The sequence below is a fragment of the Dama dama genome, chromosome 1 (genome assembly GCF_033118175.1).
Source record: "Dama dama isolate Ldn47 chromosome 1, ASM3311817v1, whole genome shotgun sequence".
NCBI classification, from domain to species: domain Eukaryota; kingdom Metazoa; phylum Chordata; class Mammalia; order Artiodactyla; family Cervidae; genus Dama; species Dama dama.
The window spans coordinates 44,900,953-45,003,959 of NC_083681.1; the positions used below are offsets into that span (position 1 = coordinate 44,900,953).

At 39.1% G+C, this 103,007-nt stretch overlaps 5 protein-coding genes across 5 annotated transcripts; all 5 read right to left on the minus strand.

The window, feature by feature from the left end:
• Positions 1–11,333: 11,333 nt before the first annotated feature.
• Positions 11,334–12,266, minus strand: LOC133049568 (olfactory receptor 5P1-like). The gene has a single exon (XM_061133703.1). It carries the CDS (start codon positions 12,264–12,266, stop codon positions 11,334–11,336), a length of 933 nt encoding a protein of 310 aa, XP_060989686.1.
• Positions 12,267–25,109: 12,843 nt separating this feature from the next.
• Positions 25,110–26,054, minus strand: LOC133049634 (olfactory receptor 5P1-like). The gene has a single exon (XM_061133812.1). It carries the CDS (start codon positions 26,052–26,054, stop codon positions 25,110–25,112), a length of 945 nt encoding a protein of 314 aa, XP_060989795.1.
• A 26,065-nt stretch (positions 26,055–52,119) lies between these two features.
• Positions 52,120–53,052, minus strand: LOC133049715 (olfactory receptor 5P1-like). Its single transcript, XM_061133894.1, has one exon. The coding sequence runs from the start codon at positions 53,050–53,052 to the stop codon at positions 52,120–52,122; it is 933 nt and encodes a 310-aa protein (XP_060989877.1).
• A 17,925-nt stretch (positions 53,053–70,977) lies between these two features.
• On the minus strand, positions 70,978–71,916 carry LOC133049853 (olfactory receptor 5P1-like). The gene has a single exon (XM_061133917.1). The coding sequence runs from the start codon at positions 71,908–71,910 to the stop codon at positions 70,978–70,980; it is 933 nt and encodes a 310-aa protein (XP_060989900.1). The 5' UTR covers positions 71,911–71,916.
• Positions 71,917–94,214: 22,298 nt separating this feature from the next.
• Positions 94,215–95,147, minus strand: LOC133049941 (olfactory receptor 5P1-like). The gene has a single exon (XM_061134041.1). The coding sequence runs from the start codon at positions 95,145–95,147 to the stop codon at positions 94,215–94,217; it is 933 nt and encodes a 310-aa protein (XP_060990024.1).
• Between the last annotated feature and the right edge of the window lie 7,860 nt (positions 95,148–103,007).

Consider the following 103,007-nt stretch of genomic DNA (forward strand, 5'->3'; position numbering starts at 1 on the left):
GGGGTTTTGAGTGCGAGGGAGCAGCAGTCAAGATGGTAGGGGGATGCCTGACCTTTACACAGACAGGCATGATTAAGCAAGTTTTCAGGGGCCAAGCGATTGCAAAGAGCAGGACAAGGATGAGTGAGATAAACTCCAGCTCCTAGAATTGCAAGTCTCCACTTTCTGAGACTACGTGACCTATGTGACCTACGTGATCTAGACTTTGCAAGGGGCAAGCTGAGTTACAGAGGCATAAGGAGAAGGAGATTATGCAAAATTTTAACTTCTTCTCTTCAATAGAATAAAAACTAGAAGATATACAATAATTTTAAAGAGAAAAAGCTCTAAAATTCCCACCTTTCACAGCAGGATAATTGCCTTCCAGTCCCTTAAAATCAGGAGTTTATTACACTTGGAGGAAGAACTGACAGTCCCACAATTCAGGTGTGGCTTTCTGCAGTTCTTGTGATTTCATGTATCCCGTAGTTCAGGGGGAAGTTTTCAGGCTGCTTTTCTCCTTTGAATGTCTGTGAGTATTCCCTCTGACATTAGAGTCCCTATAAACATACAGGTTGTATTCTCCATTCCTTAAAAAAGATTTTAAAGAGATTCCTCAGGCCATCAGAAACCATTATTTTGAGACTACTGCTTTAGATACCAGGCATCTTGTGCTCTGTCCATCTGTTATCTCATGTGATGCTGTCAAAAATGTTTTTCTGACATACCATAGAGAATTTTTTAGTGATATTTGCACTTAAGATCCTGAATAACAATTGAAGTGGTGGAAACTCAACTTGTTTTTTTAAAAAAACTTTGGGATGTAGACGATTCCCTCAGGGATATTTTGCTTCCTGCACAATATTGTTTATTTTATAATTCTGAAAATTCACCATCTCTCAGGTTCCCTCTTCCTAATACACAGAGCAAGGGAATGGCATGGCATGAGAATCTATTGCTGGGGGAGACATTCAAAAAAAGAGAGTAGCAGAGAATGAACACACAGTATGAGCACTTTCTAATGAGGCGGCTCTGCTGGGAAAGACCTTGCTGAGAAAGAAAATACTCAGTTATTGATTGCCAATTGTGATATCCACAAATTGCTCCTGTTTGCCTTTATCATCAGCTTTGGCTTTTAGAGTCTTCCCCACCACCATGTGTTATCTTCCACCTAATGTACTATCAAGTCTTATCTCCAATATCTGTTCTCATTACCTCAAAGTTGTGGCAAGCCACTCAATAAACCATCTCCTGATTAAATTCTACACCTTCCTTGTTCTGAAGTCTGTTATGTCTGAAAACTCCTTTACCTATCCTGCTTCTCTCCTCCTTACAGTTTCTCTCTGAGATTATTCCTCACCAAATAACTTGCATACAGTTGCTGGCTAAGGCTCTGTTTTTGGAGAATTTGTCCGGGGATAGTCTCAGTGCCTACATAGGAATGACGACAGCATGCACTTTATTATGCACAGCCAAGATTTTAAAAACAATCAAGTATAAGCATTGGGTTCTGATTACTGGCCCAGATTCCTTCTCTGGAGCTACTTGAAACCCTTATCTATCATTGCCAGTCACATAGTCATACAGACTGAATTTCTGTCTGTGAGACTAACTGCATTTATCCTTTGTGGTGCTAGGATTTCTGCCTCCAGCTAAATGGCTCTAATTAGTAGAGCTGGTACTTTTTTCTTATGTATCTATTCAGAGGACAGTTATGAATTCTGAATTAATATAACTGATTTTCTATGGTTGTCTGTGATATGATCTGCTGAAGGCAGAGGAGGCTGCATGTTGTGGCTGTTCTATGTCTCTCTGTTTAGATCATCAGTCTATTTTTGCTGTTATTTTCAGCCACTACTCTTTCAAATGCAATGTAAGTTAACTCCAGGAAGGGTAATAGGAATAACTGTCATTTTCTGTTAGAAAATGGAGCTACAGTCATGTAATTCTTCTCAATTGTGAGGAAATGTGTATGTCAGATTTTTAAACTAACACTTTTAACCATCTTCCTAGAAATGGAAACAGAGCATTAATCAAGAACCAGTATATATCTTTTAAAACTTTTTTTTTTGTATTGGAGTATAGCCAATTAACAAATGTGATAGTTTCAGGTGAACAACTAAGGGACTCAGCCATACATGCACATGTATCCATTCGCCCCCAAACTCCCCTCCCATTCACGTTGCCACATAACATATTGAGCACAATTCTACATGCTACCAGTGTATTTTTCAAATTGAGCACAAATTAGGAAATAAAGCAAGATTCAGTTTATTTTAGTAGCTTTCAATAACATTCTCTAAATGTAATGCAATAAAGCTAGAAATCAATAATAAAAGACAACTAGAAAACATTCATATATTTGGAAATGAATTAGCATACAATTAAAGAACCCCTCAATCAAAGGAAAAAATCAAATGGAAATTAGAAAACAACTGAATCATACATATAAAACTTAGATATATACTAGATAGATACTTAGATATATTACTATATATATATATCAGTTCTTGGAAGGAAAGTTTTAATAGAAATACTAGACAAGAAAAAATTTAAAATCAGTAACATTTGTGTTAATTTTCATTAGTTGAAAAATAAAACCCAGGATTGTAAGATAAAAAAATGATAAAACAGATAGCAGATGTTAAATGAAAAATCAACACACAGAGACTTCTCTGGTGGTCCAGTGGTTAAGACACCACACTTCCATTGCAAGGAGCATCTGTTCAATCTCTGATCAGGGAACTAAGATCCAGCATGCCATACAGTGACCAAAGCAAACAAACAAACAAACAAAAAAATAAGAGAGACGCATTTGTAGGTCCTTTAAACAAAATCAACCACACGACAGAGAGGACCAAAAATGCTAAATATTTGATTTTTATGGTGATGTATTGGACTTATTGTGCTAATTCTTTTTTAAGAATAGAAAGTCTAAATAACCAATACAAGGGAGGTAAAAGGCTATAAGTACAGATTGGTGGATATTGATAGGATTATGAGTAATTGTGAATCCCAGAGTAATTAGGCAAGAAAAAGAAACAAAGGCATCCAAATCAGAAAGGAAGAAGCATAACAGTCACCATTTGCAGATGATATGATATTATGTAAAGAAAACCATAAGACTCCACCATAAAAATGTTAAAAACTTTAAATTTTGTGTTGGGATATAGCCGATTAACAACGTAGTGATAGTTTCAGGTGAACGGTAAAGGGATTCAGCCTTGTATATATTAATACATGTACCCATTCTGCCCCAAACTCCTCTCCCCTCCAGGTTGCCGCAACAGTGAACAGAGTTCCATGTGCTATACAGTAGGTCCTTGTTGTTTATCTATTTTAGATATAGCAGTGTGTACATGTCCACTCCAAATTCTATATCCCTTCCCCTGATTCTTCCCCCTGGCAACCATAAGTTCATTATCTAAGTCTGTGAGTCTGTTTCTGTTTTATAAATAAGTTCATTTCTATCATTTCTTTTTAGATTCTACATAAAAGGGATGCCATATGATATTTCCTCTTCTCTGTTGTACTTCACTTAAATATAACAATCTCTAGGTCCATAAGTGTTGCTGTAAATGGTATTATTTCTTTCATTTTAAGGGCTGAGTAATATTCCGTTGTCTATATGTACCACATCTTCTTTATCCATTCTTCTGTCAATGGACTTTTAGGTTGCTTCCATGTATTGGCTATTGTAAACAGTGCTACAATGAATATTGGGATACATGTATCCTTTAGGAACATGTTTTTCTCTGGATATATGCTCAGGAGTGGGATTGTAGGGTCATATGGTAGCTCTATTTTTAGTTTTTTAAGGAACCACCATACTATTCTCCATAGTGGCTGTACCAATTATATTTCCACCAACAGTGTAGGAGGGTTCCCTTCTCTCCACACCCTCTCCAGCATTTATTGTTTGTGGATTTTTTGATGGTAGTAATTTTGTCTGGTATGAGGTGATATCTTATTATAGCTTTGATTTGCATTTCTCTAATAATTAGTGATGTTGAACATCTTTTCACGTGCTTCTTGGCTATTTCCACAGCACCTCTGAAGACTGACTTGAATCAACTAATTTAATAATCATTTTGAAGGCAATTTTACTGTCTCTTCTCACTATGAGCTCCTGCTACATAATTCACTAACTAACCCACCTAGATAATAAGATCTATGCAACTATCATCACTTAAATCTAACTCATTCTTAAAATATATTGAATAGATAAAGATCATGTTTAATTTTTTAAAAATGGGAAAATAGTAAATGCAGTTCAAGTCTATGTAAAATTTCACCTGAAAGAGATTTTGTTGTAGCAGAAACCAAAATTGTGTTAGCTTTGGGACTATGTATAGAAGTGGAAAGAGCCTTGGGGAGACTTTTTTTGACATCTGGAAGGTTCTTATAGATAGTGTGGGTTTGAAAAATAGTGAGGAAAATATTTTAAGAATTAAAGAAAAGACACTTGACAGGTAGTGGTGGAGTATTTGTCAGTATTGTCACTTGGGCTTAAATGGAAAATATAAAGGATACCTTTTATACTCTTGAATTTGACTGAGAAGATTTCTAGGAAGAATGTAAATATTTCTATCTCATGTATTATAGCTGCCTGTGCTAAAATGTAAGAGAGTTGTGAACTACAGAAGGATTTTTTGGTTTTTGAAAAAATTTAAAAACATAAAAGGGAGCCATATCTTGCTAAGTTTGAAAATAAGGCTATTTCTTCCAGAAAAATATTCTCAAGGTAAGAAATGGCTTCAGATCAAAGATCAGATCTGGTTTGAACTGTAAGAGCCTTTGTTAAGACCTCAGAAAGATCTAAGACCTCACTGACTCTCAGCTGTACAAAAGTCATTCTAAGAATCTTAATGGCATGTTTCATAGACTTTTTTTTTTTAAGCAGTTTAAAAAATCTCAAGGGTATTTTCTCACAAAATACCAGAGGAAGAGTTATCTGAAAGAGATTTATGGGTGTGGATTTTGTATAATGGAATCAATTTAAATCTGATACACAGAAAGCCCACAAAGTTGTTTTTAATAGCTATATTGACATATAATTCACATTCCATGCTAGTCACCCATTTAAAGTGTACAAGTCAATGATTTTTAAATATTCACAGATATATGCAACCATCATCATGGTCAATTTTAGAACACCTTCATCACCTTCTATAGAACTCCTGTATCTTTTAATATCATCTCAGATGCCCCCGGCCATAGGCAGCCACAATCTATTTCTGTCTCTATAGATTTCCTTATTATGAACATGTCATATGAGTATAATCCTATAATATGTGGTCTTTTGTGACTGACTTCTTTCACTTAGCATAATGTTTTCAAGGTTTATTTATGTTGTAGGATGCATCAGTACTTCATCACTTTTAATGGCTGAAAAATGTCCCATTGCATGAGAAGACCACTTTTATTTATCTGTTCTTAAGTTGATAGACCTTTGACTTGTTTCTTCCTTTTTTTAAAAAAATTAATTTTTTAAAATTGATGTTTCTTCCTTTTGTATGTGTGCTAAGTTGCTTCAGTGGGTAGTGTTCAACTCTGTGCGACCCTATGAACTGTAGCCTGCCAGGCTCCAGTCAAGAATCCATGGGATTCTCCAGGCAAGAATACTGGACTGGGTTGCCATGCCCTCCTCCAGGGGATCTTCCCGACCCAGGAATCAAACCCACATCTATTGTGTCTCCATTGGTAGGTAGGTTCTTCACCACTGTGCCACCTATCTATAAGACTCTATTGATACAGGGTAGAAAATCTGCAGTAAATACTCCTGTTCATAAAGATGGAATACAGGAGTTACATAGAAACACTGGCCCATAGAAATTTTAAAATCCACAAGACACATGTTGCTATTTTTCTGATCAGAGTCTAATCCTACTCCCTGTAATAAGTCTTTGTGACTCTTGGCTCTTCCTTTTGAGCTTTTAATTCTATCCTCTGAATCAATCTTCCTTTTCCAGGGGTCACAAAGAGTTGGACATGAATGAGCAAGTGACCCCATACACACAGAAGTCACTATTGAAGAAATGAGACAAAGGCAACCAGAATTTCTGCCTCACAAAATGATGCCTATAATAATATGATTTTGAGTGACTTGTTACACAACCATAGTACATCACTTTTCTTCAGCTAATATAATTCCCTAAGCCTCCAAATTTCAGAGATATCTTCGACTCTTTTTATTTTTAACCTTCCACACTAATTCATCAGCAATTCCTTTTTGGTGCTTTACATAAACTGGATCGTGAACAGGTGAGTTTCCCTATAAGTACACTGCAACCCCCCCTAGCCTAATGTATCATCATCTCAGATCTTGACCATTAACCTTATTGGTCCCCTACTTCCACTCCCCTACAGTCAACTTTTGAAAACAACCAGACTAAACTTTTAATAATATATTCACATTAGATTAGTAGGTTTTTTTTTTTTTTAATTATTGGCTTCCTATTCCTTCTACAACAAAAGTCAAACACTTTGCCATGGTTGATGAAGCTCTCCATGAACTGTTTCTGTGCATCTCTTTCCTCCTGTTTTACCATGGCCTCTCTATTGCTTGAGATTGTCAGTCTTTGTACTGGCTGTTTTCTGTCTAGCAGTTTTCCCTCCAGTCTCCATGTCAGTGGGTCTTTCTTATATTTCAACATTCTACTCAACTACCACCTACAAGTGGCCTTCTTTGTCATACTCTCTAGGAAATCACTGACACCATTATGATTACCCTTTATAAATTATATCATCCCAATTTACTTGTTTCTTCCAACCATTTATATGTTCTATATTTATGTGGTTTATTTATCCTCTAGAGTCTCTCCCTTCAAAATCTAAACTGCACGAGAGCTCTGTGCTATTACACATCATATCTCTGTTCAATTTATCAACATATCTTCAATGCTTACTCAGTTCTTAGAATATAATAAGGGCTCAGCAAGTGTGGATGAATGCCTAACCCACATCTACACGTAAAATAACCTAAAGACTTTGATCAAATGCTCCTTTTATAGACTGAGGTCACAATGTCAGGAAATTATCAATGTTTGAGGTCCCTCCTCCACTTTCCCCCTGAATTTCTCCTAAATATGCCAAGAGATATATGTAAATTTTAACTGATCAGGAAATTTTTTTTTTGTCACAGTAATTCCCATTTAGCAAAGCTCAGATGATACCCAATGTGAAATACAGAGATCTATGAACACTCCGAGATATGAGTTCAAAATGTCCAGAGGGAAGCTGGTTCTATATTCAGGACTTTTAGAGTTTATATAACTAAATTCTAAGAAGTCATGGGAGTCAGGATGCACTTGGGATTTTTACAGGACAATTAGAAATGGTGTTTATAATAAATTCAATGTTACATTTACACCTTAAAAGATAGGGCAAGAGGTGATATTGTCTCCTACCTCAATTAAAGGTGAAAATGTGAAGCCATATATTGCTGCGACCACTCCTGTGTTTAGAATGTGACAAGATCAAATGGAAGCCTGTAATAGCCTTGCCCTGGAGGACCTTTTCATGTGTTATGGTGATGGACTGAATAATTAGCAATGACCAAATGAAATTCTAACTTCATTCTTTTATGGTCGTTTGCTGTGAGGGGTCCATAGCCACATACCAGGGGTGCAATGTGATATAATAGAAATAAATCTTTGGTCTTTACCCCCAGTTCCTAACACAGGGCTCTAAAACTCTCATAAGTTCCTGAAAGACAGGGGTGCTAGATGCATCTTTTGTTCAAATATTTGTTCTTTAACCCTGATTCCTGACACAGGGCCCCTGAACCCTTGGAACTTCCTGGTGGGTATCATTTGTTGGAATGAGGAGACCCTCGGTGGGATTCTGTATAGCTTCTGGATGAGAGATGGTCATCAAAAAGACCAAACCATGATGATAAGCTTGGCATTTTATGCCCACACCCTATTCTGCAGGGAGGATGGAGAGGATGAAGACTGATTACATAGCCTCCATGAAAATGTGGTGCTTCCAAGTTGTTGAACAGATCCACATGCTGGAAGGGTTATACACTCCAACTTTCTGGTGATGGAAGCTCCTACCCTGGAAACCCTTTCAGACCCAGTGCATTATATCTCTCCATCTGACTGTTCATTTGTCCTTTACGATATCATTTATGATAAACTGGAAAATGTAAACAAATGTTTTCAAGAGGTTTGTGAACCCATCCCAGCAAATGATCAAACCTGGAAGAGTGCTGTGGGACTCCATGGCTTTGTAGTCAAGTTGGACAGAAATGTGGGTACCCTGGAGACCTGTTGCTTAAAGCTGGTGTCTGGAGGCAGGGCAGAGTTGTGGAACTGAGCCTTAAATCTGTGAAGTCTGACACTACCTCCAAACAGTTATGTCACAACTGAATGAAAGAATAGAGCATCAAGTTCATATCTGGATATTTTGACTATATATTCTTTTTCAATTGGTTGGTATGGAAGGCAAAATCACTACACATTTTTGTAAGATGTGCTGTAAGTGGAGAATCATGGATCCCATTAACCATTATTTAATAATTTTATGTGTTTTAAATGATCTTTGTTACCTTTTAGTATTTGTTACATATTTTCTACTTAAAATTTGCAATATTAGAGCAGATTTTATAGTGGTACATTATAAATATTTTCCATTTTATTAGTTTTTAAATTATGTTTTCCATGCCTCACTTCTTTTGCTCCATTTTGCTGAGACAAGGGTTTTTATGATCAAAGTGTTGCTTCCAGGTGCTTTAAAGAGTTGCCTCAGTATTTGTTCTGTTAGGAATTCCTATACTCCAGAAAATTCTCTCCTCACCCTTTCCAGTAGTGATGTTAATATGGGTGGCTTATTATATAAGAAATACATTTTAGTACAGTCTTAGACAATATTTCTAGCTTTTTAAATAGATTCTAATCTCTTAATAAATCTAGATTGTGGAACTATAACTATTGTTAACATATTAATTGCAATGCTTAGAATTAAAAGATGCTCTTTAAAGTTCCTCAGATAAGGAAGACTACATTGTGCCAGATGGGAGTATTTGTTATTAATGTGTTTAAATACGAATAGATTTCCAGTCAAATCAGGTGATTGTGGCATCCAGACCTTATTTTCTGTAGATAGATAGAAATCAATCCAGTTTTCACATTCATTTCCTTTTTTTGGAGTCTTCACAACCTAGATCTTCTTGGGGTAGAGTTTGTTCAGACTTAAGAAAGGAACCATTTAGTCTTGCTGATCCTGCTCAGATCCTTTAGATCAGTAACAGTGCTGAGGTCGTTGGACTGATTGTGGCTCAGAGTGTAGATCAAGGGCATGGAATCCAAGGACTTGATGCTGTTAGATTTAGAAGAATTGAATTCACTTCTCTCCAAACTCTTGGAACCCTCTAGCACTTGATATACTCATCTGTAAATTGAGGTAAATTTATGACACCAGGAACATGGGATTACTGTGAAAATTTTAATGGAGAAGCATAGTGGTTTTGAATCCAGGATTTCTAGATTCAAAGAGTGGTCCCACAACTTCCTACCTGCATGATTTTGAGCAATCTATATGATGTCTCTGTGCCACAGATGATTCATTTGTAAAATAGAAATAATAGTACTACTTCAGAGGGTTTTGGGGGCTTCCCTGGTGGCTCTGTCAGTATGCAGAAGATGCTGGTGCGATTCCTGGGTCTGGGAGGTCCCCTAAAGAAGGGCATGGCAACCCACTCCAGTATTCTTGCCTGGAAAATTTCATGGGCAGAGGAGCCTGGCATGCTACAGTCCAAGGGATTACAAATAGCTGGACATGACTGAACCAACTGAGTTCCCAAAGGATTTCTATGAGAAGTCAGCCAGTTAATATCCCAAGGTACTTAGAATAGGGTCTGGCACATTGGAAGTACAAATTTTTGTTTGCCAAAGAAATGAAAGAAAAGTCCTAGAAACCCAAGGGTGTTAATACATAATAGTGATAATTATTAATATTATTTTTACAGATTTAAAGTGTCTCCCAGTTGGTTTATAAGAGGATAAAATTGAGAGTTAGAAGTAATACATTTTCAGTACAGCTATTGTGGAAAACAGTATGGAGGTTCCTCGGAAAACTAAAAATAGAGTTGGCATATGATCCAGCAATCCCCCTCCTGGGCATATATCCAGACAAAGCTATAATTAAAAAAGGTAATGCATCCCTATGTTCACAGTAGCACTATTTATAATAGCCAAGGCATGAAAACAACCTAAATGTCCACTGATGCATGAATAGATAAAGATGTGGTGTATATATATATATATATACATATACACCAAATAATGTCAATTAAAAGATGCTTACTCCTTGGAAAGTTATGACCAACCTAGACAGCATATTAAAAAGCAGAGACATTACTTTGTCATAGAGGTCTGTCTAGTCAAGGCTATGGTTTTTCCAGTAGTCATGTATGGATGTGAGAGTTGGACTATAAAGAAAACTGAGCACCAAAGAATTGATGCTTTTGAACTGTGGTGTTGGAGAAGACTCTTGAGAGTCCCTTGGACTGCAAGGAGATCCCACCAGTCTATCCTAAAGGAGATCAGTCCTGGGTGTTCATTGGAAGGACTGATGTTGAAGCTGAAACTCTAATACTTTGGCCACCTGATGCAAAGAACTGACTCATTTGAGAAGACCCTGATGCTGGGAAAGATTGAAGGCAGGAGGAGAAGGGGATGAGAGAGGATGAGATGGTTGGATGGAATCACCAACTCGATGGACACGGGTCTGGGTAAATTCTGGGAGTTGGTGATAGACAGGGAGGCCTGGTGTGCTGCCATTCATGGGGTTGCAAAGAGTCGGACACGACTGAGCAAATGAACTGAACTGAATATCAATTATATGTGGAATCTAAAATATGACACAGATGAATTTATCTGTAAAGCAGAAACAGACTCTCAGACATCGAGGACAGACTTGTGGTTTCCAAGGGGGAAAGTGAACAGAGGAGGGAAGGATTGGGAGTTTGGGATTGGCAGATTGAAACTAGTATATATAGAAAGGATAAACAATAAGGTCCTACTGTATAGTGCAGGAACTATTAATATATACAATATATATAATATATAATATAATATATAATTAATATATATAATATATATAATATAATATATAATTAATATATATAATAATATATATAAATATAATATATATAATAAACCATAATGGGAAAAGAATATGGAAAAGAATATATACATGAGTCACTCTGCTGTACATCAGAAATCACAACATTGTAAATCAACTATACTTCAATAAAATTTTAAAAGTATTATGATATCAATTTAAACAATTGGTGTGATACTGCTAAACATAAATTTCTAGGTCACCTGAAATGTTAAGAATAGATCCTAAGAATATATTCTGACACTTGCCTTTCTCAGGGCCTCCTTTACGTCTCTGTTCCTCAGACTGTAGATGAGGGGGTTCAACATGGGGATCACCACTGTGTAGATCACAGACACCACTCTGTTCTGGTCAGTTGAGTAACTGGATTTGGGCATCACATAGATGAAGGTAATGGTTCCATAGTAGAGCGTGACTGCGGTGAGGTGAGAGGTGCAGGTGGAGAAGGCCTTGTGTCTCCCTTCAGTGGAGCGCATCTTCAGGATGGTGTTGAGGATGCAGATGTAAGAGAGAGTTATGACAAACACGGTGACCACAATGATGGAGCCAGAAGAGATGGAAGGGATAATTTCAATAGTGGAGACATCTGAGCAGGAAAGTTTCAACAGAGGGGAGAAATCACAGAAAAAGTGGTCTACCTTATTAGGCCCACAGAAAGACAGAGTCAGTAAGCAACTAGCAAATGTGCAAGCATTGACACACCCACCCAGGTAGGATACACCAACCAAGAGAACACAGACTCTGGGGGACATGTGGGTGGAGTAGAGCAGGGGCAAGCAGATGGCCACATAGCGGTCATAGGCCATGGCAGCCAGCAGGAAGCACTCAGCTGTCCCAAATGTGACCACAGAACAGAGCTGGGCTTCACAGCCAAAAACAAGGAGGGCCAGTCTATGTCTGAGGAATCCTGTAAGCATTATAGGTGTGACTGATGTGGAATACCCAATGTCTACAAAAGCCAAATGGCTGAGGAAGAGGTACATGGGGGTGTGAAGATGGGAAAAACTTCTTATTAAAGTGATTATGCTGATATTGCCTATTAAGGTGATGACATAAATGCCTAGAAATACCACAAAGAAGATAGCACAAAGTGTAGGATCCTCTGTTAACCCCAAAAGGATGAACTCTGTCACACTGGTGTGGTTTCCAACTTCCATGTCCTCTGGGAATTGTTCCTGTTAAAGGAAATATGAATATTCATTTGTTTATGCTTTCATTCTACACATTTCCAGTTTTCTCTGGCTGGTCCTAGATTTCTTTGGTTATTCCTCAGAGCCACTCATAGTGATTATTTCCTCTTCCTAGTCTATAAATATGGTGCTGTAGATGATTTTTTGATTATTTCTAAATCTACAATTTAGCTCCCCACTTTATTCATTTTTATTCTTCCACTGCTAGTGTCCCTACTTTAGCTGAGATCCTGTTAGTTTTTCCTTTATATTCATCTGTTTACCTCCTTGTCTTCATTGTTGTGTTCTTATAATTCACAATGTATCTGCCAAAGGAATCTATTCCTGAAATTAAGAGCAAGTTTTGCCAAAGGGATTCTTTTAAGAATGTCATGATTTTTTCAGGCTTTAGGAGGAAACCTAACCTCTCTAGCACAGGAAAGTGTACACTTTCTGATGTATCTGCTGCATATGTCTCTTTGCTTGTCTCTCTGGATGTTTCCATCCAACACTTGCACTAATCCAACCTTCCTGAACTCTTTAGCATCCCCTCAGTGAACTCTACCCTCTCTGGCCTTTAATCCTTGTTCTCCCACTTGGATTCCCTCAAACCTCCCACTATCACACCCTGGGTGACTTCTACTCATCCTTGAGATTCATTTATCTCCAAAGCCACCTGTGCTTTCTAAGAATTAATCAGAAAGCTTTCCTTTGTGTTGATATCACACTTTGAAAATGTCTAGATTGACATTGTTTATAATAGAGTTATGGTTTTTTTGTTGGTGTTGTTTGCGTGTTGACGTTTCACTACCCCCAATTAATGTACATTCTCCTTAACAATGGTGTGTTTTATCCCTGTGTCACAAATGAGTAGTGCTTGGGAGCAAAATGTGTTGAAGAAAAACTTGTTAAATGAATTCATGCATGATTTATACAATATAATGATTATACTGTGGGGAACCAGAGATGAATAAAATTTAGGTTCCCTGTTGAGAGAAACCAAGTCTTGTAGAAAAGAAAGAGATTAAATATGTATTAGTGTATAGAAAGTCTGTTAGTGTGGCATAAGTAGAATAATTGCTTATGTTGTTTCTAAATGAAAATTGAATAATTATGTTGGGGGAAAACACTTGGAAGTTAAAAAAAAATTCCTCTCAAATCTGGCTACTATCATACAACTTAACTATTACAAATTTGGTAATTATGGATATGGGAGTTGGATTAGAAAGAAAGCTGAGCACTGAAGAATTGATGCTTTTGAGCTGTGGTGTTGGAGAAGACTCATGAGAGTCCCTTGGACTGCAAGGAGATCCAACCAATCCATCCTAAAGGAAATCAGTCCTGAATATTCATTGGAAGGACTGATGCTGAAGCTAAAACTCTAATACTTTGGCCACCTGATTCGAAAAACTGACTCATTTGAAAAGACCCTGATGCTGGGGAAGATTGAAGGCAGGAGGAGAAGTGGATGACAGAGGATGAGATGGTTGGATGGCATCACCGACTCAATGGACATGAGTTTAAGTAAACTCTGGGAGCTGGCGATGGACTGCGAGACCTGGCGTGCTGCAATCCACGGGGTAGCAAAGAGTGGGACACGACTGAGCAACTGAACTGAATTATTTCCAGGAATTTTTTTCCTTCTTTATATTTTAATATAACTATTATAACATTGCAGATGGAAGTTTATTATCATTATTTTTCTTTGCATTTCATATAAAAAGTTTGTTGTTTAGTTGCGAAGTCATGTTCGATTCTTTTGCTACACCATGGACTGTAGCCCGCAGGCTCCTCTCTCGATGGGATTTCCCAGGCTGGGAAACCCATGTCTCTTACATTGACTGGTGGGTTCTTTACCACTGAGCGGACAGGGAAGCCCATAAAAAGTTGATCACATTATAATTCCTCACATAGTGTTTGATAGCTTTATAATAATGAGTCACTAGCCCCCTGGTGGCTCAGACAATAAAGAATCTGCCTGCAGTGCAGGAGACCCAGGTTCGATCCCTGGGTTGGGAAGATCCCCTGGAGAAGCAAATGGCAACCCACTCCAGTATTCTTGCCTGGAGAAGCCCACGGACAGAGGAGCCTGGTGGTCTACAGTCCATGTGGTCACAAAGAGTCGGACACGACTGAGCGACTAACACTTCCACTTCCAGCCCTTCATTTAATCACCCACTGTTTTTGGACACATAATTGTTCTCAACTTTTAACTATCAGAACTATTGTAATCCCATATTTTGGATAAATTAATAGCGAGGCTAAGTATTATAAAGTATGACACATTCCTATATATTTAAGGCATAATTCAAAAGTATATTCTGTGTTCTATGTTGAGTATCCGCATGATTTACAGTATTAAAAATACTAAATCAACATGCTAAACTCTCTTCATTGTTTTATTTACTTCTTGGCTGTAGTTTCACTAAAGAGCTTAGTACTGTCTCCATGTTTTGTCATTGTGTTGTGACAAAGGCAAAGTTTTTCTGTTTTGAGGCAGTCCTGAGAATGTAGAATTAATGATATATTATTAGGAGAATAAACAGAAATTACTACAGTCCAATGTAATATTTTGGGCCATGTTAAAGATTCAGTGAAAATACTAAAAGAATGTTATACTTATTAGAATGAGAAGCATAGAAATAATTTAAAAATGTTTCTTCAAGTATTATAAAATGAAATAAGTTAATCTGAGATTCACTCTAGACATTTGAAAATTTCACTTATGCACACCTTTCTTTCCATTAATTTCAGCTAAATCTCAATTCTTGTAGTTAATTTCTGAAGATCTACAAATGCTTTTTACCTGCATTTTCTTTTAATTTTTCACATATAGGTAAAAACAAAAGAGAATTTTACCTACTATTCAACTTTAACAACCATCAAAATCCATATTGATTTATTTTAATTATGAGTCATATGTTAATAGTATTGACATATTTGGGACTTCTGAGGTGGCTCACTGGTAAAGAATCCACCTGCCAATGCAGGAGATTCGGGAGACACAGGTTTGATCCCTGAGTCAGGAAGATCACCTGGATAAGGAAATGGCAACCCACTCCAGTATTCTTGCCTGGGGAATCTCATTGACAGAGGAGCATGGCGGGCAACAGTCCATGGTGCTGCAGAGTCAAACATGACTGAGCATGCATACAGGCACACATTGACGTATTTGTAATCATGTTATATATTACATTTTGTAATTTGCATTTTCACTTAGTTTTATCAATCAAGTATGTCCCAATTTCCTGAGTAATTTTCATAACTGAAATGTTGGATAGAATATATATTCAGCTCCTAAGTGTGGTGTTCATGGAGCTTCATATTCTGTCTCTAATTTCTTTTCAAAACATATCTCCTTATATGCTTCCTTTCAGCTTGTGCTTTAGAGTCATATAACATTAACATTTTCTATTCAGTGTTATTGGTTCTAATTTTCGTAAAGAGACAATATTCTGCTAACAATATTATTTCAATTCTTAAAGTGTGAAACATTTAGCAAAACTGATAAATACCAATACAAATGTCTTCAAAATTCTTTAAAATTTCTTGCTTTAGAAATGTATTTAGTATTTCCAATGGTGGGTTTCACTTCTTTGACAGAACAAACTGTGAGGTGTAATGAATATTGAGAACTTACAGCTCATTAAAGAATGTCTTCTGATTGATCTTTATTAAATACTTTTAAATTAGCATAGTGACAGGCAAACTTTTTGCCAGGGGTATAAGCTCTATCACGAAAAATCTGATTTTAGTTTTATCATTCGATCTTCTATGAGTTTAATGGCACAAAACGTTTCCTTTAAGTATCAAAACACTGAAATATTTGAATACAGTCGGAAAACCTCCACTACCTTCATTTCTCAAAATTACCATTCATAGAATCTCTGCCTCCATTCCTCTTGTCTCACACTTTTCAGATCCCTCATGGTTCTGCTGTCAGCCTCTGAACGTACTCTCCTCTGAGGACTGAGCCAAGCACTGAGCATGTGTGCTCTTTGCCTTCTGATTCAAGCAGAGTTCCAGGAGACCAACTCTGCATTCACTGAGCACACAGTGTGAGCTTCAGTCTGTGCTGACTGTAGTCATGGAGACTGGAGATGAGAAACTCAGATCCTTCCAGTGTCCAACTGTTGTCACTTCCACATGACACGTGAATCTCTCTCTCAGTTTTTTGTTTTTGTTTTTTGTAAAATGGGAATGATTGTCCCCATAAAGCAACTTTGTTGTGAGATGAAAAGAAATTATATCTACCTGCAAAATCTTTAAAGGTGTTTGGCCATACATTAGAGCTAAGTAACTATTTTCATTAAGTAAAAATGAAGAGTGGATAGATTTTCAATTATTTAAAATTTTTATGAGAAGTATAAATTTTCTTTCAACCTATGTTGGAATATTTTTCACAAATCCAAAAGAAGTCAGGAAGCATGGTATCTGATGCCTTCTTAGTTCTGGACCATGTCATTCATAGTTATATGCATAATCTAAGAGCTGATTCTTGCCCTTTCCTTCCTCTCCACTGACTACCTACGGGTCTTTTTAGAGCTCTGTGGCATCCCATTTATGCTTCCCTATCTGGCTCAGGGATTCTGACTCTTCCCAATAGTTTCCCTCAATGAATGGGTTACGTTTGATAATGATCAGGGGGGATAGGGCTAAGAGCCTCATAAACCCGAATATCAAGTCGTTTCTTTCTTTCTTCCTTCTCATAGCTGCAGTTACACAAGCTTAGCCGTGGCTTTGACTGTGAAGACCCTCCACACTGCACCCTGGGTTCTCATGGGAAGTCTGCTTTGGGTGTCCAGAATGACCATTCTGCAGTGCAAATATTTTTGTTTTCTCTTAAAATTTTTTTTAGAATTGGAGGATAGCTGTTTTACAATGTTGTGTTTCTGCCATACAACAGCATGAATCAACGATAAGTATACATATGTCCCCTCCCTCTTGAACATCGCTCCCACTCCCCACTGCATTCCACTCCTCCAGGTTGTCACAGAGCACTGAGCTGAGCTCCCTGGGCTATGCAACATCTTTCCACCAGCTTTCTGTTTTACATATGGTAGTGTACATGTTTCAATGCTACTCTCTCATCTGTCCCACCCTCTTCTACCCTCAGCTGTGTCCACAAGTCTGTTCTCTATGTCTGTGTCTCTATTCCCTGCAGTGCAAATCTTGCTGAGGCCACAGTTTCCACAGGGGTCACAAAACAAAGTTGTTGAGTTTCTTTTAATTTCTCATAGAACAAGTGAAAATGTAAATTATTTAAATAAAATCCATGATCACTGCACTCACCTTTTAGAACCAGAATTGCTGATGCTGAATTCCAAAGAGAACTTTATGAAGCAGATGTTTTCCACTTACTTGTATAGTAGTTGTGCACTGAATATCTGACAATGTTAACCACTGAATGCTCTCCTCCATTAAGGAATATAGTTACTTACATACATTCTGTAAGGATGAGTGTCTTTTTTTGTGTTGGGAGAGAGAGGAAGTCTCTAATAGAATCCCCTACGGCTGTTGTTGCTTGTCCCTTTGAGATAAATTCCTGGGATTGTTCTCCAGAAATGACTCATGAGGCCAGGTATCTCATTAAGGTGGCATAAGTGGAAGGTCCAGTTCCTAACAAAAGGTGTATCTCTGAGGATCCAGATGGAAGCTTTGTTCAGAAACTTGGAGAAAAAACCAAGTTCGAAATAGAAATTTGGTGGGAGATGGGGACCAGAGTCAATGCTATCAGGGCTCTAATTTCCTCTCTGTAGGCAAAAACGTTTCTTTAGTTGAGAACATCAGGTAGTGGGAAAAGTCCTGGAGTAATATGAGTAAGTAAGAAGAAAGTAAGCAGAACAGAGCACAGTCCACTATTACTCAAAGTGTATTTATAGTCCTTGGGCTGGTGCTGGTTGGCAAACTACTTATTGTCAGTCCAGGACCCAATAAGAACAGGAGTTGTGGGGAACCATTTATATTCTTTATAGAAATTTTAGAAAGTAATTTTAAGAGTGCTGGCTTCAGTAATTTTTAAATATAAGTTTATACTTTTGTACTTTAGTTTTTATTTTTTTTCAATAGTCCTCATTTTACTGTTTTCCTAAAAAGTACTGACCCATGAACACTTGGTAAAAATTGATCCTTTATTTAAATAGCTTGAGAAATACTAGGTGTGGCTTTTATATCTGGGAATCCTGGGCTTCCTTGGTGCCTCAGATGATAAAGAATCCACCTGCAATGCAGCATACCTGGGTTTGATCCCTGGGTTGGGAAGATCCCCTGGAGGAGTGCATGGCAACCCTCTGCATTATTATTGCCTGAAGAATCCCCATGGACAGAGGAGCCTGGCAGGCTACAGTCCATGGGGTCACAAAGTGTCCAACATGACTGAGCAACTGAGGGTACATGCACACAGTCCTGGGTTCAGTGTGAGGTGTGTGAATTCTTTAAAATTGTTTTACTTCTTTGAGACTCAATTTTATGATTTGTAAAATGGAGTTAATAATTTATATTTTATAGTCTGTTCATGAGATTTCAAAGGGATAGCATGTAATTATCTGGAAAAGTCACCTGAAGTTATTGATGTGTCTCAAATATGCGACAAATGGAACCAAGTGCCTAGAAGTGTTGACTATGATAGGTCACACTCGCCAGATTTGGGAGGAGCCCTGTTACCTTTAGCAAATTGTTCTATTTTATCCTCAATCCCAACTACTTCCTCCTTTGAGAGTCATGACATTCCAGCTATGGGACCTCCTGTCTGTCATTGATCTCCATGATGTTCCTCATCCCCTGAGGACTTCAGCACCTGCATGATCATTTTCTTTTCCATCTCTATCTTTGTCATGAGCGAAGGCAATTTCTAGCCATTTGAATAGCTCAACTGACAACTTGACTTCAAATTTCTTTTACTTTCTTGATTTCAATTACTTTTATTTATCCATAGTCTCCTTATGAAGCCTATCATATTCCTATGCTAGATTTCACTAATTTTCATTTTTGTTCCACAAATTAAATCTAGACATGTGAAATTACTGTGTTTAAGCTTAGCCAGTCAAAGGTCACCAGAAATAAATGTATAGTCCAACAAAATTAAGTTTACTGGGTCAGTGTAGAAAGGGAGGCCTCTGTAAGTAACTACCATATGTCTCCTGACAGTTGACAGGAAGCACATGCCTTTTGAAAGATTTGGATTCTTAAGGATAACGAGGAGGGATTAAGTGTTGTGGGGTTCAGTTCTGAACAGGCTCCTGATTTTGTGGTGAGAGTAAGAGGAGGGACTAATCTGAAGTTGAATGCTGTCTGAAACGCTGGCAATTTAGCGATTGAGTGCCTCTTGCATTAAGTAGGAAGAGCATTTCAGGTTTGGATATATTGTTGATTACTGAAAAAGTAGATCATTATGACATTGTTAAAATTGCTGCATAAAAGTTGAAGAAACAATGTTTCCTACTAAATTTATTGCTAGATTATTCTATGTCTGTCCTCCCAACCTGAAGAAAGACATATGTTTTTCTTTTTCAGTCTTTTTCTAGAAAATATTTACTTCTCATTATTTACTAAATCTATTGATATAAACTGTTCATAGTATCTGTTTTTAACCATCTTAATATATACAGAATGTGTATTTATGCCCCTTTTTGCATGTTATTTAGATAGTTAATATTTTTGGCTTTTCCTTGATTAATACTGCTATGGATTTTTTAATGAATGAAATTGTAAATTTATTTTCTCTATGAACATTTGTCTTTTTCTTTGATTTATATTTGTTCATTACTCACACACACACACACACATATATATATTTTGCTCATGCTGTGTGTCTTGTGGATCTTACTTCCACCACCAGGGATTGAAACTGTGCCCCCTGTACTGGCAGCACAGGTCCTAATCTCTGAACCTCCAGGGAATCCATATGCTTTTTTCTTATTTATTGTTGTTCCTTTATAAGCTTCCTGAGATGGAAGCTTATATTTGTGTTCTCAGTCTTCCTTGAGGTTGGTTTCCAACCGTTTATCTTGAGTACAGGCGATATATTGCCCCTTTTCCATTTTTTTTTTCTTTTTTTAATCTCTTAGCAGTTTTGAATGATGTCCTGAATATTGTGAATGACAGGTTATAGATGATCTGGATTGTGTTATAATCCTCTCAAACATATTCACTGCATGAAAGTAGCACCTATACCTGTTTAGTCAGTGATGCATATTTGAGGATTTTCTGGGTTTTGGCAATTACGAGTAAAGCTTCTGAAATATCTCCATATAGATCTTTGTGTGAACATGTGTTTTCATTTCTCTTTGACAAAATCTTAGGATTGTAATTGCTGGGTGTTATGGTTAGTGTATGTTTTTAGGATACTGCAAAACTTGTTTTTTTCAAAATGGCTGTACCATTTCACATTCCTACCTGCTTTGCATTTCAGTTCTATTTACTCTGGGTCCTTACCAGGATCAATATTGTCACTTAAAAAAATAAGCTATTCTAATATGTGCATAGCATTAAGTCTTTTATTTTAACTTACTTCCCTTTTGACTGTATTAAGAATCAATTTCAAGTTCTTCTTAGTTCTACTTCTCAGTTGATGGTCAGTTTGTTTTCATTCTTGGCTATTTTGGAGTGGCCACAGGACTGGAAAAGGTCAGTTTTCATTGCAATCCCTAAGAAAGGCAATGCCAAAGAATGTTCCAACTACTGCACAATTGCACTAATCTCACATGTTAGTAAAGTAATGCTCAAAATTCTCCAAGCCAGGCTTCAACAGTACATGAACCATGAACTTCCAGATGTTCATGCTGGATTTAGAAAAGGCACAGGAACTGGAGATCAAGTTGCCAACATCTGTTGGATCATCAAAAAAGCAAGAGAGTTCCACAGAAACATCTACGTCTGCTTTATTGACAATGCCAAAGGCTTTGACTGTGTGGATCACAACAAACTGTAAAGAGATGGCAATACCAGACCACCTGACCTGCCTCCTGAGAAATCTGTATGCAGGTCAAGAAGCAACATTTAGAATCAGACATGGAACAACGGGCTGGTCCAAATTGGGAAATGAATACATCAAGATTGTATATTGTCACCATGCTTATTTAACTTATATGCAGAGTACATCATGTGAAATGCCAGGCTGGATGAAGCACAAGCTGGAATCAACATAGCCGGGAGAATATCCAGTCCTGTGGCCACTCCACAAACACCACCCTTATGGCAGAAAGCGCAGAGGAACTAAAGAGCCTCTTGATGAAAGTGAAAGAGGAGAGTGAAAAAGCTGACTTAAAACTCAATGTTCAAAAAACAGATCTTGGCATTTGGTCCTGTCACTTCATGGCAAATAGATGGGGAAAGAATGGAAACAGAGACTTTATTTTTTTGAGTTCCAAAATCACTGCAGATGGTGACTGCAGCCATGAAATTAAAAGACACTTGCTCCTTGGAAGTAAAGCTATGACCAACATAGTTAGCATATTAAAAAGCAGAGACATTACTTTGCCAACAAAGGTCCATCTAGACAAAGCTTTGGTTTTTCCAGTAGTCATGTATGGATGTGAAAGTTGGACCGTAAAGAAAGCTGAGGTTGAAGAATTGATGCTTTTGAGCTGTAGTGTTGGAGAAGACTCTTGAGAGTCCTTTGGACTGCAAGGAGATTCAACCAGTCAATTCTAAAGGAAATCAGTCCTGAATATTCATTGGAAGGACTCATGCTGAAGCTGAAGCTCCAATACTTTGGTCATCTGATGCGAAGAACTGACTCATTGGAAAAGACCCTGATGCTGGGAAAGTTTGAAGCCAGGAGGAGAAGGTGACAACAGAGGATGAGATGGTTGGATGGCATCACTGGCTCAATGCACATTAGTTTTGAACAGGCTCTGGGAGATGGTGATGGACTAGGAAGCCTGGCGTGCTGCACTCCTTGGGGTCACAAAGAGTTGGACATGACTGAGCAACTGAACTGAATTGAAGTTCATTCTTTTATGGTCATTTGTTGTGAAGGGTCAATAGCCACAGACCATGGGGTGAACTGTGACATAATAGAATTAAACATTTGGTCTCTGCCCCCAGATTCTAACACAGGGCTTGAAACTCCTGTAATTTTCTGAATGACAATGGCGCTAGAAGCATCTTTTGTTCAAATATTTGTTCTTTAATCTTGGTTCCTGACACAGGACTGCTAAACCCCTTTGAACTTCTGGGTGGGTGTCTTTTATGGGAATCCCCCTTGGTGGGATTCTGTATAGCTTCTGGATAAGGGCTGGTCATCATATCAAATCATGATGAAGCTTGGAACTTTACATCCACACCCATTTCTGCAGTGCGAATGGAGAGGCTGGAGATTGATTACATAGCCTCCATAAAATACTAAACTATCTGGTGGAAATCTTTTAAGTTGGTGAACAGATCCACTTGCTGGAAGGGTTATATACTCCAACTTCTTGGTGATGGAAGCTTCTGCCCTTTCAGACCCAGTGCATTGTGTCTCTCCATCTGGCAGTTAAGTTTTAATTAAATTAATAAAGAATTGTTATTCCTTTATAATATCTTTTATGATATACTAGAAAAATGTAAGCAAATGTGTTCAAGAGTTTTTTAAACCATTCAAGCAAATGATCAAACCTGGAAGAGGGTTGTGGGACTCCCTGACTTTGTAGCCAAGTTGGACAGAAGTGTGGATACCCTGGAGACCCATTGCTTGCTGTTGGTGTCTGAAGGGAGGGCAGAGTTGTGGGACTGAGGCTTAAATTTGTGAAGTCTGACACTACCTCCAGGCAGTTAGGTCACAACTGAATGAAAGAGTAGAGCAGCAAGTTGGTATCTGGATATTTACACTATATAGTATTTTCCAGTTGGTTAGTATGGAAGGCAGAAACACTACATATTTTTGTAAGATGTGTTGTGAGTGGAGAATAGTCAGTCCCATTACCCATTATTTAATAATATCATGTGTTTTAAATTATCTCTGTGGCCTTTAATATTTGTTTTATATAGATAATATATAGCAGTATATTATACATATTTTCCATTTTGTTAATTTTTAAATTATGTTTTCCAGGTCTCACTTCTCTCACTCCATTATACTGAGACAAGGACTTAAGATCTAAATGTTGCTTTCAGATGCTTTAAAGAATTGCCTCATATTTGCTTCTGTTGAGAGTTCCTATATTCCAGAAAAATCTCTTCTCACCCTTTCCAGTGGTGATGTTTATAGGGTGCATTATTATGTTATTATGCAAAAAATACATTAGTACAATCTTTGACAGTATTTCTAGCTTTTAATTAGATTCTAATCTCTCTATAAATCTAGACTGTGGAACTATGATTGTTGTTCACATATTAATTGCAATGCTTAGAATTAAAGATACTCCTTAAAATTCCTATATATAAGGAAGACTACATTGTGTGAAATGGAAATATTTGCTTTTAATGTGTTTAAATAGGGATAGACTTCCAGTCATATCATGTGATTGTGGTGTCCAGACCTTATTTTGTAGGTAGAGGTCAATACAGTCTTCACATTCTTCTCCTTGTTTTGTAGTCTTCACAACCTAGATCTTCTTGGGGGTAGAGCTTGTTCAGAAGACTGAAGCAAAGGAACAGGTTAGGTTTGCTGGTCCTGCTCAGATCCTCTATATTAAAAACAGTGCTGAAGTCTTTGGACTGATTGTGGCTCATAGAGTAGGTCAAGGGCATGGAATCAGAGGACTTGATGCCATTAGATTTAGAATAATTGAGTTCATATCTCTCCAGAGAAACAATTGGTACTTTCTAGCACTCGATATTCTCATCTGTAAATTGAGGTAAATTTATAACATCGACATCATGGGATTACTATGAAAATTAAATGGAGAAGAATAGTGGTTTTGTAGCCAGGTTTTCTGGATTCAGACAGTGGTCCCACAACTTCCTAGCTGCATGATTTTGAGCAATCTATGTGTTGTCTCTGTGCCCCAGATGATTCATTTGTAAAATAGAAATAATAGTACTACTTCATAGGATTTTTATGAGAAGTCAACCAGTTAATATCCCAGTGTGCTTAAAATAGGGCCTGGCACATTGTAAGTACAAATTTTTGTTTGAGAGATAAAGAAAAAGTCCAAGGTAGCTACAGGTGCTAATACATAATAGTAATAATTACTATCATTTTACTGATTTTAAGGTGTCTCCCAGTTGGTTTATAAGTATATAAAATTGAGAGTTAGAAGTGATAACGTTTTCCATAAAACAGTATAGAGTTTCCTCTGAAAACCTCCTCAGTATGGAGGTTGCCATATGATGCAGCAACCCCACTCCTGGGAATATAGCCAAACAAAACTATAATTCAATAAAATAATGCACCCCTATATTCATAGCACTATTTACAATAGTCAAGACAACAACCTAAATGTTCATTGACAGATGAATCGATAATGATGTAGTATATATACTAAATATATCAGTTGTATGTGGAATCTAAAATATGACACAAATGAATGTATTTATGAAACAAAAATAGACTCACAGGCATAGAGAACAGACCTGTGCTTGCCAAGGGGATGGGGAGTGGGAGAGGGAAGGATTGGGAGTTTGGGATTAGAAAGCAGATGCAAACTAGTATATATAGGACCAATAAATAACAAGGTATTGCTGTATAGCCCAGGGAAATATATTCAATATCCTGAGATAAACCATAATGGAAAATAATATAAGAAAGAATATATATATGTATCTATGAGTCTCTCGGCTGTGCATCAGAAATTAACACATTATAAATCAACTATACTTCAATAAAATTTTAAATAAGTATTGTGTTTTCAATTTAAGCAATTGGTGTGCTACCGGTAAACAAAAATTTATAGGTCATCTGAAATGTTAAGAATAGATTCTAAGAATATATTCTGACACTTGCTTTCTCAGGGACTTCTTTACGTCTCTGTTCCTCAGACTGTAGATGAGGAGGTTCAACATGGGGATCAACACTGTGTAGAACACAGACAGCACTTTGTTCTGGTCAGTTGAGTAGCTGGATTTGGGCATCACATAGATGAAGGTAATGGTTCCATAGTAGAGCGTGACTGCGGTGAGGTGAGAGGTGCAGGTGGAGAAGGCCTTGTGTCTCCCTTCAGTGGAGCGCATCTTCAGGATGGTGTTGAGGATGCAGATGTAAGAGAGAGCTATGACAGACACCGTGACCACAATGATGGAGCCAGAAGAGATGGAAGGGATAATTTCAATGATGGAGACATCTGAGCAGGAAAGTTTCAACAGAGGGGAGAAATCACAGAAAAAGTGGTCTACCTGATTTGGTCCACAGAAAGACAGAGTCAATAAACAACTAGCAAATGTCCAAGCATTCACACACCCACCCAGATAGCAAGACCCAACCAAGATGACACAGACTCTGGAGGACATGTGGGTGGAATAGAGTAGGGGCAAGCAGATGGCCACATAGCAGTCATAGGCCATGGCAGCCAGGAGGAAGCACTCAGCTGTCCCAAATGTGACCCCAGAACAGAGCTGGGCTTCACAGCCAGCAACTGGGAGGGCCAATCTATGTTTCAGAAGTCCTATAATCATCATAGGTGTGATGGATGTGGAAAACCCGATGTCTACAAAAGCCAAGTGACTGAGAAAGAAATACATGGGAGTATGAAGGTGGGAACAGCTTCTTATTAAAATAATTATGCTAATATTGCCTATTAAGGTGATGACATAAATGCCTAGAAATATCACAAAGAAGATGACACAAAGTGTAGGATCTTCTGTTAACCCCAAAAGGATAAACTCTGTCACGCTGGTGTGGTTTCCAAACTCCATGTCCTCTGGGAATTGTTCCTGTTGAAGGAAGTGTGAAGGTTCACTTGTTTTATGCTTTCATTCTACACATTTCCAGTTTTCTTTAGCTGTTCCTGAATTTCTCTGGTTATTCCTTGGAGCCATTCATAGTGTTTACTTCCTCTGCCTGGTCTGTAAATATGATGCTGTAGATGCTGTTTTGATTTTTTGTTTCTTTCCTTTTTACATAAAAAAGAATGATTCAACCTCACTCTCTGGCGGTCTCAATTTTATTCTTTTATTTATCCACCATTTATTTTAAAACACCTCCTTAACTCTGAATCTTAGAACTCTCTTCTACTATCCAGATGCATAGTTTCAATAATTGATTGGAAGTCTCCAGTTGGAGATCCAAGAAATACCCTAACTCAGCCTCCTCCAGACCAAACTCATCCCTTCCTTGGACCACTCCTCCTGTGTTCTGTATCTGTGGAATGATACCACAACCCACCCAATCTCTTGTGTCTGAAATATGCAACTGGTCCTCATCTTACTCCTCACCTTGTACCACATCTAATAAAATCCTAATGATTCTATCTACAATTTTGCTCCCCATTTATTTATCCATTTCCATACTCCCACTGCTAGTGTCCCTGCTTTAGTTGAGACTATGTTCATTTTTCCTCTTTATTTTATTCATCTATTTACCTCCTTGTCTTCGTTCTTGCGTCCTTATGATTCACAATATATCTGCCAAAGTGATCTCTTGCTCAAGTAAAAAGGTGATAACGAAGGAATTCTTTTAAGACTTTCATGATTCTCCAGCCTGCAGGAGGAAACCTAACCTCTTTAGCAGAGGGCAGTGTACACTTTCTGGTGTACCCCCTGCATAGGACATTTTGCATGTCTCTCAGGATGTTTCCATCCAACACTTGCACTAATCCAAATTCCTGAACTATTTAGAGTCCCCTCAGTGCACTCTGGAGAAGGCAATGGCACCCCACTCCAGTACTCTTGCCTGGAAAATCCCACGATGGAGAAGCCTGGTAGGCTGCAGTCCATGGGGTCGCTGAGTCAGACACAACTGAGCAACTTCACTTTCACTTTCCACTTTCATGCACTGGAGAAGGAAATGGTAACCCACTCTAGTGTTCTTGCCTGGAGAATCCCAGGGATGGGGGACCCTGGTGGGCTCCCATCTATGGGGTCGCGCAGAGTTGGACACGACTGAAGCGACTCAGCAGCAGCAGCAGCAGTGCACTCCGTCCTCTCTGGCCTTTAATTCTTGTTCTCTCACTTGGATGGCATTCCAGTCTCTCCCACTGTCATTACCCTGGCTTACTTCATTCATCCTTAAGATTCATTTACCTGCAAAGCTTTCTTTGCCTTCTAAGAGAGAATCAGAAAACTTTCCTTTGTGTTGATATCACAGTTGAAAGTTGTCTAGATTGCCATTGTTTATACCTGGGTTATGATTTTTGTTGTTGTTTGCATTTTTACATTTTGCTACCCCCAATTAATATACATTCTCCTCAACAATGTTGCATTTTATCCCTGTGTCACAAATAACTAGTGCTTGGGAACAACCTGTGCTAAAGAAAAGCTTGCTAAATGAATTCATGCATGATTTGTACAATATAATGAATATACTGTTGGGAACCAGAAATGAATAAAATTTAGGTTCCTTGTTGAGAGAATCCAAGTCTTGTAGAGAAGAAAGACATCAAACATATTATTAATGTATAGAAAGTCTGTAAGAGTAGTGTAAGTAAAATAACTGCTTGTACTGTTTCTAAACGAAAATTGTATAATTACATTGAGGGTGAACACTTGAAAATTCAAAAGAAATATTCCTCTGAAATCTGGCTACTATTATACAAGTTAACTATTACAAACTAATTTATTTCCATTAATTTTTTTCTTCTAATATATTTAGACAGGCTTCCCTGATAGCTCAGTTGGTAAAGAATCTGTCTGCAATGCAGGAGACCCTGGTTGGTTCCTGGGTTGGGAAGATCTGCTGGAGAAGGGATAGGCTACCCATTCCAGTATTCTAGGGCTTCCCTTGTGGCTCAGCTGGTAAAGAATCTGCCCACAATGCAGGACACCTGGGTTTGATCCCTGGGTTGGGAAGATCTCCTGGAGAAGGGAAAGGCTACCCACTCCAGTATTCTGGCCTGGAGAATTTCATGGACTGTATATAGTCCATGGGGTCACAAAGAGTTGAACATGACTGAGTGACTTTCACTTCACTTAGATTCCTGGTTTGGGAAGATCCCCTGGAGGAGGGCATGGCAACCCATGCTGGTATTCTTGCCTGGAGAATCCCATGGGCAGAGGAGCCTGGTGGGCTACAGTTCATAGGGTCTCAAAGAGTTGGATATGACTGAAGCGACTGAGCACACATGCACACAATATATGTTAATACAACTTCTATGATATTGTATATGGAAGTTTAATGTCCTTAGTTTTCTTTGCATTTCATGTAAAAAGTGTGTTGTATAGTCACTAAGTTGTGTCTGACACTTTGATGCCCCCATGGACTGTAGCCTGCCATGCTCCTCTGTGCAAGGAATTTTCCAGGCAAGAATACTGGAGTGGGTTGTCATTTACTTCTCCAGGGGATCTTCCCAACCCAGGGATCTAAATTGTGTCTCCTGCATTGGCTGGCAGATTCTTTACCAATGAGCCACCAGGGAAACCCATAAAAAGTTTATCACATTATAATTCCTCACATATTTGAGATCTTCATGATAATGAAGTTACTAGTGACAATGAGTTACTAGAGATAATGATAGTGAGTTACTAGCTCTTAATTTAATCACCCACTAATCCAAGCCAGGCTTCAGCAATACGTGAACCGAGAACTTCCAGATGTTCAAGCTGGTTTTATAAAAGGCAGAGGAACCAGAGATCAAATTGCCAACATTCCCTGGATCATCAAAAAAGCAAGAGAGTCCCAGAAAAACACCTATTTCTGCTTTATTGACTATGCCAAAGCCTTTGACTGTGTGGATCACAGTTAACTGTGGAAAATTCTTCAAGAGATGGGAATACCAGACCACCTGACCTGTCTCTTGAGAAACCTGTATGCAGGTCAGGAAGCAACAGTTAGAACTGGACATGGAACAACAGACTGGTTCCAAATAGGAAAAGGAGTACGTCAAGGCTGTATATTGTCACCCTGCTTATTTAACTTATATGCAGAGTACATCATGAGAAATGCTGGGCTGGATGAAGCACAAGCTGGAATCAAGATTGCTGGGAGAAATATCAATAACCTCAGATATGCAGATGACACCACCCTTATGGCAGAAAGTGAAGAGGAACTAAAAAGCTTCTTGATGAAGGTGAAGGAGGAGAGTGAAAAAGTTGGCTTAAAGTTCAACATTCAGAAAACTAAGATCATGGCATCTGGTCCCATCACTTCATGGGAAATAGATGGGAAAACAGTGGAAACAGTGTCCGAATTGATTTGAGGCTCCAAAATCACTGCAGATGGTGATTGCAGCCATGAAATTAAAAGACACTTACTCCTCATGTGAAAAGTTGACTCATTGGAAAAGACCCTGATGCTGGGAAGGATTGGGGGAAGGAGGAGAAGGGGACAACAGAGAATGAGACGGCTGGATGGCATCACTGACTCAATGGACATGGGTTTGTGTAGACTCCGGGAGCTGGTGGTGGACAGGGAGGCCTGGTATGCTGCGATTCATGGGGTCGCAAAGAGTCGGACGTGACTGAGCGACTGAACTGAACTAATTTTGGACACATAACTGTTCACAACTTTTAACTGTTGTAATCCCACAAATTGGATAAAGCATTGAGAGGATAACATTGCAAAACATACACATTCCTAGATACATAAGGCATAATTCAAAAGCATATTCTGTGCTCTAATTTGTGTATCCCCATAATTTACAATAATGAAAATACTAAATCAACATGCTAAACTATCTTCATTGTTTTGTTGACTTCTTGGCTGTAGTTTCAGTAAAGAGCTTTGTACCTTCTCATGTTCTACCATGTGTTATGACAAAGGCAAAGTTATTGTGTTTTGAGATAGTCTTGAGAAAACAGAATTAATGATAAATTATAAGAGATAAACAGAAATTACTACGCTCCAATGCAATATTTTCATGGTTACTAAAGATTGAGTGAAAATTATAAAAGTTATATTTGTCCAAATGATAATCTTAAATAAATATCTAAATGAATAAATAATACCTAAAAAATAATACATCTCCTTTAGCTTCCTTTAACTTGTGCTTTTAAGAGTCATATAACATTGACATTTTCTATTCAGTGTTATTGGTTCTAGTTTTCATGGAAAATTTTCTGTTAACAATATTATTTCAATTCTTAAAGCTTGAAATATTTAACACAAATGATAAATATCAGTACAAATGTCTTCAAAATTCTTAATTTCTTAAAAATTTCTTACTTTAGAATAAGAAAGTATTTAATATTTCAAGTTGTGGAACTCAGTTCTTTGACAGAATGAATTGTGAGGTATAATGAACCAATAGTTGAGAATCTATGGCTCATTAAAGAATGCATTCTGATTGGCCCACATTAAATACATTTAAATTACTCTAGTGACAGGCAAGCTTACTGCCAGGGGTGTTAGCTCTATCATGAAAAATCTGTTTTTAGTTTTATCACTTGATCCTCAATGAGTTTTAATGGCACAAATCATCTCCTTTCAGTATCTAAACACTGATATACTTGAATATAGCCAGCACACCTCCACTGCCTTCCATTCTCCAAAATTAACATTCATAGAATCTCTGTGCATTCCACCTGTGACATGCTTTTCCCATCCGTCACATTTCTCCTCTTAGCCTCTGAACATACACTCATCTGAGGATTAAGCCAAACATTGAGCAGCATGTGTACTCTTTGCCTTCTGACTCAAGCAGAGTTAGGGAGGGCCAATCCTGCATCCACTGTGCACACAGTGTGAGTTTCAATCTGTGCTGACAGCAGCCATGGATGTTGGAGACAGAAAACTCAGATCCTCCCAGTGACACTTGCACATGACACTTAAATCTCTCTGACTTCCAGTTTTGTTTTGTTTTTAAATTTGTAACAGAATAATTGTCCCCATATAGCATCTTTGTTGTGAGATTTAAAAAAATGACATCTGCAAAGTGTTTAAATGTGTTTGGTCATGTATGAGAGCTAAGTAACTATTTGTCATTAAGTAAAAATTAAGAGTGGATAGATTTTCAGTTATTTAAAATATTTATGAGAAGTTTAAATTTTCTTTCAACCCATGTTGGAAGATTTTTCACAAAAAAAGAAGTCAGGATTTACTACCTGCTGCTTTCTTGGTTCTGGACCATGTCATTCGTAGCTATATGCATAATATAACAACTGATTCTTGCCCTTCCCTTCCTCTCTACTGGCTCCCTTTGGGTCTTCCTAGAGCTCAGTGGCATCCCATTTATGCTTCCCTATCTGGCTCAGGGATTCTGACTCTTCCCAATACTTTCCCTCAACAAATGGATCACATTTGAAGATAATCAGTGGGCATAGGGCTAAGAGCCTCATAAACCTGAATATCAAGTTATTTCTTTCTTATTTCCTTTTCATAGCTACAGTTACACAAGCTTAGCAGTTGCTTTGCCTGCCAAAGACAATCCACACTTCTCTGGGCTCTCCTGGGAAGGTCTTCTTCGGGTACCCAGAATGACCATTCTATGGTGAAAATCTTTTTTTCCTCTTAATTTTTTTTTTTTAAATTTGAGGGTAGTTGCTTTACAATATTGTGTGGTTTCTGCTATACAACATCATGAATCAGCCATAAGCATACATATGTCCCTTCCCGCTTGAACCTCCCTCCCATCCCCTACTCCATCTCACCCCTCTTGGTTATCACAGAGCACGGAGCTGAGGCCCCTGTGTTATACAACAACTTCCCATTAGCGATCTGTTTTACATATGGTAGTGCATATGTTTCAATGCTACTCTCTCAATCTGTCCCACACTCTTCTTCCCTTTGCTGGGTCCACAAGTCTCTTCTCTATGTCTGTGTCTCTATTCTCCGCAGGGCAAATATTGCTGAGGCCACAGTTTCCACAGGGGTCATAAAACAAAGTTGAGCTTCTTTTATTTTAATTTTTCATTGAGAAAATAAAAAGTTGAATTATTTAAATAAAATCTATGACTACTGCATTCTCCTTTTAGAGCCAGAATTACTTATGCTGAATTCCAAAGAGAATTTTATAAAGCAGATGTTTTCCACTTACTTGTATAGTAGTTGTGCACTGAATATTTGACAGTGTTAATCGTTGAATTCACTCTTCCATTTAGGAACATGGTTACATACTTTCTATGATGATGAGTGTCTTTTGTGTGTATTGGGAGGAAAAGAAAGGCTCTAATAGAATCCCCTAGAGCTGTTGCTGCTTGCCCCTTTGAGATAAATTCCTCAGACTGTTCTCCAGAAGTGACTCATGGAGCCAGGTATCTCATTAAGGTGGCATAAATGGAAGGTCCAGTTCCTAACAAAAGGTATATTTCTGAGGATCCTGACGGAAGCTTTGTCCAGAGACCTGGAGGAAAAACTGTCAAAATAGAAATTTGGTGGGTGATGGGGACCAGAGTCAGTGTCACCAGGGCTCCAACTTCCTCTCTGTAGACAAAACAGTTTCTTTAATTGAGAACATCAGGTAGTGGGGAAAGCCCTGGAGTAATATGAGTCAGTTAGCAGAAAGTAAGCAGAAGAAAGCAGAGTCCACTGTTACTCCAAGTATACTAATAGTCCCTGGGCAGGTGCTGGCTGGCAAACTATTTATTGTCAGTCCAGGTCCAAATAAGAACAGGGGTTGTGAGGAACCATTTGTACTCTTTATAGCAATTTGAGAAAGTAACTTTAAGTGTTTCGACTCCAATACTTTTTAAAAATGGGTTTATTCTGTTGTATTTTAGTTTTTATTTTTTTGTTGTTGTTAATAGTCCTCATTCTACTATTTTCCTAAAAAGTATCGACCCATGGATGCATGGGGAAAAGTGATCCTTTTTTAAAGTAGCTTGAGAAACACTAGATGTGGCTTTTGTATCCAGGAGACCTGGGCTCAGTTTGAGGTGGATAAATTGAGTGAAAGTTTTTAACTTCTTTGAGACTCAGTTTTATGATCTGTGAAATGGGGTTTAAAATTCACATTTTATAGGCTATACATGAGATTTCAAAGAGTTAACATATAATTATCTAGAAAAGTTACCTAAAGTTGTTGGATCTCAAATATATGACAAATGGAACAAAGCTCCTGAATATGTGACATTTTGCAACTTATTCTATTTTATCCTCAGTCCCAGATACTTCCTCCTTTGAGATTAAAGACATTCCAACCCTGGCACCTCTGGCACCTATCCCTAACTGATCTCCCTGCTGCTCATCCCCTGAGAATTTAGCACCTGCACAACCATTTTTCTCTCCATCTCTGTCTTTGTCATGAGCAATGGCAACTTCTAATCATTTGAATTCTCAACTGACAACTTGATCTCAAATTTCTTCTAATTTCTTGATTCCAATAACTTTTATCCATAGTCTATGAAACCTATCATATTCATATCATAAATTTCACTAATTTTCTTTTTTGTTCCATAACTTAAGTGTAAACATGTAATGACCATGTTAAAGCTTAACCAGCCAAAGGCCACCAGAAATATACCTATATTGCAACAAAGTCAAGTTTATTGGGTCAGAGCAGCTAGGGTGGTGGTTTAGTTGGTAAGTCGTGTCCGACTCTCTGCAACCCCACGGACTATAGCCCACCAGGCTCCTCTGTCCATGGGATTCTTCAGGCAAGGGAGTGGGTTGCCATTTCCTTCTCCAGCAATCTTCCCCACCCAGGGATTGAACGTGGGTCTCCTGCATTGCAGGCAGGATTCTTAGCCATCAGGGAAGTGCAGCAAGGGAGAACTCTCCAAATAATTACCACGTCTCCTGACAATGGAGAGAAGGCACAAGCCTTTTGAAAGGTTTGGATTCTTATTGAAGGATATCAAGGAGGGATTAGGTGTTGTGGGCTTCAGTTCTGGACAGGTTGCTGATTCGTTGGTGAGATTAAGAGGAGGGACTAATCTGAGGTTTAAAGTTGTCATGAAATGATGACAATTTAGCATTTGAATATCTTTTGTATTAGATGGGAAGAGCATTTCACGTTTGGGTATATTGTTGATAAGAAAACAGTAATTACTGAAAAATTAGATCATTATGACATTGTTAAAATTGCTGCATAAAAGTTGAAGAAACAATGTTTTCTACTAATCTTTTTGCTAGAATATTCTGTGTGTCCTCCCAGCCTGAAGAATTACAGGGATGTTTTTTTCTTTCAGTCCCACAAGCTGTGTTTCTCTAGAAAATATTTCAGTTTAGTTCAGTTCAGTCGCTCACTCGTGTCTAACTCTTTACGACCCCGTGGACTGCAGCACGCCAGGCCTCCCTGTTTATCACCAACTCCCGGAGTTTACTCAAACTCATCTCTATTGACTCGGTGATGCCATCTAACCATCTCATCCTCTGTCTTCCCCTTATTCTCCTGCCTTCAATCTTTCCCAGAATCAGGGTCTTTTCCAATGAGTCAGCTCTTCGCATCAGGTGGCCAAAGTATTGGAGTTTCAGCTTCAACATCAGTCCTTCCAATGAACACCCAGGACTGATCTCCTTTAGGAGGGACTGGTTGGATCTCCTTGCAGTCCAGGGGACTCTCAAGATTCTTCTCCAACATCACAGTTCAAAAGCATCAATTCTTCAGCGCTCAGCTTTCTTCCCAGTCCAACTCTCACATCCATACATGACCACTGGAAAAACCATAGCCTTGACTAAATGGACCTTTGCTGGCAATGTAATGTCTCTGCTTTTTAATATGCTATCTAGGTTGGTCATAACTTTCCTTCCAAGGAGTAAGCGTCTTTTAATTTCATGGCTGCAGTCAGCATCTGCAGTGATTTTGGAGCCCAGAAAAATAAAGTCAGCCACTGTTTCCACTGTTTCCCCATCTATTTGCCAAGAAGTGATGGGACCAGATCTTATTTTTCTGAATGTTGAGCTTTAAGCCAACTTTTTCACTCTCCTCTTTCACTTTCGTCAAGAGGCTCTTTAGTTCTTCTTCACTTTCTGCCATAAGGGTGGTGTCATTGCATATCTGAGGTTATTGATATTTCTCCCGGCAATCTTGATTCCAGCTTATGCTTCCTCCAGCCCAGAGTTTCTCCTGATGTACTCTGCATGTAAGTTAAATAAGTACGGTGACAGTATACAGCCTTGACATATTCCTTTTCCTATGTTCTCATGATGTACTCTACATATAAGTTAAATAAGCAGGGTGACAATATACAGCCTTGATGTACTCATTTACCTATTTGGAACCAGTCTGTTCTATGTCCTGCATATCTGAGGTTATTCATATTTCTCCCAGCAATCTTGATTCCAGCTTGTGCTTCATCCAGCCCAGAGTTTCTCCTGATGTACTCTGCATGTAAGTTAAATAAGTACGGTGACAGTATACAGCCTTGACATATTCCTTTTCCTATTTGGAACCAGTCTGTTGTTCTATGTCCAGTTCTAATTGTTGCTTCCTGGCCTGCATACAGATCTCTCAAGAGACAGGTCAGGTGGTCTGGTATTCCCATCTCTTGAAGAATTTTCCACAGTTAACTGTGATCCACACAGTCAAAGGTTTTGGCATAGTCAATAAAGCAGAAATAGATGTTTTTCTGGAACTCTCTTGCTTTTTTGATGATCCAACAGATGCTGGCAATTTGATCTCTGGTTCCTCTGCCTTTTCTAAAACCACCTTGAACATCTGGAAGTTCACAGTTCACGTATTGTTGAAGCCTGGCTTGGAGAATTTTGAGCATTACTTTGCTAGTGTGTGAGATGAGTGCAATTGTGTGGTAGTTTGAGCATTCTTTGGCATTGCCTTTCTTAGGAATTGGAATGAAAACTGACCTTTTCCAGTCCTGTGGCCACTGCTGAGTTTTCCAAATTTGCTGGCATATTGAGTGTAGCACTTTCACAGCGTCATCTTTTAGGATTTGAAACAGCTCAACTGGAATACCATCACCTCCACTAGCTTTGTTCATAGTGATGCTTCCTAAGGCCCAGTTGACTTCACCTTCCAAGATGTCTGGCTCTAGGTTAGTGATCACACCATGGTGATTTTCTGGGTCGTGAAGATCTTTTTTGTATAGTTCTTCTGTGTATTCTTGCCACCTCTTCTTAACATCTTCTGCTTCTGTTAGGTCCATACCATTTCTTTCTTTTTTGAGCCCATCTTTGCATGAAATGTTCTCTTGGTATCTCCAATTTTCTTGAAGAGATCTCTAGTCTTTCTCGTTCTATTGTTTACCTCTTTCTGTGCACTGATCACTGGGGAAGGCTTTCTTATCTCTCCTTGCTATTCTTTGGAACCCTGCACTCAAATGGGAATATCTTTCCTTTTCTTCTTTGCTTCTGCCTTCTCTTCTTTGCACAGCTATTTGTAAGACCTCCTCTGGCAGCCATTTTGCTTTTTTGCATTTCTTTTTCTTGGGGATGGTCTTGATCCCTGTCTCCTGTACAATGTCACAAACCTCCATCCATATTTCATCAGGCTCTCTGTCTATCAGATCTAGTCCCTTAAATCTATTTCTCACTTTCACTGTATAATTGTTAGGGATTTGACTTAGGTCATACCTGAATGGTCTAGTGGTTTTCCCTACTTTGTTTAAGTCTGAATTTGATTTAAGTCTGAAAATATTTGCCTCTCATTATTTACTAAATTTCAATTCAGTTCAGTAACTCAGTCATGTCCAACTCTTTGCGACCCATGGATATGGGTTTGGGTGGACTCCCGGAGTTGGTGATGGACAGGGAGGCCTGGCGTGCTGTGGTTCGGACACAACTGAGCCACTGAACTGAACTGGACTGCAGTACACCAGTCTTCCCTGTCTATCACCAACTCCTGGAGCCTGCTTAAACTCATGTTTGGTGATGCCATCCAACTAAATTACTAAATTTATTGATATAAATTTTTCATAATATCTGTTTTTAACCATTTTAATATGTTGGCAGAAAGTGTTTCTATGCCCCTTTTTGCATGTATTATTTGGATAATTAATATTTTATCTTTTCCTTAATAGTCCTATGGATTTTTCAATTTTATTAATATTTTCAATGAATCAAATTATAAATATATTTTCTCTATTGGACATGTTTTCTATTTCTTTGATTTATATTGTTTATCCATTACTCATATGTTTTTTTGGCCATGTTGTATGGCTTGTGTATCTAACTTTCCCCACTAGGGACTGAACCCGTGACCCCAGCAGTGGAAACATGGGTTTTAACCACTGGGCCACCAGGGAATTCCATATGCTTTTTCCTTGTTTATTTGCTGTTCCTTTTCAAGCTTCCTGAGATGGAAGCTTACATTTCTGGTTTCAGTCTTTCCTTAAGGTTCATTTTCATCTGTATCTTGAGTATAGACAATATATCCCCTCTCTTATCTGTAATTTGTCAGCAAGTTTGAATGATGTGATGGCTATTGTGAAGTACAGGTTATAGAGTCTGGACTGTGTTACAATTCTCTCAAACATAGTCATTGCATGAAAATAACACCTTTACCTGTTTAGTCAGTGATGCACATTTTCTAGGTTTTGGCAATTAGGAATAAAGCTTCTCTAAGTACCTCTGTGTAGGTCTTTGTGTAGTCGTGTGTTTTCATTTCTCTTTGACAAAATTTAGGATTGTAATTGCTGTGTGTTATGGTTAGTATATGTTTATAAGTTACTGCAAAATTTGTTTTTTTCAAAATGACTATCATTTGCATTCCTACCAGCTTTGCATTTAAGTTTTACTTGCTCTGGGTCCTTTCCAGGATTGCTATTGTCAGTTTAAAAAAAAAAAAGCTATTCTAATATGTGGGTAGCATTAGATCTTTCAATTTAATTTGCACATCCCTTTTGACTGACTGTATTAGGAATCAGTTTCAAGTTCTTCTTAGCTCTACTTTTCTGTTGATGGTTTCCACATCTTGACTATTGTGGAGTAATGCTGCAATAAACGTAGGAGTGCAGATGTTTCTTCAAACTCCTCTTTTCATTTCCTTTTTTCATGTATACCCCAAAGTGGAATTGCTGAATCATATACAGTTCTAATTTTAAATTGTTTTTTATACCATGTGCATTTCAACTAGCAGTGTACAAAGATTTCCTTATCTGCCTATTCTTGCCAACACTTGCTATCTCTTATCTTGTTGATAGCCATTCTAAGAGGTGTGAGATAATATTTCATTGTGGTTTTGATTTGCATTACCTTGGTAATTAGCAAAGAGCATGTTTCATGTTATTGTTGGTTATTTGGATGTCTTATTTTCTTTCCTTTAAAGATTTTACTTTTAACTTTATTATTTTTTATTAAAGTATGGTTGATTTATAATATTGATTAATTTTAGAACAGCATAGTGAGTCAGTATTTTCATAGATTACATTTCATTTGAAGTTATAAAATCTCAACTCTATTTTTCATGCTGTAAAATATATCCTTATAGCTTATTTATTTATTTATTTTAAAAACTTAATTTTGTATTTGTTTTTGCTCTGCTGAGTCCTTGTTGTTGTGCATGGGCTCTCTCTAGTTGCAGTGAGCAGGGGCCACTCTTCATTGTGGTGGCTTCTCTTGTTGCAGGGCATGGGCCCTAGGGCCTGCAGGCTTCAATAGCTGTGGTCAAGGGCTTAGATGCTCCACAGCATGTTGGATCTTCCTGGGCCAGGGATTGAACCCATGTCCTCTGCATTGGCAGCCAGATTCTTTTCTTGTTGTTGTTGTTGTTTTTTCCCATTTATTTTTGTTAGTTGGAGGCTAATTACTTTACTATATTGTAATGGTTTTTGTCATACATTGATAAGAATCAGCCATGGATTTACATGTATTCCCCATCCCAATCCCCCCTCCCACCTCCCTCTCCACCGGTTTCCTCTGGGTCTTCCCAGTGCACCGGGCCCGAGAACTTGTCTCATGCATCCAGCCTGGGCTGGTGATCTGTTTCACCCTAGATAATATACATGTTTCGATGCTGTTTTCTTGAAACATCCCGCCCTCGCCTTCTCCCAGAGTCCAAAATTCTGTTCTGTACATCTGTGTCTCTTTTTCTGTTTTGCATATAGGGTTATCGTTACCATCTTTCTAAATTCCATATATATGCATTAGTATACTGTATTGGTATTTATCTTTCTGGCCTACTTCACTCTGTATAATGGGCTCCAGTTTCATCCATCTCATTAGAACTGATTCAAGTGAATTCTTTTTAATGGCTGAGTAATATTCCATGATGTATATGTACCACAGCTTCCTTATCCATTCATCTGCTGATGGGCATCTAGGTTGCTTCCATGTCCTGACTATTATAAACAGTGGGCAGCCAGATTCTTAAGCACTAAACACCAGAGAAGTCTCGCTTATTTATTTTATACATAGTAGTTTGTGCCTCTAACCCCCTACTGCTATATTGCCCTTCCACCCTTCCAAACTCCACTGATAATCATTATTTTATTGTCTATATCTATGAGTTTGTTTCTGCTTTGTTATATTCACTTGTGTATTTTTTAACTTATTTATTATTATTTTAAATTTTTATTTATTTTAAAATAAATTTTTATTTAAAAATCTTATTTATTTTTGGCTGCACTGGGTGTTTGTTGCTGCATGCATGCTCTCTCTAGTTGTGGTGTGCAGGCACATTGTGGAGCTTGGGCTCTAGGATGTGTGGGCTTCAGTAGTCGTGGTGCATGGGAACAGTAGTTGAAGCTCATGGGCTATAGAGCCTGGGCTCCATGCTTGTGGCACACAGGTTTTGTTGCCCCACAAAGTGTAGAATCTTCCTGGACCAGGGATCGAACCCATGTCCTCTGTGTTGGCAATTGGATTTCTAACCACTGGATCACCCGAGAAGCCCTATTACATTTCTTTTTTAAGTGAAAACAGGTTTATTGAGAGAGATGCACAGTACATAGGCAGAATGTGGTACATCTCAAAAGATGAAAGCGGCCTATTTTATTTTTTAAATTCCATGTATAAGTGATAACAAACAGTATTTATCTTTCTCTGCCTATTTCAATAAACGTAATACCCTCTAGGTCCACCCATGTTGTTACAAATGGAAGAATTCCATCTCTTTTTCTGACTGGGTAATTTTTCACAGTGTATATGTATATGTGTGTATATATACACACACATATACATATATATATTATTAATGCTTTGAACTCTTTTTCTGATAAATTATCTCTGTTTCATTAGTGTTTTTTTTTTTCCTTTGGTACAAATTCCTCTGTCTTCTCATCTTGCTTAATTTCTCTGTCTCTATGAAATTAGGTGCAAAAGTTACCTATTCCTGGTCTTGAAGGGTTGCCCTTGTGTGGGAGTGTCCTTACGTAATCTGCATGTAACCAGTAGCTTTGGTGTGAGAGCTGAATCTGGAGTGGGCACATGTTGTATCTTCCCTCAGAAGGTGCTGGCAGCTACCATCATGGTGGGATGTAGGGCTTGGAGATGCAGGGGCTAGTGTTAGAGGAATACATGAGGAGTGATGTCTCCTATCCTCAGTGGCTGTCACTATGCTACTGGAGGCAGGGTCAACTCCCAAGGTAGTTATGGCTGCCGTAGCTCCGTTCAGATGGTGCTCTGATCTGAGCCAGCTCCATCCTCCCGGACCGCACCCTAGTGTGGAACTGTGCTGGAGCTCGGGGTGGTGGGGCAGACATTTAGCATGGACCAAGTGCTGAGGTGTTTGCTGGAAACCACTCACACTCCCAGGCAGTTTCAGTCTGCTTCTTTTGCCTTGTTCCCAGGAAGAGGCAATGGTGGGTGTGTTCTCCATGAACTGATTTTAGGCTTTGTACAGCCTTCCTGCAAGTCCCATGGTTTTCCAAGCAATGAGGGAAACTTGTCTTTGCAGTGTCAGAGCCCAGGCCTGGGTTGCTCAATATATGGCTCAAACTGCTCACTCCCCAGGGAGGATGTGCAAGCCCATGTAATCCTCTCCTCTTCTGTGTTCACTCCAAGGTACACAAGTCCCACCCTGATTACTTCCTTTTCTGCCCTACCTGAACCTATGTGGATCTATCTTTACAGCCCTGGTTCTACAAGAGTCTTTCTGCTGGCCCCCAGCTTGTTTTCAGGCAGACTTGCTCTACATGTGGATGTGTTTTTGATGTATTTAGGGCAAAGGTGCGCTCAGCCTGCTCCTACTCCTCCATCTTGATCTATACTTTTTTGATTCCTAATTTATATTAATTTCTCTAATCCCAATTTCTTCTGTGAGCTATCAAATTTCTATATTTGGCAATAATAAGCATCTTAAATGTAATGAGGCCAAAATGGAAATATTCTTATATCCACATAAACTACAAAAAATTAGCTTCCCATCTCATAGCAGATTAAATAAAAACATGCAATTTCTCTGCCATTCTCCCCATAAGAGATGCAGCCTAATTTATTTCCCTTTAATCTGGACTGACCTTCATGGTATACTATGCATATAGAATATGAAAGTGAAAGTGAAAGTTGCTCAGTTGTGTCCGACTCTTTGTGACCCCATGGACTATACAGTCCACAGAATTCTCCAGGCCAGAATACCGGAGTGGGTAGCCTTCCCTTCTCCAGGATATCTTCCCAACCCAGGGATTGAACCCAAGTCTCCCGCACTGCAGGCAGATTCTTTATCAGCTGAGCCACAAGGGAAACCCAAGAATATTGGAGTGGGTAGCCTATCCCTTCTCCAGGGGATCTTCCTGACCCAGGAATCAAACCGGGGTCTCTTGCATTGCAGGCGTATTCTTTACCAACTGGGCTAGTGACAATAATAATCTGAGAATGTTGAACCTTGGTGATAGGAAGCTTTGAAGCCTTTGCCTGGATATTCTGGAAGATTTCTTCATGGAGCTTTGAGAGGTCAGAAATATATTTGACTACCTTCATGAATACCACTTGAGAGAGAAACAGAGAGGAAGAGGTGACTAAACCAAACCTTCAAACTCCCCCACATTTGGCACCAGGCATGTAAATGAAACCATCTTAGATTCTCCAGACTAGGCCAGCTGTCAGCTGACCATGACAGAGCAATCTCAGTAAAACTGGGAGGCACAGAAGACTCACCCCTGGAATCTCACAGTCGAGACTCACAGCCAAGTCTTGCCTTGATTCCCGAATCACGACACCTAAGATATAGTGAAATAGGTGTTACTTTAAACACTAAGGTTTAGAGTAGTTTGTTATGCAGTGTAGAATGGCTTATCACAACTTGACACCTGATAGGGAGATTTTGCTGTAACAGAAGCTGAGTTCATATGGCATTGACTTTCAGACTCCATGGTGGGATGACGTAGAACCAACCTTGGGGAGACTTTTAGCAATATCTGGAATATTCTTATAAGGTGGAGAGGGCATGTAGGATATTAGGAAATATTTTTAAAAGCTAAAGAAAAGAAGACACTTGCCAGGCAGTGGTGGAATGTTTGTCAGTACTGTCACCAGGCACGAAATAGAAAATATAAAGCATACCTAATATGCTCTTGGGTTTGGTTGGGAAGGTTTCTGAGAAAAAATGTTAAAAGTACTATCTAGTGTCTGATAGCTGTCTAAGCTAATGTATAAGAAGAAATGTATGAACTTATGGAAAGGACTTGTTTGATTGATTCTTGAGAAAAAATTAGAAAACAAATAAGGGAGCCATACTTTGCATGGTTTGTAAATAAGACTGTTTCTCATCCCCAATACCTTCCAGAGAAAAGATTCTCAAGATAAGAAATGGCTCCAGATCAAAGGTCAAATCCAGATTGGAGTGGTAGTTTTCCATGTCATAATCTCAGAAATATTTACAAAAGTCTCAGTTATACAAAAGTCATTCTAAGAATCTTGATGGCATATCTCATACACTGTCTCTTTCTAAAATATGAGACTTAAAATCTTAAGGGAACTTCCTCATAGCAGCCTCACAAAATTGCAGAGGATTAATTATCTGGAAGAGAATTATAAGAGTGGATTTGTCAAATTGAATGAATTATAATTTGATACACTGAGAGCCATCTAAGTTTTTTTAAAAACAATTTTCTTGAGATATAACTCACATACCAACAATTAACCGATTTAAAGAATACAAGTGAATAGTTTATAGAATATTCACAGATATATGCAATGATCACAATGGTCAGTTTTAGAACAGTTTCATCACCGGATAAAGAAATCCTACATCCTTTAGAAACACCCCACACACTCCTTTTCTAGAATCTAAACTAGCTTTAATGATTTGTTTACAAATAGATGACAGTGTAAATAATATCGTGGGTCTCCTGAGGCTTGGTCATAGGAAACACCACACCTTCCTTTTTATTCTCTTGGGATACTTGCTAGAGTCCTGAGACACCATGTGAGAAATTCAGCTACTCTGCTGATAAGACTGTAGAGAAAGATTCTAAGAATTACGGAGAATGAGAGGCTTTTAAGCCATCTGGCCAAGATGCCAAGCATCTGAGTGAAGCTACTTGGATTCTTGAGACATGACCAGATGCCACCTGAATATCACCTAGTGACCCTTATTAATGCATGTGGGACAGGTGAAGTGACTCAAAATATAATACAATAAAATGGCTTTGAGTGACTTGTCTTGCAGTCATAGATGACCTACACATTACTTTTCTTCAGCTAATATATGATACACCATTCACATTCACCAAATAATTTAAACTCCCAAACTCCAGAGTTCTTCTTAACTCATTTTAATTTTTTTTTTTTTTTTTAGTGGACTGCAGTTTATTACACCGGCGGGCCCAAGGCAGAGTCTCCTCTTAGCCAAGGACCCCGACCAGCATTTGTGAAAATCTTTTATACCCCATGTGTACGTGTCCAAACCCACTACCCCAATTCCCTTGAGACTTACATAAACAAAGGAAGGGTAAATACAACTACAATAACCCCATCATTCACGTGTTATGTGTTCAAACAGTCAATAATCAATAAGCCCGCAGTTACATTCCAAATAGTTAATAACTGATAAGCCTGTGCTTACATTCTGATAGATAGTGTCCGGAGGCAGGGGTGATTAGTGTCTGTTTTCTCTTCTTCAAGATTCCCCTGCCCAGAGGGGGGTCTTATCCTTCCATTGTCATTCCCACAGGCGCTAAGCACAGAGTTCAGAGTCCACTGGAGAGATGGCCGCGCACGATCAGCACAGACAGGCCTGAGATGGAGTCCAGGCCCTATGAATTCCTTCTTCATTCCCCCCTCTTGATGCTCGTAGTTTCCATAACGAGCATCATTTATTGAGATATATTGTACCTTAGCCTTCCTGCCACCCACATGAGAGAATGCTATCAACCTCTGGGTTACAAAATTCACAAGGCATTGTAGGAAGCAGGGCCCACAAAGCAGTATGATCAAGATTACTATAACAACAGTTCATTAGACATGGCTTTCCCTTGATTTTGCATATCCTCCAAGGCAGCAGATACATCTTCAGACAGGTCAGGGGTGTACACACCATTCGCCAAAGTCCCTCCTTGGGCTGCTGTGAGTATGTCTAATGCCATCCTATTTTGAATTACTGCCTTCCTCATCTGAATCTGTTCTTCGTTCAAAGCTTGAATGGCTTTAGTACTGTCTAAGAGGGCCTGTTTAATGAAATTAGTTAAGGCCTCTACCTTAACCATGATATCCGTTGTCCCTACAGAGGGTATAAACAAGGCAGCAAGATAGTCATACCATTGGAACACGGATCGTGTCCATCTTGCATGCAGATAAGGCAGGTTTACTGGAGGCTGGTGTAGGCTACGCTTAATTCTGCCATGGGAGAAAGCAAATCCTAATGTGCAAGGCCCCACCCAGCCGACTGGTAACCATGGCCATAAATTAAGCCCACAGAGCCACTGGGTCCCATTGGGGGCTACCCAGCAGATTCCAGGATTATATTTCCAGTTGGAACCGGGCCACTGAGCAGACTGATTGGGGTGATAGGTAACTTCCAAGATTTGTTTACTTTGTTCAGGGGACAAATAACAATTCTTTTGGGTCTAGGGGATGGTCTCCAAATCCAACTTTCTGTTCTTTTTGTTCCCAGCAAATAGTAGCAGGGGCAATCAACTGTCCTTTCTCAGGAGTCGTCCAGAAATATTCATCCCAGACCTGGTAGTATTGCTCAAGGCACCGGGAGGCCTGTCCCCCTTTTGTAAGGGAGCCCTTTTCCTCTTTAATTCTCATATATGAGGTATAAGCCTTTGTTACCTCCGTAAGGCTGGTGTTCATGTTAAATGTAACTCTATGTCCCTGGCCCATTGATGGCTTCTTCTAACACCAGAGGGCAAAGAAAGGTTATGGTTGGTGAGAGAGAGGAAAGTTCCTTTCTGTTGTTAAAGTCCCCATAACGGAGTGACGATACCCACCAGGGGAGTCTGTCTATTACTGACAGGGGCATAGCCCCACATACCCAAGTTCAGAATTGCATTGGTGAGGCCGAGTAGCAGGAGTCGTTTACCCAGCTCCATCCTGTAGAGGCCTCGTCTGGGACCTTGTTTTCTTCTTCCTCCTCAGAATGATCTTGGTTTCCCGTGGGTCGGTGGGGTCCTTCTGGGTGGTCCACTCGGTGTCCTCCGGGTCAGCGTGGTATGCCTTCTTCGCTCTGGTGTGATGGATCAAGGGACAATACCTGCAACTTTAACTGAGCGCTCAGTTCCCCTGCTGCCGTCCACTACCTGCTGACGTGAAAGGTCCGGACGTTGAGAAGCAGAATCCTTCCAGAGGGGCGAGGCGCCTTCCCCCCTCTAGGGGATTCAAGCTACAAAGCCTCAGGGTGGCCTCAAATGAGACCTGTCTCCTCAAAGTGAGGAGTTTCCCGGCCAACGCACCAAATGTTATAGCCACGCTTTCCGGGAAACAAACTCACTCAGAAGGACAATGCAGATAGTGGAGTGCAGTTTATTACACCAGCGGGCCCAAGGCAGAGTCTCCTCTTAGCCAAGGACCAACTCCTTTTAATTTTAACCTCTCACACTAATACATCAGCAAGTCCTTTTTGATTCTTTATCTAAATGAAAGTGAAAGTGAGCATTGCTTAGTGGTGTTCAACTCTTTGCTACCTCATGGTCTATACTCCATGGAATTCTCCAGGCCAGAATACTGGAGTGGGTAGCCTTTCCCTTCTCTAGGGGATCTTCCCAACCCAGGTCTCAAACCCAGGTCTCCTTCATTGCAGGCAGATTCTTTACCAGCTGAGCCACTAGGGAAGCCCAAGAATATTGGAGTGGGTAGCCTATCCCTTCTCCAGTGGATCTTTCCGACCCAGGAATCAAACTGAGGTCTCCTGTGTTGCAGGCAGAAACATACAGTTTAGGTAAAGAGGGCTTCCCTTGTGGCTCAGCTGGTAAAGAATTTGGCTGCAATGCGGGAGACCTGGGTTCAATTCAGGGGTTGGGAAGATCCCTTGTAAAAGGGAAAGGTTACCCACTCCAGTATTCTGGCCTGGAGAATTCCATGGACTGGATAATCCATGGGGTCACAAAGAGTCAGACATGACTGGGTGAGTTTCACTTTCTGCTCTAGCAGTGTTGTTCTTCACAGAAACTATATTGAATAGGTGAATTCCTCTCCAGCAAAACTGCAACCACCCTAGCACAATGCAGCAGCATCTCAGACCTTAATTAATAACTTCAGTGCTTCCTGTTCCCCCTTCTCCCTCTTAGATTAACAATAAGAATGATCTTTAAAAAACATTCACATTGAAACTATTTAAAAAACATTTAATGGCTTTCCATTCCTTTTATAGTGAAATTCAAATATTTTTCCATGGCCAATGGAGCAACGCATGATCGATCCTTTCTATCTTCTCCTCCTGATTTGCCATGGCCTCTTTATTTCTTGAGCTTCTCAGAATCTTTGCACGTGCTGTTTTCTGTCTGCAGCTTTCTCTCCAGTCTCCATGTCAATGGGTCTTTCTTAGCTTTCAACATTCTACTCAACTGTCCCCTCCTCCAAGTGGCCTTCCCTGTCATACTCACTAAGGATTCAACACCCAAACCAGCAGTTACCTTTTATAAGTCATATCAACCCAACTGATTTGTGTCTTCCACCCACTAATGTGTTCTACATTTATAATGTCTATTTAATCCCGACCGTCTCTGCCACTAAAATCTAAACTACATGAGAACTCTGCTCTATTACACATTATATCTCTGTTCAATTTATCAAATTATCTTCAGTGCTTACTCAGTTTCTAGAGTAAAATAAGAGCTCAACTAGTGTTTTTGAAATAAGTGAATGAATGACTATCCCATCTGCTGTGCTGTGCTTTGTCGCTTAGTCGTGTCTGATTCTTTGTGACCCCATGGATTGTAACCCACCAGGCTTCTCTGTCCATGAGGATTCTCCAGGCAAGAATACTGGAGTGGGTAGCCTATTCCTTCGCCAGGAAATCTTCCCAACCCAGGAATCAAATCGAGGTCTCCTGCGTTGCAGGCAGATTCTTTACCAGCTGAGCTACCAGAGAAGTCTGACTATCCCATATCTACATGTAAAATAACCAAAAAGCCTTGATTAAATGTTTCTCTTCTAGTTGGAGGTCACAGTGGCAGGGAATTTGCAATGTTTGAGGCTGCTTCCTTAACTTTTCCCTAGAATTACCATAATAAATATGCCAAGAGATATCTATAAATATTAATAAATCTGAAAATGTTTGTCACATAATTCCCAATTAGCAAGGCTCACGTGATAACTCAGGTAAAATACAAAAGACCTATGAACATGCTGACCTCTGAATTATGGGTCCAAAATGCCCAGAGGGAAGCAAGTCTTATATTCAGGACTTGAGAGTTCACATAATTAAAGCTCCAGAAGTCATGTGAGTCAGTATGCACTTAGGATTTTTACAGGACAATTGCAACTGCTATTTATCAAAAATAAATTATCAAAAATTCAGTATTCTACTAATGCCTTGAAAGAGACTAAAAGCAAATGATATATTGCTTTTAAATATATAAAAGCAAATAATTCTGATTCCTAGCTCAATTAAAACATGCCTGAAAGAGTGCAGCCATGTATTGCTGTGTTTAGAACCTGACAAGATCAAATGGAAATCTGTAAACATGAATAACCTCACCCTGGGGAACCTTTTCATGTGTTATGATGATGAACTGAATAGTTATTAATGACCCAATGGAATTTTAATAATATGCCTGTAATTTCATTCTTTATGGTCATTTGCTATGAGTGGTCCATAGCCACATACCAGGTCTTTGACTGTGACATAATAGAAATAAATCTTTTGTCTCTACCCCCAGTTCCTAACCCGGGGCTCTAAACTCTTGTAATTTCCTGAATGACAGGGTGCTAGAAACATCTTTTGTTCAAATATTTGTTCTTTAAACCTGGTTCCTGACACAGGGCTCCTGAATCCATTGGAACCTCCTAGGTGATGGGAGTGTCTTTGTTTGAATAAGACCCTTGGTGGACTCCTGACAGCTTCCGGATGAGGACTGGTCACTAAAAAGATCAAGCCATGATTAGAAGCTTGGAACTTTATGTTCACATGTGTTTCTGCAGTGAGGCTGGAGAGGCTGGAGACTTTTTACATAGCCTCCATAAAGCTCCTAAACTATGAGGTGGAGAGCTTCCAATTTAGTCAACAGATTCCCAGGCTAGAAGGGTTATACACTCCAAATTACACACTTCAACTTCCTGGTGATAGAAACTCCTGCCCTGGAGACCCTTCCAGAGCTGGTGCGGTGTGTCTCTCCATCTGGCTCTTAATTTATCCTTTATAATATCTTTTATGTTAAACTGGTAAATGTAAGCAGATGCTTCAGAGAATTTTATTGAGTCATTCTAGCAGACTCTCAAACCTGGAAGAGGCCTGTGGCAATCCTTGACTTTGTAGCCAAGTTGGACAAAAGTGTGGGTACCTTGGGGACCCATTACTTGTGATTGGTGTCAGAAGGGAGGGCAGAGTTGTGGAACTGAGACTTAAGCCTGTGAAGTCTGACCATACCTCCAGCCAGTTAGTGTCGCAATTGAATGAAAGAATAAAGCATCAGTTTGATGTCTGGATATATAGAACATACCAGTATTCCAGTTGGTTGGTATGGGGGGAAAAGACCACAAAGTTGGTGTCAAAAATGTTGTGGTTAGAGAAAGTTTTCTTTATCTATTATTTGATCATTTCACATGTTTAATTTATCCTTGTTTCATTTAGCCTTTGTATGTTTCCACTTAATTTTGCAATTTAATGATAGATACTCAACATTTTAACTTCAGTTCAGTCTCTCAGTCATGTCTGACTCTTTGCGACCCCATGGACTGCAGCACACCAGGCTTCCCTGTCCATCACCAACTCCTGGAGCTTGCTCAAACTCATCTCCATTGAGTCGGTGATGCCATCCAACCATCTCATCCTCTGTTGTCCCCTTCTCCTCCTGCCTTCGATCTTTCCCAGCATCAGGGTCTTTTCCAATGAGTCAGTTCTTTGCATTATGTGGCCAAATTATTGGAACTCCATCTTCAGCGTGAGTCCTTCCAATGAGTATTCAGGACTGGTTTCCTTTAGGATTGACTGCTTTGATCTCCTTGCTGTCTGAGGGACTCTCAAGAGTCTTCTCCAATACCACAGTTCAAAAGCCTCAATACTTAGCAGAATTAACTTAGCAATGTATTATAAATAATATCCCATTTGCTTCTTTCTATGTTTTCCAATCCTTACTTGTTTCACCCCATTATAGTAAGTCAAATACTTTTATAATCTGTCTTGCTTTCAGATGCTCTAAAAAGTTGTCTCAGTATTTACATTGAGTTGGGAGCTCCCGAACTCCAGGAAAAACCCTCTTCACCCTGCCTGTCTCATAGTGATGATGTAAATGAGGGTAGATTATTATGTAAGAAATACATTTACCACAATCTTTGGCAACACTTCTAGTTAATTAATGGGTATTAATTTTTTATACATCTATGTTATGGAACCATGAATGTTGATAGCATATTAATTGCAATGCTTAGATTTCAAAGATACCCTTTTAAACTTCTCCAGCTAAGGAAAGCTACATTACACCAAATGGGAGTATTTGTAACATGTCCTTAAATATCATTAGAAGAAAGTGTTAGTCTCTCAGTCATGTCCAGCTCTTTACAAGCCCATGGACAGCAGGCTGCCAGGCTCCTCTGTCCATGTGATTCTCCAGGTAAGAATACTGGAGTGGGTTGGATTCCATTCTCTAGAGGATCTTCCCATCTCAGGAATTGAACCCAAGTTTCCTTGCAGGCAGATTCTCTACCATCTGAGCTAAATATGGCTAGACTTCCAGTCAAATCATGTAACTGTGGTGTCTAGACCTTAATTTCTATAGATATAAACCCATCAGGTTTCCCATTCTCCTCCTTGTTTTTGGTGTCCTTACAACCTACACTAACTTGGTAGTAGAGTTTATTCAGAAGACTGACTTAAAAGAACAGCTTTAGGCTTGCTTGTCCTATTCAAATCCTCTAGATCAGTAATGGTGCTGAAGAAATGCATGGAATCTGAGTACTTGATTCCAAGCGAATCAGAGACTTGAGTCCATATCTCTCAAAACAAGCTATTGAATATCTCTGAGACTCAGCAGTTTCATCTGTAAAATTGAGGAAAATTGTTAGCTGCATCATGAGATTTCTGTGAGAATTAAATAAAGAAACATAGTGGTTTGGACTTAGACTTTCTGGATTCAGAGACTGATTGCACAACTTTCTAGCTGCATCATTCTGGGCATCTAATTAACCTCTCTGTGTACCAGATAATTTATTTGTCAAACAGAAATAATAGAACTATGACTACATGGTTTTAATGTGAATAAGCCAGCTAATATACCATTGTGCTAGGGCCTGGCGTATAATAAGTAGAAATTATTGTTTGCTAAATAAAGTCTTAGGCATCTACAGGTGTTAATACATAATAGTGAAAATAATTGCCATCATTATTACTAATTCCAAGATGTCTACCAGCTGGTTTATAAGTGTATACAACTGAGAATAAGAAGTATTATGATTTAAATTTAAGCACCCAGTAAAGCAGTATTTAGGAGGTCCTAAGTGTTAGAACTGGACATGGAAGAACAGACTGGTTGCAAATAGGAAAAGGAGTACATCAAGGCTGTATATTGTCACCCTGCTTATTTAACTTATATGCAGAGTACATCATGAGAAATGCTGGCCTGGAAGAAGCACAAGCTGGAATCAAGATTGCCGAGAGAAATATCAATAACCTGAGATATGAGGATGACACCACCCTTATGGCAGAAAGTGAAGAGGAATTAAAAAGCCTCTTGATGAAAGTGAAAGAGGAGAGTGAAAAAGTTGGCTTAAAGCTCAACATTCAGAAAACTAAGATCATGGCATCTGGTTCCATCACTTCATGGGAAATAGATGGGGAGACAGTGGAAACAGTGTCAGACTTTATTTTTTTGGGCTCCAAAATCACTGCGGTTGGTGACTGCAGCCATGAAATTAAAAGATGCTTACTCCTTGGAAAGAAAGTTATGACCAACCTAGATAGCATATTAAAAAGCAGAGACATTACTTTGCCAACAAAGGTCCATCTGGTCAAGGCTATGGTTTTTCCAGTGGTCATGTATGGATGTGAGAATTGGACTGTGAAGAAAGCTGAGCGCCGAAAAATTGATGCTTTTGAACTGTGGTGTTGGAGAAGACTCTTGAGAGTCCCTTGGACTGCAAGGGATCCCACCAGTCCATCCTAAAGGAGATCAGTCCTGGGTGTTCATTGGAAGGACTGATGCTGAAGCTGAAATTCCAGTACTTTGGCCACCTGATGCAAAGAGTTGACTCATTGGAAAAGACCCGGATTCTGGGAGGGATTGGGGGCAGGAGGAGAAGGGAGCAACAGTGGATGAGATGGCTGGATGGCATCACCGACTCCATGGGCATGAGTTTGAGTAAACTCCGGGAGTTGGTGATGGACAGGGAGGCCTGGCATGCTGCGATTCATGGGGTCGCAAAGAGTCGGACACGACTGAGTGACTGAACTGAACTGAACTGAAGTGTGATACTGGTAACCAAAAATTTATAGGTCATCAGAAATGTTAAGAACAAATCCTAAGAATACATTCTGACACTTGCCTTTCTCAGGGCTTTCTTTACGTCTTTGTTTCTCAGACTGTAGATGAGGGGGTTCAACATGGGGATCAACACTGTGTAGAACACAGACAGCACTTTGTTCTGGTCAATTGAATAGCTGGATTTGGGCATCACATAAATGAAGGTAATCGTTCCATAGTAGAGAGTGACTGCGGTGAGGTGAGAGGTGCAGGTGGAGAAGGCCTTGTGTCTCCCTTCAGTGGAGCGCATCTTCAGGATGGTGTTGAGGATGCAGATGTAAGAGAGAGCTATGACAGACACTGTGAATGCAAGGATAGATCCAGAGGAGATGGAAGGGATAATTTCAATAGTGGAGACATCTGAGCAGGAAAGTTTCAACAGAGGGGAGAAATCACAGAAAAAGTCATTAATGTGATTTGGTCCACAGAAAGAGAGAGTCAATAAACAACTAGTAAATGTCCAAGCATTGACACATCCACCTAGGTAGGATACCCCAGTCAAGAGAACACAGACTCTCGGGGACATGTGTGTGGAGTAGAGTAGGGGCAAGCAGATGGCCACATAGCGGTCATAGGCCATGGCAGCCAGCAGGAAGCACTCAGCTGACCCAAACATGACCACAAAACACAGCTGAGCTTCACAGCCAGCAGCAGTGATGGTCACTCCTTGTCTCAGAAATCCTATAAGCATCATAGGTGTGACAGATGTAGTACACCCACTGTCCACAACAGCCAAATGACTGAGGAAGAGATACATGGGGGTGTGAAGGTGGGAACAGGTTCTTATTAGAATAATTATGCTGATATTGCCTACTAAGGTGACAGCATAGATTCCTAGAAATACCACAAAAAAGATGCCACAAAGTGTAGGATCCTCTGTTAACCCCAAAAGGATGAACTCTGTCACACTGGTGTGGTTTCCAAAAGTCATGTCCTCTGGGAATTGCTCCTGTTGATGGAAATTTTAAAATTCATTAAAAAAATGTTTTCATTCTACACATTCTTGGTTTTCTTTGGCTATTCATTGCACGTATTCATAATAATTTCTCCCTCTGCCTAGCTAAAAATATGGTGCTGTATAGGAATATTTTGTCTCTTTACACAAAAGAAGAATGATTCAGCCTCACTCTCTGGGAACTCAGTTATATTCTTTCATTTACCTAATGTTTATTTTAAAACCCCTTTCCAAACTTTATTTGTAGAAATATCTGTCTCCCAAGATCCAGGTCTATAGTTTCAGTCATCTTGTAAGTCTTCAGTTAGAAATTCCACAAATACCTGAAACTCAGCCTCCTCGACCAAACTCATCCTTTCATTAGACCACTCCTCCTGTCCTGTGTTTGTGGAATCCACAATCCACACAATTTCTCACATCTGAAACATGGAAGTTGAAAGGTTTTTGCTGAACCATAAAAGACGCTGGGATTCTTGGCCTCTAGAGGAGAAGAAGTCAATTTGGGGTCGGAGACAAGGCTTGATCACTCAAAGTTTTTGTGTAATAAAGTTTTATTAAAGTATAAAAGAACTAGAGAAAGCTTCTGACACAGACATCAGAAGGGGTCAGAAAGAATCCACCCCCCCCCCCCCCCCCCCCCGCTAGTCTTTAGTCAGATGTTATATAGCTACTAGCAGTCTACTAATTAGAGAATGGAAATGTCTCAGAACTTAGAGACTGGCACCAGGTCCCTCACCCACAACATGCAATGAGATAACATCGGCACCAGGTGGGTCATCCAGGGCCATAAAATGATTGGCATGAATCTTGAAGAAAGGCAGATTTCCAAACAAATATATAGTTTCATTAGGAGAACAATGTATAATATATTGGTTTGCCAAGTCATTTCTGAGCCTTTAGGCAGAATTGACTTGAAGACAGAGTCTAGGGTAAACACAGAGTACATCAACATAGCTTAAGACAAACATTTCCATGAGAAAAATGCATTGGTTAGCTCAAAGTTTGAGAAAAGTTAAATTCAGGTGGAACCAGCTGTCATTATGGCAACATAGAATTTTAAGATAAACTTCTTTTTATATTTGTATAGAGATGGGGAAAAATATAGCACTAGTATGATTCCTCCTGCCGCTTAAGAAAGAGATAAAAAACGTCTGACACTTGCAGCCTATTTCCTCCATTTGGAGACCCCTGGCCTTCCGGCCTGTTATCCTCTCAAAGTGATCCTAGCCTTCTTCCTCTCGTTGTACCACATCTAATAAAATCCTATTGATACTATCTACAATTTAGCCATCCAATTTATTTATCCATTCCTATATTTCCACTGCTAGTATCCCTACTGTAGGTGAGGCCCTATTCATTTTTCTCTTTTATTTTATTCATCTGGTTGCCTCCCTGTCTTCATTCTTGTGCCATTATAATTCATGGTACATCTGCCAAAGTAATCTCTTGCTGAAGTAAAATGGTGATGCCAAAGTGATCCTTTCAAGTCTTTCATGATTTCTTTGGCCTCCAAGATGAACCTACCCTCCTTAGCACAGCAGAGTGTACGTTTTCTGTATCACCTGCATATGACTCTCTGCTTCTCTCTCAGGATGTTTCTATCCAACACTTGCACTAATCCAACCTTTTTGAACTATTCAGTCTCCTCCGTTCATCTGTCTTATTTGGCCTTTAATCCTTCTTCTCCCACTTGGATGGCCCTCAACTTCCCACTATCATTGCCTTGGGTGATTTCTATTCCTCCTTCAAGTTCATTTCTCTACAAAATCTACTCTGACATCTAAGGTGTAATCAGATAAATTTCCTTTGTGTTGACCTCATGCTTTGAAGATGTTTAGATTGTGTTTCTTTGTACTAAATTATGGAATTTTGTTTTGTTTTTTGCTTGCTTACATTTTATTCCTCCCAATTAATACATTGTCTCCTGAAAATGGCGTTTATCCCTGTATCACAAATAACTAGTGTTTGGGACTGATATGTGCTGGAGAAAACCTGTTACTAGAATTTATGCATGATTTGTATAATGCATATGCCAGGTGGAACATACTTCCCAACTCCTTTGTACAATATTTATGGAGCTTCATATTCTATCCTTAGTTACTTTTTGAAATGTGTCTCCCTATATACTTCTTTGCCAAAGTTAGGCAGTTAGAATAGGAAAAAGGAATCCAGAATGGCAGTGGCTAAAAGACTAGGAAGGGAAAAGCCTGTGAAAATAGAACAAAGGAAGGTCCAAGGACCAGAGTGAAGACCTCAGGTAGAAAAAACAGCACTCCTGGCTAGCCCAATTTAGATAGGGAAGGCCCAGGGGGAGGAGAAAAATACATAAAAAGTGGAGCCAAAAGGCCGGGGTCTCTCTGAATCACTTGCTCACTCGCACGTGCTCTCTCTCACTCTCACGCATATGCTCTCTTTCTCTCTCTCTTTTCTCTTCACGCCTTCTGGGTTGGCATGCCCTCACATCTCAAGGATGTATTTTCCTTTATTTTCTAAATAAAACTGATCTGTAACACGGAGCTGTAACACTGGTCCGTCCAAGAGCTGTTCTCTCTCCTCAAACTTTTGTTGTGACGAGACAGAACCGAGGAAGTTACAAACTCCCATGACATCTACTTCTGTGCTTTTAAGAGGCATGTTAACCCAACCCTGTGATTATCAATTCAGTGTTATAGTTTCTAATTTTCATAGAGAGACAGTTTTCTAACAGCATTATTTCAGTTAAGGTTTGAAACATTTACCATAAATGATAAATATAAGTACCAAATATCTTCACAATTCTTAATTTCTTAAAAATTCCTTACTTTAGAATAAGAGCATTTAGTGTTTCCAATGGTGGGGCTTCAACAGAATGAATTGTGAGGTATTATGAACCCACAGCTGAGAACCTAAAGCTCATTAAAGAATGTGTTCCAGCTTTTTGATTGATCTTCCTTTTGTGCACTTAAATTACTCTAGTGACAGACAAGGTTACTGCCAGGGGTGTTAATTCTGTGAATTCTATGTAAAAAGATCTGTTTTGGGTTTCTCAATTGCTCTCTATGAGTCTAATGGCACAAACCATCTCCTTTCAGTGCCAAAGCAATGATACTTGAATGCAGCCAGCATGCCTCCACTGCCTTCCCTTTACCGAAACTAACATTCATAGATCAGTTGCCCATTCCACCTGTGGCATACCTTCCAGAGCCTCACGGTTCTGCTCTCAGCTTCCAAACATACTCTCAGTTGAAGACTGAGCCAAGCACTGAGCAGCATGTGTGCTCTTTGCCTTCTGACTCAAGCAGAATTAAGTGGGGGCAAATCCTGCATTCACTGTGCACACAGTGTGAGCTTCAGTCTGTGCTGACAGCAGTCAAGGAGACTGGAGATGGAAATTTCAGATCCTCCCAGTGGCCAATTATTTTCACTTGTACATGACATTTGAATCTCTCTGACTCCTAGTATTTTTTTTATTTGTAAAATGGGAATAATTGTCCCCATATAATATCTTTGTTGTGAGATTAAAAGAAATGACAGCTGCAAAGTATTTAAAGGTGTTTTGTCATACATCAGAGCTAAGTGTTTTTCATTATGTAAAAATGAAGAGTGGATAGATTTTTAATTAGTTAAAATTTTTATGAGAAGTATAAGTTTTCTTTGAACACATCAGGAGATTTTTCACAAATCCAAAAGAAGTCAGGAAGTATAGGATCTGATGGTTTCTTAGTTCTGGAACATGTCATTAATAATCATATGCATAATATGACAACTGATTCTTGCCCTTCCCTTCCTCTCCACTGACTACCTAGGGATCTTTCTAGAGTTCTGTGGCATCCCATTCATGCTTCAGATTCTGACTCTCCCCAATCCTTCCCTTCAATGATTGGGTCATATTTGTTGATGATTAGGGGTCATAGGCCAAAGAGCCTCATGCAACCTGAATATCAGGTGGTTTCCTCCTGGTTTCCTTTTCATAGCTGCAGTTACACAAGTTTAACAGCAGCTAGGCTGCCATAGACCATCCACACTTCTCTGAGATCTCCAGGAAGTCTGCTTTGCATGCCTGGAATGACCTTTCTGCAGTAAATATCTTTTTTTTTCCCCCTTAAAAAAAGTTTTTTTTAGTTAGAGGATAGTTGCTTTACAACGTTATGTTGGTTTCTTGCATACAACCTTTTGACTCAGCCATACATATACACATGACCCCTCCCTCTGGAACTTTCCTCCCACTTCCTACCCCATCTCACTCCTCTAGGTTATCACAGAGCACCAATCTGAGATACCTGTGATATGCAACAACTTCTCGCTAGCTATCTGTTTTACATATGGTTGTGTATATGTTTCAGTGCTACTTTCTCAACTCACCCCACCCTCAGTTTCCCTCCTCTGTGTCCACACATCTATTCTCCATGTCTGTGTCTCTATTCCCTGTAGTGTAAACCTTGCTAAGGCCACAGTTTCCTCAGGGGGCCACAAAACAAAGTTGTTGAGTTTCTTTTATTTTTAATTTCTCATTGAACAAACAAAAATTTAAATTATTTAAATAAAACCCATGATTACTGCACTCACCTTTTAGAGCCAGATTTGCTGTTGCTGAATTTCAAAGAGAATTTTAGAAAGCAGACATTTTCCACTTACTTTTACGGCAGTTGTGCACTGACTACCTGACAATATTAACAAGAAATGGTCTCCTCCATTTAAGAACATAGTTACATACTTTCTGTGATGATGAGTGTCTTTTGTGTGTATTGGGAGGAAAAGAAAGGCTCTAATAGAATCCCCTAGGGCTGTTGCTACTTGCCCCTTTGACGTAAATTCCTCAGACTGTTCTCCAGAAGTGACTCATGGAGCCAGGTATCTCATTAAGGTGGCATAAATGGAAGGTCCAGTTCCTAACAAAAGGTATATTTCTGAGGATCCTGACGGAAGCTTTGTCCAGAGACCTGGAGGAAAAACTGTCGAAAGGGAAATTTGGTGGGCGATAGGGACCAGAGTCAGTGTCACCAGGGCTCCAATTTCCTCTCTGTAGACAGAACAGTTTCTTTAATTGAGGACATCAGGTAGTGGGGAAAGCCCTGGAGTAATAGGAGTCAGTTAGCAGAAACTAAGCAGAAGAAAGCAGAGTCCATTGTTACTCCAAGTATACTAATAGTCCCTGGGCAGGTGCTGGCTGGCAAACTATTTATTGTCAGTCCAGGTCCAAATAAGAACAGGGGTTGTGGGGAACCTTTTGTACTCTTTATAGCAATTTGCGAAAGTAAGTATGTTGACTCCAATAACTCTTTAAAATGGGTTTATTCTGTTGTATTTTAGTTTTTCTTATTTTGTTAGTAGTTCTCATTTTACTATTTACCTAACAAGTATTGACCCATGGATACCTGGGGAGAAGTGATCCTTTTTTAAAATAGTTTGAGAAACACTAGATGTGGCTTTTGTATCAAGGAGACCTGGGGTCAGTTTGAGGTGGATGAATTGAGTGAAAGTTTTTAACTTCTTTGAGACTCAGTTTTATGATCTGTGAAATAGGGTTTAAAATTCACATTTTATAGGCTATTTATGAAATTTCAAAGGGTTAACATATAATTATCTAGAAAAGTTACCTAAAGTTATTGTTGTGTCTCAAATATGTGACAAACTGAACAAAGCTCCTGGATATGTTACATTTTGCAACTTATTCTACTTTATGCTCAGTCCCAGATACTTCCTCCTTTGAGATTCAAGACATTCCAACTTTGGCACCTCTGGCACCTATCCCTAACTGATCTCCCTTTGCTCATCCCCTGAGAATCTAGCACTTGCGTGACCATTTTCCTCTCCATCTCTGTCTTTGTCATGAGCAATGGCAACTTCTAATCACTTGCGTATCTCAACTGACAACTTGATCTCAAATTTCTTTTACTTTCTTGATTCCAATAACTTTTATCCATCCTCTCTTTATGAAACCTATCATATTCATATCGTAAATTTCACTAATTATCTTTTTTGTTCCACAACCTAAGTGTAAACATTTATAATGATCACGTTAAAGTTTAACCAGCCAAAGGCCACCAGAAATAAACTTATAATGCAACAAAATCAAGTTTATTGGGTCAGCACAGCAAGGGAGAACTCTCCAAATAATTATCACATGTATCCTGAGAGTGGAGAGAAGGCCCATGCCTTTTGAAAGGTTTGGATTCTTATTGAAGGATACCAAGGAGGGATTAGGTGTGTGGGTTTCAGTTCTGGACAGACTGCTGATTCAGTGGTGAGATTAAGAGGAGGGACTAATCCGAGGTTGAAAGCTACCATGAAATGATGACAATTTAACATTTGAATGTCTCTTGTATTAATTTGGGAGAACATTTCAGGTTTGGGTATATTGTTGATAAGAAAACAGTAATAACTGAAAAATTAGATCATTATGACATTGGTAAAATTGCTGCATAAGAGTTGAAGAAACAATGTTTTCTACTAATTTTGTTGTTAGATTATTCTATGTCCATCCTCCCAACCTGAAGAATGACAGGGATGTTTTTCTTTTTCAGCCCCACAAACTGTGTTTCTCTAGAAAATATTTACTTCTCATTATTTACTAAATTTCAGTTCAGTTCAGTTGCTCAGTCATGTCCAACTTTTTGAGACCCCATGGATGGCAGCATGCCAGGCTTCCCTGTCCATCACCAACTCCTGGAGCTTGCTCAAACTCAGGCCCTTTGAGTCAGTGATGCCATCCAATTAATTTACTAAATTTATTGATATAAGTTTTTCATAATATCTGTTTTTAGCCATCTTAGTATGTGAGCAGAAAGTGTTTCTATGCCCCTCTTTGCATGTATTATTTGGATGATTAATATATTACTGTTTCCTTAATTAATCTTCATATGGATTTTTCAATTTTATTAATCTTTTCAATGAATTAAATTATAAATATATTTTCTCTATGGGACATGTTTTCTATTTCTTTGATTTATGTTTATTCATTACTCATAGTTTTTTTGGCCGTGTTGTGTGGCTTGTGGATTTTACTTCCCCTCCTAGGGATTAAACCCATGACCACAGCACTGGAAACATGGGTCTTAACCACTGATCCACCAGGGAATTCCATATTTTTTTTCTTATTTATTTGCTGTTCCTCTTCAAGCTTCCTGAGATGGAAGCTTACATTTTTGGCTTCACTCTTTCCTTGAGGTTCATTTCCATCCATATCTTGAGTATAGACAACATATCCCCTCTCTTATCTGTAATTTGTCAGCAAGTTTGAATGATGTGCTGGCTGTTGTGAAGGACAGGTTATAGAGTCTGGACTGTGTTATAATTCTCTCAAACATAGTCATTGCATGAAAGCAGCACCTATACCTGTTTAGTCAGTGGCAAATTTTCTAGGTTTTGGCAATTAGGAATAAAGCTTCTCTAAATATCTCTATGTAGACCATTGTGTAGTCATGTGTTTTCATTTCTCTTTGACAAAATTTAGGATTATAATTGCTGTGTGTTATGGTTAGTATATGTTTATAAGATACTGCAAAACTTGTTTTTCTTCAAAATGACTGTATCATTTGCATTCCTACCAGCTTTGCATTTAAATTTTACTTGCTCTGGGTCCTTTCCAGGATTGCTATTGTCAGTTAAAAAAAAACAATCTATTCTAATATGTGGGTAGCATTAAATCTTTCAATTTAATTTGCACATCCCTTTTGACTGATTGTGTTAAGAATCAATTTCAAGTTCTTCTTAGCTCTACTTCTTTGTTGATGATCAGTTTGACTACTGTGGAGTAATGCTGCAATAAACGTAGGAGTGCAGATGTCTCTTCAAACTCCTCTTTTCATTTCCTTTTTCATATATACCCCAAAGTGGAATTGCTGAATCACATATAGTTCTAATTTTCTCATACCAATGTACATTTCAATTAGCAGTGTACAAAGATTTCCTTATCTGCATATTCTTGCCAATGCTTGCTATCTTTTATCTTGTTGATAGCCATTCTAAGAGGTGTGAGATAATATCTCATTGTGGTTTTGATTTACATTAACTTGGTAATTAGCAAAGAACATGTTTTATGTTACTGTTGGTCATCTGGATGTCTTATTTTCTTTCCTTTAAATATTTTACTTTTAACTTTATTATTTTTTATTAAAGTATGGTTGATTTATAATATTGATTAATTTTAGAACAGCATAGTGATTCAATATTTTCATAGATTATATTTCATTTGAAGTTATAAAATCTTGACTGTATTTTCCATGCTGTAAAATATATCCTTATAGCTTATTTATTTATTTATTTTAAAAACTTATTTCTATATTTGTTTTTGCTCTGCTGAGTCTTTGTTGTTGTGCATGGGCTCTCTCTAGTTGTGGTGAGCAGGGGCCACTCTTCATTGTGGTGGCTTCTCTTGTTGCAGAGCTTGGGCTTTAGGGCAATGCAGGCTTCAGTAGTTGTGGTTAAGGGCTTAGATGCTCCACGGCATGTTGGGATCTTCCTGGTCCAGGGGTTGAACACGTGTCCGCGGCATTGGTAGGAAGATTCTTAAGCACTAAACACCAGAGAAGTCTCACTTATTTATTTTATACATAGTACTTTGTGCCTCTAACCCCCTACTGCTATGTTGTCCTTCCACCCTTCTAACCTCCCACTGATAATTATTATTTTGTTGTCTATGTCTATGTTTGTTTCTGCTTTGTTTTATTCACTAGTGTATTTTTAACTTGTTTATTATTATTTTAATGTTTTAATTTATTTTAAAATAAATTAAAAATTTTTATTTATCTTTGGCTGCACTAGGTGTTTGTTGCTGCATGCATGCTGTCTCTAGTTGTGGTTCACGGGCTTCTCATTGCGGAGCATGGGCTGTAGGATGCTCGGGCTTCAGCAGTCGTGATGCATGGGCACAGTAGTTGCAGCTCGAGGACTCTAGAGTATGGGCTCCATGCTTGTGGCATATGGGTTTAGTTGCCCTAAGGTGTGTAGTATCTTCCTGGACCAGGGAACCCATGTCCTGTGTAATGGCAAGGGGATTTCTAACCATTGGATCACCTGGGAATTCCTATTATATTTCTTTTTTAAGTGAAAGCAGGTTTATTGAGAGAGATACATTCCACATAGGCAGAATGTAATCCATCTCGGGGAGAAGGCAATGGGCACCCCACTCCAGTACTCTTGCCTGAAAAATCCCATGGATGGAGGAGCCTGGTGGGCTGCCATCTATGGGGCTGCACAGAGTCAGACACGACTGAAGCGACTTAGCAGCAGCAGCAGTCCATCTCAAAAGATGAAAGCGGCCTATTTTATTTTTTAGATTCCGTGTATTAATGACAGTATACAGTATTTGTGTTTCTCTGCCTTATTTCAATAAAGATAATACCCTCTGAGTCCACCCATGTTGTTGCAATTGGAAGAATTCCATCTCTTTTTCTGACTGGGTAATTTTCCATTGTGTATATGTATATGTGTGTGTGTGTGTGTGTGTATACACACATAAATATATATATATTATTATTCTTTGAACTCTTTTTCTGAGAAATTATTTATCTCTGTTTCATTAGTGTTTTTTTTTTCCTTTTCCCTTGTTCTTTGGTACAAATTCCTCTGTCTTCTCATCTTGCTTAATTTCTCTGTCTCTATGAAATTAGGTGCAACGGTTACCTATTCCTGGTCTTGAAGGGGTGTCCTTGTGTGGGAGCATCCTTATGTAGTCCACATGTAACCAGTAGCTTTGGGGAGAGAACTGAATCTGAAGTGGGCACATGTCATATCTTCCCCCAGAATGTGCTGGCAGCTACCACTGTCTGGTATGTAGGGCTAGAGATGCAGGGGCTAGAGTTAGGGCCATACATGAGGAGTGATGTTTCCTATCTTCAGTGGCTGTCATTACCCTACTAGGGGCAGGGTCAGCTCCCAAGGTAGTTATGTGTTGTGGTCCTTTAATGAACCAGAACCTAAGAAAGTGAAAGAGAGAAAGAAGCTAATATTCTCTGGTTTACACAGAGAACCAATAAAACCCTTGAACAGGGCTTGCACTGCTCACGAAGGCACAGGGCACCCTCTCAAGGGGGTCTTGAAAGCCTGGGCAGGAGAATGAGCTCGGCGGGTTTCCACAATCCAGAGAATTAGCTGGAGGGAGGGACACAGGGACACAGGGACCCAAGCTCTTATGGAGCAAAGGTGCTTTAATGATCTTTCTGTGATTATATATAGGCTGTTGTACAAGGAATTTCTTTCAACAGTGATAAAGATCAGAAAACCAAATGTACAGCAACCATTACCATGAGAACAAGGGATTAACAACAGTTGTAAGGTCAGGAGACAAGCCACATCTCAAGAAAGAGGATTGAGACTAAGCAATTTTGTCATAAGGAGAATGTTTACTGAAGGAGATTCATGCATGTCTCATCCTATGACCTCAGTCCTGGGAGCGGTGTGCTGTTCCACTAGTTTCTGTTGTCAGAAACTGATAAGGAACAGAGGATTTATGAGAAACAGCACATAGGAATCCTTCTGTTAAACATTCCCTGAGTTATGCTGTAGTCCTGTTCAGATGCTGCATAGATCTGAGCCAGCTCAATCCTCCTAGACTGCACAGTCTTATCAGCAACCACAGCCTTCTCCCTAGTGTGGAACTGTGCTGGAGCTAGGAGTGGTGGAGCAGACATTTAGCATCAACCATGTGCCAGGGTGCTTGCTGGAAACCACACACAGTCCCAGGCGGTTTCAGTCTGCTTCTTCTGCTTTGTTCCCAGGAGTAGGCAACAGTGTGTATGTGCTTCATGAACTGATTTTAGGTTTTGTACAGCCTTCCTGCAAGTCCCTTATTTGTCCAACCAGCTAAGGAAACTTGTCTTCCCAGTGTCAGAACCCAGGCCTGGGGTGCCCAATATATGGCTCAAACTGCTCACTCCCCAGGGAGGATGTGCAAGCCCATGTAATCCTCTCCTCTTCTGTGTTCACTCCAAGGTACACAGGTCCCACCCTGATTACTTCCTTTTCTGCCCTACCTGATATGTAGATCAATCTTTACATCCTTGGTTGTACAAGTGTCTTTCTGCTGGCCCCCAGCTTGTTTTCAGGCAGACTTGCTCTACATGTGGATGTGTTTTTGATGTATTTAGGGCAAAGGTGCACTCAGCCTGCTCCTACTCCTCCATCTTGATTTCTATTTGTTTGGTTCTTAATTTATATTAATATCTCTAACCCTGTTTTCTTCTATGAGCTAACAGATATCTGTATTTGGCAATAATAGGCATCTTAATGGTAAGGAGCCTAAAATGGAAATATTCTTATTTCCACATCAACCACAAAAATTTATCTTCCCATCTTGTGGCAGATTAAATGAAAACATACATTCTTTGCCACTCTTCCCATAAGAGATGCAGCCTAGTTTATTTCCCTTGAATCTGGACTCATCTTCATGGTATGCTATTCATATAGAATATAGTGGCAATAATAAACTGAGAATATTGAATCTTGGTGATTGGAAGTTTTGAAGCCTTTGCCTGGGTATTCTGGAAGATTTCTTCATGGAGCTTTGAGAGGTCAGAAAGATATTTGACTACCTTCATGAATACCACTTGAGAGAGAAACAGAGAGAAAGAGGTGACTAACTAAACCAAACCTTCAAACTCTCCCCCATTTGGCACCAGGCATGTGAATGAAACCATCTTAGATTCTCCAGACTAGGCCAGCTGTCAGCTGACCACAACAGAGCAATCTCAATAAAGGTGGGAGACACAGAAGACTCACCCCTGGAATCTCACAGCCAAGACTCACAGCCAAGTCTTGCCTTAATTCCTGAACCATGGCATCCTAATATATAGTGAAATATGTGTTACTTTAAACGCTAAGGTTTAGAGTCATTTGTTAGGTAGTGTAGAACAGCTTATCACAACCTGACACCTGATAGGGAGATTTTGTTTTAACAGAAGCTGAGTTCATATGGCATTGACATTGAGACTCCATGGTGGGATGAAGTAGAACCAACCTTGGGGAGACTTTTAGCAATATCTGGAATATTCTTATAAGGTGGAGAGGGCATGTAGGATAGTAGGAAATACTTTTAAAAGCTAAAGAAAAGAAGACACTTGCCAGGCAGTGGTGGGATGTTTGTCAGTATTGTCACCAGGGATGAAATAGAAAATATAAAGCATACCTAATATGCTCTTGGGTTTGGTTGGGAAGGTTTCCAAGAAATATGCTAAAAGTACTATCTAGTGTCTGATAGCTGTCTAAGCCAATGTATAAGAAGAGATATATGAACTTAGGAAAGGATTTGTTTGATTGATTCTTGAGAAAAAAATTTAAAAAAATAAGGAAGCCATACTTTGCATGGTTTGTAAATAAGGCTGCTTCTCATCCCCAATATCTTCCAAAGAAAAGATTCTCAAGATAAGATATGACTCCAGATCAAAGGTCAAATCTATGTTGGAGTGATAATTTTCCATGTCAAAATCTCAGAAAGATTTAAGACTACATTGCCACTTTCAGTTATACAAAAGTCATTCTACAAATCTTGATGGTATATCTCATACACTGTCTCTTTCTAAAATATGAGACTTTTAAAATCTTAAGGGAACTTTCTCATAGCAGCCTCACAAAATTGCAGAGGATGAATTATTTGGAAGAGAATTATAAGAGGGGATTTATCTAATTGAATGAATTATAATTTGATACACTGAGAGCCATCTAAGTTTTTAAAAAAAAGAATTTTCTTGAGATATAACTCACATACCAACAATTAAATGATTTAAAGAATACAAGTGAATCGTTTATAGAATATTCACAGATATATGCAACAATCACAATGGTCAATTTTAGAATAGTTTCATCACCTGATAAAGAAATCCTACATCCTTTAGAATCATCCCACACAACCCATTTCTAGAATCTAAACTGGCTTTAGTGATTTGTTTTACAGGTAGAAGACAGTATAAATAACGTTGTGAGTCTCCTGAGGCTGGGTCATAGAAAACACTGCACCTTCCTTTTTATTCTCTTGAGGACTTGCTAGAGTCCGAAGACACCATGTGAGAAATTCAGCTACTCTGCTGGTAAGACAATATAGAAAGATTCTAAGACTATGGAGAATGAGAGGCTTTTAAGCCACCTGGCCAGGATGCCAAGCATCTGAGTGAAGCAACCTTGGATTCTTGAGACATGCCCAGATGCCACCTGAATATCACCTAGTGACTCTTATTAATGCATGTGGGGCAGGTGGAGTGCTGAGCCAGATCCAATTAAAATTCCTGAGTCACAATATAATATAATAAAATGGTTTTGAGTGTCTTGTCATGCAGCCATATATAACCTACATATCACTTGTCTTCAGCTAATGAATGATATACAATTCACATTCACCAAATAATCTAAACCCCCAAATTTCTGAGGTCCTCTTAACTCCTTTTAATTTTAACCTGTCACACTAATTCATCAGTAAGTCCTTCTTGAATCTTTACCTAAACTGAATGTTGAATAGGTGAATTCCTCTCCAGCAAAACTGCAACCACCCTAGCACAATGCAGCAGCATCTCAGACCTTAATTAATAACTTCACTGCCCCCTGCTCCCCTTTCTCCCTCTTATGATTAACAAGAATGATCTTTAAAAAACATTCACATTGGAACTATTTAAAAAACATTTAATGGCTTTCCATTCCTTTTATAGTGAAATTCAAATATTTTCCCATGGCCAATGGAGCAACGCATGATCGATCCTTTCTGTGTATCTATCTCTCTCCTCCTGATTTGCCACGGCCTCTTTATTTCTTGAGCTTCTCAAAATCTTTGCACGTGCTGTTTTCTGTCTGCAGCTTTCTCTCCAGTCTCCAAGTCAATGGGTCTTTCTTAGCTTTCAACATTCTACTCAACTGTCCCCTCCTCCAAGTGGCCTTCCCTGTCATACTCACTAAGGATTCAACACCCAAACCAGCAGTTACCTTTTATAAGTCCTATCAACCCAACTGATTTGTGTCTTCCACCCACTAATGTGTTCTACATTTATAATGTTTATTTATTCCCTAGTGTCTCTGCCACTAAAATTTAAACTACATGAGAACTCTGCTTTATTATGCATTATATCTCTGCTCAGTTTATCAAAATATCTTCAGTGCTTACTCAGTTTCTAGAGTATAAGAGCTCAACTAGTGTTTTTGAAATGAATGAATGACTATCCCATCTGCTGTGCTGTGCTTGGTTGCTTAGTCGTGTCTGATTCTTTGTGACCCCATGGATTGTAAACTACCAGGCTTCTCTGTCCATGAGAATTCTCCAGGAAGAATACTGTAGTGGGTAGCCTATTCCTTCGCCAGGAGATCTTCCCGTCCCAGGAATCGAACTGAGGTCTCCTGCATTGCAGGCAGATTCTTTACCAGCTGAGCTACCAGGGAAGCCTGACTATCTCATATCTACATGTAAAATAACCAAAAAGCCTTGATTAAATGTTCCTCTTGTAATTGGAGGTCACAATGGCAGGAAATTGTCAATGTTTGAGGCTGCTTCCTTAACTTTTCCCCAGAATTGCTATAATAATATACCAAGAGATAGCTATAAATATTAACAGACCTGAAAATTGTTTGTCACGTAATTCCCAATTAGCAATGCTCACATGATAACTCAGGTAAAATACAAAAGACCTATGAACATGCTGACCTCTGAATTACGGGTCCAAAATGCCCAGAGGGAAGCGAGTCTTGTATTCAGGACTTGAGAGTTCACATAATTAAAGCTCCAGAAGTCATGTGAGTCAGTATGCACTTGGGATTTTTACAAGATAATTGCAACTGCTATTATCAAAAATTCAGTATTCTACTAAAACCTTGAAAGAGACTCAAAGCAAGTGATAATTCTGACTTCTAGCTCAATTAAAACATGCCTGAAAGAGTGCAGTCGTGTATTGCTGAGGTTACTCCTGTGTTTAGAACCTGACAAGATCAAATGGAAGCCTGCAAATCTGAAGAGCCTAACCTTGGGGGACCTTTTCATATGTTATGATGATGAACTGAATAGTTCTTAATGACCCTATGGAATTTTAATAATATGCCAGTAACTTCATTCTTTATGGTCATTTGCTGTGAGGGTTGCATAGTCACAAAGCAGGGGGTGGAATGTGAGACAGTAGAAATAAATCTGTGGTCTCTGCCCCCCGTTACTAACACAGGGCTCTAAAACTCTTACAATTTCCTATATGACAGGGGTGCTAGAAACATCTTTTGTTCAAATATTTGTTCTTTAAACCTTGGTTCCTGACACAGGACTCCTGAATCCATTGGAACCTCCTAGGTGATAGGAGAGTCTTTCTTTGAATGAAAAGACTCTTAGTGGGATTTTGTATAGCTTCTGGATGAGGACTGGTCACCAAAAAGATCAAACCATGATTATAAACTTGGAACTTTGTGTTCACTTGGGTTTCTGCAGTGAGGCTGGAGAGGCTGGAGACTTTTTACATAGCCTCCTTAAAACTCCTAAACTATGGGTGGAGAACGTCCAAATTGGTCAACAGATTCCCATGCTAGAAGGGTTATACACTCCAAATTATACACTTCAGCTTCCTGGTGATAGAAGCTCCTGCCCTGGAGACCTTTTCAGACCTGGTGTGGTGTGTCTTTCCATCTGGCTGTTAATTTATCCTTTATAATATCTTTTATGTTAAACTGGTAAATGTAAGCAGATGCTTCAGAGAATTTTTTTGTCATTCTAGCAAACTCTCAAACCTGGAAGAGGCCTGTGGCAATCCTTGACTTTGTAGCCAAGTTGGACAAAAGTGTGGGTACCTTGGGGACCCATTACTTGCAACTGGTGTCAGAAGGGAGGGCAGAGTTGTGGAACTGAGCCTTAAGCCTGTGAAGTCTCACCCTACCTCCAGGCAGTTAGTGTCACAATTGAATGAAAGAATAAAGCATCAGTTTGATGTCTGGATATATAGAACATACCAGTATTCCAGTTGGTTGGTATGGGGGAAAAAGACCACAAAGTTGGTGTCAAAAATGTTGTGGTTAGAGAAAGTTTTCTTTATCTATTATTTGATCATTTCACATGTTTAATTTATCCTTGTTTCATTTAGTCATTGTATGTTTCCACTTAAAATTTGCCAGAATATGATACATACTCTATATTTTAACTTCAGTTCATTTCAGTCTCTCAGTCATGTCTGACTTTTTATGACCCCATGGACTGCAGCACACCAGGATTCCCTGTCTGTGACCAACTCCTGGAGCTTGCTCAGTCCATCAAGTCAGTGATGCCATCCAACCATCTCATCCTCTGTTGTCCCCTTCTCCTCTTGCATTCAATCTTTCCCACCATCAGGGTCTTTTCTAATGAGTCAGTTCTTTGCATCAGGTGGCCAAAGTATTGTAGCTTCAGCTGAAGCTGACGAGTCTTCTCCAACACCACAGTTCAAAAACCTCAATACTCAGCAGCATTAACTTAGCAATGTATTATAAATAATATCCCATTTCCTTCTTTCTGTGTCTCCCAATCCTCACTTGTTTCACCCCATTACACTGAGTCAAGGATTTTTATAATCTAAATCTTGCTTTCAGATGCTCTAAAAAGTTGTCTCAGTATTTACATTGAGTTTGGAGTTCCTGAACTCCATAAAAATCCCTCTTCACCTTTCCAGTCTCATGGTGATGATGTAAATGAGGGTAGATTATTATGTAAGTAATACATTTACCACAATCTTTGGCAACACTTCTAGTTTAATTAATGGGTATTAATTTTTTATATATCTAGCTTATGGAACTATGAATGTTAGCGTATTAATTGCAATGCTTAGAATTCAAAGATACCCTTTTAAATTTCTACAGCTAAGGAAAACTACATTATTCCAAATGGGAGTATTTGTTTATAACATGTGCTTAAATATGATTAAAAGAAAGTCTTAATTGCTCAGTCATGTCTGACTCTTAACAAGTCTATGGATGGTAGGCTGCCAGGCTCCCCTGTCCATGAGATTCTCCAGGCAAGAATAGTGGAGTGGGTTGGATTCCATTCTCCAAGGAATCTCCCCAACACAGGGATTTAACCCAGGTCTCCTTCATTGCAGGCCAATTCTCTACCATCTGAGCTAAATATGGTTAGATTTTCAGTCTAATCATGTAATTGTGGTGTTCAGACCTTATTTTCTATAGATATAAATCAATCAGGTTTCCATTCTCATCCTTGTTTTTGGACTCCTCACAACTTAGACTTTCTTGGTAGTAGAGTTTGTTCAGAAGACTGACTTAAAAAAACAGCTTTAGGCTTGCTTGTCCTATTCAAATCCTCTAGATCAGTAACAGTGCTGAAGTCCTTGAACTGATTGTTGTTTTTAGAGTAGATCAAATGCATGGAATCAGAGGACTTGATTCCAAGTGAATCAGAGGCTTGAGTCTGTATCTCTCAAAACAAACTATTGAATATCTCTGAGACTCAGCAGTTTCACCTGTAAAATTGAGGTAAATTGTTAGTAAGCAGCATCATGAGATTGTGTGAGAATTAAATGAAGAAACATTGTGGTTTGGGCTCAAAGACTTTCTGGATTCAGAGACTGATTGCACAGCGTCCTAGCTGTATCAGTCTGGGCAATCTATTTAATGTCTCTGTGTGCCAGATAATTTATTTGTCAAATAGAAATAATAGAACTATCATTATAGGATTTTTATGAGAAGTAAGCCAGCTAATATACCATTGTGCTAGAATAGGACCTGACATATTATAGGTAGAAATAATTGTTTGCTAAATAAATTAAAGTCGTAGGCATCTACAGGTGTTAATATGTAATAGTGAAAATAATTGCTATTAGTATTACTAATCCCAAGATGTCTACCAACTGGTTTATAAGTGCATATAAGGGAGAATAAGAAGCCTTATAATTTCATTTTAAGCAAACAGTAAACCAGTATTTGATAGGTTCTAAGTGTGCTACTTGTAAACAAAAATTTATAGGTTTTCAGAAATGTTAAGAACAAATCCTAAGAATATATTCTGGCACTTGCCTTTCTCAGGGCCTCCTTTACATCTCTGTTCCTCAGACTGTAGATGAGGGGGTTCAACATGGGGATCAACACTGTGTAGAACAGAGACAGCACTTTGTTCTGGTCAGTTGAGTAGCTGGATTTGGGCATCACATAAATGAAGGTAATCGTTCCATAGTAGAGAGTGACTGCGGTGAGGTGAGAGGTGCAGGTGGAGAAGGCCTTGTGTCTCCCTTCAGTGGAGCGCATCTTCAGGATGGTGTTGAGGATATAGACATAAGAGAGAGCAATGACAAATACTGTAATGGCAAGGATAGATCCAGAAGAAATGGAAGTGATAATTTCAATGATGGAGACATCTGAGCAGGAAAGTTTCAACAGAGGGGAGAAATCACAGAAAAAGTGATCTATCTGATTTGGTCCACAGAAAGAGAGAGTCAATAAACAACTACCAAATGTCCAAGCATTGACACACCCACCCAGGTAGGATACCCCAATCAAGAGAACACAGACTCTGGGGGACATGTGTGTGGAGTAGAGTAGGGGCAAGCAGATGGCCACATAGCGGTCATAGGCCATGGCAGCCAGCAGGAAGCACTCAGCTGTCCCAAACATGACCACAAAACACAGTTGGGCTTCACAGCCAGCAGCAGTGATGGTCACTCCTTGTCTCAGAAATCCTATAAGCATCATAGGTGTGACAGATGTGGCATACCCACTGTCCACAAAAGCCAAATGACTGAGGAAGAGGTACATGGGGGTGTGAAGCTGGGAACAGGTTCTTATTAAAATAATTATGCTGATATTGCCTACTAAGGTGACAGCATAGATTCCTAGAAATACCACAAAAAAGATGACACAAAGTGTAGGATCCTCTGTTAACCCCAAAAGGATGAACTCTGTCACACTGGTGTGGTTTCCAAACTTCATCTCCTCTAGGAATTGTTCCTGTTGAGGGATAATTGAACATTCATTTTAAAAAATGTTTTCATTCTACACATTCTTGGTTTTCTTTGGTTATTCATTACACTTATTCATAAGAATTTCCCCCTCTGCCTCGCTGTAATTATGGTGCTGTACAGGATTCCTTTGTCCCTTTACACAAAAGAAGAATGATTTAACCTCACTCTCTGGGAACTCAGTTATATTCTTTTATTCACCTAATGTTTATTCTAAAACCCCTTTCCAAATTTTATTTGTAGAAAGATCTGTCTCCCAAGATCCAGGTCTATAGTTCCAGTTATCTTGGAAGTCTCCAGTTAGAAATCCCACAAATACCTGAAACTCAGCCTCCTCCAGACCAAACTCATCCTTTCATTAGACCATCCTCCCAAGTCCTGTGTTTATGGAATGACACCACAATCCACCCAATCTCTCGTGTCTGAAACATGGAAATCATCCTAACCTTCTTCCTCTCATTGTACCACGTCTAATAAAATCCTACTGATACTATCTACAATTTAGCCATCCAATTTATTTATCCATTCCTATATTTCCACTGCTACTGTCCCTACTGTAAGTGAGGCCCTGTTCATTTCTTTCTTTTATTTTTATTTTATTTTATTATTTTATTTTATTTATAAATTATTTACAAATATATTATAAATTTATAAATATTTATAAATTATATTATATTATTTTATTATTCATCTGTTTGCCTCTCTGTCTTCATTCTTCTGCCATTATAATTCACAGTACATCTGCCAAAGTGATCTCTTGCCGAAGTAAAAAGTTGATGCCAAAGTGGTCCTTTCAAGTCTTTCATGATTTCTGCAGCCTCTGAAATGAGACGTAATTGCCTTAGCACAGCACAGTGTACACTTTCTGATGTATCCCCTGCATATGACTCTGCTTCTGTCTCAGGATGTTTCTATCCAGCACTTGCACTAATCTAACCTTCCTGAAGTATTTGGTGTCTCTGTGGTCCATCTATCTTATTTGGCCTTTAATTCTTGCTCTCCCACTTGGATGGTTCCCAGTTCAGTTCAGTTCGGTCGCTCAGTCGTTCCGACTTTTTGCAACCCCATGAATCGCAGCATGCCAGGCCTCCCTGTCCACCACCAACTCCTGGAGTTTACCTAAACTCATGTCCATTAAGTCGGTGATGCCATCCAGCCATCTCATCCTCTGTCATCCCCTTCTCCTCCTGCCCCCAGTCCCTCCCAGCATCAGGGTCTTTTCCAATGAGTCAACTCTTCGCATGAGGTGGCCAAAGTATTGGAGTTTCAGCTTCAGCATCAATCCTTCCAATGAACACCCAGGACTGATCTCCTTTAGGATAGACTGGTGGGATCTCCTTGCAGTCCAAGGGACTCTCAAAACTCTTCTCCAACACCACAGTTCAAAGACATCAATTCTTTGGCGCTCAGCTTTCTTCACAGTCCAACTCTCACATCCATACATGACTACTGGAAAAACCATAGCCTTGACTAGATGGACCTTTGTTGGCAAAGTAATGTCTCTGCTTTTTAATATACTATCTAGGTTGGTCATAACTTTCCTTCCAAGGAGTAAGGGTCTTTTAATTTCATGGCTACAGTGATTTTGGAGCCCCCCAAAATAAAGTCTGTCACTGTTTCCACTGTCTCCCCATCTATTTCCCATGAGGTGATGGGACCAGATGCCATGATCTTAGTTTTCTGAATGTTGAGCTTTAAGCCAACTTTTTAACTCTCTTCTTTCACTCCTCCACTACCTTCATCAAGAGGCTTTTTAGTTCCTCTTCACTTTCTGCCATAAGGGTGGTGTCATCTGCATATCTGAGGTTATTGATATTTCTCTCGGCAATCTTGATTCCAGCTTGTGCTTCTTCCAGCCCAACATTTGTCATGATGTACCTCCCACTAATATTACACCAGATGGCTTCTACTTATTCTTCAACTTCATTTTTCTACAATATCTACTCTGACATCTAAGGTGTAATCAGATAAATTTCCTTTGTGTTGACATCATGCTTTGAAAATCTTTAGATTGCCACTCTTTGTACTGGGTAATGGAATTTTGTTTTGTTTTTTGCTTGCTTACATTTTATTCCTCCCAGTTAATACATAAACTCCTCAAAATGGTGTGTATTCCTATATCACAAATAACTACTGTTTGGGAGTAATATGTGCTGGAGAAAACTTTTTACGTGAATTTATGCATGATTTGTATAATGCATATGCCACTCTTTCATACAATATTTATAGAGATTCATATTCTATTCTTAATTACTTTTTGAAATGTATCTCCCTATACACCTCTTTGCTACTTTTGTGCTTTTAAGAGTCATGTTAACCCAACCAGCATTTTTCTACTCAGTGTTATTGCTTTTAATTTCCATAGAAAGACAATTTTCTGCTAACATTATTTCAGTTCCTAAGATTTGAAACATTTACCATAAATGATAAATGTAAGTACCAAATATTTTCACAATTCTTAATTTATTAAAAATTCCTTACATTAGAATATGAGCATTTAGTGTTTCCAGTGGTGGGACTTTGACAAAATCAGTGTGAGGTATTATGAACCAACAGCTGAGAACGTACAGCTCATTACAGAATGTGTTATATGTTTTAGATTGATCTTCCTTAAGTGCACTTAAATTACTCTCTAGTCAAGCAAAGTTACTGCCAGGAGTGTTAATTCTATCATGAAAAATATGTTTTTAGTTTTATGAATTGGTCTCTATGAGTTTAATTGCACAAACTATCTCCTTTCAGTATCAAAACAATGATACTTGAATGCAGCCAGCACGCCTCCACTACCTTTCCTTTTTCAAAACTAACATTCATAGATCAGTTGCCCATTCCACCTGTGGCATACCTTCCAGAGCTCTCGCGGTTCTACTCTCAGCTTCCGAACATTCCCTCACTTGAGGACTGAGCCGAGCACAGAGCAGCATGTGTGCTTTTTGCCTTCTGACTCAAGCAGATTTAAGTGAGGCCAATCCTGCATTCCCTGCGCACACAGTGAGCCTCAGTCTGTGCTGACAGCAGTAATGGAGACTGAGATGGAAATTTCAGATCCTCCCAGTGGCCAATTGTTTTCACTTGCATATGACACTTAAATCTCTCTGACTCCCAGTTGTGTTTTTTTTTTTAATTCATAAAATGGGAAAATTGTCCCCATATAACATCTTTGCTGTGAGATTAAATGAAATGACAACTGCAAAGTCTTTAAAGGTATTTAGTCATACATCAGAGCTAAGTAACTATCTTTCATTAAGTAAAAATGAAATTTGGATAGATTTTCAATTGTTTAAAAATTTATGAGAAGTATAATGTAAGTTTTCTTTCAACCCATCAGATTTTTCACAAATCCAAAAGAAGTCAGGAAGTATAGGATCTGATGTCTTCTTAGTTCTGGACCATGTCATTCATAATCATATGAATAATATGACAGTTGATTCTTGCCTTTCCCTTCCTCTTCACTGACTACCTAGGGAACTTTCTAGAACTCTGTGACATCTCTGTGGATGCATCTTTGTGGCATTCATGCTTCAGGTTCTGATTCAGGAATTACAACTCTCCCCAACCCCCTCCTCAATGATTGGGTCACATTTGTTGATGATTAGGGGTCATAGGGCTTAGAGCCTCATGCAACCCGAATATGAGATGATTTCTTCCTGGTTTCCTTTTCATAGCTGCACAAGCTTAGCAGTAGCTTTGGCTGCCACAGACCATCCACACTTCTCTGGGGTCTCCTGGGAAATCTGCTTTGGGAACACAGAATGACCATTCTGCAGTACATTTCTTTTTTTTCCCCTTAAATTTTTTTTTTAAATTAGAGGATAGTTTCTTTACAATGTTGTGTTAGTTTTTTTGCATACAACCCAATGAATAAGCCATACATATACATATGACCCCTCCCTCTTAACCTTCCTCCCACCGCCTAGCCCATCCCAACCCTCTAGGTCATCACAGAGCACCAATCTGAGCTCCCTCTATTATACAATAACTTCCCACTAGCTATCTATTTTACTTAAGGTAGTGTATATGTTTCAGTGCTACTCTCTCAATTCATCCCACCCTCTCCTTCCCTCCGCCATGTCCACAAATTTCTTTTCCATGTCTGTGTCTCTAGTCACTGCAGTGTAAATCTTGCTAAGGCCACAGTTTTCACAGGAGTCATGAAACAGTTGTTGAGGTTCTTTTATTTTTAATTTCTCATTGAACAAACAAAAATTTAAACTATTTAAATAAAATCTGTGATTACTGCACTCACCTTTTAGAGCCAAAATTGCTGTTGCTGAATTCCAAAGAGAATTTTATAAAGCAGATGTTTTCCACTTACTTTTACAAACAGTTGTCCGCTGACTACCTGACAATATTAGCAAGAAATGCTCTCCTCCATTTAAGAACATAGTTACATACATTCTGTGATATGAGCATTTTTTTTTAATGCGTGTTGGGAGGAAAAGAAAAGGTCTAATAGAATCCCCTAGGACTGTTATTGCTTGCCCCTTTGAGATAAGTTCCTGGGATTGTTCTCCAGAAGTGACTCATGGAGCCAGGTGTCTCTTTAAGGTGGCATAAGTGGAAGGTCCAGTTCCTAACAAAAGGTGTATTTCTGAGGGTCCTGATGGAGGCTTTGTCCAGAAACTTGGAGAAAAAACTGTCGAAATATAAATTAGGTGGGATATGGGGATCAGAGTCAGTGCTACCAGGGTTCTAATTTCCTCTCTGTAGACAAAACAGTTTATTTAATTGAGGACATCAAGTAGTGGGGAAAGTCCTGGAGTAATATGGGTAAGCAGAAAGTAAGCAGAACAAAGCACAGTCCACTGTTATTCAAAGTGTATTAATAATCCTTGGATTGGTGCTGACTGGCAAATTCTTTATTGTCAGTCCAGGACCCAGTAAGAACAGGAGTTGGAGGGAACCGTTTGTACTCTTCATAGCAATTTGGGAAAGTAATTTCAAGTGTGTTGACTCCAGTAATTTTAAAAAATGAGTTTTTATTTTGTATTTTAGTTTTTCTTATTTTTTGCAATAGTCCTCCTTTTACTATCTTCCTAAGAAGTATTGACACATGGATGCTTAGGAGAGAGTGATCCTTTATTTAAATAGTTTGAGAAACACTAAGCTTGCCTTTTGTATCCAGGAGATCTGGGTCCATAGGGACTCTCAAGAGTCTTCTCCAACACCACAGTTCAAAAGCATCAGTTCTTCGGTCTCAGCTTTCTTTATGGTCAAACCCTCGTATCTGTACATGACTACTGGAAAAACCATAGCTTTGACTATACAGACATTTGTTGGAAAAGTAATGTCTGTGTTTTTCAATATACTGCCTAGGTTTGTCACAGGTTTTCTTCCAAGAAGCAAGCGTCTTTTAATTTCATGGTGCAGTCACTATCTGCAGTGATTTTGGAGCCCAAGAAAATAAAGTCTGTCACTGTTTCCACTGTTTCTGCATCAATATGAGATGAAGCTATGGGACCTCATGCCCTGATCTTTATTTTTTGATTGTTGAGTTTTAAGTCAGCTTTTTCACTCTTCTCTTTCACCTTCATTAAGAGGCTCTTTAGTTCCTCTTTGCTTTCTGCCATAAGGTTGGTGTCATCTGTATATCTGAGGTTATTCATATTTCTCCTGGCAATCTTGATTCCAGCTTGTGCTTCATTCAGCCTGGCATTTTGCATGATGTACTCTGCATATAAGCTAAATAAAAAAGGTGACAATATACAGTCTTGACACACTCCTTTCCCAATTCGAATAGTCTGTTGTTCCATATTTGGTTCTAACTGTTGTTTCTTGACCTGTATACAAGTTTCTCAGGAGGCAGGTAAATGTGGTCTGGTATTCACATCTCTAAGAATTTTCACAGTTTGTTGTAATCTGCACAATCAAAGGCTTTCATGTAGTCAATGAAGCAGAACTAGATGTTTTTCTGGAATTCTCTTCTTTTCCTTGGTCCAGTGGATGCTGGCAATTTGATCTCTGGTTCCTCTGCCTTTTCTAAATCCAGCTGGAACATCTGGAAGTCTCAGTTCATGTACTGTTGAAGCATCACCTGGGGAATTTGGAGCATTACCTTGCTAGCGTGTGAAATGAGAGCAATCGTGCGGTAGTTTGAATATTCTTTGGCATTGCCCTTCTTTGGGATTGGAATGAAAACTGACCTTTTCCAGTCCTGTGGCCATTGCTGAGTTTTCCAAATTTGTTGGCATATTGAGAGCAGCACTTCAACAGCATCATCTTTTAGGATTTGAAATAGCTCAGCTGATATTCCAGCACCTCCATTAGCTTTGTTCATAGTGATGATTCCTAAGGCCCACTTGACTTCACACTATAGACTATCTGGTTCCAGGTTAGTGATCACACCATTGTGTTTATCTGGGTCATTAAGATATTTTTTGTATAGTTCTTCTGTGTATTCTTGCCACCTCTTACTAATATCCACTGCTTCTGTTAGGTCCATACCATTTCTTTCCTTTATTGTGCCTATCTTTGCCTGGAATATTTTCTTGATATCTCTAATTTTCTTGAAGAGATTTCTAGTCTTTCCCATTCTATTGTTTTCCTCTATTCCTTTGCATTCTTTCCTTAGGAAAACTTTGTCTAGCATTGTGTTGTAAGGCTACAATAAATGTAAGAGTGCAGATACATCTTCAACTCCTCTTTTCATTTGTTTTTCATATAAAACCCAAAGTGGAATTGCTAAATCATATCCAGTTCTAGTTTTAAACTGTTTTTTATACCAATTTACATTTCAACCAACAGTGTACAAAGATTTCCTTATCTCTGTATTCTTGCCAACACTTGTTATCTTCTTGTAGGCAGGTCAAAAGAAAGAGATAGAACTGGATATGTAACAACAGGCTGGTCCCAAAATGGAAAAAGAAGTACATCAAGGCTGTATACCGTCACCCTGCAGATTTAACTTATATGCAGAGTACATCATGAGAAATGCCAGGCTGGATGAAGCACAAACTGGAATCAAGATTGTCAGGAGAAATATCAATAACCTCAAATACACAGATGACACAACCCTTATGGCAGAAAGTGAAGAAGAACTAAAGAGCCTCTTGATGAAAGTGAAAGAAGAAAGTCAAAAAGTTGACTTAAAGCTCAACATTCAGAAAACTAAGATCATGGCATCTGGTCCCATCATTTCATGGCAAATAGATGGGGAAACAGTGACAGACTTTATTTTTTGGGGCTCCAAAATCACTGCAGATGGTGATTGCAGCCATGAAATTAAAAGACACTTACTCCTTGGAAGAAAAGTTATGACCAACCTTCAGTTCAGTTCAGTTCAGTTGCTCAGTCGTATCTGACTCTTTGCGACCCCACGAACTGCAGCACACCAGGCCTCCCTGTCCGTCACCAACTCCTGGAGTCCACCTAAACCCATGTCCATCGAGTTGGTGATGTCATCCAACCATCTCATCCTCTGTCGTCCCTTCTCCTCCTGCCCTCAGTCTTTCCCAGCATCAGGGTCTTTTCCAATGAGTCAGCTCGTTGCATCAGGTGGCCAAAGTATTGAAGTTTCAGCTTCAACATCAGTCCTTCCAATGAACACCCAGGACTGATCTACTTTAGGAGGAACTGGTTGGATCTCCTTGCAGTCCAAGGGACTCTCAAGACTCTTCTCCAACACCACAGTTCAAAAACATCAATTCTTCAGTGCTCGGCTTCCTTTACAGTCCAACTCTCACATCCATACATGACTACTGGAAAAACCATAGCCTTGACTAGACGGACCTTTGTTGGCAAAGTAATGTCTCTGCTTTTTAATATGCTATCTAGGTTGGTCATAACTTTCCTTCCAAGGAGTAAGGATCTTTTAATTTCATGGCTACAGTGATTTTGGAGCCCAGAAAAATAAAGTCAGCCACTGTTTCCACTGTTTCTCCATCTATTTCCCATGAGGTGATGGGACCAGATGCCATGATCTTAGTTTTCTGAATGTTAAGCTTTAAGCCAACTTTTTCACTCTCCTCTTTCACTTTCATCAAGAGACTCTAGTTCCTCTTCACTTTCTGCCATAAGGGTGGTGTCATCTGCATATCTGCTGAGGTTATTGATGTTTCTCCCAGCAATCTTGATTCCAGCTTGAGCTTCATCCAGCCCAGCATTTCTCATGATGTTCTCTGCATATAAGTTAAATAAGCAGGGTGACAATATACAGCCTTGACATACTCCTTTTCCTATTTGGAACCAGTCTGTTGTTCCATGGCCAGTTCTAACTGTTGCTTCCTGACCTGCACACAGATATCTCAAGAGGCAGGTCAGGTGGTCTGGTATTCCCTTCTCTTTCAGAATTTTCCACAGTTTATTGTGATCCACACAGTCGAAGGCTTTGGCATAGTCAATAAAGCAGAAATAGATGTTTTCCTAGAACTCTCTTGCTTTTTTGATGATCCAGTGGATGTTGGCAATTTGATCTCTTGTTCCTCTGCCTTTTCTAAAACCAGCTTGAACATCTGGAAGTTTACGGTTCAAGTATTGATGAAGCCTGGCTTGGAGAATTTTGAGCATTACTTCGCTAGCGGGTGAGATGAGTGCAATTGTGCAGTAGTCTGAACCTTCTTTGGCATTGCCTTTCTTTGAGATTGGAATGAAAGCTGACCTTTTCCAGTCCTGTGGCCACTGCTGAGTTTTCCAAATTTGCTGGCATATTGAGTGCAGCACTTTCACAGCATCATCTTTCAGGATTTGAAATAGCTCAACTGGAATTCCATCACCTCCACTAACTTTGTTCATAGTAATGCTTCGTAAGGCTCACTTTACTTTGTATTCCAGGATGTCTGGCTCTAGGTGAATGATCACACCATTATGATTATCTGGGTCGTAAAGATCTTTTTGTTTTGTTCTTCTATGTATTTTTGCCTCTTCTTAATATCTTCTGCTTCTGTTAGGTCTATACTATTTCTGTCCTTTATTGAGCCCATCTTTGCATGAAATTTTCCCTTGGTATCTCCAGTTTTTTGAAGAGACCTCTAGTCTTTCCCATTCTATTATTTTCCTCTGTTTCTTTGCACTGATCACTGGGGAAGGCTTTCTTATCTCTCCTTGCTATTCTTTGGAACTCTGCATTCAAATGGGTATATCTTTCCTTTTCTCCTTTACTTTTCACTTCTCTTCTTTTCACAGCTATTTGTAAGACCTCCTCAGACAGCCATTTTGCTTTTTTGCATTTCTTTTTCTTGGGGATGGTCTTGATTCCTGTCTCCTGTACAGTGTCACAAACCTCCATCCATAGTTCTTCAGGCACTATACCTATTAGATCTAGTCCCTTAAATCTATTTGTGACTTCCACTGTATAGTCATAAGGGATTTGATTTAGATCATACCTGAATGGTCTAGTGGTTTTCTCGACTTTCTTCAATTTCAGTCTCAATTTGGTAATAAAGACTTCATGATCTGAGCCACGGTCAGCTCCTGGTCTTGTTTTTGCTGACTGTATGGACCTTCTCCATCTTTGGCTGCAAATAATATAATCAGTTGATTCCAGTGTTGGTGACCTGATGATGTCCATGTGTAGAGTCTTCTCTTGTGTTGTTGGAGAAGGGTGTTTGCTATGACCAGTGTGTTCTCTTGGCAAAACTGTATTACCCTTTGTCTTGCTTCATTCTGTATTCCAAGGTCAAATTTGCCTGTTACTCCAGGTGTTTCATGACTTCCTACTTTTGCATTCCAATCCCCTATAATGAAAAAGACATCTTTTTGGGGTGTTAGTTCTAAAAGGTCTTGTAGGTCTTCATAGAACCATTCAACTTCAGCTTCTTCAGCATTACTGGTTGGTGAATAGACTTGGATTACTGTGATATTGAATGGTTTGCTTGGAAACAAACAGAGATCATTCTGTCATTTTTGAGAATATCCAAGTACTGCATTTCAGACAATTTTGTTGACTAAGTGATGGTTACTCCATCTCTTCTAAGGGATTCCTGCCCACATTGGTAGATATAATGGTCATCTGAGTTAAATTCACCCATTCCAGTCCATTTTAGTTTGCTGATCCCTAGAATGTCAACATTCATTCTCGCCATCTCCTGTTTGACCACTTCCAGTTTGCCTTGATTCATGGACCTAATATTCCAGGTTCCTATGCAATATTGCATTTACAGCATTGGACCTTGCTTCTGTCACCAGTCATATCCACAACTGGGTGTTGTTTTTGCTTTGTCTCTGTCCCTTCATTCTTTCTGCAATTATTTCTCCACTGATTTCCAGTAGAATTTGGACACCTACCAACCTGCGGAGTTCATCTTTCAGTGTCCCATCTTTTTGCCTTTTCATACTGTTCATGGGGTTCTCAAGGTAAGAATACTGAAGTGGTTTGCTATTCCCTTCTCCAGTGGACCACATTTTGTTAGAACTCCCCACCAAGACCTGTCCATCTTGGGTGGCCCTACACGACATTGCTTAGTTTCATTGAGTTAGACAGGGCTGTGGTCCATGTGATCAGATTGGCTAGTTATCTGTGGTTGTGGTTTCAGTCTGTCTGACCTCTGACGCCCTCTCTCAGCACCTACTGTCTTGCTGGGCTTTCTTTTACCTTGGATGTGGGGTATCTCTTCATGGCTGCTCCAGCAAAGCACAGCCATTACTCCTTATCTTGGTAGTGGGGTATCTCCTCTTGGCCCCTCGCTGCTCCAGCGCCACTATGTTGTTGCAAATGGCAGAATTCCATTCCTTTTTTGGGCTTGGTAATATTCCACTGTAGGTATCTATTGTGTGTGTGTGTGTGTGTGTCCTTGTTAAATGTCTAACTTTGTTCTTCTAGTCTTTTCCCTGGTTCAGTTACCAGTCTTATTACTAATGGTTCAAACTCTTTTTTTCTGGTAAATTATTTATCTCTGTTTCATTAGTGTTTTTTTCCTTTGTTTGTTTTTTGTTTGGCACAGATTCCTCTGTCTTCTCATTTTGCTTAACTTTCTCTGTCTCTATGAAATTAGGTGCAACAGTTCCCTATTCCTGGTCTTGAATGGATGTCCTATTGTGACAGCGTCCTTAGGCAGTCCACGTGTACCCAGTGACTTTGGTGGAATAGCTCAATCAGACATGAGCACTTGTCACATCTTCCCCCAGAATTTGTTGGTGGATACCACCATGGTTGGATGTAGGGCTGGAGATGGCAGGGCTAGAATCTAGGGCCAGACATAAGGAGAGTTGTCTCCTACACTCAGTGGCTATCACTGCCCTATTGGGGGCAGTGTCAGCTCCCAAGTTGGTTATGGCTGCTGTAGATGAGATGCTGTGCTGGTTTTCAAACCAGCTAAGGAGACTTGCCTTTCCAGTGTTAGAACCCAGGCGTGGGGTGCCCAATATGTGGTTCAGACAGCTCACTCCCAAGGGAGGATGTCCAAGCCCACACAGTCCTCTCTTTTTCTGTGTTCACCACTAGGCGTACAGGTCCAACCCTGATCACTTCCTTTCCTGTCCTACCTGACTTTATGTGGATCTATCTTTATAACTGTCGACTAAAAAAAGATGCACAACTTGAGTGTTGCAAGTTAAGTTTCATTTGAGACAAAATGAAGACTGCAACCTGGGAGGCAGCACCTCAGATAGCTCTGAGAAACTGCTCCAAAGGGGCAGTGGGAGGAAAGTCAATATATAAGGCTTTGGTGAAGACAGAGTTCAATACCATACATAGTTCAGTCAGTAAAGAATCTGCCTGCAATGCAGGAGACCCAGGTTTGATCCCTGGATCAGGAAGATCCCCTGGAGAAGGAAATGGCAATCCACTCCAGTATTCTTGCCTGGAGAATCCCATGGACAAAGGAGCCTGGCAGGCTACAGTCCATAGGGTCGCAAGAGGTGGATGCGACTTAGCGACTAAACCACCAAGCACTCATTTTACAAAAGGTTTTCTGCTAGTCATGAGGATCTGTTGTCACCATGAAGGGATTTAGTGCTTTTCTAGAAGTGAGGAGATATAAGTATTCAGATCATAAAATCTGTTCCTAAAGACATCTAACTATCTAAAGACCTGTTCCACCAGTGTCCCTGGGGTTCAGGGTGCCTCACTCCACCCTTATCTCCCTCAGGGCTTGTTGAAGGTCAAGAGCTGCAGCAGCACAGGGTTCAATCTCTACAGAGGCAGATGGCAAATGCCCTTGTTGTTCAGTTGTTGGCAATGCTCTTGGTGAGTGTCAATTTGTAGTTGACAGAGCCTTGGTTGTACAAGAGCCTTTCTATTGGTCTCCAGTTTGTTTATAAGGAGTATTGCTCGACATGTGGAGGTATTTTTATGTATTTAGGGGAAAGGTGTGCTCAGACTGCTTCTACTCCTCCATCTTGACCTACACTTGTTTGCTCCCTAATTTATATTAATATCTCTAACCCTGCTTTCTTCTGTGAGCTAACAGATTTCTGTCTTTGGCAATAATAGGCATCTTAAATATACTGAGCACAAAATGGAAATACCTTTTCCCCACCACTCATAAAAATTTAACTTCCCATCTTGTGGCAGATTAAATGAAAACATACACAATTTCTCTCAATTTAAGTAGAGATACAGGCTACTTAATTTCCCTTGATCTGGAATGACTTTCATGGTATGCCATACCAGTAGAATACAGAGGAAATAAACTGAAAATGTTGAATCTTGGTGATAAGAAGTTTTGAAGCCTTTGCTTGGGTTTCCTGGAAGATGTTGTCATGGAGCTTTGAGGTTCCATATAAGAAATTTGACTATTCCCATGAAAATCACGTGAGAGAAACAGAAAGAGGGGACTAGGTAAACCAAACCTTCAAATTCTACCCCATTTGCACCAGGCATGTGAATGAAACCACATTATTTTCCCAACTAGGCCAGATGTCATCTAAACATGACAAGCAATCTCAGTAAAGCTGGGAGGTACAGAAGACTCACCACTGGAATCTCACAGCCAAGTTGAATCATGACATCCTAAGATATTGTGAAACAGGTGTTACTTTAAACACTAAGGCTTACACTAGTTTCTTATGCAGTGTTAAACAGCATATCACAACTTAAGGCTTGAAAAAGGTTTTGCTGTAACAGAACCTGAGGTCATGTGGCATTGGCTTTAAGATTGCATAGTGGGGTGAAGTAGAAAGACCATGAGGAGACTTTTAGCAATATCTGGAAGGTTCTTATAAGATGATGAGGGCCTGTAGGATAGTGAGGAAAATATTTTGAAAGGCGGAAGAAAAGACTTTTGCCAGGCAGTGGTGAAATGTTTATCAGTATTGTCACCTGGGATGAAATGGATAATATAAAGGATACCTAATATACTCCTGGGTTTTGCTGGGAAGATTTCCAGGAAGAATGTTAAAATTTCTATCTAGTGTCTGATAGATAGCTGCCTAAGCTGATGTATGAGAAGAAATATGTGAACTATGGAAAGGATTTATTTGACTGTTTGATTCTTGAGAAAAAATTCAGAAAAATAATGAGGATGCCATACCTTGCTAGGTTTGAAAATAAGGCTAATTCTCACCCTCCAATACCTTCCAGAGAAAAGTTTCTCAGGATAAGAAATGGCTTCAAATGAAAGGTCAAATCCAGATTAGAATGGTAATTTTCTTTTTCTTTCTTTTTTTTTTAGACTCCTAGTAATTTATTACAAGCAAAAATGTTCCAAGTGAAAAAGGTGTATTTACAGTGGTGTTCACTTTGTTTATTTAAGATCAAAAATTTTCTAATATCAGAAACAAAAACCCACCAGCAATGGAGACCTTGAGTCAGTTACAGTTCATCTACATTATGGAAACTATGAGTCCATAAAATAGTAATTAAGATCTGTATTCATTGATATAGAAAAAAATAAAGGTGTTTCCTAATTAGTTTGCATAGTATAGTCAAATTTTTAACAAATAAATATGTGTGTATTAATATAGTTAGATTTTAAAGAAAAAATCAAGCATATTAACAGTAGTTACTTCTAGATAATGAAATGACAGATGATTTTTAATTTATCCCCTATAGATTTTTTGTCTGTATGATCTAAGATTTTTCAGAAATATAATCAATAAAAAACTATTTTCAGGAAGGTAAGTAATAGTGCAAAGTATTATGTATTAAGTGTCAAATGAATGATATATTTCATGAAGCACAGGCATTATCTTCTGTAGTTTCTGGATTTGAGTGTTAAAATGCAAAAATGGTGATACACTCTCTCAGTTTTGGATTGGTATGCCAATGCAATTAAAAAGGGTTCAAGAAAGTGCCATAATATTCTCCACAGTGGCTGTACCAGTTAAGATTCCCACCAACAGTGTAGGAAGTTTCCCTTTTCCTCCTTAAAAAATTCAAAATAGAACTACCTATCATATGATCCAGCAATCCCACTCCTGGTGATAATTCAGAGAAAGCATAATTCAATGTACATGTACCCCAAGGGGCTTCCCTAGTGGCTCAGATGGTAAAGAACCCACCCATCAATGCGGGAGACCCAGGTTCCATCCCTCAGTCTGGAAGATCTCTGGAGAAGGAAATGGCAACCTACCCCAGCATTCTTCTCCGGTAAATCCTATTGACAAAGGAACCTGATGGGCCACAGTCCATGGGGTCGCAAAAGAGCTGGACAGGATTTAGCACCTAAACAACATCAACAAACATGCACCCCAAAGTTCACTACAGCACTATCTACTGTTGGGGTCCTTTAATGGACCGGAACCTTGTGGTATGGAGTCGACGATAAGAAAGGGAAAGAGAGAAAGAGGCTGATATCCCTTGGTTTATGCAGAGGACCAATAAAGTCCTTGACACAGGACTTGCATCGCTCCCGAAGGCACCAGGCGCCCTCTCGAGGGGGTCTTAGAAGCCCGGGCAGAAAAGTGAGCACGACAGGTCTCCGTGCTCCAGAGAGTCAGCCAGAAAAAAGAGAAAGAGAGAGAGAGAGACAAAAAAGACCCGGGGACCTAAGCTCTGATGGAGCAAAGGTGCTTTAATGATTTTCCTATGAGTATGTATAGGCTGTGGTACAAGAAACTTCTTTCGGGTATGATAGAGGTCAGAAAACCAAACATACAGCAACCGTTACCAAGGGAACAAGGGGTAATGTTAGTCACAAGGTCATGACACAATCCATATCTCAAGAAAGGGGAATGAGACTAAGCAGTTTTGTCCTAAAGAGAATGTTTACTAAAGGAGACCCAAGCCTGCCTCACACAATGACCTCAGTCCCTGGGAGCAGCATGCTGTTCCGCTTGAAGAGGGACAAAGGACTCATGAGAGACAGCACATAGGAATCTTCCCGTCAAACATTCCCTGACAACCTACCATAGCCAGGAAATGCAAGCAGCCTAAATGTCCATCAGTAGAGGAATGCATAAAGAAGATGTGGTGTATGTGTATACAGACACACACACACACACACAATGGAATATTACCAAACCCTAAAAAAAGTAAGTCTTACAGAGAAAGATAAATATCATATGATATCACTTATATGTGGAATCTAGAAAAATGGTACAAATGAACTTAGCTATAAAACAGAAATAGAATCACAGAAGTAGAAAACAAATTTATGACTGCCAAGGAGGACAGTGTGGGGGAGGGATAAATTGGGAGATTGGAATTGACATATACACACTACTATATTTAAAATAGATAAGTAATAAGGACCTACTGCAGAGCACAGGGAACTCTACTCAGTAATTTTTAATGACCCGTATGGGAAAAGAATCTAAAAAAGAGTGGATATATATGTATGTGTAACCGACTCACTTTGCTATACAGCAGAAACTAACACATTGTAAATCACCTATACTGCAATGATTTTTTTTTAAATTAGGGCTTCCCTAGCCATCCAGTGGTTAAAAATCCACCTTGCAATGGAAGGGACACCAGTTCAATCCCTGGGCTAGGAAGGTCTCACCTGTCACAGAGCAATTAAACCTGTGTGCCCTAGAGCCTGTTCTCTGCAACAAGAGAAGCCACCACAATGAGAGGCCCACACACTGCAATGAAGAGTAGCCCCCACTCATCTCAACTAGAGCAACCCCCACGTGAAGGATCGAAGACTCATCACAGTTAAAAAATAAATATAAATAGATAAATCTTAAAAAAAAATTTTTTTTTAAGCTCAAAAGCCAAGAACTTGTCCCAGAACTTTATCAGAGGTTTTAGAGCAACTCCTCAGACAAGCTGCAGGGAGAATCCAAAAAGAGATGGCTAATCCTCCAAAGGCAGAAAGTGGCTCACCAACCATGGTAAGGAAAAAACTGATTTGCTGGCTTTTCTAACCCAGGGACCCAAGGTTAGGGATGGGAAACAGGCCAGGGGTAAGGGGGGAAATACCCCATTTCTCAGAAGTCTTATTACTGCCAGTTTTTTCACTGTATACTTTTTCATCTCTCAGCTGGTCTTCTTGCTCATAGCAAAAGGCCAGAGATTGTTCTTGGTGCTTCACAAATGCAGAATTCAACAAAAGGATACGGGTGAACTGTCAAAACCCCAAGAATCCCAGCAGCTTCCTCTTATATGTGTGCCTCTGTTATCCTGGGCACATTCTTCCAGGCCTCGAAGTGACAGTAGAGTTGCTGCAGCTCACAGCAGTCAGAGCTGCTGGGCATGGAGGCCAGACCTCGCCAGGACTCAGCCTAGGACAGCAGGAGGGGCTAGCTGTCCTGGTCATGGGTCCTCCTCACAGTACTGCATTCTTCACTAGGGGAAACCTTTCTCTCTTAATACTCACTGAGGTGAAAATGACACAAAGGGGCATTTGGGCTGTGCCTAAGTAAGCCCACAGCCAGAGATACAGCTTCCTTTGGGAAACTTTCCCATGAGATGGTGTCACAAAGGCTGCCTTGAACTAGCACCCCTTGGAATGAGTTATCTGAAGCATGGATCTTCCCCTCTAGAGGAGAGGGGTGTCAGTTCTTGATTTTTGCTCTTCATCTCATCTCTGCTAACATGCTCATATGGTAATTTTCTTTGTTAAAATCTCCGAAAGATTTATGACAACACTGCCCCTTTCAGCTATACAAAATTCAATTTAAAAACTGTGGTACATATACACCATGGAATATTACTCAGCCATTAAAAAGAATTCATTTGAATCAGTTCTAATGAGATGGATGAAACTGGAGCCCATTATACAGAGTGAAGTAAGCCAGAAAGATAAAGACCAATACAGTATGCTAACACATATATATGGAATTTAAAAAGATGGTAATATTAACCCTATATGCAAAACAGAAAAAGAGACACAGATGTACGGAACAGACTTTGGGACTCTGTGGGAGAAGACGAGTGTCAGATGTTCTGAGAGAACAGCATTGAAACAAGTATACTATCAAGGGTGAAACAGATCACCAGCCCAGGCTGGATGCATGAGACAAGTGCTCAGGCCTGGTGCACTGGGAAGACCCAGGGGAATCGGGTGGAGAGGGAGGTGGGAGGGGGGATTGGGATGGGGAACACATGTAAATCCATGGCTGATTCATGTCAATGTATGACAAAAACCACCACAATATTGTAAAGTAATTAACCTCCAACTAATAAAAATAAATGGAAAAAAAATTTAATCTAAGAATCTTGATAGCCTGGGTCATAGACCCTCTCTTTCTAAAATATAAGACTTTTAAAATCTTAAGGGAACTTTTTCATAGCTGCCTCACAAAGCTCCAGAGGGAGAATTATCTTCAAGAGAATTAAGCAGTAGATTTGTTTGACTGAATGAATTATAATTTGATACACTGAAAGCCATCTAAGTTTTTTAAAAACAATTTTCTTGAGAGGTAACTCAATACCAGCACTTAACCCATTTAAAGTAAACAGTAGTTTTCAGAATATTCACATATATATGCAACCATCACCATGATCAATTTTGAAACAGTTTCATCACCTGATAAAGAAATCCTATATCCTTTAGAATTGCCCCACATAACCCTTTTCTTGAATCTGAACTGGCTTTAGTGATTTTTTTTTTTTTTTTTTTTACATATAGAGATGACTGTGTAAATGACGCCCTGAGTCTCCTGGGGCTGGTTCATAGGAAACATAGCAGCTTTTTACTGTCTTGGGACATTTGCTAGAGTCCTAAGCCACCATGTAAAAAATTCAGCTACTCTGATAGTAAGACCACATGAAGAGACTCTAAGTAAGACTCATGGAGAAGGAGAGACTTTTTAGCCATCCCTCTAAGGTTCCAAGCATCTGAGTGAAGCCACTTTGGATTCTTGAGACATGCCCAGATGCCACTTGAGTATCACCCGGTGACTCTCATTAATGCATGCGGGGCAGGTGAAATGCTGAGCCAAACCCAATGATAATTCCTGACTCACAATATAATGTAATATAATAAAATGGCTTTGAGTGACTTGTCAGGCAGCCATAATAACCACATCATGTTACTTCTGCTAATAAATGACATACCATTCACATTCACCAAATAATCTAAGCCCCCAGATTACAGAGGTTTCTTTAGAAGACTATAGAACATTAGAACTGTCAAAGGGCCATTTAATGGGTTCCCATTCCTTGGAGAGTGAAATTCAAACACTGCTCCACGGCCAGTGAAGCACCTTGTGCTTGAACCCTTTCTGTGTATCTCTCCTCCTTGTTTACCATGGCCTCTTTATTTCTTGAGATTCTCAGAATCTTTGCACAAGCTGTTTTCTGTCTAGCAGCTTTGGTCTTTTTTATATCTCAACATTCTACTCAACTATCACTTCCTCCAGTGGCCGTCCCTGTCATACTATAACTAGGAGTCACTACCCATACCAGCAGAGTTACCTTTTAGAAGTCATATCAACTCAACTGATTTGTATCATCCAGCCACTCATATGTTCTGCATTTATAATATTTATTCCCCAGTGTCTCCCCCACAAAAATCTAAGCTACATGAGAATTCTATTATATTACGTATTATATATCTGTCAATTTATTAAAATAGCTTCAGTGTTTACTTAGTTTCTAGAGTATAATCAGGGCTCACAAGTATTTTTGAAATGAATGAATAACTATCCCATATCTACATGTAAAATAACCAAAAGGCCTTGATTAAATGTTCCTCTTGTATTTGGAGGTCACAATGGCAGGGAATTGTCAACGTTTGAGGCCACCTCCTTCTCTTTTCCCCAGAATTACTAGTAAATATGTCAAGAGATGGGCTTCCCAGGTGGCGCTAGTGGTAAAGAATCTGCCTGCCAATGCAAGAGAGGTAAGAGATGTGAGCTGGATCCCTAGATTGGGAAGATTCCCTGGAGAAAGAAAAGGCCATCCACTCCAGTATTCTTGACTGGGAAACCCCATGTAGAGGGAAGCCTGGGTCTATAGTCCATGGGGTCACAAAGTGTCAGACATGGCGAAAGGGACTTAGCACACACATGCCAAGAGATACAGATAAATCTAAACAGATCTGAAAATTATTGTTTGTCAGATTATTCCCAGTTAGCAATGTTCATATGATACCTGAGGTAAAATACAGACACTCTGACCACTGAGATATGGGTACAAAATGTCCAGAGGGAAGCTAGTCTTGTATGCAGGACCTCAGAGTTCACATAATTAAAGCTCTGGTCATACTAGTCAGTATGTACTTAGGATTTTTACAGGACAATTACAACTGCTATTTATTAAAAATTCAGTATTCTACTAATAGAAGAGAGACTCAAAAGAGACTCAAAGCAAGTGAGAAATCTGACTCCTAGTTCAATTAAACCTGATGCCTGAAGAGTGAAGCCATATGTTACTGAGACCACTCCTGTGCTTAGAACCTGACAAGACAAATTGGAAGCCTGTAAACCTGAATAGACTCACCCTGGGGGACCTTTTCATATGTTATGATAATGAACTGAATAATTATTAATGACCAAATGGAATTCTAATAGTGTGCCAGTATCTTCATTCTTTATGGTCATTTGCTATGAGTGGTCCATAGCCACATATCAGGTCTTTGACTGTTACATAATAGAAATAAATCTTTGATCTCTACCCCCAGTTCCTGACATAGGGCTCTAAAACTCTTGCGGTTTCTTGAATGACAAGGGTGCTAGAAGCATCTTTTGTTTAAATATTCTTTAAACCTGGTTCCTGACACATGGCTCCTGAATCCCTTGGAACCTCCTAGGTGATAGGAGCATTTTTGTTGGAATGAGAAGATTCTCAGTGGGATTTTGTATAGCTTCTGGATGAGGACTGGCCACCAAAAAGATCAAACCATGATTATAAGCTTGGAATTTTATGTTCATGTGTGTTTCTGCAGTGAGACTGGAGACTTTTTACATAGCCTCTGTAAAACTCCTAATCTATGGGGTGGAGAGCTTCCAATTTGGTCAACAGATTCATGTGCTAGAAGGGTTATACACTCCAAATTATACACTTCAGCTTCCTGGTGATAGAAACTCCTGGCCTGGAGACCCTTCCAGACCTGGTGCAGTGTGTCTCTCCATCTGGCTGTTAAGTTGTCCTTTGTAATATCTTTTATGTTAAACTGGTAAATGTAAGCAGATGCTTCAGAGAATTTTGTTGAGTCATTCTAACAAACTCTCAAACCTGGAAGAGGCCTGTGGGAATCCTCGATTTGTAGCCAAGTTGGACAGAAATGTGGATACCTTGAGGACCCATTACTTGCAACTGGTGTCAGAAGGGAGGGCAGAGTTGTGGAACTGAGTCTTAAACCTGTGAAGTCTGACCATACTTCCAGGGAGTTAGTGTCAGAATTGAATGAAAGAATATAATGTCAATTTGATGTCTGGATATTTAGAACATACTGGTATTCCAGTTGGTTGATATGGGGGAAAAAATACCACAAATTTGGTGTCAGAAGTGTTGTGGTTAGAGAATGTTTTCCTTTATCCATTATTTGATCATGTCACATATTTTAATTTATCCTTGTTTCATTTAATCATTGTATATTTCCACCTAAAATTTGCCAGAATATGACAGATAATCTACATTTTAACTTAGCAAAGTATTATAAATAATATCCCATTTTGTTTCTTACTATGTCTCCCAATCCTCACTTGTTTCTTCCCATTACACTGAGTCAAGGGCTTTTATAATCTAAGTCTTGCTTTCAGATGCTCTAAAAAGTTGTCTCAGCATTTACACTGAGTTAGGAGTTCCTGAACTCCAGAAAAATATGAGGGTAGATTATTATGTAAGAAATACATTTACTACAATCTTTGGCAGCACTTCTTAATTAAGTTTTTTATAAATCTAAATTTTGGAACTCTGAATGTTATCACATTAGTTGGAATGCTAATTCAAAGATACCCTTTTTAGTTTCTACAGCTAAGGAAAACTACATTATGCCAAATGGGAGTATTTGTAATATGTGCTTAAATATAGTTAGACTTCCAGTCAAATTTTTATAATGTAAACCAATCCAGTTTTCGCATTCTCATACTTGTTTTTGGAGTCCTCATAATCTAGACTTACTGGAAGTAGAGTTTTTTCAGAAGGCTGATGAAAAGAAACAGCTTAGGATTTCTTATCTTGCTCAAATCCTCTAGATCAGTAACAGTGCTGAAGTCCTTGAATGGATTATGTTTTACAGATTAGATAAGTGCATGGAATGAGAGAACTTGATTCCAAGTGAATCGGAGACTTGTGTCCGTATCTCTCAAACTATTGAATCCCTCTGAGACTTGTTAGTCTCATCTATAAATTGAGGTAATTTTTTAATAAGCAGCATCATGAGATTTCTGTGAAAATTAAATGAAGAAGCATGGTGGTTTGGACTCAGACTTTCTAGATTCAAAGACTGACTGAAAAACTTCCTAGCTGTATCATTCTGGGCAATCTACTTAATGTCTCTGTGTATCAGATAATTTATTTATAAAATAGAAATAAGAACTACTAATGTAGGATTTTTACAAGAAATAAGCCAGCTAATATACCAATGTACTTAGAATAGGGCTGGGCATATTATAAGTAGAAATTATTAAAGAAAAGTTCTAGGCATCTGCAAGTGTTAACATGTAATAGTGAAAGTAATTACTGTCATTATTAGTGATTTCAAGATGTCTCCCAACTGGCTCATAAGTGTATATAAGTGAGAATTAGAAATATTATGATTTAAATTTAAGCAATCAGTTAAGCAGTATTTGGTGGGTGGGCTTCTCTGGTGGCTCAGATGGTAAAGAAACTGCCTGCAATGCACAGGACTCCAGTTCAATCCCTGGGTTGGGAAGATCCCCTGGAGAGTGAAATGGCTACCCACTCCAGCGTTCTTGCCTGGAAAATTCCATGGACAGAGGAGTCTGGCAGGCTACAGTTGATAGGGTTGCACAGACAGAGTCGGATACAACTGAGCGAATAACACTCACACACACACAAATGTAATGCTGATGAACAAGCAACTGAAATGTTGGGAATGGATCCTAAGAATATATTCTTAGAATTAACTTTCTCAGGGCCTCCTTTACATCTCTGTTCCTCAGACTGTAGATGAGGGGGTTCAACATGGGGATCAACACTGTGTAGAACACAGACAGCACTTTGTTCTGGTCAATTGAATAGCTGGATTTGGGCATCACATAGATGAAGGTAATGGTTCCATAGTAGAGAGTGACTGCGGTGAGGTGAGAGGTGCAGGTGGAGAAGGCCTTGTGTCTCCCTTCAGTGGAGCGCATCTTCAGGATGGTGTTGAGGATGCAGATGTAAGAGAGAGTTATGACAAACACCGTGACCACAATGATGGAGCCAGAAGAGATGGAAGGAATAATTTCAGTAGTGGAGACATCTGAGCAGGAAAGTTTCAACAGAGGGGAGAAATCACAGAAAAAGTCATTAATGTGATTTGGTCCACAGAAAGACAGAGTCAATAAGCAACTAGTAAATGTCCAAGCATTGACACATCCACCCACATAGGAAGCCCCTACCAAGAGGACACAGACTCTGGGGGACATGTGTGTGGAGTAGAGTAGGGGCAAGCAGATGGCCACATAGCGGTCATAGGCCATGGCAGCCAGCAGGAAGCACTCAGCTGTCCCAAATGTGATCACAGAACAGAGCTGGGCTTCACAGCCAGCAACTGGGAGGGCCAGTCTATGTTTCAGGAATCCTATAATCATCATAGGTGTGATGGATGTGGAAAACACGGTGTCTACAAAAGCCAAGTGGCTGAGGAAGAGGTACATGGGAGTCTGAAGCTGGGAACAGCTGCTTATCAGAATAATTATGCTGATATTGCCTACTAATGTGACAACATAGATTCCTAGAAATATTACAAAGAAGATGACACAAAGTGTAGGATCCTCTGTTAATCCCAAAAGGATGAACTCTGTCACACTGGTGTGATTTCCAACCTCCATCTCCTCTGGGAATTGTTCCTGTTGAGGGAAATTTGAAAATTCATTAAAAATGTTTTTATTCTATACATTCTTATTTTTTCTTGGTTATTCATTACACTTATTTACAATAATTTCTCCCTCTGCCTAGCTGTAAATGTGGTGCTGAACAGGATTTTTTTTGTGGGGGGGGGGGGTCTTTTTTTCACAAAAGAAGCATGATTCAATCTCACTTTCTGGGACCTCAATTATATTCTTTTATTTGTCTAAAGTTTATTGTATAATATCTTTCCGACCTTATTTCTAGAAATATCTGTCTCCCAAGATCCAGTTCTATAAGTTCAGTTATCTTGGAAGTCTCCAGCTAGAAATCCCACAAATACCTTAAACTCAGCCTTCTCCAGACCAAACTCATCCTTTCATTAGACCACTCCTGTGTCCTGTGTTTGTGGAATGACTCCACAATCCACCCACTCTCTCATGTCTGAAACATGGAAGTGATCCTAGCCTTCTTCTCATTGTACCACATCTAATAAAATCCTATTGATACTATCTACAATTTAGCTCTCCATTTTATTAATCCATTCCCACTGCTAGTTTCCCTAATCATTTTAGGCCCTGTTCATTTTTCTCTTTTTATTGTATTCATCTGTTTGCCTCCCTGTCTTCGTTCTGTGCCTTTTTAATTCACAATACACCTGCCAAAGTGATCTCTTATTGAGGTAAAAGGTAATGCCAAAGTGATTCTTTCAAGTCTTTCATGCTTTCTTTAGCCTCCAAGATGAAACCTATCCTCCTTAGCACAGCACAGTGTATACTTTCTGATGTAGCCCCTGCATATGACTCTTTGCTTGTCTCTCAGGATGTTTCCATCCAACACTTGCACTGATTCAACCTTCCTGAACACTTCAGAGTCCCCTTAGTGCACTTACCCTCTCTGACCTTTAATCCTTGTGCTCTCACTTGGATGGCCCTCAACTTCCCACCATCATTATCCTAGGTGAATTCTACTCATCCTGCAAGTTCATTTCTCTACCAAATCTGCTCTGACATCTAAGGTGTAATCAGATAAATTTCCTTTGTGTGGACGTCATGCTTTGAAGATGTCTAGATTGCCATTCTTTGTACTGGTTTATTGGATTTTGTTTTGTTTGGTTTTTTGCTTGTTTATATTTTATTCTTCTCAATTAATACATAGTCTCCTCAAAATGGTGTGTATCCCTGCATCACAAATAACTATTGTGTGGGAGTAAAATGTGCTGGAGAGAACATGTTAAATGAATTTAGGCATGATTTGTATAATGAATATGCCAGATGGAATATATGGCCCAACTCCTTAGTACAATATTCATGGAGCTTCATATTCTATCACTAATTACTTTTTGAAGCATATATCCCTATACACTTCTTTACCACTTTTGTACTTTTAAGAGTCACATTAACCCAAACATGAAATTTTCTATTTAGTGTTATTGTTTCTAATTTTCATAGACAATTTTCTGCTAACGTTATTTTCAATCTTAAGATTTTAAACATTTACCATAAATGATAAATATAAGTATAAAATATATTCACCATTGTTAATTCCTTTCTTTAGAATATGAAAGCCTTTATTGTTTCCAGTGATGGGATTTTGACAGAATGAATTGTTAGGTATTATAAACCAACAGCTAAGAATCTTCAGTTCATTAAACAATGTGTTCTTTTTGATTCATCTTCTGTAAGTGCACTTAGATTACTCTAGTGAGAGGCAAGCTTACTGCCAGGGATGTTGGCTCTATCATGAAAAAGCTGTTTTTAGTTTTTCACTTGATTCTCTATGTGGTTGGCACAAGTCATCTCCTTTCAATATCAAAACACTGATACTTGAACATGGGCTTCCCTGGTAGCTCAGCTGGTAAATTCCCCTGCAGTGTAGGAGACACTGGATTGATTCCCAGAGAACGGATAGGCTACCCGCTCCAGTATTCTTGGGCTTCCCTGGTGGCTCAGATAGTAAACACCTTACCTGCAATGCAGGAGACCTGGATTCGATCCCTGGGTTGGGAAGATACCCTGGAGGATGGCTTGGCCACCCACTCCAGTATTCTTGCTTGGAGAATCCCCATGGACAGAAGAGCTTGGTGGGCTACAGTCCATGCAGTTGCCAAGAGTCAAAGAGTCAGACACAACTGAGCAACTAAGCAGAGCATGCCTTAATTGCCTCCCCATTTGCAATATTAACATTCACAAATCCTTTTCCCATTCATCCCGTGGTATACTTTTCAGATCCCCCACAGTTCTGCTCTCAGCCTCTGAACATAGTCTCATCTGAGGACTGAGCCAAGCACTGAGCAGCATGTATAATCTTTGCCTTCTGACCCAAGAAAAGTTAAGGGGGACCAATCCTGCATTCACTGTGCACACAGTGTGAGTTTCAATCTTGCTGACAGCAGTCATGAAGACTGGAGATGGAAGACTCAGATCCTCCCAGTGACCAGATATTTTAACTTGCACATGATACTTAAATCTCTGACTCCTTGTTGTTTCTTTTTAAAATGGGAATAATTGTCCTTATAACACAGCTTTGTTGTGAGATTAAGAGAAATGATATCTGAAAAGTACTCAAAGGTGTTTGGTCATATATCAGAGCCAAGTAATTATTTTTCATTAAGTAAAAATGATGTGTTGGTAGGTTTTCAATTATTTAATTTTTGATGAGAAGTATAATGATTCATAACTAATTCCTGCCCTTCCTGTCCTCTCTACTGGCTACTTAGGGTTTTTTCTATAAACATCCTATTGATGCTTCTCCATCTGTCTCAGGGGTTCTGAAGCTCAAATATCCCTTCCTTCAGTGCATTGGTCACTTTGATGATAGAGAGAAAGCATAGCCCCCTATGCTCTATGCCTCATCCAACCTGAATATCAGTTGGTTTCTTCTTGATTTCATTATCATAGTTGCAGTGATACAAGCTTATGAGTGGCTCTGACTGCTGCAGACCATCCACACTTCTCTGGGGTCTCCTGGGCAGCTTGCTTTGGGTGTTCAGGATGACCATTCTGCAGTGCAAATTTTGCTGAGGCCACAGTTTCAACAGGACTCAAGAGCTAAAGTTGCTGACAGAGTTTATTTTTAATTTCTCATTGAATGAATACAAGTTTAAATAAAATCCATGACTATTGCACTCACCTTTCAGAGCCAGAATCGCTGATACTGATTCCAAAGAGAATGTAATAAAGCAGATGTTTTCCACTACATTTACAAGTAGTTGTGCACTGAATACCTGGCAGTGAAAACCACTGAATCCTCCCCCTCCATCAAGAACATAGTTACATACATTCTGTGAGGATGAGGGTGGGTGTCTGTGTGTGTGCTGGGAGGAAAGTGAAGGCTATAATAGAATGTTATGGATCCCCTTGGGCATTATTGCTTGCCCCTGTGAGATAAAGTTTCCTAGGTTTGTTCTCCAGAAGTGACTTGTGGTGCTGTGTGTCTCATTAAGGTGGCATAAGTAGAAGGTCCAGTTCCTAACAAAAGGTGTGCTTCTGAGGATCCTGATAGAAGCTTTGTCCAGAAACTTGGAGAAAAAACTGTTGAAATAGAAATTTGGTGGGAGATCAGTACAAGAGTCAGTGCCACCAGGGCTCCAATTACATCTCTGTGGACAAAAGTTCCCTTAATTGAGGGCTTCAGGTAGTGGCGAAAGCCATGGAGTAATAAGCGTAAGTACACAGAAACAAAACGCAGTCCAGTGTTACTCAAAGTGTAGTGCCTGGACTGGCGCTGGCTGGCAAACTGTTCACTGTCAGTCCAGGACCAAATAACAGCAGGAGTTGTGGGGAATCATTTACATCCTTCATAGCAATTTGAGAAAGTAATTTTGTGTGTTGACTCCAGTAACCTGAAAAATGGGTTTATACATTTATATTTTGGTTTCTCTTACTAAATTGTTTGAATAGACCTCATTTTATTTTCTTCCTAAAAATATTCACCCATGGATGCCTGGGAAAAAGCGATCCTTCATTTAAATAGTTTGAGAAATACTAGGTGTGGTTTTGTAGCCAGGAAACCTACATTCATTTTGAGGTATATAAATTCAATAAAATTGTTTAACTTTTTTGAGACTCGATTTTACGATTACTTTGATTAATAACTTGTACTTTATAGGCTTGTGTGATTTAAAAGAGAAATAAACTGGAAAAGTTACTTGAAGTTATCGGTGTGTCTCAAATATATGACAAATGGAACAAAGTTCCTGGATGTGTTGACTATGATGGGTCACACTCACCTGAGTTGGGAGGAGCCTGTTACCTTTTGCAAATTATTGTGTCGTGCTTCTCTGGAGGCTCAGATAGTAAAGAATACATCTGCAATGCAGGAGACCTGGGTTTGATCCCTGTGTTGGGAAGATTCCCTGGAGGAGGGCATGGCAACCCACTCCAGTATTCTTGGCTGGAGAACCCCCATGGACAGAAAGCCTGGTGGGCTACAGTCCATGGGATCTCAAAGAGCGGGCACGACCAAGGAACACAGCATAGCACACACATCTTCAGTCCCAGATGCTTCCTCCTTTGAGATTCATGACTTTCCATCTATGGTACTTCCATGCTGCTCCTCAACCCCTGAAGACTTTATCACCTGCATGACCATTTTCCTCTCCATTTCTGTCTTTGTCATGAGTGAAGGCAACTTCTAACCATTAGAATAGCTCAACTGACCACTTAACCTCAAATTTCCTTTACTTTCTTGACTTCAATAGCTTTTATTTATCCACACTCTACTTATGAAAACTTTAATCATGTTCATACTTGAAATCTCATTAATTTGCAGCTCTATTCCACCACTAAAATAAAAATATGTACTACTATGTTGTCAAAGCTTAATTAGCCAAAGGCCACCAGAAATAATATATAGTTCAACAAAATCAAGTTTGTTGGGTCAGTGTAGCAAGGGAGGGCTCTGCAGAGAAGCATCACATATCTCTCAACAACAGAGAGAAGGTACAGGACCTTTGAAGGGTTTGATTCTTATTTAAAGATATTGAAGAAGGGCTAGAGGTTCTGGGGTTCAGTTCTGACAGTTTGCTGTTACCAGAGGAGGGACTGGATGCTGTCACATAATGATGACAATTTAGTAGTTGGGTATCTCGAGTAATAGGAATAACATTTCAGGCTTGGGTACACCATACTAAGAAAGCAGTAGTCACTGAAAAATTAGATCATTTTGGTGTTTTTATAGTTGCTGCATAAAGTTGGGAGAAACATTTTCTACTAACTTTGTTGGTAGGTTATTCTGTCTCTCTCCTCTCAGCCTGAAGAACGATGGATTTTTTTTTTCAATCCTAGAAAGTTTTGTTTTTCTGGAAAATACTCATTTCTTATCATTTACTAAATTTATTGATATAAAATTGTTTATATATTTTTAACTACCTTAATATCTGCAGAATGAGTAGTTATGCCCTCTTTTGTGTGTCTTATTTGGTTAATTAATATTTTTGCCTTTTCCTTCATTATTCCTATGGTTTTTTCAATTCTATTAATCTTTTCAATGAATAAAATTATAGATTTATTTTACTCTGGATCATTTTTTCTTTCTTTATGCTCTTTCAATTCTTGTATTTGACACAATTATAGTTTCTTTTCAAGTTTCCTGAGATGCAAACTATAATTTTGTTTTCAGCCTTTCCTTGAGACTGGTTTCCAAACCTTTATTTTGAATATGGACCATATTTCTATATTTTTGTTTGTTTTATTATGTGACAGCAATTTTGAATGGTATCATGGATATTGTGAAGGATAGGTTTTAGAGTGTCTGGATTGTGTTATAATTCTTTCAATAATAGTCACTGTATTAGTGTACTACCATTTATTTATCTATTCATTTAATAATGAACATTTGAGGATTTTCTAGGTTTTGACAGCTATGAATGAAGTTTCTATAAATATCTCTCTATGAGTCTTTGTGTGGAAATGCATTTTCATTTCTCTTGCATAAATACTTAGGATTATAATTGCTTGGTATAATGGTTAGTGCATATTTATAAGAAACTGCAAAACATTTTTTTCAGAATGGCGGTACCATTTGGCATTCCTTCCAGCACTGTATCAAGTTCTGTTTGCTCTGGGTCCTTTCCAGTACCTGGTATACTCAGTTGAAAAGAAAAGCTATTCTAATATGTGTGTAGCATTAAGTTATTTTAAATTGCATTTCCCTATTGACTAATTGTGCTTAGCTTCAGTTTCAAGTGCTTGTTTGCCATCCATATCTCTTCTTTGGTGAAATGTCTGTTTGAACCTTTTGCTTATTTTTAAAATTTGGGTTGTTTGTTTTCTTATCATTGAGTTTTAAGAGCTTTTTATATATTTTAGATGCTAATCCTTTAAGAGACATATGTTTTTAAATATTTTATTCCAATCAGTGGCTTGTTATTTCATTTTTAACAAGGACTTTAGCTGTGATTAAGGCTTTAATTATTATGAAATCTAATTGATTTATTTTTGTGGTTCACATGTCATATTTAAGAAAAGTTTACCTTGCTCCAGGTCAATAAAATTTTCTTTACCTTTTTTTCTTAAAATTTTATAATGTTGGCTTACATTTCACTCTTAGATTTCATTTGACTTAATTTTTGCTTTGTGTGTGAAATAAGTATTGAGGGTTTTTTTTTTAAACAAAAGATATTCAACTGATCCAGCATACTTTGTTGAAAAGATTATATTTTCTCCATTAAATTTCATTGTCTTATCTTTTAAGAAGTCAATTAACCATGTAATATGTGTGGGTCTATTTTAGGGACTCTCTAACCTATTCCACTGATCTATATATTTACCATTTTGACAATATCACATGTCTTGATTATTTCAGCTTTATTGTAAGGCTTGAAATCAGGTAATTTATATCCTCTAAATTTGTTTTCCTCCTCCAAATTTGTTTTGACTACTCCAAGTTCATTTATTTTCCTTATAAAGTTTTGAATGTTTATCAACTTCCACACACACACACACACACACACACACAAAACACTAAAATTTTTGTTGCTATTGCATTGAATTTATAGATCATTTTTGGGAGAAGTGACATCTTAATATTTGGTGCTATTATAATAATTTAAAATGATTCAATTATTTAATGATGATTTAAATTATTTAGTGATAATAATTTAAAATTGCATTTATTATTATTTGAGCTCTCCCTGTGGCCTGCAGGGATCTTAGTTCCCTGACCAGGAATTGAACCTGGGCCATGGCAGTGAAAGTACTGAGCCCTAACCACTGGACCATAAGAAAACTCCCTAAAATTTATTTTTAGTTTTCCGTTGCTTAGTGTCACTATACAGTTGATTTTTTTTTTAATATTGACCTTGTATGAAGTGAATTTGTTAAATATAATTATAGTCACAATTTAAAGATTAATTTTTTGAATTCTCTACAATCATTTGCAAGTAAAAAACTTTTTTTTTCTTTCCTTAAAAACTTAGGTCTTTGTTTCTTTTTTTTTCTATTTTGCTGCTGCTGCTGCTGCTAAGTCGCGTCAGTCGTGTCCGACTCTGTGCAACCCCATAGACGGCAGCCCACCAGGCTCCCCCGTCCCTGGGATTCTCCAGGCAAGAATACTGGAGTGGGTTGCCATTTCCTTCTCCAGCTCATGAAAGTGAAAAGTGAAAGTGAAGTTGCTCAGTCGTGTCCGACTCTTCAGCGACCCCATGGACTGTAGCCCACCAGGCTCCTCTGTCCATGGGATTTCCCAGGCAAGAGTACTGGAGTCGGTTGCCATTGCCTTCTCCAAATGCATAGTTTTCAGTATACAATCTTTCACTATTAAGCACAATATTAGTCAAATGTTTTGCTCAAAATTAAGGATGTGCACTTCAATCCCCCACCCTCCTTTTTATCATTGTGTTA

Excerpts from the sequence above, each read along its gene's own strand:
- LOC133049941 (XM_061134041.1), bottom strand. The coding sequence starts at position 95,147 with ATGGAGGTTGGAAATCACACCAGTGTGACAGAGTTCATCCTTTTGGGA.
- LOC133049568 (XM_061133703.1), bottom strand. The coding sequence starts at position 12,266 with ATGGAAGTTGGAAACCACACCAGTGTGACAGAGTTCATCCTTTTGGGG.
- LOC133049853 (XM_061133917.1), bottom strand. The coding sequence starts at position 71,910 with ATGAAGTTTGGAAACCACACCAGTGTGACAGAGTTCATCCTTTTGGGG.
- LOC133049715 (XM_061133894.1), bottom strand. The coding sequence starts at position 53,052 with ATGACTTTTGGAAACCACACCAGTGTGACAGAGTTCATCCTTTTGGGG.
- LOC133049634 (XM_061133812.1), bottom strand. The coding sequence starts at position 26,054 with ATGGAGTTTGGAAACCACACCAGCGTGACAGAGTTTATCCTTTTGGGG.